The sequence below is a fragment of the Notechis scutatus genome, chromosome 2, assembly GCF_049901735.1.
Source record: "Notechis scutatus isolate UNSWTSFEM ecotype Mainland chromosome 2, rNotScu1.2, whole genome shotgun sequence".
Lineage (NCBI taxonomy): Eukaryota > Metazoa > Chordata > Lepidosauria > Squamata > Elapidae > Notechis > Notechis scutatus.
The window spans coordinates 15,576,416-15,702,361 of record NC_142010.1 but is presented as its reverse complement, the minus strand read 5'-3'; the positions used below and the strand labels follow the sequence as shown (position 1 = coordinate 15,702,361).

At 41.8% G+C, this 125,946-nt stretch overlaps 4 protein-coding genes across 7 annotated transcripts; all 4 read right to left on the bottom strand.

Moving 5' to 3' along the window:
* Positions 1 to 4,537: 4,537 nt before the first annotated feature.
* On the bottom strand, positions 4,538 to 29,500 carry LOC113428380 (uncharacterized). Its single transcript, XM_087954140.1, has 12 exons — positions 29,436 to 29,500; positions 28,523 to 29,119; positions 28,160 to 28,274; positions 27,973 to 28,043; positions 23,746 to 23,875; positions 21,357 to 23,158; positions 16,432 to 17,475; positions 16,066 to 16,180; positions 15,903 to 15,970; positions 14,024 to 14,153; positions 8,017 to 12,654; positions 4,538 to 5,926 (listed from the first exon to the last, which is right to left on the bottom strand). Exons 2-11 carry the CDS (start codon positions 28,934 to 28,936, stop codon positions 10,628 to 10,630), a joined length of 5,916 nt encoding a protein of 1,971 aa, XP_087810266.1. The 5' UTR covers positions 28,937 to 29,119; positions 29,436 to 29,500; the 3' UTR covers positions 4,538 to 5,926; positions 8,017 to 10,627.
* A 1,528-nt stretch (positions 29,501 to 31,028) lies between these two features.
* LOC113430819 (uncharacterized) lies at positions 31,029 to 84,011 on the bottom strand. Of its 4 annotated transcripts, none has more exons than XM_087953397.1 (6): positions 83,887 to 84,011; positions 38,696 to 39,281; positions 38,321 to 38,435; positions 38,137 to 38,204; positions 35,856 to 35,985; positions 31,029 to 33,624 (listed from the first exon to the last, which is right to left on the bottom strand). In XM_087953397.1, exons 2-6 carry the CDS (start codon positions 39,152 to 39,154, stop codon positions 31,283 to 31,285), a joined length of 3,114 nt encoding a protein of 1,037 aa, XP_087809523.1. In that variant the 5' UTR covers positions 39,155 to 39,281; positions 83,887 to 84,011; the 3' UTR covers positions 31,029 to 31,282. The 4 variants fall into 4 exon arrangements, with proteins under 4 accessions (XP_087809523.1, XP_087809525.1, XP_087809524.1 ...); XM_087953399.1 differs by lacking the exon at positions 83,887 to 84,011 and adding an exon at positions 39,666 to 39,728 and having other exon boundaries at positions 38,708 to 39,281; XM_087953398.1 differs by lacking the exon at positions 83,887 to 84,011 and adding an exon at positions 39,666 to 39,725.
* Positions 40,261 to 109,748, bottom strand: LOC113429960 (uncharacterized). Its single transcript, XM_087954139.1, has 19 exons — positions 108,718 to 109,748; positions 108,346 to 108,460; positions 108,164 to 108,231; positions 105,560 to 105,689; positions 99,150 to 99,264; positions 75,277 to 76,921; positions 68,975 to 69,036; positions 68,775 to 68,929; positions 67,993 to 68,597; positions 67,621 to 67,735; positions 67,437 to 67,504; positions 65,233 to 65,362; positions 61,998 to 63,775; positions 58,431 to 58,787; positions 48,329 to 48,865; positions 47,969 to 48,083; positions 47,802 to 47,869; positions 45,698 to 45,827; positions 40,261 to 41,668 (listed from the first exon to the last, which is right to left on the bottom strand). The coding sequence occupies exons 1-19, from the start codon at positions 109,633 to 109,635 to the stop codon at positions 40,500 to 40,502; spliced, it is 8,280 nt and encodes a 2,759-aa protein (XP_087810265.1). The 5' UTR covers positions 109,636 to 109,748; the 3' UTR covers positions 40,261 to 40,499.
* Positions 52,846 to 58,708, bottom strand: LOC148131832 (zinc finger protein with KRAB and SCAN domains 1-like). The gene is made up of 5 exons (XM_087953517.1): positions 57,926 to 58,708; positions 57,551 to 57,665; positions 57,384 to 57,451; positions 55,048 to 55,177; positions 52,846 to 53,896 (listed from the first exon to the last, which is right to left on the bottom strand). Exons 1-5 carry the CDS (start codon positions 58,415 to 58,417, stop codon positions 52,896 to 52,898), a joined length of 1,806 nt encoding a protein of 601 aa, XP_087809643.1. The 5' UTR covers positions 58,418 to 58,708; the 3' UTR covers positions 52,846 to 52,895.
* Positions 109,749 to 125,946: the final 16,198 nt, after the last annotated feature.

Here is a 125,946-nt window from a genome sequence, read left to right as displayed (position 1 = left end):
GAGAGATGAATGCATTTGGGGGGCCCAAGATCGGCTTGAACCTTCAAACTCCTCCACCCTTCAATTAGGTGGTCCCGGCCGAGGGCGGGTGATAATGAGAACCAATGATATCTTCAGGTGAAGAAGATGATAATTTGGATGATTGCTGGGGGTGAATGTCCGGGACAAGAGGCTGATCTCACGAAGCAAGGAGGGAACCAACGAGGATACAGTCGAGAGGCAGACCAGCAATTAGACTAATTAGTTACTCTATAAAAGGAGAGATAGTGACTTTGCACTTTGTCCGGAACAAAGTGTCTATTTACAAGAGAACTGAAGAGCACAGTTTGGAGGATTTTGAAGTCTGAAATATCTTGTTGGGATTTGGGATTTAATTAAGTTGGAACTTCCCCTTATTGGAATTATTTGTGAAGAGGTTTTGATCCCTGAAGAATCTTGTTGACTCTTGGATTTAGTTCGTTGGAACTTTTACTTAGTGGAGCTACTCTGTGAAAATTCCTGTTTGCTGCCTTTCTTTACAAGGACTGTTGCTTTCAGCCTTATCTGTTTACTTTAAAGGTGGGACATAACATTTTCACTGTTCACTCTATCTTTAAGCCAGGACAAACAAACAAAATGAAAAACGCTTACCAGCCTTTTTGAATAGCACCAAAATAAAACACCCAGCAAAGTATATATACAGTATATATAACCTCTATGGATTATATGGCTCTCACCTCTTAATCTTTATGGGAAGAGAGTTTGACGAAACCCAGCCCAGGCCTTAAAAGGCGTTTGGAAAGGCAGCGTGAAGGCTCCAAGCAGCCAAGAGAACCCCAAGTGGTCTCTCTGAAGCCTCTTCAAGCGGAAACTGTCACAGGAGACAGCTGGAAACAATGTGGCCCCTTGATGGGGTGGGCAGTTTAGCTGCCCCATTTCTTTACTTCTCAAATGCATCGGCTTCACAATGACCTCAAAATGGAACATCTGATCGGCGGCTACCGCCTTGTGTTGGAAGAGAGGACAGAGAGCATCTGTTCAGGTGACTGGAGAAAAAGTGGAATTGCAAAACAAAGAAAGGAAACTAGTGAAAAGGAATATGAATCTCAAATATTAAGAGAGAGAGGGGAGAGGAGAGGAGGAGGAGATCATCATGAATAAACAGAGAAAAAGAAAATGAAAAAGCAAAATAAGAAGAGCTGAAGACTCCACTGAAGTTATGTAAAGATTCGTCCACAGTTGGAGTCAATAATGACACACAAAAAGATATTTGCTACACTGGGTGATTTAAATAGAGGGAAAAGTGGTTAAAATCAATTTTAAAAGAATTGAGTTAACCTGTTTTTTTCCCTTTGTTTATCTATTTCTTTATTCTCGTTTGACCCAGAAACTTTAATGAGCAATATTTGAAAAATAGCCTCAACTTAGCAGGGAGCCTCTGAAACCGTGAGCATTTGTCCCTCACCCAATGACCTCCAAATATTTGTATATGTTGATTTCAGAAGCAGCTACTTGCCGGGTTTCTAGACACCTGTGTCAACCATTCTTTTGACCCGCTTGTGCACAAGAGAGATGTTACTAGCAAGCAGCAAAGGCACAATAATAATGTTGGCTAAAGTTCACCGAAAGCTTACAAAACCTTTCTAATATTTAATAATAAGCTTCTAACAGTATGGCCCTGGAAGGATGTCTAGCTTTGAAGTAAAACAGCCAAATTTCTCCTCATCCTAAACCTACATGCACATGGAAAATCAAGGCTGGGACAATAGACTACCAGCACAAGCTGTAGGGACATAGTAACTACACGGTGACAAGTGCAACATGGGGATTCAAGGAACTAGGAAGAGAGATCCTCTCAAGGAACTCTGATTACAAAAACGTTGACCTGACATGATAGCACACTACTTAGTAGACTATCAAATCCGTAGATCCGCTGCTCTTCAATGGAAGAAGAAGGGGGATGGTCAAGTAATCCTTCTTTTGATGTAACCTGAATATATTAATCCTATATTGATTCTGTATAACGCACATGAACCTTGGAGGAGTGGACCAGATGTCCAACTGTCACCTCTGGAAGAGCAGAAACAGGATGAGAAGGGACCATAAAAAATTCTAGCCCTGAAGAAGCTCCTGGAACTCGCAAGATACTTCCTAGAGAAGGAGGAGGGAATTAACTTGTTGGTTCTTTTTTCTCATACATCCACATCTGAATGAGGGGAGGGGTTTTATCTTCCTTTATCTGGCGGGACTGTCTGCCTGGGGGTATCTTTGACTCTGATTTGCCTAGTGTTGAGATAAAACCCCTTTCAATAAAGGATTCCTTTGAAAACCTATTTTCAAGTTCATTCTTTTTTTGGTTGAAGGGAAAATCCAATGCTTACGGTAGACCATCAACAAGATTGGGTAATAAAGACCAGCATTGTTCTTGATGGCTACTCCCATTATTTTGTCCTGCTTTTCCATATGTATTCTACATGCCATGTCATACCATCACATCCATGTTCATGACCTAAGGACCTCTTGTGGATGCTTGGCAAGATAGCCATCTTCCCCTATCAAAAGCTTCCTTCACAAACACCTGCTTTTAAGTGTTCCATGTGTGGATATGGCTGGGGAACAGATCAAAGGTACAGATATTTCCACAATGCTAGGAAGTATCACTCACCACTTTTCAGTAAATGTGTTCAAACTGGACTCTAAAGCCTCAACTATATCCCCTCTCAAAATAAGCACTTTGTAATGTGTCCCAAGATCATCTACATTTTATGACAGAAAAAATCCTTACAAATTGTATTTTATTAATTTAATCTAAGGTTACAGGTAAATGTAATACAATCTGTTTTAGCTATTGCAAGCCCTTGTCACACCTTCCTATAAGAGCAAAGCCTGTGTACATTTTATAAGCTTTCTTACCACTATGGCTCCTTTAGTGAAAAGGAAACTCGCTCTGAAGCTCTTGTCATGCTAAGTGTACATTTACATGGATTTTTGGGGGAAGATTCTGTGACATAAAGACACTTTTGATTGACAAATACTTTTGAGTTCAGTTATTTTTCATATCCAGAACAGTACTTGTTTTGAGATTTGGAACACAGATAATTAATTGATAGCTACCAAGTAATACTCAATTAACTAATTCTACATTATCACCTAGGTTGATAACTACCACCTCAGGGTGTATTTTTAGTATGCTAATGACAAACACAGTGTTTGCCCTGGATCCATCTTGATTCAGATTTAGGGCTGTCACTGGGGGGATGGGCACCTCTGGGAACCTCTGAGTGTAGTGAGGATAGCCACAACATTCTTTCGCCAGAGCTCAAGTAGAATCCCTGGAGCTTGGCGGGAGTTCAGAATTAATATAGCTATAGTATAGCATGGGAAAAATGTGTGAATTAAGATTCAGGTTTTCCCCAGATGTGCCAATATGACCTCTCTAATAATTCTTACTTGGATGGACATTGTCTCCCAGTGCTGAGTTTGGTTGGAACATTGACACAGTTTATCTCCAGGCCTTCTCTGGATACCTCTAACCGCTGCTTAAGCTATCGTATCACTTCCTTGATTTCTGCAAGGGCTACTTTGCTTTTTCATAGATACCTATGCTCAGCCATTGCGGTTGGGTGGATGGCATAGCTTTGAAATAAAAACTAGGAAAATTTCTCCTCACCCTAAACCTGCTTGCAAAGGGAAAAGGCTCTAAGGCTGGGATTTTAGACAACCAGCAGCAAGTTGGAGGGATATGGTAACTACCATGGTGACAAGTGCAACATTGGCATTGCTAAAAGAAGAGCCGAGACACAGATCCTCCTGAAGGAAATTATCTGCTTACAAAACATTGACCCTGACATGACAGCACATACTTAGTAGACCATCAACAAGATTGGGTAATAAGACCAGCATTGTTCTTTGATGGCTACTCCCATTATTTTTGTCCTGCTTTTCCATATGTATTCTACATGCCATGTCATACCATCACATCCATGTTGATGACTCATGACCTCTTGGATGCTTGGCAAGATAGTCATCTTCCCCTACCAACATCTTGCTTTAAGTGCTCTACGTGTGGATAAGGCTCAGAACAGACTCAAAGGTACAGATATTTCCACAATGCTAGGAAGAATCACTATGCCACTTTTCAGTAAATGTGTTCAAACTGGACTCTAAAACCCTCAACTATGGCCCCTCTAAAAATAAGCACATTTGTAATGTGTCCCAAGATCATTCATTATATGACAGAAAAAATCCATACAAATTGTATTTTATTAATTTAATCTAAGGTTACAGGTAAATGTAATACAATCTGTTTTAGCTTTTGCAAACCCCTTGTCACCTTCACAAGAGCAAAGCCTGTACATTTATAAGCCTTCTTACCATTATGGCTCCTTTGGTGAAAAGGAAACTCTCGCTCTGAAGCTCTTGTCATGCTATATACATTTACATGGATTTCTGGAGGAAGATTCTGTGACATAAAGACACTTTTGACTGACAAATACTTTGAGTTCAGTTTTTTTCATGTCCAAGAAGCAGTAACTGTTTTGCGATTTGGAACACAGATGTAGCAGAGGTCTCCCATGCATCCCTGGAGTGCTTATCCTAACTATATTTCTTGCCCCACAGTTTCCCAAAGTCCATTTCCTTTTCTGATACTTCAGCATGTCTTACCGCAGCATACTTTAAGTTCTCTCTTTACTCTTATTTTGGAGCCATCAAGAGAAGGTGAGAACAGAGAACTACAGAGTTAGGACACAGAGCCTCTGAATTGCATCTTCTAATTCAGCATCACTATAACGCCATTTTCCTTACAGTTTTCCTTCTTGCATTATATAATGCGAAGCAGAGTGGAAAGGTGGATTGGGACAAGATTAAACAAAGGAAAGCTCAAACTATAACAGGGGCTTTAGGACCAATTGCATTTTTCTCTGCAACTCTTGTTCTAGTGGATATATTCATCAGAAGGAGTTTCTTGAAATGATTAATCTTTTAATCTCCATTGGTTAACCTCCACTCATTTTTGCCTCAGAACCTCCTACTTAGCTAAAACCATAAGCAAGGATTGAGCCTCCACCTTGTCTTATTTGGATAATATTGAAGTAGGTCTAGCGTTTATGAAGATTACTATCCAAGAAGACTCTTGCATGAGGTTTCAGATTACTATTCCTGTTGAGGCTCCTGCCATCCTGAATTGATGATACTCCTGTGTGGATCCATTTATATAAAGCTTCTTCAGGACTCCATGATTTCATATGGTTTTTCTCCTGTGGATCTTGTTATGATAATTAAGGGAAATATATCGCTGAAGCTCTTTCCACATTAAATGCAGTTGTAAGGTCTCTCCCAAAGGGGGATCCTTTTATGGGAACTAAGGGAAACATTATCATTGAAAACTTTCCACACTCCATGCATTTGTGTGGTTTATCCCGTGTGGACCATCTTATGGAAGTAAGTTGACCTCTTAGGACTAAAAGTCTTTCTACACTCGATGCATTTATGTGGCAGCTACCTGTATGGATTGTTACTATGGGAAGTAAGACCACCAGACCTTCCCACATTGCATGAATTTATATGGCTTCTCCCCTGTGTGGATCCCTTCTTGGGAAGTAAGGAACTTGTTTCCAAGAAAAAGAGCGAAAGTCCGATTGTATTTTTTCCATTGTCTCTGCTTATAGCATCTTCCCCTTTGTTTCGGATTGGAAACTGTTCATTTATAAGCAATTTAGCTTTGATTAACTTTACACTTTTCCAAATACATTTCTTCCTTGTTTCCCTTGCTGGACAAGGAATTGCACTGAAGGATCAATGGATGAACTCTCCCACTTCCAATTATCTGGCTATTTTCTCTCATAATTTTCTTTTTCCATTTTTCCTGTAGGTATCTTTATCTTGTCTTCATGCTGGATCACATGGAATGGCTCTTCAGAATCTTTATTTGCCTGCCCATTATAGCCTCCAAAGAAAAATGAAAATGGTAACAAGGTTAGGGATAAATATCAAAGTGTAGAAAGTCAAGTGAATTTCTTTCTCAATTTTTGTGAAATTGCAATATACAGGGAATCCTCAAGTTACAAATATAATGGAGACTGTCAATCACATTTGTACCACAAGGATTTGTTAAATGGATCCCATTAAATGAATCAGCCCCAATACCAATTCTTCCCCACCCCCATGCATCAGGTAAAGTGCCTTCTGTCAGGGTTCCAAGTAACACCCCCAACAGAATCAACTCTCCAAGGCAGGCATCTTTCATTTATTAGAGATGTCATCTTGGACCATCAGGGGAAAACCCAAATCTGAAAGCCCTGCATTTTCCCCATCCCAAAGTTAAATCAAAGTTCCTTCCCCTCTAAGCACACATGCATCACATGGCCCAATCCAGTCACTGTCCCAACTTCAGTTAACTTCCAGGCATGCTTCCCCAGGTGCTGGCAAGATGTCCTTCACTCCCAAGGAATGTTATGTTTATATACCCCACACTATCTCTACCTCCCCCTTCTCATAGCTTGCCCAGCCACAACTCCAGGTGATGAGTCTGCCCCCCCTCAGATGAGGATACCCTGAAATGAGATAAGTGACAGGGGGTTAGTCATGCTGTTCCTAATCACTTCTTCCCCACCGGGGGTCCCTTTGGCTTGCAACTGGAACTGTTTTAATAACCTATATTCTTTCACATCCCAGCTCTTCATCCAGGTAGACTCTGACAAAGGGTATCTATTCCAGTGGACTAAATATTGCAAGCAACCCTAGTGTAACCTGGAGTCCAATATTTTCTTAACCTCATAGTGGGTCTCACCCTGTACCACATGTGGTTTAGGGGCTGCCCTGTTCCTCAGTCTGTGAGTTAACTACAGGCTTTAAGCTGCTATGGAAAACTGGATGCACTTTCCGTAGCAGGCATGGAAGACTAAGTTGTACTGTCACTGGGTTAATTACTTTCACTATTAAGAATGGCCCTAGAAACTTAGGTCCAAGTTTCTTCCTAGGCAATTTTAGCTTAATGTATTTTGTTGACAGGTATACATGATCTCCCACCTGGAATTGGGGCTGGAGTGATTGGTGCTTATCCGCCTGTTTTTTGTATGCCTTTGCCAGCTCAGCCAGGGCTCATGTCGTATTCTCCCAACCCAGTCTAAACAATTCCATTCACTCTGCCAGGGTCATGGATGATGGTGGCTCTCAAGGCATGGGAACAAAGCCCATGCTGTTAGTGACCTGGAAGGGGGGCAGTCCAGTGCTATTGTGCATTGCATTATTGTAAGCCACCTCTGCAACAGGCAGCAAGTCCGCCCAGTTGTTTTGTTGCTATACCATCTCAGGTACTGCTCTATCATGGCATCTGTACGTTCCACAGCTCCATTAGTACTTGGATGAAAAGCTGAGCTAAGCCCCTGGGTCGATCCTATGGACTTCAGGAACTCCCACCAGAACTTTGCTGTGAACTGAACCCCTCAAGATGACCCTGAGGAGCACTCCTTACAACCGGTATACTTGCTTTATGAACATCCTGGCTTTATGAATTTATGAAATTTATGAATTTCCTGACAGAGGGTAACCACAAGCAGGCAGTGAAATGGGCTTGCTTCGAGAATAAGTCAATCACAGTCCAAATGACTGTATTCCCTCCACTCTCTGGGAGATCAACTGTAAATTTCCTCCCAGGGCCAGCAGGAGTCAGGGACTTGTTGGAGAAGCTCAGGGGGCTTCCCCAGTCTCACCTTTATGGCTGCACATATAGTACAACTCTTAACATAATTTTCTACATCTGCCTTCATCTTGGGCCACCAGAATTGCCTTCTGGTTAAGTGGAGGGTCTTTCAGAATCTGAAGTGAATGGCCAAATGACAGTCATGGTTGTGCTATAGGAACTGGAGTCTCAAGCTGGCAGGGGCCTAGAGTTTGGTCCCTTTCCAGGCCAATTCCTCCCTTAGGTCCCAGTTCTCACTTGGACAGCTACAAGTGCAGACTTCAATGCTGCTGTCATTTGATCCCCTCAGGGGTCATCCCGACATCTAGTTTGACCCTGGGGATGACTTGAACTACCTGCTGGGAAGGGGGAATGATCATGTGCACGACCTCCTCTCACAAACTGCTAAACTGTGACTTTCTTGACAAGGCATCTGCGAGCAGGTTCTCTCCCCCCGTGATACATTTTAGCTCAAAGTTGAACCACTTAAAATACTGCACCCAGTGGAGTTTTCAGGAGGTCTTTAGCACCTCAAGGTTCTTATGGTCCATCCAAACATCAAAAGGCAATTTACTCCCTTCCAGGAAGTGCTGCCAGGAGGAGGGCCCATCTTACTGCATAGGTTTCCTTTTCCCGTACTGCCCGCCTTTTGGTGTCCATGAGCTTCTTGGACACATAGGCGCAGGGCTAGAGTTGGCGCTGGGAGTGCTTTTGCAAGAGTACTGCTGCTCCGGTTATGTCACCAGTATTGGCTTGTACGATGAATGGCCACTCAGGGTTGGGCTGCTGAATGGGTTCTTCTGCAAAGAGCTTTTTTAGTTTTTTGAATGCTCTCTGGCAGTCCAGTGACCAAACCAGTGGTTGACTCGGCCACAGCTTCAGAGTAGCCCCTCCTGTTTTCAGCAGCTCCATCAGGGGCAAGGCTCCGCAAAAGATGGAATGAATTGTCTGCAAAAGTTGGCCAACCCCAGAAAGCTCTGGAGGTGCTTGCGGGTCAGTGGGGGTTGCCAGACCAGCACTGCTTTTACTTTTCCTGGATCCATCTTGATTCCTTGATTTGACACACTGTAGCCCAAATAGTCCAGGACAGTCTTAAGAAACCCGTATTTTGACAGCTTTGCATAGAGTTTTGCGGCCAGATTTTTCAGAACTTCCTGTACTAGCTTAATGTGTTCTTCTAGTATCTCGCTGAATATGAGAATGTCATTCAGGGAAACTGAGACCCCCTTATACAGGTGCTCATGCAGCACCTCATTGATTAGGTGCATGAAGACAGCAGGGGATTCCTGTAGTTCAAACGGCATGACTTTGAACGGGAAGCTGCCTAACAGGCAGTTGAAGGTGGTCTTCCATTCATCCCCTTCCCTGATTCATATCAGGCAATATGCTTCTCTCAGGTCTAGTTTTGTGACCACTTTGCCCTTTGACAGGTGACTTGCTGTGGTGATGCCCAGGACAGAGTCCATTTCCCCGGGACCCAGCCAGCCCAGGGTAATATGCCCATGGTGGGCATATTAATATGCACCACCCCAGTAGGTGGTGTGGATGGCCAGATGGGTTCACCAACTATGACAGAGCAGCCGGCTTTGCTGTAGACCTGGCCAAGACTGCTGACAGCACTAGGGGAAGGCTAGCCAACTGAGCTGCTGCAGTTGGAACCGGACCACGGCAGGGTGGGAACATCAAAGTAGGCCAGTTCAGGATCACTCTGGGCGCTTCAGATCTGCATAGTTGTCTTATGCCCTTAATGCTCATCTGGCTCAACCTCTCAATTTCTTTCCAATATCTCCATTTCCCAGATTCATCTAGCTCAGGTGTCAGCAACCCGCGGCTCCAGAGCTGCAGGTGGCTATTTCATCCCTGTTATGCCTCCCTGTTGGGTGATCCCATCACTGGCTGGCCCCATCCTTTGCCCTCCCCTCCCAGTCACTCCTCAAATGGTCTGAGAACGTAAGGGCGATGGCAGGGGATGGAGACTCACTCCATATTCCAGAATGGGAGCAAAGCATCCCTGTACTGGCCTCATCTCTTGCTGGGTCTCACGGGTGCTTCTTCTGGCCCTTGTTGGTACTGCATGCATCAACAAGGGCCGGAAGAAGCAATTGCAAGACCCCACAAGAGATGAAGCACCAGAGAATCAGAATCAGAGAGAAAGAAGAAAGGAAGAAAAAAAGACAGAGGAAGGAGGGAGGGAGGGAGGAGAGAAAGGGGAAGAGTGAGCAAGAGAAAGCACAGGATCAAATTGTGGGATGCAAAGGAGTCTTTGAGGGTGGAACGCTGATAAGCATGGATTTCTTTGCCTTCTGCATTCCACCCCACGTGAAGCGAACCAAGTGGGCCAGGGTCTCCCTTCCTGCTCAGTGCATCCACTGAGTTCAGCTCCAAAATTCGGCTCACACGTCCGTCCAGACTCCATCTCACCTGCTGCAGCACTCGCCTACACCTGGATGGCTAAGCTGGGTGGCGCACCGCCTGCCTTCCCTCCCAGAGCAGGGAGACGCACCTACCCACTGGCCTCTGCCCACTTAATTTTCCTCACTATAAGGAAATTCCAGGTTGCTTCTCTCCGTTATTAGTTTCCATCCATTGTTTCTTGTCTTGCCCTCTAATGCTTTGGAAAATAAATTGACCCACTCCTCTTTGTCGTAGTCTGTCAAACGCTAGAACATTGCTATCATGTCATTCCTAATCCTTCTTTTCTCTAGACTAGCCAAACCAAAATCCAAGGTCACACTCACAGTTACTGTTTTTGAGCCAGGTTTCCTGTAATCTGGTTTTCTTGCCGAGGTTTAAAATCTTACTTTTCTCCACATTAAATTTCATTTTGTCGGATTCAACCTTGTCTCATTTGGATCAAAAAGGCACAATATGCATACACATGCAAATCTATAGACATGGTGGGGCAGGGGTTAGAATGCAGTACTACAGGCTAATTGATTCTGACAGGCTCATGGTTGATTCATCCTTTCATCCTGAGGTTGGTAAAATAGGATTCAGATTACTGGGAAAAATATGCTGACTTTGCAAACTGCTCAGAGAATGCTGTAAAGCAGTTTGGACTGGCATATAAGCTGAAGTGGAATTGCTATTGCTATATAGTTTCTCCCGAGCATGGATCCTTTTATGACAATTAAGACTATGATTCCGAGCAAAGCTCTTCCCACATTCCATGCATTTATATGGCTTCTCTCCTGTGTGGATTTTGTTATGGGAAGTAAGATCATAGCTCCGAGCAAATGTTTTCCCACAATTCATGCATTTATATGGTTTCTCTCCTGTGTGGATCTTTTTGTGGATATTAAGCCTACTGCTCAGAGCAAAGGTCTTTCCACACTCCATGCATTTATATGGTTTCTCTTCTGTGTGGAGCTTGTTGTGGATAGTAAGAACACTCCTACGAGTAAAGGCCTTTCCACACTGCGTGCATTTATATGGCTTCTCCCCTGTGTGGATCATCTTATGGGAAATAATATGACCTCTTTGAGCAAAAGTCTTTCCACACTCCATACATTTATATGGTTTCTCTTCTGTGTGGATCAATTCATGGGAAGCAAGATAATTCCGTTGAGCAAAGGTCTTTCCACACTCCGTGCATTTATATGGTTTCTCTCCTGTATGGAGCTTTTTGTGGATAGTAAGTCCACTGCTGTGAGTAAAGGCTTTCCCACACTCCATGCATTTATACGGTTTTTCTCCTGTATGGATCTTTTTGTGGATAGTAAGTGTACTGCTCAGGGCAAAGCTCTTTCCACACTCCATACATATATATGGTTTCTCTCCTGTGTGGAGCTTTTTGTGGATTGTAAGTCCATTGCTATGAGTGAAGGTTTTCCCACACTCCATGCATTTATATGGTTTCTCTCCTGTGTGGACCCTTTTATGGGAAATAAGATGACCTCTTTGAGCAAAAGTCTTTCCACACTCCATACATTTAAATGGCTTTTCCCCTGTGTGGACCATTTTGTGGATAGTAAGTCCACTGCTATGAGTAAAGGTTTTTCCACACTCCATGCATGTATACGGTTTCTCTCCTGAGTGGACCCTTTTATGGGAAATAAGATGACATCTTTGAGCAAAAGTCTTTCCACACTCCATGCATTTAAATGGCTTTTCCCCTGTGTGGACCATCTTGTGGACAGTAAGCCTACTGCTCAGAGCAAAGGTCTTTCCGCACTCCATGCATTTATATGGTTTCTCTCCCGAGTGGATCATCTTATGGGAAATGAGATGACCACGTTGAGCAAAAGTCTTTCCACATTCCATGCATTTATATGGTCTTTCTCCTGAATGGATCATGTTATGGGAAATAAGATGACTTCTTCGAGCAAAGGTCTTTCCACATTGCAAGCATTTATATGGTTTCTCTCCTGTGTGGATCATTTTGTGGTTTCCAAGTCCACTGCTCTGAGCAAAGGTCTTTCCACAGTCCATGCATTTATACGGTTTCTCTCCTGAGTGGAGCCTTATATGTGAAATTAGATTACTGTATGTTCTGAACCTGTTACCACACTCTCTGCATTTGTATAGCTTCTCCCCAGTATGAATCCTTTCATGGGAAGTAAGCTGCCCATTTGTTCTAAAACATTTTCCACATTGCAAACATTTATAAGGCTTCTCTTTTGTGTTAATCACTTTGTGAGATGTAAGGAAGTTATTTTCAAGAGAAAGCAAGTATGTTCCATTGTAATTTTGTCCGTTGTATCTTCTTATAGCTTCTCCTTTGTTTTGGGTTAAATAGTGTTCATTTACATGTAATTTAGCTTTGATTAGATCCATACTTTTCCCAATATATTTTTTCCTTATATTCTCTTGTTGGGCAAGAAAGTCTTGCATCGGAGCATCAGTGGAAGATGAGATTTCCTGATTCCAATTATTTGGTTGGTTTCTCTCATGGCTTTCAAATTCCATTCGAAATCCAAACTTTTCTGTTCCATCTTTTGCATTGATCACTTGGAACGGTTTACAGGAATCTTGATTCTCCTGCCCATTATTACCTTCAAAGCAAAAGAGAAGTGAAAATGTTAACAAGGTTTAAGAAAAAGATCAAACTATAGAAAGTCAAGTCAATTTCCTTTTGAATTTTTCTGAAATTCCATTAGGTTGTATGTTTGCATGCTTACAGTGGTGTGATATAGACCTGATGATTTCTATATTCATAAGTTTTGAAAATATCTAGAAAACATCTTTTTCTTTACAATTATCTATCTATCTATCCATCCATCCATCCATCCAAATATCATTCAAAGTCAGTTTTGAGTCAAGGAATAATCAGAGGAAACATCCAAGGAGGAATTAGAAAACTTAAGATTTATTGGGGTGGGCTAATTTCAGCAGAGACCAGTGAGAAATGAAACAATTATGAAACAAGCTAGTTCTTCTCCTCTGTACTTTGGAGCGACTGCTCGGTGGTGTCTGTCTGTCTGGTGGAATCCCCTCAGCCTGTTCCTTGTTCTCAGAGATTTTGGAGCTAAATCCTTGCTTGAAGCTTCCTATTGGCTTGTAAACACTTTTTGTGCTGAGAATGCAAAGAATTGGAGGCTTCAAGAATGGTTTTTTCACTGCACCAAAGTCCCATCGGCTTGTAAGGACTTTACGGCCAGATCTGGTAAAGTTTTCTGTTCGCAGAGATCAGAGGCCTAAATTACTTTAGTGCAAGATCACACAAGAGCAGTGGTGCAAGATCTCAGGCTACTAATCTCACAAGGTCTTACACTGAAGTATTTTAGGCCAGTGTTCTTTTAAGAATTGAGAGTCCAACTGCACAAAATCCAGGGGAAAAGTCTTTGAAAACGAAGAAGCTTTCCCTTTGTTTGAAAAGCATTTTGCCCAGGATCATTTTGCCATTCATAATTTTGGGACTGGGGCTTAAGTACTTTGGGGGAGGACCAGATCATAACTTGGAATGGCTACATAGAGAACTGTCATAACTCAGGGATTAGCTGTACCCTAGGATGCTCTGAGTCACACTGCATGTGGCCTTCATTCAATTAATTGGATTGGGAGAATGCTCTTCCATGGCCTGAGCATGAAAGTTCTGTTCTCACATAATTTGGGGAGATTTCAAAGGACAAATGAAAAGACACTCCTTTCACATGACCTCCAGAGGACATATAAAAGCACACCTCGTTTTTTTCAGCCTCCACAGATATGTTCAAATAGAAATGAAAAAATATAGATAAGAAATGGCACACAAACCATCTAAGCAATGAGACATTGACTCTTTCCTTCCTTGGAGTACGAGAAGGCCAGATCCTATCCTTCTCCCTCCCAGGAGATGATATCTGATTAGTGATTTTTTAAAATTAAAAACTGTCAGGATAATCTGTCGACTTGAACTCTGATTGGGGACTGGAAAACTCTTACCCAGAGAAAGCACGTTCCTATGGTTTTGAAGCATAACTTCTGAATGCAGTGCTTTTTGGTCAGAATCCAGCTGAGACCATTCCTCCTCAGAGAAATACACAGCCACCTCCTCGAAGGACACAAGATTCTCCTGAACATGGGAAAAAGAACAGAACAGGAGGATTTACAAGATCCGTTCATCTTCATCAATGATTTAGACAAGAGGATAGAAGGGAAACTCATCAAATTTGAAGACAAGATCAAATTGGCAGGAATACCAACACTCCAGAAATAAGCTCGAGATATAGAGAGTTCAAAAAATTGGGCCCCATCTAACAAAATGAAAACAAACAGTGAGAAATATAAAGATCTACATTTAGGAAAGAAAAACCAAACACACAGGCACAGAATAGATGCTACCTGCCTCAACACTACTAAGTGCCACAGGGATCTTGGAATCCTAGTGGACAATCATTTAAACATGAGCCAGCAGTATGCTACAGTTGCCAAAAAACAAAAACAAAAAAAACCAACCAACATAATCATAGAAGGGGATAGAATCAAGATCACATGAAGTGTTAGAATCACTTTATAATGCCTTGGTAAGACCATACTAGGAATATTGCATCCAGTTTTGGTTGTCAGATGTAAAAAAGATATTGGGACTAGAAAGAGTGCAGAGAAGAGCAACAAAAATGATGAGTGGACTCGAGGCTGAAACATATAAAGAACAGTTGCTGGAATTGGGTATCTCTAGTTTAAAGGACTGGGGTGACATGATAGTACTATTCTAAGAAGCAATGGATGGAAACTATTCAAGGAGAGAACCAACCTACAACTAAAGAGAAATTTCCTGACAGTGAGAACAATTAATCAGTGGAATGATGCCTCCAGAAATTATGGATGCTCAAACACTGGAGGTATTTATGAAGAAATTGGACAGCCATTTATCTGAAATGTTATAGAGCTTCCTGCCTGAGCAAGGAGCTGCATTAGAAGATGTTCCAAGTTCCCTATCAACTCTGATATTCTGTTCCATTGTTTCCAAATTCCCAAAGCAGAGATATGCACTAAGTTAAATGGCTATGTGTCACACAAGTCCTAATTTTAGATGAGAAAATGGGCAAATTTGAAAATTGCTTTCCCTGAAAAAATATTTGGGGAAGTTTTATCAAGTTCATTGATTCTGCAAAACCTTCAGTGCCTTTCAGTAAAGTAAATCCCACTTCTGGATCAACTGACCTATCACTCTGTCTATCATCTATTGATCTCGTAGTCTCAGTCATTGGCTGAATGGAAGAAAACAAAGAAGAGAAAATTCCATGGGAAAGTCATTTCTCAGGCCTTGCAAAGTGAGGATGTTTTATCTTCTAATCGAGGTGCAAATCAGAGGATTAGAAATTATTTGGTAGCCAAATAAGTATCTTTATTACATGCTCTATATTGCCACTCCATTTGGATTTTAATATGCTTTATTTTTTTAATATGATTTTTTTTAAACAAGAGGTTATCAATAAGGCTTTTTAAAAATGGTAATGTGCCAATGAGTATTTATTTATTTTTCATTAGCCTTGCACAATTCCAAGTCAAAGAATTACAAAAAGAATGGGTCTCTAGCAGTTCCTGACACTGTGATACATTTATTCCTAATTCTTGACTTTTTTAAAAATTGCTTCTTGTAAACTCAAAGTTGGAAGAATACCTAGCAGAACAAGACAACCAGAGGAAGCTGTGCTGACTGACAGCAACTTGAACTTGCTATTCTGCTCTCCATGTCGTGGAAAAACGCAAAAGAAATCCAGGTCACGAAAAGTGGGAAAATTGAAGGAGAGAGCACTCTGTACACCCATTTCACTTCCTGAAAGGAGAATACAAATCTAATAACTTTTCCCTTTCTTACTTGTTTTGGAAGTTCAACCACTGCTTGAGCTCCATCGTAAAAACCAGAAAACTTCATTCTTTGTTTCTCTGTAAGAAATAATTTCAAAATGCATAATTAGCAAAATAGGAGAGAAGACACAGAGAAGGGAAGACAGATGGGTAATCGGAGGATCTTCAATTACCTCCTGAGGTGTTCTCACTTTGATCTTCCCAAGGGATCCTCCTGAAAAATAGCTCGTGAGGGGGATTTGACAGATTCTTCTTTTCCTCAGGATCTCTGATCTCCACAGTGCAGCACTTCAAATAGGAGGAAAGAAAAAAGAAGAATTAATGTACATCCACACAACATAAAGTGGATTCTTATATTTGGAATACAACCTCAAAGCCCCCAATATACATCAGCATAGTTGAGTGAGAAAACAATGGAACAATGTCCTACAAGAATCCGTGGGGTATTGCCACACAATATGAATGTCAGAGAAATTTGGGAAGTAGGGGCGAAGTATTCAAACAAATTATTCCCTTTTGACCCCCTTAAAGCCTCTCACCTGCAACTGGACCTGCTCCTTCTGCTTCTCCACCTGGCTCAGAAGGAAGCCTTCCGCCAAGGCCACCGCCTGGGAGCTTGTCTCTGCTCCACACTCCCGCACCCAGCTTTCCATCTCTGGGGGCAGAAGGAACAGGAGCTGTTCCAGAACAACCAGGTCCACCATCTGTGCCTTTGTATATCTTTCCGGCTTCAACCACTGATGGCAAAGGTGATGTAGTCGGCTGCAAAGTCCTCGGGGACCCTCAGCCTCCCAGTATTGGATGAAATTCCAAGACTGAACTTCTGAAGGGAGGATGGTTTCCTCCTCCAGGATCTCCTCCCTAGGTCTTGTCCAGATTTCCCCACCCTTCCCAGGCTGAACAGCTGAAGGGCCTTTCCCAGTTTCCTCCTTTACAAACTGTTGTGTCTCCATCCTTTCTCTTTCCAGCAGAGCAACTCCAAATGGGTCCAAGCACTCTTGTGGACCTCCAGATGCCTTTTCCTTCACAGGACCATTTCTGGGGCCACAGGACCGATCCCTGCAAGTTATTCTGCCCTTTTTGTTTCCCAAGAGAAAATTTTGGCTTGCAAAGATTTCAAATGGCTTCGAGTTTCTGTACCTGGGATGGAAAGAAAAACCAACGCCAAGAATCAGAAAGTGGAATTCAGTCACTGAGCAACCTTCACCCAACCTGCCCGGAGCCCCAAGCGGCTCATCCCAACGCAGTGTCCAGGTCCCCTCCGAGCAGGGCCGGGAAGGAGGCAGCTGGAGAGGCCGCCCCGCTTCTCTCCCCCTCCAGAGACGGGATCCCGGTGCGAATCCTGCCTCCTCCTCGCCCGGCTTCTCTCCTCTCCTGCTGGGCCTCCGCAAGGCCGATCCTCCCCTCTTCCCCCACCCTGGCGTTTCCCGGATCCCCGCCGTCTTCCTGGCATCCCCGCTTCTTCCGCTTCCCCCTGCATGGGGAGGACGGCTGGGAAGCATGGAACCCGAGAAGACCCACCCCTTTACCTGGAACATGTGTGGATCTCTCACCGCGAGACTCTCCCGCAGCCTCTCCGCCTCCTGCAGAGCCTCAGGGGTTAAGGAGAGTGAGTGCGGCGTCCTAGAGCAGCAAGCATATGCACCAAGACAGATTCCTTGTGTGTGTGACCACACTCGGCCAATGAAGAATTCATTTATTCATTCATTCATTCAAAAAAAAAAAAAGCGTTTGTGATGTCATTCCCTTCGCACCCTCCTCTAAAAGGCAGCCGTGACGTTCGCCCTCCAGTGGGCCAATGGGGAAGCGCCTGGAGTTTCCTTCTCCTGGCAGAGCGCGCCCCCTGCTGGATTTGGTGCAAAGTGCCGGGATTTGGCGGGAAAGAGGAGCGCGAATGAGGGGAAGGGAGAGGGCAGGGATGATGGGCTTGGGAGTAGGAGAAAAGGCCTCTCTCAATGGCTCCCAGCTCTACACGGCGACCCTGAATAAAAAGAAAAAAGAAAACCAGTTCCAAAATGGAGGAAAAGCTGAAACCTCTGGATATTCCAGAAATTTTACCTCATAATGAGGCTCTTTAATTGAGAATCAAAGATTGGAAAATGGCGTTTCAGCTCTGACTGGAGAAAAGGTGGAATTACAAAATGAAGAAAGGAAGGTCGTGAAAAAGGAGTATAAATTCTAAACTATGATGAGGAAAAACCATTCTTGCAGAGGTTGAGTAGGAAATTCACCTCAACAAATGTGACTGGGAAGCTTAAGGCCTTCAGAGAATTTAAGGCAGGGATATATCATTAGACCATAAATGAAAAGAAAATGAAAATATTCAACCACATTTGGAGTCTACAATGACACAAAGCGGTTAGCTACAGTGAGCAAAACAAAGAATTTAAAACGATGGAAAAAGTGGCTAAAAATCCATGTAAAAAGAACGGAGGTAACCTTTGATTTTTCTTTAAGTATTTATTTCTTTTTTTCTCCAGTTTGACACAGAAAGTTTAATAATCCATATTTGAAAAACAGGAGCTGAAATATGTCTCCCCTCCAAGGCCATCCAAACACTTTAGTCTGTTAGTAATTTTTAATGCAAGGAAGAAAATTTTATGCATGTTTAGCAAGTAATACCACCACTAAGTAATTTTAAGTTTCCGTTATAGTGTTTCCTAGATTCTGGCACGCCATAAGGACAATACGGCCCTAATGCTTAAAAAATATCTTTTGCTCATGTGTTTGTTTCAGCTTCTGTTCATTCTGGCCCCTTGTTTGAAAGACAAATTGTTCACCCTGAAACTTTTTGCACATACTCTGACTTGTCACTATAACGCTGTTCTTATGGTTTTGTTTCTCAGTTATAACTTGCATTACATAATGTGAAGCAGGGTGAAAAGGCAGATTTCGACAATAGTAAGCAAAGTAAGGAAAGCTGAAACAATAGTAAGGGATTCAAAACTAATGCATTTCTGCCTGCAACTCTACTCTAGTGGATATATTCATCAGAGGGAGTTTCTTGAAATTAGGGAATCTCCACCACTTAAATATTGGCAGCCACACATCACTTGCAGGCCAAATTATAACCTTAATCTCCACTGATACTCATGTTTCCTTTAAAACCTCATACTTAGTCCAGTGTTTTCTTAAAAATGTCCAGCAATAAAGCACCCAGAATATCTGAAGGCAAGCTGTTCCACTGGGTTAATTGTCCTCATTGTAAGGAAATTCCAGGTTGCTTCTCTCCTTGATTAGTTTCCATCCATTGTTTCTTATCTTGCTCACTGGGGCTTTGGAACAAAAATTGACCCCGTCCTCTTTGTGGCAGCCTCTCAAATACTGGAATATTGCTATCTTGTCACTCCTAATCCTTTTCTCTAGACTAGCCAAACTCAAATCCTGCAATCGTTCTTTTAATTTTCAGGTCTTTAATTCACTTAGCTACACTTCTTTGCACTTTTTCCAAAGTCTCATCTTTTTTGTAATGTAATGACCCAAACTGGATGCAATATTCCAAGTGTGGTCTTACAAAGACTTTATAAAATGGTACAAATACTTCATGTGATTTTGATTCTATGCCTCTGTTTATGTTTAAATGATCACCCATTCGGACTCCAAGGACCGTTTCAGTTACTGTTTTTGAGCCAGTTTTCATGTAATATGTTTTTATCACCCAGGTGTAAAACATTGCTTTTCTCCACATTTTGTTGGATTCAACCTTGTCTTTTTTTTTTTTTTTGTAAATTTTATTTGAGTTTTCACAAAAAAAATACAAACAAAACATCTTTTTTGAAAGTAGCGTAATTCCGGGGTACATTTCTTCGTATAGACACAAATTCAATTTCATGCTCATTTTAACGTTCTATTCCATATCTTATTACTGTTTTACATTTTCTACATAGCTTCTCCCCTCTTTTAATTTTCTCAATTTTATTTTAATTATCTCATCTCAATTCAAATCATTATATTGATATTTTTTTGTCTGTCCTGTTTCAATTATCTATTATCTTTTCTCATTAAACAAAGTTTCTCCTGTAGTTGCTGATTGGAGTATGACACCTTTATATCTTTTAAGTTTATCCATTTCACTCTTATTTAGGCTTCAATATATATCTTAAAGTTATAAGATTCAATATAATACATAACTTCCATTCGGATTCTGCTTGGTACATTCTTAAAATACACACTATATTCTTTAAAAAAGAAAAAATTATAAATATATGTAATTAAAACAACACATTCCATTCCAATTCAATTCTATGACTAATGTTAATATTCATTAAAATCTTAACTTCTTTAACATTACTTTTCAATTAAATATCATACTTCTCTGTGAACAGTTATAAGCTTTCCATAATTAATTCCCCCCCTCTTCACTTATATTTTATAAAACATTAACTAATTAAAATGTTCCTGTCCCTTCCTAATTCAATTTTCTCATTTATTTCACTTATTTTATTAACAAACATTTCACTAAATTACACTATTTTATCCCTTATTTTAATCATACATTGTTTCCAATTTTCTAAAGTTATTTCTGTTACTAATATAACAATACAATCTTATGTACCTTTACAGAATCCCTTTTTCAGTTAAATTTTCACCCATTATCTCTAAATAGGCCGTTTCTCCATATCTTGTTTCGGTCCTTTGTAACTTCTTTTCCTTTCCTTCTTCCCTCTCTTCTTCTCTCTCCCCTTTTTACCTCCTTGTGTCTCTACCTCTATTTCTCTCTTCTGTATTCCCCTCTTCTGTTGCTTTCCAGTATTATACTTATTTTTCGAATTATTTTTCTTTTCTTTGGTTGTTTTTTTAAGTCTTAAATTCTCCATTCTCTTTCCCCCCTTTCCTTTTTCTTCCCCACATAGAATTACTTGTTCATTAAAGATGGCTTCTTCTTTGTCCCAGTCTTCTTGTTTTGCAGATGTTTCTTGTTGTTTCTCATAGTTCCAAATCTCCATTTCTAAGAATTGAAAAACAAAGCCAAAAGAACCCCTCCCTTCTTGTGCATCTTCTTTGTACTTTTTAAGTTCCATTTTCAATTCATCCAGAAGTAGTGCCATTGTATAAATTTTTAAACAACCACCTGATTAATTTTAGTCATTCAAATGCAATAACCAAGAATCCAGAGATCACCAAGTAATCCAAATACACGCAAGCTGTTTCTTTTTGCTCTTTTTTTTTCACTTTCTCTTCCTGGGATTCTACTGTTTAGTTACAAAGTTTCAGTTAAAATGTATCTTTTAGAAGTCTTGTTGAAGTTTTACTATTGATTCCTTTTAATTCCAGGCAGTCTCCTCCCTCTTTCCAGATCCTGCACTTTTATTCTTTTTCTCTCCTTTCTTATGATTTTTTTTTTTAGTGAACCTTGTCTCATTTGGATCAGAAAGGCACAATATGCATACACATACAATTCTATAGACATTTTGGGCAGGGGTTAGAATGCAGTACTACAGGCTAATTGATTCTGACAGGCTCATGGCTGATTCAGACTTTTATCCTTCTGTGGTTGGTAAAATGAGGACCCAGATTGCTGGGGACCATATGCTGACTTTGTAAACTGCTCAGAGAGTGCTGTAAAGCAGTTTGGACTAGTATATAAGTTTAAGTTATATAAGGCATTGCTATTGCTATATAGTTTCTCCCGAGTGTGGATCCTTTTATGAAAAGTAAGACTACGATTCCAAGCAAAGCTCTTTCCACATTCCATGCATTTATATGGCTTCTCTCCTGTGTGGATTTTCTTATGGGAAGTAAGATCATAGCTCCGAGCAAACATCTTTCCGCACTCCATGCATTTATATGGTTTCTCTTCTGTGTGGAGCTTTTTGTGGATAGTAAGAACACTCCTTTGAGTAAATGCCTTTCCACACTGCATGCATTTATATGGCTTCTCCCCTGTGTGGATCATCTTATGGGAAATAAGATGACCTCTTTGAGCAAAGGTCTTTCTACACTCGATGCATTTAAATGGCTTTTCCCCTGTATGGATCATTTTGTGGTTTCTGAGTCCGCTGTTCTGAGCAAAGGTCTTTCCACATTCCATGCATGTATATGGTTTCTCTCCTGTGTGGATCTTTTTGTGAATACTAAGTGTACTGCTGTGAGTAAAGCTTTTTCCACACTCCATGCATTTATATGGCTTTTCTCCTGTGTGTATCTTTTTGTGTGTAGTAAGTGTACTGCTCAGAGCAAAGGTCTTTCCACACTCCATACATTTATATGGTTTCTCTCCTGTGTGGAGCTTTTTGTGGATAGTAAATCCATTGCTATGAGTAAAGGTTTTCCCACACGCCATGCATTTATATGGTTTCTCCCCTGTGTGAATCATCTTATGGGAAATAAGATTACGTTGTTGAACAAAGGTCTTTCCACACTCTGTACATTTATATGGCTTCTCCCCTGTGTGGATCATTTTGTGGTTTCTGAGTCCAGTGCTCTGAGCAAAGGTCTTTCCACACTCCATGCATTTATACAGCTTCTCTCCTCTGTGTATCATCTTGTGGGAAATAAGATTACCTTTTTGAGCAAATGTCTTTCCACACTCAATGCATTTAAATGGTTTTTCCCCTGTGTGGACCATTTTGTGGTTTTTGAGTCCAGTGCTCTGAGCAAAGGTCTTTCCACACTCCATGCATTTAAATGGTTTTTCTCCTGTGTGGATCATTTTGTGGTTTCTGAGTCCACTGCTATGAGCAAAGGTCTTTCCACATTCCATGCATTTATATGGTTTCTCTCCTGAGTGGATCCTTTTATGGGAAATAAGGTTACTACAACTTCTGAACCTGTTACCACACTCTCTGCATGTATATAGCTTCTCCCCAGTGTGAATCTTTTCATGGGAACTAAGTTGCTTACTTGTTCTAAAACATGTTCCACTTTCCAAACATTTATAAGGCTTCTCTTCTGTGTCAATCACTTTTTGAGATGTAAGGAAGTTATTTCCAAGAGAAAGAATGAATGTCCCATTGTAATTTTGTCTGCTGTGTCTTATAGCATCTTCTCCTTTCTTTTGGGTTAAATAGTCTTCACTTACATGTAATTTATCATTGATTAGCTCCACACTTTTCCCAATATATTTTTTCCTTATATTCTCTTGTTGGGCAAGAAAGTCTTGCATCAGAGCATCAGTGGAAGATGAGCTTTCCTGAATCCAAATATTTGACTGGTTTCTCTCATGGCTTTCTAATTCCATTCGAATTCCACATTTCTGCATTTTATATTTCGCATTGATCACTTGGAATGGTTCACAGGAATCTTGATTCCCCTGTCCATTATAACCTTCAAAGCAAAAGAGAAATGAAAATGTTAACAAGGTTAGAGAAAAAGATCAAACTGTAGAAAAGTGAATTTCCTTCTGAATTAGGTTGCACGTTTGCATGCTTACAGTGGTGTGATATAGACATGATTTTTAAATCCATGAGTCATGAAAGCTTTGAAAATATCTAGAAAACATCTCTTTCTTTACAATTATTTCTATATATGCAAATCTCACTCAAAGTCAGTTGTGAGTTAAGGAATAATCAGCGCTACGAGACCAACACAACATATGTCACACAGATCACATATGAGACAACATTTTTTGATGCTTCTGGGGGCACAGGGAAAACATTTTTAACTAATTTAATTGTCGCCGAAATCAGGGCTCAGAGAGAAGTTGCTCTTGCCATCATGTCTTCAGGAAGCGAGACATTAATGAAATGAGGGAGGAGACGTTAATGGAAGGAAGGAGACGTTAATGGAAGGAAGACAGCCCATTCCGCAGTTACATTACAGCAACGCCAGGTTGCATATTGCTAGTTTTTTTTAATAAAAAAAACTAATTATAATCTATTTTCTTGAACTCTGATTGGGACTGGAAAACTTACCCAGGGAGATCACAGTCCTATGATTTTCAAGCATGACTTCCGAATGTAGCGCTTTTTGGTCAGAATCCAGCTGAGACCATTCCTCCTCAGAGAAATACACAGCCACCTCCTCAAAGGACACAAGACTCTCCTGAACACGGAAAAAAGAACAGAACAGGAAGATTCGCAAGATCTGTTCATCTTCATCAATGATTTAGATGAGGAGTAAAAGGGGAACTCATCACATTTGCAGACAAGACCAAATTGACAGGAATAACAACACTCCAGAAGATAAGCTCAAGATATGCACAGACATAGAATAGGTGATACCTGACTTAACAGTAGAAAGTGCAACAGTGATCTTGGAGTCCTAGTGGACAATCACTTAAACGTGAGGCAAAAGTGTGCTCAAACAACTCCAAAAAAACCCAACCAGCGCAATCATAGGCTGCATTAAGAGGGGGATAGAATCAAGATCAGATGATGTGTTAGTACCACTTTATAATGCCTTGGTAAGACCACACTTGGAATATTGCATCCAGTTTTGGTTGCCAGATGTAAAAAAGATTTTAAGGTTCTAGAAAGAGTGCAGAGAAGAGGAACAAAAATGATGAGCAGATTGGAGGCTGAAACATATAAAGAACAGTTGCTGGAATTGGGTATGTCTTGTTCGGCTGTCGGCAACCTGCGGCTCAAGAGCTGCATACAGCTCTTTGGGCTCTCTGCTGCGGCTCCCTGTCCCATCACTGGCTGGCCCCATCCTTCACCTTCCGCTCCCTTGCCTGACTTGAGAAGGTAAGGACAATAACAGAGGATGGAGAAGTGGCCTGGGCTGATTTTCCAGCCCTTGTTGGTGCTGGTGGGCGTGCCTCAGTCGCTTGGGGATATGCGCAATCTGCTCTCTGCCTGAGACACTGGCCCGACCTGACCGACCGCAACTGATGCCGGCCTTGCTAACACAAGGGCTGGCATGGTGGGAATGTGATCCAGGAGGATGTGACATCGGAAAGGGGGACAGGCCCGCAGTGCCCAGCCATGGCTCTAAGAAGCTCAGGGCAGCAGGAAAAGGGGTTTGGCCCTGCAAACTTCACACACCCACCCTGGGGGTAAGGCTTGGAGAAAGCTGGAGCTTGGAGAAAGCTGGAGTGCCCTCGCCAAAGACATTCACACCTTAGCCGGTTCCCCCCTCTCTCTATGTCTCTGTCTGTATGTGTATATCTCTCTTGCACTCTCTCTCTCTCTCTCTCTCTCTCTCTCTCTCTCTCTCTCGCTCTCTCTCTCTCTCTCGGAAAGCTGTGGCTGGGCCAAGCCAGCAAGCTCTCCTTGGGGCTCTTCAGCATTCCTTTTATTTCTTCTTTTTGGAAATCTTGGCTGAGGAACGAGTGCCAGCCGCGGCAGATGCTTCCATTGGACGACCCTCCTTTTCCTCCTCAACTTCCTTCTCTCGTGACCCCCTGGCTGGCTGTGGAAGGGCAGGGAGGGGGTGCATGCACAGGAAGACCCGCCCTGTGCGCACCTTTGCTGCACTTTGGCTGAGCCCGGCTGCTCACTTGAGCAAGGTCTCCCTGCACGTGTGCACTGTCCCGACCCCCACCACAGCCAGCCAGGGGGTCGCGAGACAAGGTGGTGGAGGAGGAGGATCGTCTAAATGGAAACCGCCACCGCGGCTGGCGCTCGTTCCTCAGCCAGCCAGGATTTCCTAAAAGGAATAGCAAAGAGCCCCAAGGAGAGCTTGCTGGCTTGGCCCAGCCGCAACTTTCAGATAGAGAGAGGCAGACAGATAAAAAGAGAGAGAGACATAGAGAGAAACACACATACACAGCGGGGAGATGGGGGGAAAAGAGAGAGATAGACACACAAAGATACAGAGAGAGTGGGAGAGAGAGGAAGATAGGCAGATGGGGGACAGAGGCATACAGATACAGAGAGACGGGAGAGAGAGGAGAGGAATACAAAGAGATAGAAGGAGAGACAGAGGGGGAGAGAGATACACACACAAAGGAGGAGAGATACAGAGTGGGAGAGATAGGGGAAGATAGAGAGGGAAAGATAGAGAAGGTAAGAGAGGGGGGAAGGGGGGAAGAGGGGAGAGAGATACAGAGAAGTGGGTGAGAGGGTGGGAGATAGGCAGTGGGAAGAGAGACAAAAGAGTTTTGTGGCTGGGTAGGTGTGGCTGACTGAGTAGGAATGAGTGACATCGAGTGGGCTAAACCCACCCAGGTTTTGTGGCTCTCAGTGGTTTTTTTTTGTTTTTGTTTTGCTGTGGAAAACGGGTCCAAATGGCTCTTTGAGGGTTTAAGGTTGCAGGCCCCTGGTCTAGTTTAATGAAAAGAAGAACTAGGGGGTGACATGATAGCAGCGTACCAAGAAGCAATGGATGGAAACTATTCAAAGAGAGAATCAATGTACAACTAAAGAGAAATTTCCTGACAGTAAGAACAATTAATCTGTAGAATAACTTGCCTCCAGAAATTGTGGGTACTGTTAGGAATGTAAGTCACCTAACAGGTATTTGGGTTGAAAATATATAAACCAGGACAAACATTTTAATACTGTATCTTTAAGAGAATCCTAAAAGTGTAATTGGATGTGGTTTCTCAAACAGCCATAAGATGGAGCCAGAAACCTGGGTTGTTTAGTCTTAGTCTTAGAAGAAGTCTCAGTAAGTCTTTGTTTTTCCTTCTGTTGGAGAATATTTCCGTTCTTCTTAATTGACTGATATTCTTGGATTTGATGTAAATCTGATACTGAACTGTTTTTGACACTGGACTTTGTTCTTGGATTATCCCTGGACTGAAAACTGACTGATTTAACGTGTGAATGACTTTGGACTGTTTTTAAACTTTGCTTAAACCTTTACTGAAAGTAAAAAACCTACATTTACTGTACAGTGTATCTGTGTGCTGTGTGTGCATTATTCAAACACTACTCTCAATACGTCTCCCTGTATGCGCTCATTCTCCTAACAGGTATTCCAACACTGGAGGTGTTTGAGAGGAAATTGGACAGCCGTTTAGGTGAAATGTTATAGGGCTTCCTGCCCGAGCAGGGTGTTGGACTAGAAGACCTCCAAGATCCCTACCAACTGTGTTATTCTGTTCCATTGTTCTCAAATTCCCAAAGCAGAGATATGCACTGTGTTAAATAGCAGTGTGTTGCATGTCCTAATTTTAGGTGAGAAAATGGGCAAATATGAAAGTTACTTTCACTTAAGAAATATTTGGGGAAGTTTTATCAAGTTGATTGATTCTGCAAAACCTTCAGTACCTTTCAGTAAAGTAATCCAACTTCTAGATCAACTTATCTATCCCTCTGTCTATCATTCATTGATCTAGTAGTCTGAGCCATTGGCTGAATGGAAGAAAACAAAGAAGAAAAAATTCCCTGGGAAAGTCATTTCTCAATCTTTCCAAAGTGGGAATAGTTGATCTCCTAATTGAGGTGCAAATCAGAGGACTGGAAATTATTTTGTAGCCTAAAGTATTTTGATTACATGCTCAACACGGCCACTCCCTTTGGATTTTAATAGTCTGCTTTATTTTTTAATATTTTATTTTTGAACTAGAGGTTATAAATAAGGCTTTTTAAAAATGGTAATGTGGCAATGTGAATATTCATTTATTTTTCATTAGCCTTGCATAATTCCAAGTCAAAGAATTATAAAAAGAATGTGTCTCTAGCAGTTTCTTCCACTTTCTTCTTCTATGGCTTCTGACAAGGAAAGTCATTGGGGGAAGCTGGATTTTCTTAACAACTACACGATTTACTTAAAAACTGCAGTGGTTTTCTTAACAGCAGTGGCAAAAAAGGTCACAAAGTCGGTTGCGATTCACTTAACAACCACCATGCTTAGCAAGAGCCCCAGTTATGGTCAGAAAACAAGAACCTGTAGGGCTGCTTCAGTTAAGGAGTTAGATACGGGGTTACATGTCTATATCCTCACTCTGATAACTGCAAATCCTAAATGACTGCATCTTAAAAGTCTCTCTAGTGGTCATGCCTGGAAGCCCAGAAATGTTGGACTAAAATATGGAGTTGGCTACAAGAGAGGACTTTTTAAAAATTGCTTCTTGTAAATTCAAAGTTGGAGGAGTACCTAGAAGAACAAGATAACCAGAGGAAGCCATGCTGTCTGACAGAAACTTGAACCTGCTATTCTGCTGTCCATACTGTGGAAGAACACAAAAATAACACCCACTTCACTTCATTAAGGGAGAATACCAATTTAATAACTTTTCCCTTTCTTACTTGATTTGGAGGTTCTTCAACCGCTGTTTGATCTCCATCATAAAAACCGGAAAACTCCATTCTTCGTTTCTCTGTAAGGAATAAATAATTTCAATATGTGTAATTATTAAAATAGGAGGAGGAATACTATAGAAGAGAAGGGATAGTGAAGGTAAGACAGATAGGTAATTGGAGGATCTTTGATTACCTCCTGAGGTGTCCCAACTTGGATTTTCCCAAGGGATCTTCCTGAAAAATAGCTCCTGAGGGGGATTTGATGGATTCTTCTTTCCCTCAGGATCTCTGATCTCCACAGTGAAGCACTTCAAACAGGAGGAAGGAAAAAAGCATAATTAATATACACGACATAAAGTGGATTCTTATATCCAGAACACAACCTCAAAGCCCTCAATATCCATCAGTGAGGTCGAGTGAGAAAACAATGGAACGTCCTACAAGAATCGGTGAGACATTGCCCCATATTATGAATGTCAGAGAAGTTTGGGGGAAGGAGGGGTGAAGTATTCAAAAATATTCTCTATTCCCTTCTGAGCTCCCTAAAGTATCTCACCTGCAACTTGACCTGCTCCTTCTGCTCCTCCGCCTGGCTCAGGAGGAAGCCTTCTGCGAGGGCCACCGCCTGGGAGCTGGTCTCTACTCCACACTCCCGCACCCAGCCCTCCATCTCGGGGGGCAGAAGGAACAGGAACTGCTCCAGAACAACTAGGTCCAGCATCTGCGCTTTGGTGTGCTTTTCTGGTCTCAGCCATCGCCTACAAAAGTCGTGGAGTCGGCTGCAAAGTCCTCGGGGACCCTCAGCCTCCTGGTATTGGATGAAGTTCCATGGCTGAACTTCTGTAGGGAGGATGGTTTCCTCCTCAAGGATCTCCTGATCAGGTCTTGTACAGAACTTCCCACCCTTCCCAGGCTGAACAGCTGAAAGGCCTGTTCCGCTTCCCTCCTTTGCAAAAGGTTGTGTCTCCATTCTTCCTGTTATTCAGAGCAACTCCAAATGGGTCCAAGGACTCTTGTGCATCTCCAGATGCCTTTTCCTTCACAGGACCATTTCTGGGGCCACAGGACGGATCCCTGCAAGTTATTCTGCTCTCCCCCCCCCAAGAGAAAATGTTGGCTTGCAAAGATTTCAAATGGCTTTGAGTTTCTGTACCTGGGATGGAAAGAAAAAAAAATAGAAATTAGAATTAGAAAGTGGAATTCAGCCACTGAGCAACCTTAACCCAACCTGCCCGGAGCCCCAAGCGGCTCATCGCAGCGCAGGGCCCAGGTCTCCCAGAGCAGGGCCGGGAAAGAGGCAGCTGGAGAGGCCGGCCCACTTCTCTTCCCCTTGGAGACAGGATCGGGCCCTCGGGGAGCCCAGTGCAAATCCTGCCTCCTGGCTTCTCTCCTGTTAGGCCTCCACAAGGCCTCCCCTCGCCCCACTCGGGCTCTTCCCCAGACAAGAGGTGGGAGGGGAGTCCTGCCACCTTCCTGACATCCCCGCTTCTTCCGCCCGCTGCAGAGAGGACGGCTTTGGAGCATGGAAACTGATACGATCGCCCCCCCTCCCCCCGTCACCCGTCGTACGCCTGGATCTTCCCTCTCCAGACTCTCCCGAAGCTTAAGGAGAGCAAGTAGGGTGTCCTAGAGCGGCAAGCGTTTGTGAGCTCACTCACTTAGGGCCTCCTCAGAGAAGAGAGCTGTGCATGTGGGGAAAAACTTTGGATATAGAATAGACTTGGATAAATGGCAGATACTATCGTCTAGAAACTATAAATTAACTATGTCAACAGCCTATAAAGAGAATTAGTATAAGATGTTTTACAGGTGGCATTTACCCCCAACAAGAATTGCCAAGGTGTTTAAAGAGAAGTCGGTGAAGTGCTGGAAATGTCAGAAGTTACCATGATCATACTACTATATGTGTTGGACATGCACAGAAGCTAAAAAGTATTGGACTAGAATCATATGTGGCTGGAGAAAACGATAAAACAATCTATAGATTTAAAACCAGAGACATTTTTATTGGGAATTTTGCCTGTGGGTTATAACAAAGTTAAACCTACTTGATTATCAATGTATTAACAGCAGCTAGGATTGTATTTGCACAAAATTGGAAGAGAGAAAATTCCGATGGATGAGGAAATAATTAAGAAAATAATGGAATGTGCAGAAATGAGTAGATTGACAATGGCAATTAGAGAACAAGAGGAAAAAATATCATAAAATTTGGAACTTATTTTATGAATGGCTAGATAGAAGAGTAAGAAATTGAAATATGTAAGTACAGTATAATATTTATTACTGATAAACCAATGAGTTAGATAAGAGTAAGAAAATGAATGTGAAATATATTATTGAAAATCAATAAATATATTAAGGCTAATATTAAGGCTACAATAAAGTGATATATGTGATATGAAATACTGATTAGGATTATAAACATATATAAGTAAAATATGTATAATGGTATGTGCACAAAGAAATGTGTACTCAACTGACACACTGATGAACTGAAAGGTTTTATTTGTTTCTGTTGTTATAAAAATAAAAAAAATAAAAAAAGAAGTGACCTGTGATGTTCGCCCTCCAGCAAACCAAGGGGGAAAAGCCTGACGTTCCCTTCTCTTGGCAGAAGGTTCCCCTTGGTGGATTTGGCCCAAACTGCCAAGATCGTACAAACAGCGTGGGGGGGGGGGAGGACCTCCCCTGAGGGGAAGAGAGAGGGCAGGGATGGGCATAAGAGTAGGAAGAAAGTCCCCCTCAATGGCTCCCTGCCCAAGAAAAGCTTTGTGGTCTCTAGAGGTGGCAATTTCTCCATCTTCCTCTCCTTCCTGTGCATGAACCGTCTGTGGAGATGGAGAAAAATCTCTGGAGGATTTGAATTCGCTTCCCTCAAGAACAGCCACCCTGAAAGCTCAGCAGAGATTGTGGGAGGCCTCAAAAGGGTCCAAATCCTCTCAGAAACAGCTGGACAGTCAGAAGGACCAGGAAGCTGTCTGGGAAAACCCAGCTTCTGTCTTGCGGTTGTTGGGAACTTCAATCTTAAGTGGAGTTAAGATGGAAAACAGGCAGAGAAATCGCAATCAGGAAAATGTTTATTGATTTCTTTAATTCAATATATACAGGTGCCCTTCTAAAATTATTCACAGCCTCACATTGAAGGGGGAAAGCAGAAAGGGCAGAGACCCCTCCAGCCTCTTCTGATGAACATCCCGGGGGATCTATTTCTTCTGCCCTTGGAAACATTCTGAAGAAAAAGAAAACCAGTTCCAAAATGGAGGAAATGCTGAAAGCTGAGTTCGATCTGACTGGCTCATCGTGGATTCAGTCATTAATCTTTCTCAGGTCCATAAAATGAGGACCCAGATTGCTGGGGACAATATGCTGACTTTGTAAACTCCTCAAAGACTGCTATAAAGCTTTGCATATTGTTATGTAAGTCTAAAGCAGAATTGCTATTGCTATATACTTTCTTCCGAGCGTGGATCCTTTTATGAGAAGTCAGATTACCATTCTGAGCAAAGCTCTTTCCACACTCCATGCATTTATATGGCTTCTCTCCCGTATGGATCTTTTTGTGGATAGTTAGTCTATTCTTCAGAGCAAAGGTCTTTCCACATTCCATGCATTTATATGGTTTCTCTCCTGTGTGGATCATTTTGTGGCTACTCAGTACACTGCTATGAGTAAAGGTTTTCCCACACTCCATGCATTTATATGGTTTTTCTCCCGTGTGGACCTTTTTGTGGATAGTAAGTTCATTGCTACGAATAAAAGTTTTCCCACACTGTATGCATTTATATGGTTTCTCTCCTGCGTGTCTCTTTTTGTGGATAGTAAGATCATAGTTACGAGTAAAGGTTTTACCACATTGCATGCATTTATATGGTTTCTCCCCTGTGTGGATAATCTCATGGGAAATAAGATGACCACGTTGAACAAAGGTCTTTCCACATTCCATGCACTTAAATGGCTTCTTCCCTGTATGAATCATCTCATGGGAAATAAGATGACCACGTTGAGTAAAGGTTTTCCCACACTCCATGCATTTAAAAGGTTTTTCCCCTGTGTGGCTCCTATTATGATTAATAAGTTGACTTCTATGAGTAAAGATCTTTCCACACTCCCTGCATTTATATGGTTCCTGTCCTGTGTGGATCATTTTGTGATTTCGAAGTCCATTGCTATGAGTAAAGGTTTTCCCACACTCCGTGCATTTAAATGAATTTTCCCCTGTGTGGATCTTTTTATGGATAGTAAGACTATTGTTGTAAACAAAGGTCTTTCCACACTCCATGCATTTATATGGTTTCTCTCCTGTGTGGATCATTTTGTGGTTTCTAAGTCCATTCCTTTGAGTAAATGTTTTCCCACACTCCATGCATTTAAATGGATTTTCCCCTGTGTGGATCTTTTTGTGGATAGTAAGTCTGTTGTTCAGAGCAAAGGTCTTTCCACATTCCATGCATTTATATGGTTTCTCTCCTGTGTGGATCTTTTTGTGGATAGTAAGTTCATAGCTACGAGTAAAAGTTTTCCCACACTCAGTGCATTTATATGGTTTCTCTCCCTTATGTCTCTTTTTGTGGATAGTAAGTTCATAGCTACAAATAAAGGTTTTCCCACATTGCATGCATTTATATGGTTTCTCTCCCGTGTGTCTCTTTTTGTGGATAGTAAGTTCATAGCTACGCGTAAAGGTTTTACCACACTCAATGCATTTAAACGGATTTTCCCCTATGTGGATCACCTGATGGGAAATAAGACTACTTTTTTGAGTAAAAGTTTTTCCACACTCCATGCATTTATATTTCTTTGCTGTGTGGATCACCTGATGGGAATTAAGATTACCTCTGTGAGCAAAGGTTTTTCCACACTCCATGCATTTAAATGGCTTCTCCCCTGTGTGGATCATCTGATGGGAAATAAGATGACCACGCTGAGTAAAGGTTTTTCCACACTCCATGCATTTAAATGGTTTTTCTCCTGTGTGGATCTTTCTGTGCATAGTAAGTCTATTGCTCAGAGCAAAGGTCTTTCCACACTCCATGCATTTATATGGTTTCTCTCCCGTATGGATCGTTTTATGACTTCTAAGTCCATTGCTATGAATAAAGGTTTTCCCACACTCCATGCATTTATATGGTTTTTCTCCTGTTGCTTGTGGGGACTGGGCTACATGGGTTACAGGTGCTTCTGAATACCGTTTCTCCCCAGTGTGAATTCTTTCATAGGAAGTAAGTTGCCTGCTTGTTCTAAAACATGTTCCACTTTCCAAACATTTATAAGGCTTCTCTTCTGTGTCAATCACTTTTTGAGATGTAAGGAAGTTATTTCCAAGAGAAAGAATGAATGTTCCATTGTAATTTTGTCCGTCGTGTCTTATAGCATCATCTCCTTTTTTTTGGGTTAAGTAGTCTTCATTTACATGTAATTTATCTTTGATTAGTTCCACACTTTTCCCAATATATTTTTTCCTCATATTCTCCTGTTGGGCAAAAATGTCTTGCTTCGGAGCATCAGTGGAAGATGAGCTTTCCTGATTCCAAATATTTGACTGGTTTTTCTCATGGCTTTCTAATTCCATTCGAATTCCAAACTTCCCTATTCCATCTTTAGCATTGATCACTTGGAACAGTTGACAGGAATCTTGATTCTCCTGCCCATTATTACCTTTAAAGTGAAAGAGAAATGAAAACGATAACAAAGTTAGAGAAAAAGATCAAACTGTAGAAAGTCAATGAATTTTCTTCTGAATTTTTCCGAAATTCCATTATGTTGTATTTTCCAAGCTTACAGTGCTGTCATATAGACATGATTTTTATATTCATGAGTCATGAAAGCTTTGAAAATACCTAGAAAATATATCTTTCTTTCTTTCTATATATACGGAAATCTCACTCAAAGCCAGTTTTGAGTTAAGGAATAATCAGAAGAAATTAGGAGAAAACGTAGGATTTATTGGAGTGGGTTAATTTCAACAGAGACCTATGAGAACTGAAACAATTTTGAAACAAGCTTCTTCCCCGGTTTACCTTGGAGCAGCTCCTCTGTGGCATGTATCTGGCGGGCCAGACCCCTACTCGGCCTGTTCCTTGATCCCACTGATGAGACTTTCGGACAATATCCTTTGCGTGAAGCCTCCAATTGGTTTGTAAACGCTCTTTGCGCTGAGACTGAAATGGTTGGAAGGCTTCAAGAAAGGCTATTTCACTGCCCCAAAGTCTCATCAGCTTGCAAAGGCCCTTCGGCCAGATCTGGTACAGTCCTCATTTAGGAGAGAACTTACTATAGTGCGATATCACATGAGATCAGTACTGCGAGATTTCATTCTACTGATCTCAAGTCATCTGTCATTACTTTAGCCCTATAGTTTCTACAAATGAACCAAAGCAGGCAAAGGAAACGATGGCTCCCTACAACATCGCAGGATAAATCTCGACAGGGTGGGGCAATAGATAGGGCAAATGTTGCCTCGCCTCTGCTGTCATTCATAAGTGTGGACGGCCGTAGTCCTGCAACATTCATAATTTCAGCATGGGCTCTAAGTATTTGGAGGGGGGGGGAATTTGTCTTTGGATTTGTCTCCTCTGCGTGTTTGTCTACATGTGTGTGAACGTGTGTGTTTTCTCTCTCCCTTCCTCTCCATTTTTTGTTCATGAGAAATCTTGAGGAATCAACCCAATTAAAACCAAAGCCATGAATTAAGCATCCCCCCCCCCTTTTTGTGTGCAATTTTCTACACTTGTTCCTCCCTTGGTCTCCATTAAAATCATCCCAACATTTTTTTTAAAAAAAAGGGGGGGGGGGTTGCCTCTAGCTGCCATCTCTCTCTCTCTCTCTCTCTTGCTTCATTGCCTGTGTTCCAGGACCTAAATTGCTTCGCTGTGAAATGACTAGAGTAAGCCTATTTAACTTAAATCTTTTCTTTTCTTTCTCTGTCACCCCTCCAATTCTAAATGAAACTTGAGGAGGACCTGTCCTTAGTTATTAGGGAGTCACTTTCTGGTCAGTCCTCCTGATTTGGCCTCTTTTAGATTTAATCAGCATTAAGGTACTGCCTGCCCTTAAGAGTTAATGGGGTTACTGGAAACTTCTGTCCCTAGCGTTTCCTTTATATATATAATATATACTTTACAAAGAAGACTGAGGGGTGTGTGTGTATGAGAGAGAGAGAGAGAGAGAGGGATGGAGGGAGGGAGAGAGGGAGAGAGAGAGAGAAAATCGGTGCGGTTTGTGTTTGTCTGCCTACAGACGATCTCAATGGTGTTTATATCATTTGAAATCTGTTTGTTTTAAATTAAAGTAAGAAATCCAGATTAATATTGCTGGGAGTAATAAGAAAAGGTCATTCCATGAGTGAAATGCATCAGAAATCAATTTACATAAAGGTATATAGTACATTCAGAGAAATGCAATGCTAATGGCTTTTAGAGTGGTTCTCTTTCCCAAATCATGGCGATTTTAGTTACAGTCTTAATTGGTGCAGTTCTCAGTCTGGTTTATTGTGTAGTCATCTGGAACATTTGAGCAAGAGTAATTCTGAAGGAAATCCTGTTTGTTTCATTCTTTTGTCAATGGCCTATTTTAAGGAACCTGAAGCTGCTGTTGTAATTAACTCAGGCAAGTGGCAAGAAAATTTGCGCTCTTTTTTTCCCTTTGGGGAGCGGGATATTATTAAATAAATTTGAGCAAGTACAACTTAGGAAGGACAAAGGCAAAATGGACTGCTAAATTGGCCACACCCACCCAATCACATAACCAACTAGCCAGGCCCACCCAGACTCTTTCCTTCCTAGGAGTCTCCCTCCCATGAGACAATATCTGATTAGGGATTTTTAAATAAAAAACTAACTATAATCTGTCTTCTTGAACTCTTTGCTTGGGAATTAGAAAACTCTTACCCAGAGAGACCACATTCCTGTAGTTTTCAAGCATGACTTCCGAATGCAGCGCTTTCTGATCAGAATCCAGCTGAGACCATTCCTCCTCAGAGAAATACACAGCCACCTCCTCGAAGGACACGAGACTCCCCTGAACATGGAAAAAAGAACGGAACAGGAGGATTCACAAGATCTGTTCATCTTCATTAATGATTTAGGCAAAAGGATAGAAGGGGAGCTCATTAAATTTCCACATAAGATCAAATTGTTGTGGCGAAAGTATGACACATGTGCCAGAGGCGGCACACAGAGCTGTCTCTGTGGCACGCACGCCATCACCAGCTTTTCTCTGGTTTCTGCTCCACAGAGCCCTCTCTGTGGACATTCACCAGCCAGCTGGTCTTTGCAGGCGTTGGAGCAACAAAAAAAAATGGCCCCAAAAATAGCCAAAAAAGAGGCTGTTTTTGGCCTGAAAAAATGGCTTGAAAATGCCCCCCAAAAGGCCTGGAAAACACCTCCCCCAAAACAGCAAAAAACAGCCAAAAAACAGGGATGCACGTACCAGCCAGCTGGTCTTTTCAATGCTCAGGCACGTGCACATGCACGGACATGCCCGCCCATTCCAGTTTGGGCACTCGGTGCCGAAAAAGTTCACCATCACTGGAATAGGTCATATCTGGCTCAATAATAGAAAGTGCAACAGGGATCTTGGAGTCCTAGCGGACAATCACTTAAAGATGAGCCAACAGTATAGCTACAGTTGCCAAAAAAATTCCAATGCAATCATAAGCTGCGTTAAGAGAGGGATTTAATCAAGATCAATGAAGTGTTAGTACCACTTTATGATGCCTTGATAAGACCACACTTAGGGACATTGTATCCAGCTTTGGTTGACAGATGTAAAAAAGATCTTGAGACTCTAGAAAGAGTGCAGAGAAGAGCAACCAAAATGATTAGGGTCCTGGAGGGTAAAACATATGTTTGCTGGAATTGGGTATGTCTAGTTTAATGAAAAGAAGGACTGCGAATGACATGATGGCAGTGTTGCAATATCTAAGGGGCTGCCACAATGAAGAGGAGCACAAACTATTCTCCAAAGAACTTGAAGGCAGTACAAGAAGCAATGGATGGAAACTATTCAAGGAGAGAACCAACCTACAACTAAAGAGAAATTTCCTGACAGTGAGAATAATTAATCAGTGGAATGACTTCCCTCCAGGAATTGTGGGTGCTCCAACACTGGAGGTGTTTAAGAAGAAATCGGACAGCCATTTAACTGCAATGTTATAGGGCTTCTTGTCTGAGCAGGGGGTTGGGCTAGAAGACCTCCAAGATCCCTACCAACTCTGTTACAGTATTCTGCTCCATTGTTCCCAAATTTCCAAAGCGAAGTTATGCACTACGTTAAATGGCTGTGCTTCACACAAGTCCTAATTTTAATTTTAGGTGAGAAAATGGACAATTCTGAACATTTGTTTGAAGAAATATTTGGGGCAAGATTTATCAAGTTGATTGATTCTGCAGAATTTACAGTGCCTTTCAGTAAAGTAATCCCACTTCTGAATCAACTGATCTATCACTCTGTCTATCATTAATTGACCTAGAAGTCTGAGCCATTGGCTGAATAAAAGAAAAGAAGGGAAAATTCTCTGCAAAGGTCGTTTCTCAGCCTTTGCAAATTTGGTCTCCTAATCCAGGCACAAATCAGAGGATTGGAAATTATTTTGTAGCCCAAAGTATCCTGATTAGATACTCTACATGGCCATTCTCTTTGGATTTTAAAATTGTTTTATTTTTTATATAATTTGCTTATTTTTTGAACTACTGCTTATGAACAAGGCTTTTTAAAACTGGTAATGTGGCAATGTGAGTATTTAGTTATTTTTCATTAGCCTTGCACAATTCCAAGTCCAAGAATTACAAAAAGAACGGGTCTCAAGCAGTTACTACTACAGTGATATGTTTATTGCTATTTCTTGAAGGACTTGTTAAAAAATTCTAAACTCATAATTGGAGCAGTATCTAGCAGAACCAGTTAACCTGTGGTCTTTAAAAAAGAAGTTCCTAAACAGAATCTGAGAGTAGAAATGACAAACCATTGTGTCCCAGGAATAATCTACAGAGGAAGCTATGCTGGTTAAGAGCAACCTGAACCTGCTATTATGCTGTCCAAGTTGCACAGGAACACAAAAATCATCCAGTCCAAACAAGAGGGAAAATAGAAGGAGAAAGAACTCTGCACACCCATTTCACTGCCTCAAGGAAAGGAGAATACTAATGTAATATTTTTTCTCTTTCTTACTTGATTTGGAGGATCAACCGCTGTTTGAGCTCCATCATAAAAAACGGAAAACTTCATTCTTTGTTTCTCTGTAATTATAAAATAATTTCAAAACGCATATTTAAGAAAATAAGAGAAATACTACAGAAGAGAAGACGATAAGGCAGATGAGATCTTTCTGGGTAATCAGAGGAGCTTGGATTACCTTTTGAGATGTCCTCACTTTGATCTTCCCAAGGGATCCTCCTGAAAAATAGCTCCTGAGGGCGATGTGATGGATTCTTCTTTCCCTCAGGATCTCTGATCTCTACAGTGCAGCACTTCAAATAAGAGGAAGGAAAAAAAGAAGCAGAATTAATGTACATCCACACGACATAAAGTGGATTCTTATATCCGGAACACAACCTCAAACCCCCAATATCCAACCATGTGGTTGAATGAGAAAACAATGGAACAATGTCCTACAAGAATTGGTGGGACATTGCCCCATATTATGAATGTCAGAGAAGTTTGGGGGAAGGAGGGGTGAAGTATTCAAAAATATTCTCTATTCCCTTCTGAGCTCCCTAAAGTATCTCACCTGCAACTTGACGTGCTCCTTCTGCTCCTCCGCCTGGCTCAGGAGGAAGCCTTCTGCGAGGGCCACCGCCTGGGAGCTGGTCTCTACTCCACACTCCCGCACCCAGCCCTCCATCTCGGGGGGCAGAAGAGCCAGGAACTGCTCCAGAACAACCAGGTCCAGCATTTGAGCTTTGGTGTGCTTTTCTGGTCTCAGCCATCGCCTACAAAAGTCGTGGAGTCGGCTGCAAAGTCCTCGGGGACCCTCAGCCTCCTGGTATTGGATGAAGTTCCATGGCTGAACTTCTGTAGGGAGGATGGTTTCCTCCTCAAGGATCTCCTGATCAGGTCTTGTACAGAACTTCCCACCCTTCCCAGGCTGAACAGCTGAAGGGCCTGTTCCGCTTCCCTCCTTTGCAAAAGGTTGTGTCTCCATTCTTCCTGTTATGCAGAGCAACTCCAAATGGGTCCAAGTGTGCATCTCCAGATGCCTTTTCCTTCACAGGACCATTTCTGGGGCCACAGGACGGATCCCTGCAAGTTATTCTGCTCTCCCCAAGAGAAAATGTTGGCTTGCAAAGATTTCAAATCGTTTCGAGTTTCTCTACCTGGGATGGAAAGAAAAACAAACGCCAAGAATTAGAAAGTGGAATTCAGACCCTGAACCACCTTCATCCAACCTGCCCGGAGCCCCAAGCCGCTCATCCTAGTGCAGGACCCAGGTCCCCTCCAAGCAGGGCGGGGAATAAGGCAGCTGGAGAGGCCGTCCCGCTTCTCTCCCCTTCCGGAGACAGGAACGGGCCCGCGGGGAGCCGGGTGCGAATCCTGCCTCCTCCTCGCCCGGCTTCTCTCCTCTCATGCTGGGCCTCCGCAAAGCCGACCCTCCTCTCCCCCCGCCTTCCTCTGCATGGAGAGGGCGGCTGGGGAGCATGGGACCCTGGAAGAGGCCGCCCCCCCCCACTTCACTCGTGGTCGTCTGGGTATCCACCCACCAGAACGCTGCAACCTCTCCTGCAGAGCACAGGGATTAAAGCTAGCGACTGTACTGTCCTAGAGTGGCAAGCGTTTGTGACGTCACTTCCTTCAACGGCCTCCCTTAAAAACCCAGTTGTGACATTCGCCCTCCAGTGGACCAGTGGAGGAAATGCCTGATGTTCCCTTCTCTTGGCGGAGGGCGCCCCCTTGTGGATTTGGCGCAAACTGCCAGGATTATAGTAGGAGCGGGTCTGAGGGGGGGAGAGGGCAGGGATGACGGGCATGGGAGTAGGAGGAAAGACCACTCTCAATGCCTCCATGGTTTCGGGGTCTCCAGAGACGGCAATTTCTCCATCTTCTCCTCCTTCCTGTGCAGGGACCATCTGTGGAGATGGAGAAAAATATCTCTGGAGGATTTGAACTCACTTCCTCAAGAGCAACTGCCCTTGAAGGCTCCCTAAATATCAGAGGAGGCTCCAAAATCCTGTCAGAAACAATTGGGCAGTCAGAAGGACCAGAAGGCTGTCTGGGAAATCCAACTTCTGTCTTGCTGTTGTTCGGAACTTCGATGTTACTGTGAAGGAAGACAGAAAACAGACACAAAAACCACAATCAGGAAAATGTTTATTGATTTCTTTAATTCAATACATATGGTGCCCTTCTAAAATTATTCACAGCCTCACATTGAAGGGGGAAAGCAGAAAGGGGAGAGACCCCTCCAGCCTCTTCTGATGAACACCCCGGGGGACCCATTTCTTCCGCCCGACTCTAAAGAAAAAGAAAACCAGTTCCAAAATGGAGGAATGCTGAAAGCTGAGTTCGATTTGACTGCCTCATGGTGAATTCAGTCATTAATCTTTCTCAGGTCCATAAAATGAGGACCTAGATTGCTGGGGACAATATGCTGACTTTGTAAACTGCTCAAAGGCTGCTATAAAGCTTTGTGGAGTGGTATATAAGTCTGAAGTGGAATTGCTATTGCTATATACTTTCTTCCTAGCGTGGATCCTTTTATGAGAAGTCAGATTACCATTCTGAGCAAAGCTCTTTCCACACTCCATGCATTTATATGGCTTCTCCCTTGTGTGGATTCTGTTATGAGAAGTAAGATATTTCCTCTTAGTAAACATCTTTCCACACTCCATACATTCAAATGGTTTCTCTTCTGAGTGAATCTTTTTATGGGAAGCAAGATAACTGTCTTGAGCAAAAGTCTTTCCACACTCCATGCATTTTAATGGCTTCTCCCTTGTGTGGATCATTTTATGGGAAATAAGATTATCTCTTCGTGCAAATGTCTTTCCACACTGCATGCATTTATACGGTTTCTCCCCTGTGTGGATTTTTTTGTGCATAGTGAGTCTATTGTTCAGAGCAAAGGTCTTTCCACACTCCATGCATTTATATGGTTTTTCTCCTGTGTGGATTGTTTTGTGGTTTCTAAGTCCATTGCTATGAATAAAGGTTTTCCCACACTCCATGCATTTATATGGTTTCTGTCCTGCTGCTTGAAGAGACTGGGCTACGTCGGCTACAGGTGCTTCTGAACACCGTTTCTCCCCAGTGTGAATCCTTTCATGGGAAGTGAGTTGCCTGCTTGTTCTAAAATGTTTTCCAGATTCCAAACATTTATAAAGATCCTTTTTTGTGTGAACCACTTTTTGAGATGTAAGGGAGTTATTTCCAAGAGAATGAATGAATGTCCCATTGTAATTTTGTCCGTCGTGTCTTATAGCATCATCTCCTTTCTTTTGGGTTAAGTAGTCTTCATTTACATGTAATTTATCTTTGATTAGTTCCACACTTTTCCCAATATATTTTTTCCTCATATTCTCTAGTTGGGCAAGAAAGTCTTGCTTCGGAGCATCAGTGGAAAATGAGCTTTCCTGATTCAAAATATTTGACTGGTTTCTCTTATGGCTTTCTAATTCCATTCGAATTCCAAACTTCCCTATTCCATCTTTAGCATTGATCACTTGGAACAGTTCACAGGAATCTTGATTCTCCTGCCCATTATTACCTTCAAAAGAAAAAAGAAATGAAAATGATAAACAAGGTTAGGGAGTCAGATCAAACTGTATAAATTCAATGAATTTTCTTCTGAATTTTTCCATTGTGTTGTATTTTCCATGTCTACAGTGCTGTGATATAGGCATGATGATTTCTATATTCAGGATTCATGAAAGCTTTGAAAATATCTAGAAAATATCTCTTTCTTTACAATTATCTATATATATGCAAATCTTACTCAGTCAGTTTTGAGTTAAGAAGTAATCAGAAGAAACATCCAAGGAGGATTTAGGAGAAAACTTAAGATTTATTGAAGTGGGTTAATTTCAGCAGAGAACTATGAGAACTGAAAGAATTTAAAAAAAGCTAAATCCCCAACGCTGGCAGTGGATCTCTCCCGCTCTGGTTTCCCTGCTCAATTACTGGCCTCCTCTAGTTCCAAACCTTGCCTCCTTTAGTTCAGAAGCAGCCACGTGGGAGAGCAGGATGCTGGGGTGGAGTTTCTCCCTGGATTTTTAAAGTTGCAATGTTTTTCTTCCCCTTTTTCCTCACTTCACAATGCAGCACTCCAGCTTCGGGGGCGTCCTGGGGAGGGATTCAAATTTCTTAACAACTGGTTCTGTGGGTATGGCCTAATTTGTGGGTGTGACTTGATGGTCATGTGACTGGCTACATGTGGCTTGTTGGCCATGTGACAGGCAAACCAAACATAAGTGGTCCTCACTTAGTGGCCAGCTGCTTAGCAAGTGTTCTAATTTATGACTGACCTCCCCAGAACTACTTGAACTGTTTTTGGTGTTTTGAGAGCCATGCACGCGCGCACACACACACACACACACTTATCAGTTACAACATTCCCCACAGCCTTGTGACTGAGGTTTTCTTTGTTTTTTGCCAGTTTCCAACAATTCCTTCTGGTTTCCAGTTAAAAATGCCCATTGGGGAAAATGGACTTGTTTAACCACCAGTGTTTGCTTAATGACCACAAGGTTCACTTAAGGATCACAAGGTTCACTTAATGACAAGGTTCACTTAATGGTGTTTAACCCGGGATTTGCAACCTTAAACACTCAAAGAGCCATTTTTCTATTTTCTTTTAAAAAGGTATCTCTCTGTGTCTCTCTCTCTTTGTTTATCCCGCTTTCTCATCTTTTTCTTTCTTTCTCTTATCTCTGTCTCTTGTCTCTCTCTCTTTCTCTCCTTCCCTGTCTCTCTCTGTCTTGTCTTTCTCTTTCCCTCCCTCCCTATCTGTATGTGTCTCTTGCCTCTCTCTTTCCCTCCCTCTGTGTCTTTTGTCTCTCTTTCCCTCCCTCTGTCTCCCTATTTCTCTGTCCGTCCCTGGGGGGGAGCAGGGGTGAGGAATATAAGTCAATTTTTTCAGTGCTGTTGTAACTTTAAATGGAGGCTAAACATATAGTTGTAAGTCAAAGACTATCTGTATCTATTGCTTTAACCTTCCAATTAGCAGCTAACTAGATTTCAGCTGCATCTCTGGGCCAGGCACACAGGATAATTTCCTTATTCCCCAAATGCAGGAAAATAACCCAGGCTCACAAAAAGTTGTACTTCTGAGTGTTTTTCAAGCTTGGCAACTTTAAGACATGTCGACTTCAATTCCCAGAATTCCCCAGGCAGCATGAGACCTGATCATTTGATTACTCCCAAGTCAGTAACATGAAAGAATTACCAACTGTAAAGATACTGAGCATTGTATCTCTGTATGAATTGATTTAATAAGATCTCATACTTACCACGCTCCTGTCTCTGCTTGGACAGGACCATCAAGGCACTTCTACTAGATTTCCCTTTGTACCAAGGCTCTGATTTAATATTGCTTCCTCCTCCTCCTCCTCACTAAATGCATAGATTGACCTCAAATGGATGTTACCTATTTTCTACTGGTGGGTTAATCTATAAAATGTAATATAAACTGCCCCTTCATCACAAGGACACAGCTTTAAAGAGTAAAGCCCTCACACACACACACACACACACCCAGGGATACTTGCTCCAGGCTACTTTAAAATGCTATAGCAACGCTTCCTGGAACTTCTCCTTGTAGCCCTTAGCTCCTTGGCTTTTATTTTGAAATCCAGCCAGAGAAGCAGCGCTGGATTTTAAAAGGCAAGCAGCTCCTCAGTACTACAAGCCAATGAATTAGTCAATTAAATAATACTTTTAAACTACTTTCTCTCCCAGCAATCTGGGCTGGAGCAGAATTAAACTATATCTGCTCCTTTTGTTTCCTCAATGGATTTTATAGGAAGGAGGCTTAAATTCACACGTGCACACACACACCAGCCACTTCCCACTCGATCTACCTCATTTAGGAAGCATGGAGGACATCGTGAATAACAGCAAAACTCAGTATCTTCCAAATGGGATGGGGGGGGGGGGAGAAAAAGGGATTCTTGCTCCAGGCTTGAAGCTCAACAGGTCCAGCAACATATCTTCAGCCTCATCAGAGGCAAGTGGCCAGGAGGGGAAGGGGCGGGGCCAGGCAGGGACATGATTTGCCGGTTCTCCGAACTGGACAGAATCATCACGTCCAGTTCTATAGAACCGATGGGAACAGGTAGAATCCCACCCCTGGGAGCGTCGTTTCTGGACTGGGGTCTTTCTCCTTTGGAGGAAAATGAGTTGGGGGATGCAGGAGGCTTGTAAGGGTCCCTTCTCCAACTTTGGATTTGTCTCCTCTGCGTGTTTGTCTACATGTGTGTGAACGTGTGTGTTTTCTCTCTCCCTTCCTCTCCCTCTTTTTTGTTCATGAGAAATCTGGAGGAATCAATCCAATTAAAACCAAAGCCATGAATTAAGGTTCCCCCACTTTTTTGTGCAACCTTCTACATTCATTCCTGCCTCGATCTCCATTGAAATCATCAGAGACATTTAAAAAAAAAGGGGGGGGGATTGTATCTGGCTGCCATCTCTCTCTCTCTCTCTCCTTTTGCTTCATTGCCTGTTTTTCCAGGACCTAAATTGCTTCGCTGTGGAATTACTAGAGTAAGCCTATTTAACTTAAATCTTTTCTTCTCTTTCTCTGTCACCCCTCCAATTCTAAATGAAACTTGAGGAAGACCTGTCCTTAGTTATTAGGGAGTCACTTTCTGGTCAATCCTCCTGATTTGGCCTCTTTTAGATTTAATCAGCATTAAGGTACTGCCTGCCCTTAAGAGTTAATGGGGTTACTGGAAACTTCTGTCCCTAGCGTTTCCTTTATATATCTAATATATACTTTGCAAAGAACACTGAGGGGTGTGTGTGTATAAGAGAGAGAGAGAGAGAGAGGGAGAGGGAGAGAGAGAGAGAGAGAGAGAGAGAGAGAGAGAGAATCGGTGGGGTTTGTGTTTGTCTGCCTACAGACGATCTCAATGGTGTTTATATCATTTGAAATCTGTTTGTTTTAAATAAAAGTAAGAAATGCAGATTAATATTGCTGGAAGTAGTAACAAAAGGTCATTCCATGAGTGAAATGCATCAGAAATCAGTTAACATAGAGGTATATGGTACATTCAGAGAAATGCAATGCTAATGGCTTTTGGAGTTTCCAAATCTTTCCCAAATCTTGCGGTTTTAGTTACAGTCTGCTGTTTTAGTATAGTTCTCAGTCTGGTTTATTGTGTAGTCATCTGAAACATATGAGCAGGAGTAATTCTTGAAGGAAATCCTGTTTGTTTCATTCTTTTGTCAATGGCCTATTTTAAGGAAGCTGAGGCTGCTGTTGTACTGAAGTGGCAACTGGCAAGAAAATTTGTGCTCTTTTTTCCCTTCGGGGAGGGGGATTTTATTAAATAAATTTGAGCAAGTACAGCTCAGGAAGGACAGAGGCAAAATGGACTGCTAAATTGGCCACACCCACCCAGTCACATAACCAACTAGCCAGGCCCACCCAGACTCTTTCCTTCCTAGGAGTACGAGAAGGCCAGATCCTTTCCTTCTCTCTCCCAGGAGGCGATATCTGATTAGTGATTTTTAAATAAAAAAATTAATTATAATCTGTCTTCTTGAACTCTCTGCTTGGGGACTAGAAAACTCTTACCCAGAGAAAGCACGTTTCTATGGTTTTCAAGCATGACTTCTGAATGCAGCGCTTTTTCCTCAGAATCCAGATGAGACCATTCCTCCTCAGAGAAATACACAGCCACATCCTCAAAGGACACAAGGCTCCCCTGGACAAAGAAAAAGGAACAGAACAGGAGGATTAGCAAGATCTGTTCATCTTCATCAATGATTTAGGCAAGAGGATAGAAGGGGAGCTCATTAAAGTTCCACACAAGAGCAAATTGACAGGAATACCCACACTCCAGAAGATAAACTGGAGATATCAAAGGATCAACACATTGGGCTCAATCTAACAAAATGAAAATCAACGGTGAGAAATGTAAGGTGCTACATTTAGGAAAGAAAAACCAAATGCACAGGCATCAAATAGGTAATACCTGTCTCAACAGTAGACAGTGTAACGGATCTTGGAGTCCTAGTGGAAAATCACTTAAACATGAATTAGTAGTATGCTTCCATTGCCAAAAACAACCCCAACACAATCATAGGCTGCATTAAGAGAGGGATAGAATCAAGATCACATGAAGTATTAGTACTACTTTATAATGCCTTGGTCAGACCACACTTGGAATATTGCATTTAGTTTTGCTTGCCAGAGGTAAAAAAGACATTGAGACTCTATAAAAAGTAGAGGGGGGTTATGTGTGCATGCGCAGCAGCGTGCAGGGCGCGTGGGGAGGGTAGCATGCGCATTGCATTAGGGTGCAGGTGCGCACACAAACACACACACATACACACACACACACTTTTGCCCACAATGACGAAAAGTTTAGCCATTACTTGTCTAGTTTAATGAAAAGAAGGACTAGGAATAACATGATAGCAGTGTTGCAATATCTAGGGAGCTGCCAGAAAGAAAAGAAGGCCAACCTATTCTCCAAAGACCCTGAAGGTGGGACAAGAAGCACTGGATGGAAACTAATAAAGGAGAGAATCAAAGTACAACTAGAAAGGAATTTCCTGACAGCGAGAACAATTAATCAGTGCAATGACTTTCCTCCAGAAGTTGTGGATGCTCCAACACTGGAGGTGTTTGAGAAGAAATTGGACAGCCATTTAGCTGAAATGTTATAGGGCTTCCTGTCTGAGCAGGGGGTTGGGCTAGAAGACCTCCAAGATCCCTACCAACTCTGTTACAGTATTCTGCTCCATGGTTCTCAAATTTCCAAAGCAAAGTTATACACCAAGTTGAATGGCTGCGCTTCACACAAGTCCTAATTTTAGGTAATAATACGGACAATTCTGAATATTTGTTTGAAGAAATATTTGGGGCAAGTTTTATCAAGTTGATTGATTCTGAAGAACTTATAGTGCTTTTCAGAAAAATAATCCCACTTCTGAATCAACTGGTCTATTGCTCTATCATTTATTGATCTAGAAATCTGAGCCATTGGCTGAATGGAAGAAAACAAAGAAGAGAAAATTCTCTGCAAAGGTCATTCTTTGCAAAGCGGGAATGTTTCATCTCCTAATCCAGGCACAAATCAGAGGATTAGAAATTATTTTGTTGCCCAAAGTACCGCGATTCCATGCTTTATGGGACCATTCTTTTTCCATTTTAAAATTCTATGTTATTTTTCAATAATATTTGCTTATTTTTTGAACTATTGGTTACGAACAAGGCTTTTTAAAAAATGGTAAAGTGGCAATGTATTTAGTTATTTTTTACTAGCCTTGCAGAATTCCAAGTAACGGAATTACAAAAAGAAGGGGTCTCTAGCAGTTACTGCCACAGTGACATGTTGATTCCTATTTCTTGAATGACTTGTTAGAAAATTATTTAGTCTAAACTCATAGTTGGTGGATTACCTAGCAGAACCAGTTAACCTATGGTCATTTCCTAAACAGAATTTGAGGGTAGAAATGACAAACCATTTTGTCCTAGTAATATTCCACAGAGAAAGCTATGCTGGTTGAGAGTAACTTGAACCTGCTATTCTGTTTCCTATGTTGCTCGGGAACACAAAACTAATCCAATCCACAGAAGGGGAAAAATAAAAGGACAGAGAGCACTCTACATACGTGCTTTACTGCCTGAAGGAAAGGGAGAATACAGATCTAATAAGTTTTCCCTTTCTTACTTGATTTGGAGGTTCAACCGCTGTTTGAGCTCCATCATAAAAAACAGGAAACTTCATTCTTTGTTTCTCTGTAACGATAAAATAATTACAAAATAAGAGGAAGTAACAGAAGCGAAGAAGGTAAGACAAATGGGATCTCTCTGGGTAATGGGAGGATCTTGGATTACCTTCAGTGGTGTCTCGACATGGATCTTCGCAAGGGATCCTCCTGAAAAATAGCTCCTGAGGGGGATTTGATGGATTCTTCTTTCCCTCAGGATCTCTGATCTCCACAGTGCAGCACTTCAAATAGGAGGAAGGAAAAAAGAAACAGAATTAATGTATATCACAAAATAAAGTGGAACACAATATCTGGAACACAACCTCAAAGCCCCCAATATCCATCAACATGGTTGAGTGAGAAAACAATGGTCCTACAAGAATTGGTGGGAAATATTATGAATGTCGGAGAAGTTTGGAAAGGAGGGGTGAAATATTCAAACATATTTTCTATTCCCTTCTGAGCTCCCTAGATTAAAATCTCTCACCTGCAACTTGACCTGCTCCTTCTGGTCGTCCGCCTGGCTCAGGAGGAAGCCTTCCGCCAGGACCACAGCCTGGGAACTGGTCTCTGCTCCACACTCCCTCACCCAACCCTCCATCTCTGGGGGCAGAAGGAACAGGAGCTGCTCCAGAACAACCAGATCCAGCATCTGAGCTTTGGTGTACTTTTCTGGTCTCAGCCATCGCCTACAAAAGTAATGGAGTCGGCTGCAAAGTCCTCGGGGGCCCTCAGCCTCCTGGTATTGGATCAAGTTCCAGGGCTGGACTTCTGAAGGGAGGATGGTTTCCTCTTCCAGGATCTTCTGCCCAGGTCTTGTCAAGATCTCACCACCCTTCCCAGGCTGAACAGTTGAAGGGCCTTTTCCATTCCCCTCCTTTGCAAAAGGTTGTGTCTCCATCCTTTCTCTCTTCTGCAGAGCAAATCCAAATGGGTCCAAGGACTCTTGTGGATCTCCAGATGCTTTTTTCTTCAAAGGACCATTTCTGGGGCCGCAGGATTCATCCCTGCAAATTATTCCGCTCTTTTTTTTCTTTTACCCCTCCGGAGACAGGATCGGGCCCTCGGGGAGCCGGGTGCCAATCCTCCCTCTCCTCGCCCGGCTTCGCTTCTCTCCTCTCCTGCTGGGCTTCCGCAAGGCCGATCCTCCTCTTCCCGCACTCGGGCTCTTCCTATGGAGAGGTCGGCTGGGGAGCATGGGACCCGGGATTGAACCCGCAGGAGGGCCGGGCGCGGCTGTCTCCCTCCTCCGTCTCCCTTTGTAAGGGAAGAGACTCCCCTCACCCGGGGTAAGTGCGTACCTCCCCCAGCAAGACTCTCCCGCAGCAACTCCCCGAGTTCTGTGGAGCCCCGGGGGTTAAGGCGAGTGAGTGCGGCATCCTAGAACGGCGAGCATTTGTTCCTTCCCAGCCTCTCCTACAAAAACAGCTGTGACTTTCGCCCTTCATAGAGCCAATGGGGAAGCGCCGGGAGTTCCCTTCCCGTGGCGGAGGGCTCCCCCTGGTGGATTTGGGATAAAGTGTCACGATTCTAAAAAGGCGGGAAAGAGGAGTGCGTCTGAGAGGAAAAGGGTGGGCAGGGATGATGGGCATGGGAGTAGGTGAAAGGCCCCTCTGAATGTGTCCAACATGGCGACCCTGAACAAAAAGAAAAAAGAAAACCAGTCCCAAAATGGAGGAAAACTTGAAACCTCTGGTTATTGTAGAAATTTTACCTGGTAATGAAGAAATGCTGATTTAATCTTAATTGAGAAATGAAGAGGGGAAAATGTTGCTTCATCTCTGACTGGAGAAAAAGTGGAATTACAAAATTAAGAAAAGAAGATCGTGAAGAAGGAGTATAAAGTAAATGGATCTTGAGCCCATCATCTAGGGCAGGGGTGTGAAACTCCCGGCCTGCAGGCTGGATGTGTTGCGTGCTGGCTACACCAACCCCCGTTTTAGCAAAGGGGGAAAATGTTGCTATACGCCACACGATGACGGGACATGTTTGATACCCGATATAGGGTGTTGGCTATTCCTGCTAGCTTAGTATCAACTGTCATTATTAAGACACTGAAGAGTACTGGGACTAAGACGGAACTTTGTGGTACCGTACTGCTTACTTCCCTTCATGTAGAAGTAAATGTCAGGTTTCCAAGTGATGAAATCCATTTAAAAAGAAAAGAGCAAAATCCATCTTCCAAAACAATTTCTTTTATTTAGGAAAGCATCAAATTGGCAAAGTCTGTGGTAATTCCAGATCTGACACAAGCCGGAATTACCCCACAATATTAGAAGTTAGAAACACCCCCCAAAAGTCACATTTTCCAATAGAAGTAATTCAACATTGCTTGATGTCCTAAATCTTTACCTCAAGGGGCCTCAGCATGGTCAGCTCGTGTTCCTAGTCTAAACAACTCTATCTCCATTCCTCCCTCCTTAGGAATGTGGCAAGCCCGAAACCCTTCCTCCAAAGCCACCAAAGAGAAAGTAAAAATAAAAGAATATATACTAACTAAAATGGCTCCACATCAGAGGTGGTATTCAGCAGGTTCTGACTAGTTCTGTAGAACGGTAGTGAAAATTTTGAGCAGTTCAGGGAACCAGTAAATACCACCTCTGACTGGAGATTTTACAGTATCCTTCCTCTGCCACACCCAAGCCACGCCCACAGAACCGGTAGTAAAAAAATTTGAATCCCACCACTACTACACAAATGTCAGTTTTGGGCTTGACAGTAATACCATTAAGGATTACTCATTGAGCATGGTTTACAAATTAATCTGATGGTGATACTATTTATCCCAATTTTTCTAGCTTACCAAGATGCTCTGGAACAGTTGTTGCCAACCGGTGGGCTGCAGCCCACTGGTGGGCCGTGAGAAAAATTTGGTGGGCCGCAGAGAAATCTCATCCCCAGAGCACCCCCACAAAGCAATTAATCCAGGCTGCGCAAAAATACAAGGTTGCACCGCCCGCATGGCCCGCGGGAACCCTCCCTGCCCTCTCACTCCTTACTCAGTAAACTTGTCTGCTAAATTGCTATTTTTCCTTTTTCCGACCATCATCTGTTCGGATTTCTTGCTTTCTAGCTAGTCTTTAGATCTTCGGCTCAGCACAGCCAAACCTCTCTTAGGACTGAAGGTTTGCTTGCAAGCAAATTCAGTGCAGACTCACAGCAAGCAAATTTGAGACTGAGCTAGCCGATGGCAGATAGGTAGATCACTGAATGATTCTGTGAGCAACTCAATCTGCCTGCTTTGCCTGATTTTGGGTAAAAGTTGCTCTTTTTTTATAAAAAATTCAATATTTACATGCATGGTGTGTTGTGAGTTTGCTTGCTAGCAAATTTTATGAGTTTGCTTGCAAGCAAATTTTATGTGACAGACTGAGCTAGCCAGTGGCAGATAGATAGATCTCTGAATGAATCTGTGATTCTGTGAGCAACTCAATCTGCCTGCCTGCTTTGCCTGATTGTAGGTAAAAGTTGCTCTTTTTAATAAAAAAATTCAATATTTATATAAATATTCATAATATTTACAGACAAGCCATGCCCAGCCAATCACATGACCACCAAGCCACACCCACAAATTAGGCCACGTCCACAGAACCAGTTAGTGGTCCCTGGGATCTAAAATTATGAGTTTGGTGGTCCCCGAGGTCCAAAAGGTTGGCGACCCCTACTCTGGAATATCCCTAATTTGGGACAAGGGAGGGAGAGAGGGAAGGAACGAAGATAGCAAAGGAGGGGTCACAGCCATCATTAATTTAGTGCCATTGTAACTTAGAATGGTTACTTGATAAATTATTGTAAATCAAGGACTTACCTTGGTTGGCCAGTAGGCTGGCTAGCTAGGGGAACTTAATATCCCTACCACACTGCTTTCTCTTAATAAGGCTACTTGCTTTAATGCTCTATGTGTAGACAACGCTTGGAACAGACACAAGGTATGCATATTTCCAGAATGCTAGAACTATTCTGATTTCAAGCACCACTTTTTCCATATAACTGTGTGAACAAAGTTACCATGGCACTGAAAAAATGATAACTGCAAAATGAGTAAACAGTGTGGCCCGGCAGCTGTGAAGGCAAACAAAATTCTGGGATGCCTCACCAGATGTATCACCATCAACAAAAGAGAAGGTCCTAGCCCATTACATAAGGCTTTGGTCAGATCCCATTTGGAATACTGTGTCCAGTTCTGGAGACCTCACTTTAAAAAAGATAGTCACAAGATTGTGTGGGTCCAGACATGGGCAACACGAGGGAGAGTCACTGTGGAGTCTCTTCTTAAAAACGTCCAGTGACATCTGAAGGCAAGTTGTTCCACTGGTTAATGGTCCTCACTGTAAGAAAGACACTTGTTAATTCCAGGTTGCTTCTCTTCTTGATTAGTTTCACATCCGTTATTTCTTGTCCTGCCATCTGGTGCTTTGGAAAATAAATTGACCTCCTCCTCTTTATGGCAGCCTCTCAAGTACTGGAATACTGCTATCATGTCACTCCCAATCCTTCTTTTCTCTAGATCAGTCAAACCCAAATCCTGCAACAGTACTTTTTATGTCTTAGTCTTCAGGCCTTTAATCTTCTTAGCTATCCTTCTTTGCACTTTTTCCAAAGACTAAACATCTTTTTTGTAATGTAATGTAGAAAACTGTATGCAGTATTCCAAGTGTGGTCTTACTTTATAAAATGGTACTAATAGTTCATGTGATTTTGATTCTATGCCTCTGTTTATACAAACAAGGATTGTCTTAGCTTTTTTGGCTGCTGTGCACACACAGGTGACTCATTTCTAAGTGATCATCCATTTGGACTGCCAAAGTCCCTCTCACGGTAACTGTTTTTGAGCCATGTTTCACTAATATGTTTTTCCTGCCCAGATGTAAAACCGTACTTTTCTACACATTAAATTTCATTTTGTTGGATTCCACCTTGTCTCATGTGGATCAAAAAGGCACAATGTGCATACACATAAAAAGTTATAGACATGATTAGGTAAGAACGTAGTACAAGCTGATTGTCCAGGAGCCAGGACTTCGGTCCTGATCGGCTCATGGTTGATTCAGCCTTTAATCTTTGCCAGGTCGGTAAAACGAGGACCCAGATTTCTGGGGACAATATGCTGACTTTGTAAATTGCTCAAAGGCTGCTATAAAGCTTTGTGGAGTGGTAGACAAGTCTGAAGTGGAATTGCTATTGCTATATACTTTTTCCCAAGTGTGGATCCTTTTATGATAAGTAAGCTGAGCATTCTGAGCAAAGGTCTTTCCATACTCCGTGCATTTATATGGCTTCTCTCCTGTATGGCTTCTGTTATGAGAAGTAAGAGCATTCCTCGCAATAAACGTCCTTCCACACTCCATGCATTTAAATGGTTTCTCTTCTGAGTGCATCATTTTATGGGCAATAAGACTACATTTTCGGGTAAAGGTCTTTCCACATTCCATGCATTTAAATGGTTTCTCTCCCGTGTGGATCGTTTTATGACTTCTAAGTCCATTGCTATGAATAAAGGTTTTCCCACACTCCATGCATTTATATGGTTTTTCTCCTGTTGCTTGGAGGGACTGGGCTACCTGGGCTACAGGTGCTTCTGAATACTGTTTCTCCCCTGTGTGAATTCTTTCATAGGAAGTAAGTTGCCTGCTTGTTCTAAAACATGTTCCACTTTCCAAACATTTATAAGGCTTCTCTTCTGTGTCAATTACTTTTTGAGATGTAAGGAAGTTATTTCCAAGAGAATGAATGAATGTCCCATTGTAATTTTGTCCGTCGTGTCTTATAGCATCATCTCCTTTCTTTTGGGTTAAGTAGTCTTCATTTACATGTAATTTATCTTTGATTAGTTCCACACTTTTCCCAATATATTTTTTCCTCATATTCTCTAGTTGGGCAAGAAAGTCTTGCTTCGGAGCATCAGTGGAAGATGAGCTTTCCTGATTCAAAATATTTGACTGGTTTCTCTTATGGCTTTCTAATTCCGTTCGAATTCCAAACTTCCCTATTCCATCTTTAGCATTGACCACTTGGAACACTTTACAGGAATCTTGATTCTCCTGCCCATTATTACCTTCAAAAGAAAAGAGAAATGAAAATGGTAACAAGGTTAGGGAGTCAGATCAAACTGTATAAATTCAATGAATTTCTCTCTCTCTCTCTCCCTCTCCCTCTCTCTTCTTTTGCTTCATTGCCTGTGCTCCAGGACCTAAATTGCTTCGCTGTGAAATTACTAGAGTAAGCCTATTTAACTTAAATTTTTTCTTCTCTTTCTCTGTCACCCCTCCAATTCTAAATGAAACTTGAGGAGGACCTGTCCTTAGTTATTAGGGAGTCAATTTCTGGTCAGTCCTCCTGATTTGGCCTCTTTTAGATTTAATCAGCATTAAGGTACTGCCTGCCCTTAAGAGTTAATGGGGTTACTGGAAACTTCTGTCCCTAACATTTCCTTTATATATAATATGTACAATTGAGATGATTGAGGTATGTGTGTGTGTGTGTGAGAGAGAGAGAGAGAGAGAGCAAATCGGTGGGGTTTGTGTTTGTCTGCCTACAGACGATCTCAATGGTGTTTATATCATTTGAAATCTGTTTGTTTTAAATAAAAGTAAGAAATGCAGATTAATATTGCTGGAAGTAGTAACAAAAGGTCATTCCATGAGTGAAATGCATCAGAAATCAGTTAACATAGAGGTATATGGTACATTCAGAGAAATGCAATGCTAATGGCTTTTGGAGTTTCCAAATCTTTTCCAAATCTTGCGGTTTTAGTTAAAGTCTTAATTAGTGCAGTTCTCAGTCTGGTTTATTGTATAGTCATCTGAAACATATGAGCAGGAGTAATTCTTGAAGGAAATCCTGTTTGTTTCATTCTTTTGTCAATGGCCTATTTTAAGGAACCTGAAGCTGCTGTTGTACTGAAGTGGCAACTGGCAAGAAAATTTGTGCTCTTTTTTCCCTTCGGGGAGGGGGATCTTATTAAATAAACAGATGCCTTTGAGGAAGGACAGAGGCAAAATGGACTGCTAAATTGGCCACACCCACCCAGTCACATAACCAACTAGCCAGGCCCACCCAGACTCTTTCCTTCCTAGGAGTACGAGAAGGCCAGATCCTTTCCTTCTCTCTCCCAGGAGGCGATATCTGATTAGTGATTTTTAAATAAAAAAACTAATTATAATCTGTCTTCTTGAACTCTCTGCTTGGGGACTAGAAAACTCTTACCCAGAGAAAGCACGTTTCTATGGTTTTCGAGCATGACTTCCGAATGCAGCGCTTTTTCCTCAGAATCCAGATGAGACCATTCCTCCTCAGAGAAATACACAGCCACATCCTCAAAGGACACAAGGCTCCCCTGGACAAAGAAAAAGGAACAGAACAGGAGGATTAGCAAGATCTGTTCATCTTCATCAATGATTTAGGCAAGAGGATAGAAGGGGAGCTCATTAAATTTCCACACAAGAGCAAATTGACAGGAATACCCACACTCCAGAAGATAAGCTGGAGATATAAAAGGATCAACACATTGAGCTCAATCTAACAAAATGAAAATCAACGGTGAGAAATGTAAGGTGCTACATTTAGGAAAGAAAAACCAAATGCACAGGCATCAAATAGGTAATACCTGTCTCAACAGTAGACAGTGTAACGGATCTTGGAGTCCTAGTGGACAATCACTTAAACATGAGTTAGTAGTATGCTTCCATTGCCAAAAAGAACCCCAACACAATCATAGGCTGCATTAAGAGAGGGATAGAATCAAGATCACATGAAGTATTAGTACTACTTTATAATGCCTTGGTCAGACCACACTTGGAATATTGCATTTAGTTTTGCTTGCCAGAGGTAAAAAAGACATTGAGACTCTATAAAGAGTAGAGGGGGGGTTATGTGTGCATGTGCAGCAGCGTGCAGGGCGTGCGGGGAGTGTAGCATGCGCATTGCATTAGGGTGCAGGTGCGCATACACACACACACACACACACACTTTTGGCCACAATGATGAAAATTTTAGCCATTACTTGTCTAGTTTAATGAAAAGAAGGACTAGGAATAACATGATAGCAGTGTTGCAATATCTAGGGAGCTGCCAGAAAGAAAAGAAGGCCAACCTATTCTCCAAAGAACCTGAAGGTGGGACAAGAAGCACTGGATGGAAACTAATAAAGGAGAGAATCAAAGAACAACTAGAAAGGAATTTCCTGACAGCGAGAACAATTAATCAGTGGAATGACTTTCCTCCAGAAGTTGTGGATGCTCCAACACTGGAGGTGTTTGAGAAGAAATTGGACAGCCATTTAGCTGAAATGTTATAGGGCTTCCTGTCTGAGCAGGGGGTTGGGCTAGAAGACCTCCAAGATCCCTACCAACTCTGTTACAGTATTCTGCTCCATGGTTCTCAAATTTCCAAAGCAAAGTTATACACCAAGTTGAATGGCTGCGCTTCACACAAGTCCTAATTTTAGGTAATAATACGGACAATTCTGAATATTTGTTTGAAGAAATATTTGGGGCAAGTTTTATCAAGTTGATTGATTCTGACGAACTTATAGTGCCTTTCAGAAAAATAATCCCACTGATCTATTGCTCTTTCATTTATTGATCTAGTAATCTGAGCCATTGGCTGAATGGAAGAAAACAAAGAAGAGAAAATTCTCTGCAAAGGTCATTCTTTGCAAAGCGGGAATGTTTCATCTCCTAATCCAGGCACAAATCGGAGGATTAGAAATTATTTTGTTGCCCAAAGTACCACGATTCCATGCTCTATGGCAGTGATCCCCAACCTTTTTTACGCCGCGACTCGGTATCCCCAACCTTTTTTATGGCGCGGCCCGGTACCGACATCAGCTGGGCGCCGCCATCTTGTTTTGATGAAAAAGTGCTCCCGGTGAGCTTTCTACCGGAAAAGCTCACGGAAGCACTTTTCATCAAAACAAGATAGCGCGCTCTCAGGGCCCGGTAGGGACTTGTTCCACGGACCGGGACCGGTCCGTGGACCGGTGGTTGGGGACCCCTGCTCTATGGGACTATTCTTTTTCAATTTTAAAATTCGTTATTTTTCAATAATATTTGCTTCTTTTTTGAACTATTGGTTACGAACAAGGCTTTTTTAAAAATGGTAACGTGGCAATGTATTTAGTTATTTTTTACTAGCCTTGCAGAATTCTTAGTCAAAGAATTACAAAAAGAACTGGTCTCTAGCAGTTACTACCACAGTGACATGTTTATTCCTATTTCTTGAATGACTTGTTATAAAATTATTTCGTCTAAACTCATAGTTGGTGGATTACCTAGCAGAACCAGTTAACCTGTGGTCATTTCCTAAACAGAATTTGAGGGTAGAAATGACAAACCATTTTGTCCTAGTAATATTCCACAGAGAAAGCTATGCTGGTTGAGAGTAACTTGAACCTGCTATTCTGTTTCCTATGTTGCACAGGAGCACAAAACTAATCCAATCCATAGAAGGGGGAAATAAAAGGAGAGAGAGCACTCTACACACCTGCTTTACTGCCTGAAAGAAAGGGAGAATACAAATCTAATAAGTTTTCCCTTTCTTACTTGATTTGGAGGTTCAACCGCTGTTTGAGCTCCATCATAAAAAACAGGAAACTTCATTCTTTGTTTCTCTGTAACGATAAAATAATTACAAAATAAGAGGAAGTAACAGAAGTGAAGAAGGTAAGACAAATGGGATCTCTCTGGGTAATGGGAGGATCTTGGATTACCTCCAGTGGTGCCTCGACATGGATCTTCGCAAGGGATCCTCTTGAAAAATAGCTCCTGAGGGGGATTTGATGGATTCTTCTTTCCCTCAGGATCTCTCATCTCCACAGTGCAGCACTTCAAATAGGAGGAAGGAAAAAAGAAACCGAATTAATGTATATCACAAAATAAAGTGGAACACAATATCCGGAACACAACCTCAAAGCCCCCAATATCCATCAACATGGTTGAGTGAGAAAACAATGGAACAATGTCCTACAAGAATTGGTGGGACATTGCCACATATTATGAATGTCAGAGAAGTTTGGAAAGGAGGGGTGAAGTATTCAAACAAATTTTCTATTCCCTTCTGAGCTCCCTGGATTAAAATCTCTCACCTGCAACTTGACCTGCTCCTTCTGGTCGTCTGCCTGGCTCAGGAGGAAGCCTTCCGCCAGGGCCACCGCCTGGGAGCTGCTCTCTGCTCCACACTCCCTCACCCAACCCTCCATCTCTGGGGGCAGAAGAGCCAGGAACTGCTCCAGAACAACCAGATCCAGCATCTGAGCTTTGGTGTACTTTTCTGGTCTCAGCCATCGCCTACAAAAGTAATGGAGTCGGCTGCAAAGTCCTCGGGGGCCCTCAGCCTCCTGGTATTGGAACAAGTTCCAGGACTGGACTTCTGAAGGGAGGATGGTTTCCTCTTCCAGGATCTTCTGCCCAGGTCTTGTCAAGATCTCCCCACCCTTCCCAGGCTGAACAGTTGAAGGGCCTTTTCCATTCCCCTCCTTTGCAAAATGTTGTGTCTCCATCCTTTCTCTCTTCTGCAGAGCAAATCCAAATGGGTCCAAGGACTCTTCAAAGAACCATTTCTGGGCCGCAGGATTCATCCCTGCAAGTTACTCCGCTCTTTTCTCTTTTTTTGCCCCTCCGGAGACAGGATCGGCCCTCGGGGAGCCGGGTGCGAATCCTCCCTCTCCTCGCCCGCCTTCTCTCCTCTGCTGCTGGGCTTCCGCAAGGCCGACCCTCCTCTTCCCCCACTCGGGCTCTTCCTATGGAGAGGTCGGCTGGGGAGCATGGCACCCGGGGTTGAACCCGCAGGAGGGCCGGGCGCGGCTGTCTCCCTCCTCCGTCTCCCTTTGTAAGGGAAGAGACTCCCCTCACCCGGAGCAAGTGCGTATCTCCCCCAGCAAGACTCTCCCGCAGCAACTCCCCGAGTTCTGTGGAGCCCCGGGGGTTAAGGCGAGCGAGTGCGGCATCCTAGAACGGCGAGCATTTGTTCCTTCCCAGCCTCTCCTACAAAAACAGCTGTGACTTTCGCCCTTCATAGAGCCAATGGGGAAGCGCCGGGAGTTCCCTTCCCGTGGCGGAGGGCTCCCCCTGGTGGATTTGGGATAAAGTGTCACGATTCTAGAAAAGGCGGGAAAGAGGAGTGCGTCTGAGAGGAAAAGGGTGGGCAGGGATGATGGGCATGGGAGTAGGTGAAAGGCCCCTCTGAATGTCTCCATGTCCGACATGGCGACCCTGAACGAAAAGAAAAAAGAAAACCAGTCCCAAAATGGAGGAAAACTTGAAACCTCTGGATATTCTAGAAATTTTACCTGGTAATGAAGCTACTTAATTGAGAAATGAAGAGGGGAAAATGTTGCTTCATCTCTGACTGGAGAAAAAGTGGAATTACAAAATTAAGAAAAGAACATCGTGAAGAAGGAGTATAAAAGTAAATGGATCTTGAGCCCATCATCTAGGGCAGGGGTGTGAAACTCCCGGCCTGCAGGCTGGGGCGTGCTGGCTACACGAACCCCCGTTTTAGCAAAGGGGAAAAACGTTGCTATACGCCACATGACGACGGGACATGTTTGATACCCGATATAGGGTGTTGGCTATTCCTGGTAGCTTAGTATCAACTGTCATTATAAAGACACTGAAGAGTACTGGGACTAAGACGGAACTTTGTGGTACCGTACTGCTTACTTCCCTTCATGTAGAAGTAAATGTCAGGTTTCCAAGTGATGAAATCCATTTAAAAAGAAAAGAGCAAAATCCATCTTCCAAAACAGTTTCTTTTATTTAAGAAAGCATCAAATTGGCAAAGTCTGTGGTAATTCCAGATCTGACACAACCCGGAATTACCCCACAATATTAGAAGTTAGAAACACCCCCAAAAAGTCACATTTTCCAATAGAAGTAATTCAACATTGCTTGATGTCATAAATCTTTACCTCAAGGGGCCTCAGCATGGTCAGCTCGTGTTCCTAGTCTAAACAACTCTATCTCCATTCCTCCCTACTTAGGAATGTGGCAAGCCCGAAACCCTTCCTCTAAAGCCACCAAAGAAAAAGTAAAAATAAAAGAATATATACTAACTAAAATGGCTCCACATCAGAGGTGGTATTCAGCAGGTTCTGACCAGTTCTGTAGAACGGTAGTGAAAATTTTGAGCAGTTCAGGGAACCAGTAAATACCACCTCTGACTGGAGATTTTACAGTATCCTTCCCCTGCCACACCCAAGCCACGCCCACAGAACCAGTTAGTGGTTCCTGGGATCTAAAATTATGAGTTTGGTGGTCCCTGAGGTCCAAAAGGTTGGCGACCCCTGCTCTGGAATATCCCTAATTTGGGACAAGGGAGGGAGAGAGGGAAGGAACGAAGAGAGCAAAGGAGGGGTCACAGCCATCATTAATTTAGTAACATTGTAACTTAGAATGGTTACTTGATAAATTATTGTAAATCAAGGACTACCTTGGTTGGCCAGTAGGCTGGCTAGCTAGGGGGACTTAATATCCCTACCACACTGCTTTCTCTTAATAAGGCTACTTGCTTTAATGCTCTATGTGTAGACATCGCTTGGAACAGACACAAGGTATGCATATTTCCAGAATGCTAGAACTATTCTGATTTCAAGCACCACTTTTTTCACAGAACTGTGTGAACAAAGTTACCATGGCACTGAAAAAATGATAACCGCAAAATGAGTAAACAGTGTGGCCCGGCAGCTGTGAAGGCAAACAAAATTCTGGGATGCCTCACCAGATGTATCACCATCAACAAAAGAGAAGGTCCTAGCCCATTACATAAGGCTTTGGTCAGATCCCATTTGAAATACTGTGTCCAGTTCTGGAGACCTCACTTAAAAAAAGATAGTCACAAGATTGTGTGGGTCCAGACATGGGCAATACGAGGGAAAGCAAGGAAAGCCCATAATTTGTATTTTCTAATTCAGCATCAGTATAACCCTGTTCTCCTGGTTTTGTTTCTCAGTTATCACTTGCATTATATAATGTGAATCAGGGTGGAAAGGCAGATTTCGACAATATTAAGCAAAGTATCAAACACTGAAATAATAGTAAGGGATTCAGGACTAATGCATTTCTGACTGCAACTCTGCTGTAATGGATATACTCATCAGAGGGAGTTTCTTAAAATGATTAGGGAATCTGCACCACTTAAATATTGGCATCCACATACCACTTTCAGGCCAAATGATAACCTTAATCTCCACTCATGCTCATGTTTCCTTTAAAACCTCCTACTTAGCAAAAATACACAACAAAGGATTGAGGATTCAGAATCGGAATCCAGCCGCAAGGGAACTTGGAGCTCTTCTAGCCCTGCCCCTACTCAAGTACGAGATCCTATACCATTTCAGACAAGTCACTATGGAGTCTCTTCTTAAAAACGTCCAGTGACATTGGAAGGCAAGTTGTTCCACTGGTTAATGGTCCTCACTGTAAGAAAGACACTTGTTAATTCCAGGTTGCTTCTCTTCTTGATTAGTTTCACATCCATTATTTCTTGTCCTGCCATCTGGTGCTTTGGAAAATAAATTGACCTCCTCCTCTTTATGGCAGCCTCTCAAGTACTGGAATACTGCTATCATGTCACTCCCAATCCTTCTTTTCTCTAGATCAGTCAAACCCAAATCCTGCAACAGTACTACATATGTCAGTCTTCAGGCCTTTAATCTTCTTAGCTATCCTTTGCACTTTTTCCAAAGACTAAACATCTTTTTTGTAATGTAATGTTGAAAACTGTATGCAGTATTCCAAGTGTGGTCTTACTAAGGCTTTATAAAATGGTACTAATAATAGTTCATGTGATTTTGATTCTATGCCTCTGTTTATACAACCAAGGATTGTCTTAGCTTTTTTGGCTGCTGTGCACACACAGGTGACTCATTTCTAAGTGATCATCCATTTGGACTGCCAAAGTCCCTCTCACGGTTACTGTTTTTGAGCCATGTTTCACGTAATATGTTTTTTCTGCCCAGATGTAAAACCGTACTTTTCTACACATTAAATTTCATTTTGTTGGATTCCACCTTGTCTCATGTGGATCAGAAAGGCACAATTTGCATACACATAAAAAGCTATAGACATGATTAGGTAAGAGGTTAGAATGTAGTACAAGCTGATTGTCCAGGAGCCAGGAGTTCGGTCCTGACCGGCTCATGGTTGATTCAGCCTTTAATCTTTGCCAGGTCGGTAAAACGAGGACCTAGATTTCTGGGGACAATATGCTGACTTTGTAAATTGCTCAAAGACTGCTATAAAGCTTTGTGGAGTGGTAGATAAGTCTGAAGTGGAATTGCTATTGCTATATACTTTTTCCCGAGTGTGGATCCTTTTATGAGAAGTAAGATTACCATTCTGAGCAAAGGTCTTCCCACACTCCATGCATTTATATGGCTTCTCTCCTGTATGGATTCTGTTATGAGAAGTAAGAGCATTCCTCTTAGTAAACGTCTTTCCACACTCCATGCATTTAAATGGTTTCTCTTCCGAGTGGATCTTTCTATGGGAAGCCAGATAACGGCTTTGAGCAAAGGTCTTTCCACAATCTATGCATTTAAATGGCTTCTCCCTTGTGTGAATGTTCTTATGGGAAATAAGATTACCACTTTGAGCAAAGGTCTTTCCACACTCCATGCATTTATATGGCTTCTCCCCTGTGTGAATGTTCTTATGGGACATAAGTTTACCTCTATGAGCAAAGGTTTTTCCACACTCCATGCATTTAAAAGCCTTCTCCCCCGTGTGGGTTATATTGTGGGAAATAAGATGACTACGTTGAGCAAAGGTTTTTCCACACTCCATACATGTAAACGGCTTTTCCCCGGTGTGGATCTTTTTGTGGATAGTAAGTCTACTGTCCAGAGCAAAGGTCTTTCCACACTCCATGCATTTATATGGTTTCTCTCCACTGTGGATCTTTTTGTGGTTTCGAAGCACACTGCTCAGAGCAAAGGTCTTTCCACACTCCATGCATTTATATGGTTTCTCTCCTGTGTGGATCTTTTTGTGGATAGTAAGTTCATTGCTACGAGTAAAGGTTTTCCCACACTGCATACATTTATATGGTTTCTCTCCCATGTGTCTCTTTTTGTGGATAGTAAGTTCATAGATACGAGTAAAAGTTTTACCACACTGCATGCATTTAAATGGTTTCTCCCCTGTGTGGATCATCTTATGGGAAATAAGATGACCACGTTGAGCAAAGGTCTTTCCACATTCCATGCATTTAAATGGCTTTTTCCCTGTGTGGATCATTTTGTGGTATCTAAGTCCATTGCTATGAGTAAAGGTTTTCCCACACTCCATGCATTTATATGGTTTCTCTCCTGTGTGGATCATTTTATGGTTTCTAAGTCCATTACTACGAGTAAAGGTTTTTCCACACTGCATGCATTTATATGGTTTATCTCCTGCTTGGATCCTTTTATGAGAAATAAGATTACTACCACTTTTGAACATGTTACCATACTCTCTGCACTTGTATAGCTTCTCCCCCGTGTGAATCCTTTCATGGGAAGTAAGTTGCCTGTTTGTTCTAAAATGTTTTCCACATTCCAAACATTGATAAGGGTCCTTTTTTCTGTGAATCACTTTTTGAGATGTAAGGGAGTTATTTCCAAGAGAATGAATGAATGTCCCATTGTAATTTTGTCTATTGTGTCTTATAGCATCTTCTCCTTTGTTTTGGGTTAAATAGTGTTCGTTTACATGTAATTTAGATTTCATTAGCTTCATACTTTTCCCAATATATTTCTTCCTTATTTTCTCTTCTTGGGCAAGAAAGTCTTGCATCGGAGTATCAGTGGAAGATGAGCTTTCCTGGTTCCAATTATTTGACTGGTTTATCTCATGGCTTTCGAATTCCATTCGAATTCCAAATTTATCAGTTCCACCTTTAGCATTGATCACTTGGAACAGTTCACTTGAATCTTGATTCTCCTGTCCATTATCACCTTTAAAGCAAAAGAGAAATGAAAATGATAACAAGGTTAGAGAAAAAGATCAAACTGTAGAAAGTCAACAAATTTTCTTCTCAATTTTTCCGAAATTCCTTTAGGAAAAAGTTAAAGATTTATTGGGGTGTGTTAATTTCAGTATAGACCTGTGAGAACTGAAAGAATTTTGAAACAAGTTCCTTCTTCCCTGGTATACCTTGGAGAAGCTGCTCCATGGTTTGTGTCTGGCTGGCGGGACTCCCACTCAACTTGTTCCTTGAACCTCGTGATGAGATTTTGGGGTGAAATCCTTTGCTTGAAGCCTCCCATTGGCTTGTAAACTCTCTTTGTGCCAACACTGGAAAGGTTGGGAGGCTCAAGAAAGGTTGGGAGGCTACAAAGTCTGATTGGCTTGCAAAGGCCAATATACAGGTCTCAGTTAGCACAGAACAGAAAGCTAAACTGCTTTAGTGCGAGATCACGCAAGATCAGTAGTGCAAGATCTCACGCAACTGATCTCACACTACAGTACTTTAGGCCTTCCGGGCTGCCACAGCAAGGCTCACTAGAGCTGTGGGAACGGGAGTGGGTAATAGAGATAGCCAAAATAAAATTTTATTTTGTAGCCAAAATAAAATTCTTTCCCCTGTGAACCAAGGATGTCCTCACCAGGAGCTAGGGAGGCGTGGACGGAAAACAACTGGACTGGAGACTGTGACATGATTGCCCCATGTGATGGACATTTGGATTGGGGGAAAGGACATTGGGTTTTGAATTGGGTGGGAAAAACCTTGGGACCGTTGAGTTTTCTCCAGCTGTGTCAATATGGCATGCCTAATAAATTCTTACTATGAAGAACTCCGTGGCCTCAGGGTTTTGATTCTGTTGACTTTTACTTGGAACTCTGACACTGTGTTCTTTGCGAACTGAGGATTGCATAAGACAGAATAGAGTAGAGTAGAATAGGGTAGAATAAAATAACTGGAGGCAAGTTGTTCCACTGATTAATTGTTCTGTCAGGAAATTTCTCTTTAGTTCTAAGTTATTTCTCTCCTTAATTATTTTCCACCCTTTGCTTATTGTCCTACCTTCAGGTGCTTCGGAGAATAGATTAACTCCCTCTTCTTTGTGGCAGCCCCTAGGATATTGGAACACTGCTATGATGTCACCCCTAATCTTTCTTTTCATCAAAATACCCAGTTCTTTAGCCTCCAGTTCCATAAAACGGAATGGATTGAGTAACAGAGTTGGAAGGGACCAGTTGAAATAGAAATGGAAAAATACAGTAAGAAATGGCACAGAAAGCATCTAAGCAAAGAGCAGTAAATTCTTTCCTTCCTTGGAGTACAAGAAGGCTAGATCCTTTCCTTCCCCCTCCCAAGAGACAATATCTGATTAGTGATTTTTTAAAATAAAAAAAACTAACTATAATTTGTCTTCTTAAACTCTCTGATTGGGGACTAGAAAACTCTTACCCAGTGAGACCACGTTCCTATGGTTTTCAAGCATGACTTCCAAATGCAGAGCTTTCTGGTCAGGATCCAGCTGAGACCATTCATCCTCAGAGAAATACACAGCCACCTCCTCAAAGGACACAAGACTCTCCTGAACACGGAAAAAAGAACAGAATTGAAAGATTCGCAAGATCTGTTCATCTTCATCAATGATTTAGACAAGAGGATAAAAGGGGAACTCATCAAATTTGCAGACAAGACCAAATTGACAGGAATAACAACACTCCAGAAGATAAACTCAAGTTATAGAAGGATTGACAGATTGGGCGCCATCTAACAAAATGAAAAACAACATTGAGAAATGTTAGGCTCTACATTTAAGAAAGAAAAACTAAATGCACAGACATAGAATAGGTGATACCTGGCTCAACAGAAGTGAAACAGGGATCTTGGAATCCTAGTGGACAATCACTTAAACAAGAGTCAGGAGTGTGCTACAGTTACCAAAAAAAAAAAACCCAACACAATCATAGGCTGCATTAAGAGAGAGATAGAATCAAGATCACATGAAGTGTTAGTTCCACTTTATAATGCTTTGGTCAGACCACACTTGGAATATTGCATTTAGTTTTGATTGCCAGATGTAAAAAAGATCTTGAGACTCTAAGAAAGAGTACAGAGAAGAGCAACCAAAATGATTAGGATCATGGAGGATAAAACATAAAGACCAGTTGCTGGAATTGAGTATGTCTAGTTTAATGAACAGGAGGACTAGGAATGACATGATAGCAATGTTGCAATATCTAAGGATCTGCCACAGAGAAGAGAAGGCCAACCTATTCTCCAAAGCAGTGATCCCCAACCTTTTTTACGCCGCGGCCTGGTATCCACCAACCTTTTTTATGGCGCGGCCCGGTACCGACATCAGCTGGGCGCCGCCATCTTGTTTTGATGAAAAGTGCTTCCGGTGAGCTTTCTACCCGGAAAAGCTCACCGGAAGCACTTTTTCATCAAAACAAGTAGCGCGCCAGCAAGCCAGCGCCCGGTAGGACTTGTTCCACGGACCGCTACCGGTCCGTGGACCGGTGGTTGGGGACCCCTGCTCCAAAGCACCTGAAGGCGGGACAAGAAGCACTGGATGGAAACTAATCAAGGAGAGAACTAACCTACAACCAAAGAGAAATTTCCTGACAGAACAATTAATCAGTGGAATGACTTTCCTCCAGAAATTGTGGATGCTGTAACACTGGAGGTGTTTGAGAAGAAATTGGACAGCCATTTAGCTGAAATGCTATAGGGCTTCCTTTCTGAGCAGGGGGTTGGGCTAGAAGACCTCCAAGATCCCTACCAACTCAGTTATTTTGCTCCATTGTTCCCAAATCCCCAAATCAAAGATATGCACTAAGTTAAATGGCTGTGCTTCACACAAGTCCTAATTTTAGGTGAGAAAATGGACAATTCTGAATAAAGTAATCCCCGCTTCTGAATCAGCTAAACTATTTGTCTATTATTGATTGATCTAATAGTCTGAGCATTGGCTGAATGGAAGAAAACAAAGAGGAGAAAATACTCTGCAGTGGTCATTTCTCAGCTTTTCAAAGCAGGAATGTTTGATCTCCTAATCCAGGCGTAAATCATAGTATTGGAAATTATTTTGCAGCCCAAAGTACCACGATTACATGCTCTACGTGACCATTCTCTTTGGATTTTAACATTCTGCTTTATTTTTTTTAATATGATTTGCTTATTCTTTGAACTACTGGTAATGAATAAAGCTTTTTAAAAATGGTAATTCGGCAATGTGAGTCTTTAGTTATTTTTCATTAGCCTTGCACAACTCCAAATCAAAAAATTATAAAAAGAACGGGTCTCTAGCAGTTACTATCACTATTCCTCTCTCTTGAACCACTTTTCAAAAAAAATTTCTTCTAAACTCATAGTTGGAGTACCTAGCAGAACCAGTTAGCCTGTGGTCCTTAAAAAACTTTTGCTAAACAGAATCTGAAGGTAGAAATGACAAACCATTGTATCCCAGTAATATTCTACAGAGAAAGCTATGCTGGTTGAGAGCAACTTGAACCTACTATTGTGCTTTCTATGTCACTCAGGAACACAAAAATAATCCAGTCCAAACAAAGAGGGAAAATAGAAGGAGGCAGCACTCTGCACATTTCCTTCAATTCCTGAAGGGAGAATACAAATCTAATAAGTTTTCCCTTTCTTACTTGATTTGGAGGTTCAACAGCTCTTTGAAGTCCACCAGAAAAACCAGAAAACTTCATTCTTTGCATTTCTGTAAGGAATAAGTAATTTCAAAATGCATAATTAACAAAACAGGAAGAGGTATTCTATGGAAGAGCAGAGATAGCAAAGATAAGACAGATGGGTAATCGGAGGATCATCAATTACCTCCTGAGGTGTCCTGACTTGGATCTGCCCAAGGGATCTTCCTGAAAAATAACTCCTGAGGGGGATTTGATGGATTCTTCTTTCCCTCACGATCTCTGATCTCCACAGTGCAACACTTCCAATACAAGGAAGGAAAAAAGAAGCAGAATTAATGTACATAACACAAAATAAAGTGGATTCCTATATTTGGAACACAACCTCAAAGCCCCCAATATCCATCTGTGTCGTTGAGTGAGAAAACAATGGAACAACGTCCTACAAGAATTGGTGGGACATCACCACATATTATGAAAGTCAGAGAAATTTGGGAAGGAGGGGCGAAGTATTCAAACACATTCTCTATTCCCTTCTGAGCTCCCTGAAGTGTCTCACCTGCAACTCGACCTGCACCTTCTGCTCCTCCACTTGATTCAGGAGGAAGCCTTCCGCCAGGGCCACCGCCTGGGAGCTGGTCTCTGCTCCACACTCCCTCACCCAGCCCTCCATCTCTGGGGGTAGAAGGAACAGGAGCTGCTCCAGAACCACCAGGTCCAGCATCTGAGCTTTGGTGTGTTTTTCAGGTCTCAGCCATCGCCTGCACAACTCATGGAGTCGGCTGCAAAGCCCTCGGGGACCCTCAGCCTCCTGGTATTGGAGGCTCCTTAAATTGCAGGGCTGAATTTCTGAAGGGAGCATGCTTTTCACTTCCAGGATCTCCTCTCCAGGTCTTGTCCAGATCTCCCCACAGCTCCTAGGCTGAACAGCTGACGGGCCTTTTCCATTTCCCTCCTTTGCAAAAGGTTGTGTCTCCATCCTTTCTCTCTTCTGCAGGGCAACTCCAAATGGGTCCAAGGACTCTTGTGGATCTCCAGGTGCCTTTTCCTTCACAGGACCATTTTTGAGGCCGCAGGACGGATCCCTGCAAGTTATTCTCCTCTTCTTCTTCTTCTTCCTTCTTCTGGCTTGCAAAGGTTTCAAACAGCTTCGAGTTTCTGTATCTGAGATAGAAAGAAAAACAAACGCCAAGAATTAGAAAATGGAATTCAGACCCTGAACCACCTTCACCCAACCTGCCCTGAGCCCCAAGCGACTCATCCCAGCGCAGGTCCCCCACGAGCAGGGCCGGGAAGGCGGCGGCTGGGGAGGCCGCCCCACTTCTCTCCCCCTCCAGAGACAGGACCGGACCCTCGGGGAGCCGGGTGCGAATCCTGTCTCTTCCTCGCCCGGCTTCTCTCCTCTCCTGCTGGGCCTCCACTTGGGCTCTTCCTCGGACACGGGGCAAAAGGGAGCCCCGCCGCCTTCCTTATATCCCCGCTCCTTCCGCTTCCCCCTGCAGAAAGAGGGCGGCTGGGGAGCATGGGACCGGCCCCCTCACCTTACTCGGGGCACGTCTGGATCACCCCCGGCCAGAGTATCCCGAAACCTCTCCGCCGGTGCCTGAGGAGTCCCGCGGGTTAAGGAGAGCGAGTGTGGCGCCCTAGAGTGGCAAGCGTTTGTGGCGTCACTTCCTTCGCCCGCCTCCAGTGGTAAGGCAGCCGTCACGTTCGCCGCCCAGTGGACCAAAGGGGAAGCGCCTGGAATTCTCCTGTCCTTGGAGAAGAAGCCCTCGGGTGGATTTTGGCCAAAGTTTTTATTTTATTTATTTTTGTCAATTCCTCATAAGATAATAGGTATAAGTAAAAACATAGTTATGAAAACATGGATACATATAAGAAAAATATATAAAAGAAACAATAGGACAGGGAGGATAGGCACTTTGGTGCGCTTATGCACGCCCCCTACAGTCCTCTTAGGAAAGGGGTGAGGTCAATAGTAGACAGTCTAAGGTTAAAGTTTTTGGGGTTTGGGGAAAAAGCCACAGAGTCAGGTAGAGTACTCCAGACATTGACCACGCTGTTGCTGACGTCGTATTTCCTGCAATCAAGTTTGGTGCAATTAACCTTGAGTTTGTATCTATTGTGTGCTCTTGTGTTGTTATGTTGAAGCTGAAGTATTCATTGACAGGTAGGACATTGCAATGTATGATTTTATATACAATACTTAGATCGGACCGAAGGCAGCGTAGTTCTAGGTTTTCTAGATCTAGTGCCACAGGATTGGAGAAAGGACGGAGTGGAAGGGAGAGAGCAGGATGGTGGTCATTTATTTATTTATTTATTTGATTTGCCAATTGTTTACAAGATAATAAGTATAAGTGAATACATAGTTGTGAATACATAAAATGGGTACATATAAGAAAAATAAAGAAGAATAAGAGAAACAATAGGACAGGGACGGTAGGCACGTTGGTGCGCTTATGCACGCCCCTACAGACCTCTTAGGAAAGGGGTGAGGTCAATAGTAGACAGTCTAAGGTTAAAGTTTTTGGGGTTTGGGAAGAAACTACAGAGTCGGGTAGAGTATTCCAGACATTGACCACTCTATTGCTGAAGTCATATTTCCTGCAATCAAGTTTGGTGCGGTTAACATTGAGTTTGTATCTATTGTGTGCTCTTGTGTTGTTATGGTTGAAGCTGAAGTATTCATTGACAGGTAGGACATTGCAATGTATGATTTTATATACCATGCTTAAATCAGACCGAAGGCGGCGTAATTCAAGGTTTTCTAGTTCTAGAATTTCAAGTCTGGTGGCATAAGGCAGGGTCCCCAACCGCCGGTCCAGTCGGACCGTGCACGGGCCAGCGGAACAAGCCTTACCGGGCCGCTGGTTGCTGGGCGCCGCCATCTTTTTGGTAAAAAAGCAATTTTTCGTCAAAAAGATGGCGGCGCCAGCGCTTCGGTGAGCTTTCGGGTGAAAGCCATTTCTACCGAAAAAGCTCACCAGAAGCGCTAGCGCCGCCATTTTTTGGCGAAAAATCACTTCGATGACGTCACCGGAAGTGATTTTCGTCAAAAAAGATGGCGGCGCCCAGCTGACGCCGGAACCGGGCCGCGGCGCCAGCTGGCGCGGAACCGGGCCGCGGCGTCAAAAGGTGGGGATCCCTGGCATAAGGTATTCTACAGCAGTAGAGGAGTGGAGAACTCTTCTTGTGAAATATTTCTGGACTTTCTCAATTGTGCTAATATCAGATATGTAATGTGGGTTCCAGACTGATGAACTGTATTCGAGTATTGGTCTAGCAAATGTTTTGTATGCTCTGGTTAGTAGTGTGATATTACCAGAGAAAAAGCTACGTAGGATTAGGTTAACAACTCTTAATGCCTTTTGGCTATGTAGTTGCAGTGGGCTCTAGCACTTAGATCATTAGAGGTGAGTATTCCAAGGTCCTTTACAGAGCTTGGGTCATCAACAAGATCTTGACTATTCAGCTTGTATTTTATTTTCTGATTTTTTTGCCAATATGTAAGACAGAGCATTTATTTGTTGAGATTTGAAGTTGCCATTTGTTTGACCATCCTGATACATAGTCGAGATCTTTTTGTAGGGTAGCAGTATTGTCTGTGGTATTGAACAGCTTTACATCATCAGCGAAAAGAACGCAGTTGCTCTCAATATGATCGCAGAGGTCATTTATGTAGAGTATGAAGAGAGTTGGTCCTAGAACACTGCCTTGGGGGACACCACTATTGACAGGTACAGAGTTTGATAGGACACTCCCAATTTTGACCATTTGTTGTCTGTTTGCCAGGAATGCTTCTATCCAGTTATTCAGTTGTCCAGAGATACCATAGGACTTTATTTTTAGGAGTAGTTTGTCGTGTACCACTGAATCAAAGGCTTTACAGAAGTCTATGTAGATTGCGTCTATTGCTTTGCCCTGGTCGAGTTGTGTCGTCCATATGTTTTTGCAGTGTAAGAGTTGCAGATTACAGGATAGTTTTTCTGAAACCAAATTGTTTATTGGAGAGTAGGTTGTTTGTCTCTAAGTGGAGGATGATGGATTGGTTAATAATTGATTCCATGACTTTACAGGTGACGCAGCATAAGGAGATTGGTCTGTAATTTTCAACTAGGCTTGGGTCTCCCTTTTTGAAGATGGGGATGACTGTGGCTTGTGACCATAGGTTAGGCAAGGAGCTGGTCCTGAAAGATTTTTCAAAGATTATGCTTAGAGGTTTGGCTATGGCAGTGGATAGCTTTTTTAAGAAGTAGGCACATATTCCATCCGGTCCAATAGATAGAGATGGTTTTAGATTGCGTAGTGCTTTTTCAACATTGTCTTCTGTAAAATCGATATGTATTAGATCATTGTTGTTATCTGTGGTGCGGCTAGGAAATACTGGGCATGATCCATTGCTGTTTACAAATACTGAGCCGAAGAATGTGTTAAAGAGGTTGGCTTTAATGGTGTCGTCATTGCAGTCTTTACCATCAGGTCCTATCAAGGGTGGGATGGACCTTGAGTCTTTTAGTTTGTTGTTTACAAAATTGTAAAAGCACGGGTGGAATTGGTGCTTAGAAGGTTTTCCTCTTGTTTAATGTGATAATTGGTGCATTCGGTCTTTATCTGGTGGCATAAATTTTTGTATCGGCTTTTGAAATTGGCAACGTGACCAGATTTATTTTTCCGCCAGAGTGATCTCTTTTTGGATTGAAGTTTCCTTATTGTTATGGGTAATCTGCTTTTTGTTTTGTTTTGGGAGTTGTTGTTGGTACATATAATTTGATGACTCTTTTGACTTCAAGCAAAAATATGTTGTAATGGTCTTCAACAGTATTGCATCCAGTGAATAGAGATTGCCAATCAAGGGATGAGAGATCGTTGTCTATAAGATCATAGTTGCCTTTTTGAAGTTACAATTGGGGATTACATCATTGTGGTGATTTTTGTGTGGGTGTATGTTGAGACAAAAGTCAATCATATTGTGGCCACTGCTGGAAAAGGGTTCTTTAGTTTGTATTCCGTAAATTAAATTCAAACTATTGCAGAAGATGAGATCGAGGCAGTTGTTTAGTCTAGTGTTGTTGGTTACTAGTTGTTCAAGTCCCAGATTTGTAATAGCATTGTAGAAGGTTGTGTGTATGATTTCAGTTGTACATTCATTTAGGGTCCAGTCAATATGAGGTAGATTGAAATCACCAAGAAAGATAAAAGGGTATGGGCAGGATGCAGCCCATGTTAGTAATGTATTTAGCTTGTTTACATGTTCGATGTCATAATCAGGTGCTCTGTAACATAGTAAGAATCGAATTGTGATATTTAAGGATAGTTCACAGATGATGGTCTCAGGAAGAGCAAGCTCCTGGGTAACTTGGATATTTTTAGATGTAAGGATTTTTATAGAAGATAGCAACACCACCTCCTCTCACAATTTCACGATCTGATCGGTAAACATGATAGTCCCTTACTGTGGTAATGAAGTCAGGGAGAGATGCATTGAGCCATGTTTCACAGACAAATATAATGTCGAATTTAGCCATATTTAGTAGAAAAAAGTCATGGGAGTAGGGGTAAAGGCCCCTCTCAAGGGTTCCTTGCCTGACAAAGGCTTCATCGTCTCAAGAGGTGGCACTTTCTCCATCTTCCTCTCCTTCCTGCAGGAACCCTCTGTGGATATGGAGAAAAATCTCTGGAGAATTTGAACTCACTTCCCTCAAGGACAGCCACCCTGAAGAGATTGTGGGAGGCCTCAAAAGGCTCAGATCCTGTCAGAAACAACCAACAACACAACACAAACCTCTTCCTTCCATCATCACCCAACAAGATTCAAACAAGCCTGGGACAGATAGTCTACAAAGTTAGCTGGACCCCCACATAGACCCCTGGGAGTTTGACAACCAATACATTTCTTTCAAGGCCACAGAGAGGGTATAAATATATCTCACTCTCCACTCCATGTGTTCAGGTGCAACAGGACCATGAGCTTAATGATTCCACTCCATTAAACTACCCTTCCAATCAGTCTCCATGTTTCCAGTGTCTTTCTCCCCACTTGGAATCGCACTCAGATGGACATTCATTCACATGCATTATTTCTTCTCCTGCCCTCTAGTACTTTGGAAAATAAATTGACCTCCTCATCTTTGTGGCAGCCTCTCAAGTACTGGAATACTGCTATCACGTCACACCTAATCCTTTTTTTCTCTAGACTAGCCAAACCCAAATTGTGCAATAGTTCTTCATGTTTTAGTCTTCAGGCCTTTAATCAATGTAGCTACTCTTCTTTGCACTTTTCCCAAAGTTTAAACATATTCTTTATAGTGTAATGACCAAAACAAGATGCAGTATTCCAAGTGTGGTCTTACTAAGTCATTATAAAATGGTACTACGTAATACTTCATGTGATTTTGATTCTATGCCTCTGTTTATAGAACAAAGGATTGTCTTAGCTGTTTTGGCTGCTGCCGCAGACAGGTAATGCGTTTTTTTTGTTTTGGTTTTTTTTAAAGATTTTTTATTTTTATTTTTTATACATCTCTTCAAGTGAGCAATGTGGTTCCAGTTTACAGCATACATACATAGTCACAGTTACATTTCCAGCTTTCTTATCTAGTTTCGTATCAAATCATTATTCCATTTTTTAAAAATAAATTTGCACTTCATATTTTTCATTCATTAATCCATTAACAAAAACATTTTCAACCTAAAACATATTTTCCACTATTTATTCCGTTATTGTCATTTCCATCTTACCACCTATTTTATTTTACATATTTTCTTCTTTTACTTTCTCAAAGCCGATGTGCAACAAACAAAAATAAAATAAAACTAATATCAATATAATCATTCTTAATTATTAGCTTCCAATTAACAATAATTCCCTATTTACTATTTTAGATGCGTTTCTCTTTTTCCCCCCATTCAGGGTCCACATGGTATTTCCTCCCAATCTACAATGAATCTTACATTTATTCCAAGGATATTAATATAATCATTTCGTATTTCCTCTTTGTTTCCATTTAACCAAATTTTACCTATGGAATTATCTTTAATTTTCATTCAACACCTTTTTAATCATAACAATCTCATTGCAAATACTTTTCAATATAATAATTTATAATTTACCACATTCCTTGTTTTTCTGATACTATTTGTATAATCAATTATATTTTCTATTTCTTATTTATGTAAAAAAAAAGATTTAATAACAATCATCTTAATTTTTTACTTTCATTTTTCTCATCATATAATTATATAATATTCTGACGGTGAGTTCTTATTCCCCTTTAATTCCAATTAAGCTTGTTTCTTTTTTTAAAAAAGTACATCCCAATAAACTTTAAACGTCAAAACTCCCCAATCTATATTTTTAAAAAACTAAAATGCATTTCCATGTGGAACCGCCCCCCCTTTATTTTATCTTTAACCATCATTTCTTAATCTCTTGGCCCTGTAATTTCTTCTTTTAGCCTGTTTGCCCTTTTCTATGCTTTTCCGGTCCTCTTTTTTCTCCTATTAATAAATAAGTGAATGGGAGATGAAAACAAAAATAATAATAGGTGACTCATTTTTAAATGATCGTCCATTCGGACTGCCAAGATCCCTCAGTTAGTTTTTGAGCCATGTTTCATGTAATCTGTTTTTCCCGCCCAGGTGTAAAAGCTTAACTTTTCTCCACATTAAATTTCACTTTGTTGGATTCAACCTTGTCTCATTTGGAGCAGAAAGGCACAATATGCATACACATAATAATCTATAGACATGGTGGGTCAGAAGTTAGAATGCAGTACAGCAAGCTGATTGCCCAGGAGCCAGAAGTTCAGTCCCAACTGGCTCATGGTTGATTCAGCCTTTAATCTTTCTCAGGTTGGTAAAATGAGGACCCAGATTGCTGCGGACAATATGCTGACTTTGTAAACTGCTCAAAGACTGCTATAAAGCTTTGTGGAGTGGAATATAAGTCTAAAGTGGAATTGTTATTACTATATATTTTATCCTGAGCATGGAACCTTTTATGACAAGATAGATGACCATTCTGAGCAAAGGTCTTTCCACATTCCATGCATTTATATGGCTTTTCTCCTGTGTGGATTCTGATGTGAGAAGTAAGAGAATTGCTGTTAGTAAACGTCTTTCCACACTCCATACATTTAAATGGTTTCTCTTCTGAGTGGATCATCTTATGCGTAATAAGACTACTTTTTTGAGTAAAGGTATTTCCACACTCCATGCATTTAAATGGTTTATCTTCTGAGTGGATCATCTTATGGGTAATAAGGCTACTTTTTTGAGTAAAGGTCTTTCCACACTCCATGCATTTATATGGCTTTTCACCTGTGTGGATCATCTTATGGGTAACAAGTCTACATCTTCGAGCAAAGGTCTTTCCACACTCCATGCATTTAAATGGCTTTTCTCCTGTGTGGATCTTTTTGTGGAGAGTAAGTCTATTTCTCAGAGCAAAGGTCTTTCCACACTCCATGCATTTATATGGTTTCTCTCCTGTGTGTATTGTTTTGTGTCTTCTGAGTCCACTGCTATGAGTAAAGTTTTTCCCACACTCCATGCATTTATATGGCTTCTCTCCTGTGTGGACTATTTTGTGGTTTCTAAGTCCATTGCTATGAGTAAAGGTTTTCCCACACTGCATGCATTTATATGGTTTCTCCCCTGTGTGAATCATCTTATGGGATATAAGATGACATCTCTGAGCAAAGCTCTTTCCGCACTCCATGCATTTATATGGCTTTTCGCCTGTGTGGATCATCTTATGGGTAATAAGTTTACACCTTCGAGCAAAGGTCTTACCACACTCCATGCATTTAAATGGCTTTTCCCCTGTGTGGATCTTTTTGTGGAGAGTAAGTCTATGGCTCAGAGCAAATGTCTTTCCACACTCCATGCATTTATATGGTTTCTCTCCTGTGTGGATCGTTTTGTGATTTCTAAGTCCATTGCGATGAGTAAAGGCTTTCCCACACTCCATGCATTTATATGGTTTCTCTCCTGTGTGGATTGTTTTGTGATTTTTAAGTCCATTGAGATGAGTAAAGGTTTTCCCACACTCCATGCATTTATATGGTTTCTCTCCTGTGTGGACTGTTTTGTGGTATCTAAGTCCATTGCTATGAGTAAAGGTTTTCCCACACTCCATGCATTTATATGGTCTCTCTCCTGTGTGGATTGTTTTGTGATATTTAAGTCCATTGCTATGAGTAAAGGTTTTCCCACACTCCATGCATTTATATGGTTTCTCTCCTGAGTGAATCCTTTTATGGGAAATAGGATTACTACCACTTCTGAACCTGTTATCATACTCTCTGCATTTGTTCTGGGTCAAACAGTGCTTGTCTACATGTAATTTATCTTTGATTAGCTTTATACTTTTCCTAATATATTGTTTCGTTATTTTCTCTTGTTGGGCAATAAGGTTTTGCTTCGGAGCATCAGTGGAAGATGAGATTTCCTGATTCCAATTATTTGACTGTTTTTTCTCATGACTTTCAAATTCCATTCGAAATCCAAACTTTTCTGTTCCATCTTTAGCATTACCTTCAAAGGAAAAGAGAAATGAAAATGATAATACGGTTAGAGAAAAAGATCAAACTGTAGAAAGTCAACTGAATTTCCTTCTGAATTTCTCTGAAACTCCATATTAGTTTGTAAACGCTCTTTGCATGGAGACTGGAAAGGTTGGGAGGTTTCAAGAATGGCTATATTGCTGTCCCAAAGTCTAATCGGCTTGCAAGGGCTCTTTGCCCGGATCTGGTACAAGCTCTACTTCATAGAAAACGGAGGCCTAACCCTACTTTTTGCCAACCAACTAACAAACATATGTAGGAAATACACTACAATAGTAATGGGGGACTTCAATTACCCTGATATCGATTGGAAAACTAAGAATACACCAAGTGAGAAGTCAAATGGGTTTCTAACCAACCTACCGGATAACTTTGTGGTCCAAAAGCTAGAGGATGGAAGTAGAGGGACAGCCATACTGGACTTAATTCTTATATACAAGGAAGAAGTGATAGAGGGAGTTGAAACTGCAGGAACCTTGGGTGACCATGTCATACTAGAATTCAACATAACACAAACTCAAGCAATAGAACATGACACCAGACTCTTAGATTTTAAAAGAGCTGATTTTAATAAACTCAGACAGAAGGGAAAGATGGATTTTCTTGGATGAAAATCCTAAAGGGGAAAGATTCCTTGGATGAAAATCCTAAAGGGGAAAACAACTCAGGAATCTTGGGAAACTCTGAAAAGTACGACCATAAAAGCCCATACCAGCACAAAACCACTAAGAAAGAAAAACAAGAAATCCAAGAAGAAACCAGCATGGCTGCACAAATATCTCTCTGACAAATTGAAAGGGAAAAAAGGACAAGTATAAAAAATAGAAAGAGAGACATACAACTAAGGAAGATTATCAGCAGACAGCCAGAATCTACAAAGACGAAGTCAGGAAAGCAAAGGTTCAGAACGAACAAAGTCTTGCAACAAAAGTCAAAGATAATAAAAAAAGTTTCTTCCAAAATTTAAATAACAAGAAAGAAATCAAGGAAACAGTGAGTCCACCAAAGACAGCAAGGAAGTAACAGGCCACAGAGAGAAAGCAGAGCTGCTTAACTCATTCTTTGCATCAGTCTTCACGCAAAAAGAAATTATAGCGCAACCTACCAAAAACATAACTGTAAAAGACAGACTAGAAATAAAAATTAAAATAAGCAAAAAATAATAAGAGAATATTGGTCTGATCTTGATGAACACAAATCATTGGGACCTGATGGATTACATCCCAAAGTTTTAAAGGAGCTGGCAGAGGTCATCTCAAAACCACTACACCACATCTTTCAAAAATCCTGGAGCACTAAGGAACAACCAGAGGACTGGAAAAAAGTCAATGTGGTTCCCATCTTCAAAAAAGGGGGAAAAAACAGATCCAGGAAACTACAGACCAATCTGACTAATAGCCTAATACCTAGGAAGATACAGGAAAAGATAATTAAAAAAAAAACAGATCTGCAAAAATCTAGAAACAAGTAATAACTAGCAGTCAGCACGGGTTTGTTAAAAACAGATCATGCCAAACCAATCTTATTTCACTCTTCAACATAGTGACTAAATTAATAGACCAGCAAAATATTGCGGACATAATATACTTAAACTTCAGCAAGGCATTTGACAAAGTAGACCACAACCAACTTATTGGGAAGCTAGAAAAAAGCGGGATAGATAGAATCACATCCAGATGGATGTGCAACTGGCTGACAAACCATACTCAACAAGTAGTCCTTAATGGATCTAAGTCTACATGGAGGGAAGTAAGCAGTGGAGTGCCACAAGGTTCCATCTTAGGCCCAGTACTCTTCAATATTTTCATAAACGACTTACATGAGGGAATAGAAGGGGAACTTACCAAATCTGCAGATAATACTAAGCTGTCAGCAATAGAAGACATCCAAGAAGATAGGCTCAAGATCCAGATGGATCTTGACAGACTAGAACATTGGACCCTAGCTAATGCAATCCTAAAAAACTAATGCAATCCTAAGTTGCATTAACAGAGGGATACAATCAAGATCAAGTGAACTCATACCACTCTATAAATCCTTAGTAAGATCACACCTAGAATCCTACATCCAGTTTTGGTTACCACAGTATAAAAAAGATGTTGAGGCTTTAGAAAAAGTGCAGAGAAGAGCAACCAGGATGATTAGAGGATTGGAGACTAAAACATAAAATATAAAGAACAGTTACAGGAACTGGTCAAGGCTAGTCTAGTGAAGAGAAGGACCAGGGGAGACATGATAGCAGTGTTCCAATATTTGAGGGGCTGCCACAGAGAGGAGGGGGTCAAGCTATTTTCTAAAGCACCTGTAGGCCAGACAAGGAATAATGGATGGAAACTGATGGAAAGATTCAACCTAAAAATAAGGAAAAATTTTCTGACAGAACAATCAACCAATGGAACAGCTTGCCCTCGGAAGTTGTGGGAGGGTCATCACTTGAGACGTTCAAGAAGAGATTGGACTGCCATTTGTCAGAAATGGTGGAGTCTCCCGCTTGGGCAAGGGGTTGGACTAGATGACCTCCAAGGTCCCTTCCAATTCTATCTGCAACATATCCCACTTTAGCACGAGATCACACAAGACAAGCAGTGCAAGATCTCAGGCTAGTGATCACGCATGATCTCGTACTGCAGCATTTTAGACCTGTGTAACTAACTATAATCAGTCTTCTTGAACTCTCTGATTGGGGACTAGAAAACTCTTACCCAGTGAGACCACGTTCCTATGGTTTTCAAGCATGACTTCCAAATGTAGCGCTTTTTGGTCAGGATCCAGCTGAGACCATTCCTCCTTAGAGAAATACACAGCCACCTCCTCGAAGGACACAAGACACTCCTGAACATGGAAAAAAGAACAGAACAGGAGGATTTGCAACATCTATTCATCTTCATCAAGGATTTAGACAAGAGGATAAAAGGGGAACTCATCACATTTGCAGACAGGACCAAACTGACAGGAATAACAACACTCCAGAAAATAAACTCAAGATATAGAAGGATCGACAGATTGGGCGCTATCTCACAAAATGAAAAACATTGAAAAATGTTAGGTTCTACATTTAGGAAAGAAAAACCAAATGGACAGGCATAGAATAGGTGATATCTGGCTCAACAGTAGGAAGTGCAACAGGGATCTTGGAATCCTAGTGGACTTAAACAAGAGTCAGCAGTATGTTACAGTTGGCAAAAAACCCTCAAACTATCATAGACTACATTAAGAGAGGGATAGAATCAAGATCACATGAAGTGTTAGTACCACTTTATAATGCCTTGGTAAGGCCACACTTGGAATACGGCATCCAGTTTTGGTTGCCAGACATAAAAAATACCTTTGGACTCTAGAAAGAGTGCAGAGAAGAGCAACAAAAATGACTAGGATCCTGGAGGGTAAAACATATAAAGAACAGTTGCTGGAATTGGGTATGTCTTGTTTAATGAACAGAAGGACTAGGAATGACATGATAGCAGTGTTGCAATATCTAAGGATCTGCCACAAAGAAGAGAAGGCCAACCTATTCTCCAAAGCACCTGAAGGCGGGACAAGAAGCACTGGATGGAAACTAATCAAAGAGAGAACATACAACTAAAGAGAAATTTCCTGACAGTGAGAACAATTAATCAGCGGAATGACTTGTTTCCAGAAATTGTCGATGCTCCAATACTGGAGGTGTTTGAGAAGAAATTGCACAGCCATTTATCTGAAATGTTATAGGGCTTCCTGTCTGAGTAGGGGGTTGGACTAGAAGACCTCCAAGATCCCTATCATTTCAGTTATTCTGCTCCATTGTTCCCAAATTATCAAAGAAAAGACATACAGTAAGTTAAATGGCTGTGTGTCACACAAGTCCTAATTTTAGGTGAGAAAATGGACAATTCTGAAAATTTCTTTGAGTGAAGAAAATTTCGGACAAGTTTTATCAGGTTGATTGATTCTGCAAAACCTTCATTGACTTTCAATAAGTAATCCCACTTCTGGATCAACTGATTTATTGCTCTATCATTGATTGATCTAGTAGCCTGAGCCATTAACTGAATGGGACAAAACAAAGAAGAGAAAATTCTCTGCAAAGGTCGTTTCTCAACGTTTGCAAAGTGGGAATGTTTGATCTCCTTAATCCAGGCAAAAATCAGAGGATTGGAAATTATTTTGTAGCCCAAAGTACGATGATTACATGCTCTATGTGGCCATTGTCTTTGGATTTTAAAATTCTGCTTTATTTTTTAATATGGTTTGCTTATTTTTTGAACTACTGGTTATGAACAAGGCTTTTTAAAAATAGTAATGTGGCAAAGTGAGTCTTTATTTTCTTTTTTTTAATTCACAAGTTTATTAAATTTTCACCTTTAAAAAATATTCTGTATACATTTTTGCAGTTGTGACATCAGTTATACCGTTCTCCTATACATACATACGTACACTTATTTACAATTATACTTTAAAGCTTCTACTTTTGCATTATATTTTCTGTTTTCTAACCAAACATACCACTTTTCCCAGGCCATATAGAATTATCTTCCCTCTCCTGCAATTCCATTGTGAATTTATTCATTTCTGCGCAATCCATTATTTTTTTTATAATCATGTCACCTGTGAGAGTACTATCTAATTTCCAAGTTTGAGCATATAATATCCTAGCCGATTTTAAGATATGTATCATTAGACATTCATTCTCTTTCGTATATTCTTTGTTTATCCCTAATAAAAACATTTTAGGTTTGGGTACTATCTTTAGACTTATTTCCTGTAGCCAGATCTGTATCTTATTCCAGATTATTTCACTTTTGGGCAAGTCCACCACATGTGAAAGAATGTACCAGGTTTCGTTTTGCATTTCCAACACTCTTATTTTAGATTTGGATAAATTTTAGCCAATCTTGCCGGTGCAAGATGTCAACGATAGAACATTTTATAGTCTTTGCTTATTTTCATGAGCCTTGCACAACTCCAAATAAAAAAATTACAAAAAGAATGGGTCTCCAGCAGTTACTACCACTGTGATACATTTATTCCTATCACCTGAAGCACTTCTAAAAAATTACTTCTTCTAAACTCATAGTTGCAGGGGTACCTAGCAAAAGCAGTTAAGCTGTGGTCATTAAAAAAAAGAATTCCTAAACAGAATCTGAGGGTAGAAATGACAAACTATTGTGTCCCAGTGATAGTCTACAGAGGAAGTTAAGCTGGCTGACAGCAACTTGAACCTGCTGTTACACTGTCCATGTCACATAGGAACACAAAAATAACACAGTACAAACAAGGGGGAAAATAGAAGGAGAGAGAACTCTGCACACCCATTTCATTTCCTGAAGGGAGAATACAAATCTAACATTTTTTCCCTTTCTTACTTGATTTGGAGGTTCAACCACTGCTTGAGCTCCATCGTAAAAACCAGAAAACTTCATTCTTTGTTTCTCTGTAAGGAATAATTTCAAAATGTATATTTAACAAAATAAGGGGAGGTATATTACTGAAGAAAAGAAGGTAAGACAGATGGGTAATTGGAGGTAATAGGATCTTGGATTACCTCCTGAGGTGTCCTGACTTGGATTTTCCCAAGGGATCCTCCTGAAAAATAGCTCCTGAGGGGAATTTGATGGATTCTTCTTTCCCTCGCGATCACTGATCTCCACAGTGGAGCACTTCAAATAGGAGGAAGGAAAAAAGATGCAGAATTAATCAACATCACATGACACAAAGTGGATTCCGAAATTCGGAACACAACCTCAAAGCCCCCAATATCCATCTGTGTCTTTGAGTGAGAAAACAATGGAACAATGTCCTACAAGAATTGGTGGGACATCACCATATATTATGAAGGTAAGAGAAGTTTGGGAAGAAGAGGCAAAGTATTCCAATACATTCTGTATTCTCTTTTGAGCTCCCTAAAGTCTCTCACCTGCAACTTGACCTGCTCCTTCTGGTCGTCCCCCTGACTCAGGAGGAAGCCTTCAGCCAGGGCCACCGCCTGGGAACTGGTCTCTGCTCCACACTCCCTCACCCAGGCCTCCATCTCTGGGGGCAAAAGGAACAGGAGCTGTTCCAGAACAACCAGGTCCAGCATTTGAGCTTTGGTGTGTTTTTCTGGTCTCAGCCATCGCCTACAAAAGTCATAGAGTCGGCTGCAAAGTCCTCGGGGACCCTCGGTCTCCCAGTATTGAATGAACTTCCAAGGCTGGACTTCTGAAGGGAGGATGGTTTCTTCCTGCCCAGTTCTGGTCCAGATCTCCCCACCCTTCCCAGGCTGAACAGCTGAAGGGCCTTTTCTGCTTCCCTCTTTTGCAAAAGGTTGTGTCTCCATCCTTTCTCTCTTCTGCAGAGCAACTCCAAATGGGTCCAAGGACTCTTGTGGATCTCCAAGTGCCTTTTCCTTCACAGGACCATTTCTGGGGCTGCAAGACGGATCCCTGCTAGTTATTCCACTCTTCTTCTTTTTTTGCCCAAGAGAAAATTTTGGCTTGCAAAGATTTCAAATGGTATCTGAGATAGAAAGAAAAACAAACGCCAAGAATTAGAAAGAGGAATTCAGACCCTGGACCACCTTCACCCAACCTGCCCGGAGCCCCAAGCCGCTCATCCCAGCGCAGGGCCAAGGTCCCTCCGAGCAGGCCCCGGAAGGAGGCAGCTGCAGAGGCCGCCCCGCTTCTTTTCCCCTCCGGAGACAGGATTGGGCCCTCGGAGAGCCCGGTGCGAATCCTGCCTCTTCCTCGCCCGGCTTCTCTCCTCTCCTGCTGGGCCTCCGCACTCCCCCCTCTTGGGCTCTTCCTCGGAGACGGGGCCTTCCGGGCATCATCGCTTCCCCTTGCATGGAGAGCGCGGCTGGGGAGCATGGGACCCTGGAAGAGGCCGCCCCTCCCCTTTCACTCGTGGTCGTCTGGATATCCACTCACCAGAACGCCTCAACCTCTCCGGCCCCTGCAGAGCACAGGGATTAAAGCTAGCGACTGTACTGTCCTAGAGTGGCAGGCGTTTGTGACGTCACTTCCTTCCCGGCCTCACTTAAAAACCCAGTTGTGACATTCGCCCTCCAGTGGACCAGTATGGAAATGCCTGATGTTCCCTTCTCTTGGCGGAGGGCGCCCCCTTGTGGATTTGGCGCAAACTGCCAGGATTATAGAAGGAGCGGGTCTGAGGGGGGGAGAGGGCAGGGACGCTCTCAATGCCTCCCTGCCCGACAATGTCTTTGGGATCTCCAGAGGCAGCAATTTCTCCATCTTCTCCTTCCTGTGCAGATGTCTGTGGAGATGGAGAAAAACCTCTCTGGAGGATTTGAACTCACTTCCCTCAAGAACAGTCACCCTGAAGAGATTGTGGGAGGCCTCAATAGGCTCAGATCCTGTCAGAAACATCCAAAAACAAAATGAGGACCCAGTTTGTTGCGGATAATATGCTGACTTTGTAAACTGCTCAAAGACTGCTATAAAACTTTGTGGAGTGGAATACAAGTCTAAAGTGGAATTGCTATTGCTATATACTTTATCCTGAGCGTGGAACCTTTTATGAAAAGATAGATGACCATACTGAGCAAAGGACTTTCCACGTTACATGCATTTATATGGCTTCTCCCCAGTGTGAATCCTTTCATGGGAAGTAAGTTGCCTTTTTATTCTAAAATGTTTTCCAGATTCCAAACATTGATAAGGGTCCTTTTTTCTGTGAATCACTTTTTTGAGATCTAAGGGAGTTATTTCCAAGAGAATGAATGAAGGTCCCATTATAATTTTTTCCTTTCGGTTTTAATAGCATCCTTCCCTTTGTTTTATGTTAAATAGTGTTCGTTTACATGTAATTTAGATTTGATTAGCTTCATACTTTTCCATACTTTTGCACCAGCAGAAGGTGAGCTTTCCTGGTTCCAATTATTTGATTTGTTTCTCTCATGGCTTTCGAATTCCATTCAAATTCAAAATTTCTCAGTTCCATTTTTAGCATTGATCCCTTGGAACAGTTCATTGGAATCTTGATTCTCATTATTACCTTTAAAGCAAAAGAGAAATGAAAATGATAACAAGGTTAGAGAAAAAGATCAAACTGTAGAAAGTCAACAAATTTTCTTCTCAATTTTTCCGAAATTTCATTATGTTGTATTTTACATGCCTACAGTGCTGTGATATAGACATGAAGATTTCTATATTCATGACTCATGAAAGCTTTGAAAATATCTAGAAAATATCTCTGTCTTTACAGTTATCTATACATATGCGAATTTCACTCAAAGTCAGTTTTGAGTTAAGGAATAATCAGAGGAAACATCCAAGAAGGAATTAGGAAAAAGTTAAGATTTATTGGGGTGTGTTAAATTTCAGTATGGACCTGTGAGAACTGAAAGAATTTTGAAACAAGTTCCTTCTTCCCTGGTATACCTTGGAGCAGCTGCTATATGGCATGTGTCTGGCGGGCAGGACCCCTGCTCGACCTGTTCCTTGGATCCCTGTGATGAGACTTTGGGGCGAAATCCCTTGCTTGAAGCCTCCCCATTAGCTTGTAAACTTTCTGCGCACCAAGACTGGAAAGGTTGGGAGGCTCAAGAAAGGGTATTTCAAGTCTCATCAGCTTGCAAAGGCTGTTCAGCCAGATCAGGTACAGGTCTCAGCAGAGAACAGACAGTTAAACTGCTTTAGTGTGAGATCATGCAAGATCAGTCATGCAAGATCTCATGCTACTGATCTCACACTACAGTACTTTAGGCCTTCTGGGCTGCCACAGCAAGGCTCACTAGAGCTGTGGGAACGGGAGTGGGAAATAGAGATAGTTGGGTATTTGTAGCCAAAATAAAATTCCTTTGCCTGTGAACCAACGACGTTCTCACCAGGTGCTGGGGAGGCATGGACAGAAACCAACTGGACTGGAGACTGTGACCTGATTGGATCATGTGATGGACAAGTGGATTGGGGAAAAGAACTTTGGCTTTTGAATTGGGTGGGGAAAACCTAGGGACCTTCAAATCAGGTTTTCTCCAGCTGTGCCAATATGGCATGCCTAATAAATTCTTACTTTGAGGAACACTGTGACCTCAGGATTTTGATTTCATTGAGACTGTTCCTTGGAAACCTGACACTGTGTTCTTTGCAAACTGAGGAGTGCGTAAGATAGAATAACTGAAGGCAAATTGTTCCACTTTTCTCCTTCTTTCTGAGTTGTTTCTCTCCTTGATTAATTTCCACCCATCACTTATTGTCTTATCCTCAGATGCTTTGGAGAATAGCTTGACGCCCTGTACACTGTGACAATCCCTGAGATATTGGATCATTGCTATCATGTCACTCCCTAGTCTTTCTTTTCATCTAAGTACCCAGTTCCAGCAAGTGTTCTTTAGCCTCCAGTTTCATAGAATGGAATGGAACGGCATAGAATGACACAGTTGGAAGGGACCTGGGCTGTCTTGTTGTCCAACCCCTTGCTTAGGCAGACAAATCTTTCACTACTTTCACCCTATGTTTTCTGCAAATGCACCAAAGCAGGGAAAGGTACTGATGGCTCACTACATTGTCACAATGTAAGTCTCAGCAGGGTGGGGTGAGGGAATAGGTAGGGCCAAGTGTCATGCCCCTGATGAAGACTGACTCTGAGGGAGAAGAGGAACAACTAACGGAGTGGAAGTGTGGCTCCAGAGGTGGTGGAGGCGGGCTGGGGAAGGGCAGAGGCCAGCTGAGCAGTCAGAAGAGGACCCAGGCCCACCCCCTATCCATCCTAGGGTACACAGGGAGGAGAGGATCAGGGGAAAACGTGATCTACTCAGGAGGAGAGGGCCATGATCCTCTTCATGGGTTGCAGGTGTGAGATTTGCATAAGAGTTTGGACCTGTGTGCTAACAAACGCTGGAGACAAATTAGTGTTTTATTCCTAGATGAGGTTTATCTTGGTTGGCGTTCTTCCAACAGACTGTACCTGGTTATCTTCCTGAAGTTTGTAATTATTTATCCTGGTCTGTCATGGAACTTTATTCAGTGCAGTTTGTTTTTGGTTTTTGCTTCATTATCTGCTCTTTGAATTTGAATGTTATTTTGAAAATAGTTTAATTTTCAACTGTGAACAATTAAACAGTGAAGCCAAGTTGAAGGCATTAAAGGACCTTTATTTATGTTTTGGTTTTTGTTATATTTTTGATACACTCCGGGTTATCACACCAATGTTGCAGCACCTCTGCTGTCATTCATAAGTGTGGACGGCCATAGTGCAGCAACATTCGTAGTCACATTGCATGAGGCTTTTGTTCTTGAATTACATTGGCAGAATGCTCTTCCATGGCCTGAATGTGAAAGTTCTGTTCTCACACAATTTTGGGATGTTTTAGAGGACAAATGACAACACATTCATCTCACATGACCTCCAGATAACACATAAAAGCACACCTTGTTCTTTTCATAAATTGAAATAGAAATGGAAAAATACACATAAGAAATGGCACAGAAAGCATTTAAGCAAAGAGACATTGACTCTTTCCTTCCTTGGAGTATGGGGAGGGCAGTTCCTTTCTTCCTCCATCCCAGGAGATGATATCTGATTAGTGATTTTTGATAAAAAATAATAATTATAATCTGTCTACTTGAACTCTGCTTGAGGACTAGAAAACTCTTACCCAGAGAGACCACGTTCCTATGGTTTTCAAGCATGACCTCCGAATGCAGTGCTTTATGGTCACGATCCAGCTGAGACCATTCTTCCTCAGAGAAATACACAGCCACCTCCTCGAAGGACACAAGACTCTCCTGAGCACGGAAAAAAATAACAGAACAGGGATATTCACAAGATCTGTTCATCTTCATGAATATTTTAGAAGAGGATTAAAAGGGGAACCCATCACATTTGCAAACAAGACCAAATTGACAGGCATACCATGTTTGTTTATACAACCAAGGATTGTCTTAGCCTTTTTGGCTGCTGCCACAAACAGGTGACTCGTTTTTTAGGAGGGAGGGTGTTAGAATTTTATTTTTATTTTTTATACAACTCTTCAAGTGAGCAATATGGTTCCAGGTTACAATATATGTTCTGTTTATTAATGTCTGGATGTGCCGTTTTTGTTGCAGAGTCTCTTTGCTGTTCAGCCAACTCCAATTGTGTCTGAACTTTGGCCAGTTCTGCCTGTTGGTTGGCTTGGGCTTTGGCCATTTCTACTTGTTGTTCGGCCTGGGCCTTGGCCATTTCTGCTGCTTTAGCTGCTATTTCTGCCTGTTGAGCCACTACTGTCTCTGTGGCGCATAGATCTGCGTCTGCTACAGCAGCTTCTACTTCAGCTTCTGTAGCCCGGTCAGCATAACTTGCAGCTTTGGAGGCCTTAGATGCGCTGCTACTATGGGAGGATGCTCTAGAAGGATGATGAGAGCTGGCAGTAGAGAATTGGCATGAGACAGTGGAAACTGCTTGCGATCTAGCTGGTTTGGGGTGGAGGGAGGAGGCTTTCTTTGAATGGTGGGAAGAAGCTGCTTGTGATTGAAGACCTATGTCGGATGTGGCCAACTCTCTTGATACTTCTTCCCTCTGTAGCGCATTGAAGATCTCAACCTGGAGGAAGTTTCTGCCTTCCCGAATGCTGTCTTCGCATTCATTGTTTGCCTCCTTGAAGCAATGAATGTGGTCTTGGAGCTCTGGGTCTTCCAGGCTCGACTGCATGTATTTAAGCTTATTTTCACTGTCCCTCCACTGTGCAAGATGCTCCTCTAACTCCTTCTGCATTAGGAAGAGGTTCTTGAGGGGCAACTTGCTTTTGGGGGTGTTGAAGATCTTGACCAGCTCCGTACATGCGTCTGCAAGATGGTGATACTGCCTGTTGCAATCCTCTCTGAAGCGTGTCACCGCGGGTTGGGTGAGCTTCCTATGCCGTCTGAGATCGTAGGCTTTGTGAGGTATTGCTGCTTCTCCAGAGGTTTGGACATCTGTTAGATCGGGTACAAAAGAGACGCGAGACCAGTGTACTTCAAGCTCTTTATTTCATGTATAGATCTGTACAAAATCTTGGAGCCGCGGCAACCCTTCATATAGGGATTGCTTGCGGCTCGCCGGCCAATGACAGGTCTTTGAATCTCCCACGATTGGCTCGGCCAATTCTCAGTGATTCTCAGTGGACCAATCACTGCTGTTCAGTGGACCAATCAAAATGCTGTCTGTGTGGACCAATCAGAAATCAGTATTTGGAGTATGTTAATACAGAACACCCCTCCCCTCTTGGTTCAGTCCTACAGGACGTAGTCATGTAGTCCCGTAAGTAGGCGGGGCTCCGTACTTGCCTACTTGACCTGCGCAGCTCAGTTGTTGTTTGGTCTTTGACCGGTTCAGATGGATTCCTTGTCACTGTCGTCCTCCTCGATGGAACCGCCTGGAAGGGTGAGTCAGGCCTATCGCTGAAACTCCCACCCGGTCTACCTGGGTCGGTCGAGTTGTCAGCTCCGCTGTTCCCACCCGGTCTTTCCGGGCTGGTTGAGCTGGCTTGGCTGCTCCTTCCAGGTGAGGCTTCGTCCGCAGAGGGTTCCCGTCTACCGATGTTGTCTGCCGGTAAGTATTGCTGGTTTATTTTTGGTTGGGGGTGTTCGGTTTGTGTTTTGGGATTTTCTTCTTCTCTTGGATTACTGTTTGGTTTTTTTACCTCTGGTTTTTTTTATTAATGTTTGTTTGTGGTGTTTGTGTGCTGGCCATGTTGTCGGCGGTTGTTCTGGACCTTAGTTGGTCGATGTGTCGTTTCCAGCTTCTTCCATCGTCTGTTTGTAGCCGGTATGATTGGGGGCCCGTTACTTGGGTTATTTTTGCTGGTACCCAGAGCAGGTCCCCTGTGAAGGTTTTTGCATAGACTGCGTCTCCTGGGGTAAAGATTCAGTATTTGCTAGACGAGTCTGGTGGTTTCTTGGGGTGGTATGTGGGGTGCAGTCTGCCTAGTTGGGATCGTAATTTTCTGCCCATCAATAGTTCTGGTAGGCTCTTATTCGTCGTTGTGCTGGGAGTTATGTGTTGCATTAGTAGTAATTTATTTATTTTGTCGTGTATGTCCCCGGTTTCAATTTTTTCTATTGCGTTTTTTGTATAACGAACCACGCGTTCTGCCCGCCCGTTTGCTGCCGGATGAGCGGGTGCTGTCAACGCATGCCGTATGCCCCTTTCAGCCAGGAATTTCTCGAATGCCAGTGAGGTAAATTGTGGCCCGTTGTCTGACACTAGTACGTCCGGTAGTCCATGGGTGGTAAACAGTTTGGTTAGTTCCTTGATAATGGCCTCCGTGGTGGTGGATTTCATGACGCTAACCTCCAGCCAGTTTGAGTAAGCGTCAACCGTTATTAGGAATGTGTATCCCTTTGTAGGTCCAGCAAAGTCTATATGGACCCTAGACCACGGGCCTCTGGGGGTCTCCCACTCTAGAGTCGGTGCGGGGGGAGGGTTTGGTCTGGATTCCTGGCATTTTCTGCATGATGCCACCCAAGTTTCAATATGTTTGTCCATCCCTGGCCACCAGGCATAACTCCTGGCCAGGGCTTTCATTTTGACTATGCCAGGATGTCCCTCATGCAACATAGTCAACGCTCTTTTTTGTAATGTTTCAGGAACCACAACCCTGTCCCCCCATAGTATGCAGTCCCTCTGTGTGAATAGTTCGATCTGCCGGTTTTGGAAGGTTTTAAATTGCTCGCCGCCGTCGGTTTCCAGCCACCCTTTCTCCACCCAATTCAAAACCTGCGCCAGATGCTTCTCTTTATTAGTCTCTTTGGCAATGTCTGATGCGGTCAGGGGTGGATTGGGTAATGTTTCTATATGCAGCGTAGATGTTGTGGGTGCCGGGTCTTCTTCCAGGTCGGGCAGGGGGGAGCGGCTCAGTGCGTCTGCATGTGCGATGCTTTTTCCCGGTCGGTGTAGCAGCTGGTAGCTTTAGGTGGCAAGGAACTCGGACCACCTTGTCATCCTTGGTGATAATATGTTCGGGGTGGCCTTGTTCGCTGCCAGTTCTCCTAGAAGCGATTTATGGTCAGTGATAATGGAAAATGTCCTACCATATAGGTATTCGTGGAACCGCTTCACGCCGGTGATCACTGCTAGTGCCTCTTTGTCCAGTTGGCTATAATTCCTCTCGGGTTTGGACAATGTCCTTGAGAAGAAGGCGATTGGCGCTTCTCTCCCGTCTGGCAGAGTGTGGCTTAGGATGGCTTCGACACCAAAGGGTGAAGCGTCACAGGTTACGGCCAAAGGTAGGGTTTCGCTGTATTGCATGAGGATTGCGTCTGATGTTAGAAGGTCTTTTATTTTCTGGAAGGCATTTTCTTCCCACTTTCCCCAGGACCAGGTGGCTGTTTTGTCCAGCAGCCTATGTAGGGGTTCCACTGTCGTTGCCTTCTGGGGCAGGAAAACATTGTAAAAATTAATGAGTCCAAGAAAAGCCTGCAGCTCCGTTTTATTCTGAGGTCTAGGGGCTTCTTTGATAGCTTTGACCTTTTTTTCTGTGGGGTGGATTCTGTTTTTGTCCAGTAGGTACCCCAGGAATTCTACTTTCTCTGTGCACAGTTGTCACTTCTCTTTTTTAAGCCTGGATTCCCCAACGGGTGTTAAGGAAAACAAACTAAACAGAATGTACAGCGAAGTCAGATAGGCAGACAGGTAAATGTGTGAGATAAGTTTTCTAGTTAACACGCAGTAAAAATACAGATACGCTTGTGCTATCAAAAATATAGTTTATTCCATTTAAGAATTATAGCATAGTCAAAATAAACGGTTCATTAGTCTTATATCAATTTCAGTCAAGTCTTGCCGGGGATACTCTATTTGCCAAAGTCCGTGTTGAATAGCCAATGTCAGTTCACTTACAATAAATCAGTCCAATCTTTTTACTATCTCTCCGTTGAGAAAAATCAACACTCCTTCTTCTCTCCCCTTTTCAGCAAGAACGCAGTCATCAATCCATTCAGTAATTAGAGATCAGTAGGCCAGAGAGAGAGAGCTGCAATGGCCTCGCTTCTTATATAGTGCTTTTACAACCACACCCTTAATTACATTCTTGCTGTTAAAGTTACACACACTTTAACTAACAAACCATGATACCATATTTATTATTTTTACCCAAACCAGTTAGGGTAAACAATGTTATCCCTAACACCTTTAGCCTGGTGTCTTTAAATTTCTGTAGGACCCCCCTTAGGCGGCTCTCCAATTGGTTTTTGTTTTTATCGGACACTAACACATCATCGAAGTAGGGCACCACCCCTTTTATTCCTTGTAATACTCTCTCTATTAGACTCTGGAATACCCCTGGTGCCACGCTGACTCCGAATTGGAGTCTTTTGCATAGGAATGCCCCCCGGTGGGCCCGATGGTTTGTGCCTCAGCAGTCTCGGCGTCGACTGGCAGCTGCTGGTATGCCTGTGCCAGATTGAGTTTTGCGAAGACTTTTCCTCCCCCCAGTGAGTGTAGTAGGTGCTGTACCACCAGAACGGGGTAACCGCTCTGCTGCAGCGCATGGTTGAGGGTGGCCTTGTAGTCACCACAGATCCTCACGGACCCGTCCGGCTTAATTGGGGTGACTATTGGGGTTTCCCACCGGACGTGGTCTATCGGCTCTAAGACCCCTTGTGCGATGAGCTTGTCCAATTGCTCATCGATTTTGGGTTGGAACGCGAAGGGCACTCGCCGTGGCTTAAGGTGGATTGGGGCAATGTTCGGGTTCAGTTTGAAAGAGATAGGGGACCCACGGTACTTGCCTAAGTCACCATTGAAAACCTCCTGGAAGTCCCTCATGAGCATCTCCTCCCAGTCTGCTTCAGCGATGTGGTTGATACCAGTCACCTCGATCCCCAATGGCATGAACCACTTCAGTCCCAGCAGGCTTGGGCGGTCTTTATCCACAATGGTGAGCGGAAGTACCTCTGTGTGCCCTTTGAAGGCCACTTTAAAATGTCCAATCCCGACCACGGGAATCCGTTTTCCCTGGTAATCCTTCAGGGTCAGTTTCTGGCTTTCTAATTCGTGTTTGTGGATGGTGGGCACCAAACGGTTGATTGTACGCCATGAGACCATGGAGAGGTAGGATCCGGAATCTACCTCCATCCCGCACGGTTGACCCTCGATGCTTACCTCCACATGCATCTTCCGGGCATCGATTGTGTCTGAATGCCCGATGATTACCGTCTGATGGGTCTCTTCTTTACGCCGGGTTTCGCTGAACCGCTTGTTCCTTCCTTCTCGGCTCCACCGGCTTTCTGCGTGTCGGTCTCTGGTCCTGGGGGGGTGCTGTCTTGTCTCCAGGGGCTGTGATTTCTCTTGTTTCGGCATACTTTGGCGATATGTCCCCGTTTGTCATACAGTGAAGGCAAATGGCGTCGAGGAACTGGCACTCTGAGCGGGATGGTCGCCTCCGCACCCGGCACACTGGAACCCCGACTTACGACCTCTCCATTCTCGCGTTCCCGCTCCGCTTGTAGTCTATGGATCTCCTCATCCTCGGTCTCGGAGGAGTCGATGTCCCCGTGGTGTGTAGTGGTGGCCTTGTGGCTGGCCTCTGGTCGTTTTTCTGGGGTTGGCGTCATTTCTGCGGTCGTTGGCTGGTCTATTGCGTTCATCTGCCACATCTTGGCCGCTGACTGTTTTGCTGCCTCGGCTGCAGTTGCTTTGTCGATGGCCTCGGTGACTGAGATGTCCGCTTGTGCCATCAGCCGAGTCTGGAGTATGGGGTCCCTGAGTCCAAGGATCACGCGGTCTCGCAGGGCCTCGTCCATGTCGGTGAACCCGCACATGCCCCCGAGGTTTCTTAGGGTGGCCACGAAATCACCAATGCTCTCGCCTTCCTTCTGATCCCTCCGGTAGAACTCGTGCCGCCTGATGAGGTTGGGTACGGCGGGAGCGTAGTGATTCCGCAGCAATAGGTCTAGATCGGTCCAGTCTGTCTCCTTCACATCTCGGGGCTTGGCTAGAGCTTTGGCCATTTTGAACACTGCGGGCCCGCAGTGTGTCAGGAACACGGCCCTCTTTTTCTGATCATTGGCATCTTTCAAGTTACTGCTCTCGAGGAACATGAGGAATCGATGGATGTATGATTCCCAGTCCTCGGCTGCTTGATCGAAGGGTGCGGGTGGCAAGTTGCTGCCGGCTATCTCGTCGGGGTTTCAGCGTTGATTCGCCACATGCTCAGCTGGTCTCTTTGTCTCACTATCCCATCCTCGTCGCCATTGTTAGATCGGGTACAAAAGAGACGTGAGACCAGTGTACTTCAAGCTCTTTATTTCATGTATAGATCTGTACAAAAACTTGGAGCCATGGCAGCCCTTCATATAGGGATTGCTCGCGGCTCGCCGGCCAATGACAGGTCTTTGAATCTCCTGCGATCAGCTTGGCCAATCACAGTTGATTCTCAGTGGACCAATCACTGCCGTTCAGTGGACCAATCAAAATGCTGTCTGTGTGGACCAATCAGAAATCAGTATTTGGAGTATGTTAATACAGAACACATCTAAAACTGGTTTTTGGAAACTGGCTCCACGTTTACATCTGGGGTGGGTGGAGGGTTCGAGTCTTCTGGTACTTCAGGGACATCTGTAATGGCTGAAGAAGTTGCCATGGTTCAGAAAGTAAGAGTTTCTGCTAAATTTAGTACTTGAGCACATAGGTGGCACTGCACAATATGGCTGCTTTTAGGGTGTGTTGCGTGCTTGCTACACAAGTGGGCACTGTTGTTGAGTAGTAGGCTGTTGTTGCTGAGTCTGAAGACGTGAGAGCAAAATGCAAGGTTACCTGTTAGTGTTGCTTACTAGGTCTGGAAGACACTGTTGCTAAGCACAGGTTAGGCTGCAGGTAGTACTGGAACCTTGCATTAAGTTGCTTAATGTTGCCACAATAATTAAAAAAAGGGAATTTTCATTGGTTAAACACTGATTAAATTTGCGAAACTCCCTATAGTTTTTATAAAAATTTGTAAAAAAGTTTTGATAAAATTGGCAGACAAGTCTTTGAATTCTCTAGGAAATTTCTCCTAAACCACCAGATGGTGCTGTGGGATGCTTTGCTTAAGTCTGTAGCGGGGAGGGTGAGCCCCAGAGGAATGTATTGCTTCCTTGCTGGAAGAGAAATTCATCAAACGAATACAACACTCCAAAGGTTGCATGCAGAGTTATACTTTTAAATTTAAATTTAAATCCTGTGTTCGTATAGCTGTTTGAATTAGCTTTGCGTCTTGGGAAGGGGGAATGGGCTCCTTCGCTTTGAAGATGGTCCTTCAATTAATGAATTATGAGCCCCAATAAAATGACCAGAGTGGTTGTAAAAATAGCTGGAGAGGCTTCTCTTATTGCCTCTGAGCTGGAGCATAGAGCTTAAGAAATGCTAAGCTTTTCAAGTTAGAATGAGCAGAGCAGATTTAGCTTTTCTTTTAGAACACAATAAGAAATTACTTTTTGACTCTTCATCTGCATTTGAGAGGAGTTTGTAGGTAGTAACTGAGGGAAGACATGGGTACATGGGTCATAACTAGCTCCTCCCTTTGTTTGGTTCTTTCTGAGTTAGGAGCTGTAACTTGAGATACAGCACTTGTCTCGCTGAAGAGAAAAGGGGGGATTTGCCCCTTCCTGGCCAAGATGAGAGGTTTGAGGGAGAGAGAACTAAAGTACAAAGGAATAGCATGCACATTTACTCCTGGATTCACTATTGCAGATCTCAGGGCTTCAGGATTCCAGATTTTTTAATCCATCTTTTAACTTTTTAAGGAATCAAGATTAATCATCCTTCTACTGTTCTGCTTATTAATGTCTGGATGGCATAAAGCAGACAGAGTAACTCCACAAAGCATCCATACAAAGTCTTTTTATTGGTTCATCAGACATCCTATCAACTCACATTTATGATGAGGTTCTTCTTAATGTCCAATCCTTTGCATATCTGAATTGTGGTGCATAAAGATGGTTATCTCTTTCATCCCATATCGTAGAGGCAGGAAGTAGAGCTGCTACCAGGAGGCTGTGTTCAGGCAAGAGGAGGGAGCCTCCCCAACCCAACAAGGGTCAATTTAGTGACCAATCAGGATTACAGATGTGGCTACATGACATGAACATTTCCCAGGATACCTTAACTACATTTACCATGATGCATTCCCTTAAGGGCAGTGATCCCCAACCTTTTTTTGCGCCGCGCCCGGTGCCGGCATCAGCTGGGCGCCGCGGCCCGGTACCGGCATCAGCTGGGCGCCGCCATCTTTTTTGATGAAAAGTGCTTCCGGTGACTCACCGGAAGCACGTTTTCATCAAAAAGATAGCGCATGCTCGGTGAGCTTTTCCGGTAGAAATGGCTTTCTACCCGGAAAAGCTCACCAAGCGCTAGCGCCGCTTATCTTTTTGATGAAAACGTGCTTCCAGTGAGCTTTCTACCGGAAAAGCTCACCGGAAGCACTTTTCATCAAAAAAAGATGGCGGCGCCCAGCAAGCCAGCGGCCCGGTAGTTGTTCCGTGGACCGGTACCGGTCCGCGGACCGGTGGTTGGGGACCCCTGCTTAAGGGGACAGCTCTCAAATCCTAACTATCCCAAATCCCATTAACTCTAAACTGTCTGGACAGCACAACATACATACATAGTGAGAGTTACATTTCTAGCTTTATTATCTAGTTTTGTATCAAATCATTATGTATTCCATTTTTCTTTTAATAAATTTTCGCTTCCTATTTTTCATTCATTAATCCAGTAACAAAAACATTTTCATCCTAAAACTATTTATCCCGTTATTGTCTTTCCATCTTACCACCTATTTTATTTTACATATTTTCTTCTTTTACTTTCTCAAAGCCGATGTATAACAAACAAAAATAAAATAAAATTAATATCAATATAATCATTATTACCTTCCAATTAATAATTCCCTATTTACTATTTTAGATGCATGTTTCTCTTTTACCCCCCATTCAGAGTCCACATGGTATTTCCTCCCAATCTACAATGAATCTTATATTTATTCCAAGGATATTAATATAACCATTTCATATTTCCTCTTTGTTTCCATTTAGCCAAATGTTACCTATGGAATTATATTTAATTTTCATTCAATACCTTTTTAATCATAATAGAGCAATCTCACTGCAAATACTTACATTTACAATATAATAATTTATAATTTATCATATTGTTTTTTGATATCATTTGTATAATTACATCTATTTCATATTTAATATATGGAAAAATAAAAAGATTTAATACAATCATCTTAATTTCTTATTCTTTCATCATTTTTCTCATCATACAATTATATATTCTTAAGTGAGTTCTTATTCCCCTTTAATTCCAATTAAGCTTATTTATTTTTAAAAGTAAATCCCAATAAACTTTAAACTTCAAAACTCCCCAATCTATATTTCTAAAAAAACAACATACATTTCCATATGGAACCCCCCGCCCCTTTATTTTATCTTTAACTATTTTGTCTCTTAATCTCTTGGCCTCTATTTTCTTCTACTTTTAGCCTGTTTTCCCTTTTCTATGCTTTTTGGATCCTTTCTCTTATCTTTTCTTCCCCTATTAAGTGAATGCGAGATGAAAACAAAAATACTTGTTTTTAAATGATCATCCATTCAGACTGCCAAGGTCTCCCTCAGTTAGTTTTTGAGCCATGTTTCATATAATCTATTTTTCCCGCCCAGGTGTAAAACCTTTAATTTTTCTCCACATTAAATTTCACTTTGTTGGATTCAACCTTGTCTCATTTAGAGCAGAAAGGCACAATATGCATACACATAATAATCTATAGACACAGGTTACAATGCAGTACTGCAAGCTGATTGCCCAGGAGCCAGGAGTTCGGTTCCGACTGGCTCATGGTTGATTCAGCCTTTAATCTTTGTCAGGTCGGTAAAATTTGGACCTAGATTTCTTCGGACAATATCCTGACTTTGTAAACTGCTCAAAGACTGCTATAAAGCTTTGTGGAGTGGAAAATAAGTCTAAAGTGGAATTGCTTTTGCTATGTATTTTATCCTGCGCGTGGATTCTGATATGAGAAGTAAGAGAATTGCTGTTAGTAAACATCTTTCCACACTCCATGCATTTATATGGCTTCTCTCCTGAGTGGATCATCTTATGGGCAATAAGACTACATTTTTGGGTAAAGGTCTTTCCACATTCCATGCATTTAAATGGTTTCTCTTCTGAGTGGATCATTTTATGGGTAAAAAGAGTACTTTTTTGAAGAAAGGTCTTTCCACACTCCATGCATTTAAATGGCTTTTCCCCTGTGTGGATCTTTTTGTGCATAGTAAGTCTATTGCTCAGAGCAAAGGTCTTTCCACACTCCATGCATTTATATGGTTTCTCCCCTGTGTGTATTGTTTTGTGTCTTCTGAGTCCACTGCTATGAGTAAAGGTTTTCCCACACTCCATGCATTTATATGGTTTCTCTCCAGTGTGGATCTTTTTGTGGAGAGTAAGACTATTGCTCAGAGCAAAGATCTTTCCACACTCCATGCATTTATATGGTTTTTCCCCTGTGTGTATTGTTTTGTGTCTTCTAAGTCCACTGCTATGAATAAACGTTTTCCCACACTCCATGCATTTATATGGTTTCTCTCCTGTGTGGATCGTTTTGTGGAGAGTAAGACTATTGCTCAGAGCAAAGGTCTTTCCACACTCCATGCATTTATATGGTTTCTCCCATGTGTGTATTGTTTTGTGTCTTCTGAGTCCACTGCTATTAGTAAAGGTTTTCCCACACTCCATGCATTTATATGGTTTCTCTCCTGAGTGGATCATCTTATGGGTAATAAAACTAGATTTTTGGATAAAGGTCTTTCCACATTCCATGCATTGAAATGGTTTTTCTTTTGAGTGGATCATCTTATGGGTAAAAAGATTACTTTTTTGAGTAAAGGTCTTTCCACACTCCATGCATTTATATGGTTTCTCCCCTGTGTGTATTGTTTTGTGTCTTCTGAGTCCACTGTTATGAGTAAAGGTTTTCCCACACTCTACGCATTTAAATGGTTTCTCTCCTGAGTGGATCCTTTTATGGGAAATTGGATTGCTACCACTTCTGAACCTGTTATCATACTCTCTGTATTTGGTTTGGGTTGAATAGTGCTTGTCTACATGTAATTTATCTTTGATTAGCTTCACACTTTTCCCAATATATTTTTTCCTTATTTTTTCTTGTTGGGCAATGAAATCTTGCTTTGAAGCATCAGTGGAAGATGAGCTTTCCTGATTCCAAATCTTTGACTGGTTTTTCTCATGGCTTTCAAATTCCATTCGAAATCCAAACTTTTCCGTTCCATCTGTAGCGTTTATCACTTGGAACAGTTCATAGGAATCTTGATTCTCCTGCCCATTATTACCTTCAAAGGAAAAGAGAAATGAAAATGATAATACAAATCAAACCCAATTACAACTTTATATAATTCTAAATCTTATAAATCTATATAAACTTTTATCTTATCCTATAACTTAATATTAAATATTCTAAATGTTCTAAGTCACCAGTATTTTACAATCCTTATTGTTACTAATTATTCCACGGAAACAAATCGATTAGCACTTAGGTCTGTAAAAATCAGTATACCTTTTCTAAGTAAATAAATTTATAGTTGTAATACAGAAGAAGAAAAAGAAAAGAGAGGAGAAAAGGGGAATTTGCCTTACCATCAAAAAATCAATAAGTAGAAGACCAGATAAACAGTTTGAAAGAGTAATGCCAAAGGAGGATTCAAGAGAATAAAATAGAGTGGTAGAGAAATAAAGTTTTAAGGCCAGAATTAAGACTACTGTTTTTGAGCTTTTGTATTTCTCTTCCGGCACTCCGGAAGGAAGGTGGTGAGAAGTGCTGACTAATCCCTATCAGCAATCAGTCTTTCCCAAACATCAGTTGCTCTCTCTCTTTCTTCCCCCCACACTTTTGAGTCCAATGTCTTAATCTCCTTCGGTTACTGCTTTCACCTCAATCCAATAGTGTTCCCCACCAATTCTTAGATGTCTGTCAGACAAGCAGTATTAAATAAATAGAGTCTATAGTCTTGTTGCGCTGAGTTCAGAGATTCAAAGTATCGTTTTCAGAGCCGCGTTTCTCTCCCTTCCGTCGCTTCTCTCCTCTTCGGGTTTTAATCCTAGTCTCTTAGTTTAATCCACAAGTCTCTTAGTTTTCCAATATTTCTTCTTCTCCTCTCAGACTTTTCCTTTCAACCGCTGTAGTCAACACTTTCACTTTGTCAGTCAAGCCTTTCCACTCACGCTTATCGCACTTTAGCTTTTCTGGCCACTTTTCTCTCGGGCTCCCGACATATACAACTCACAATATAGGAAAGGAAATCTATCGCCAGTCTCGCTCTTCACTACTGTAGTCTTTCTGCACCTCTTTCCACACTGATCTTACAGGCTGTCACTTTCTCGCTTCATCACGTCGGAGGAAGACCGGACTTTGGAGCCGCCATAAACTGGCAGCCGGCTCTTTCGCGCTGGGCTCAGGGGCTCTTCCCTTCATTGCCAGGGGGTTGCCTTCCCCCACACAGCAACCCGTGGGTCCCCTACACCGACACGAATCTCTTCGGGGTTCGTGTATCCTCTGGGGATCGCTCCAAGCGCAAGAAAAGGTATCCGGAAACCGTGCGTATACAATATAACTTAAGGATTCTTACAGACTGTCAAAAATGAAGAAGTTTTTAATTGTTCACCTTCTTTCCTTCTTTCTTTTTCCTTCCTTTTCGTGTTTCTTTCTTTCTTTTTTTGCTGCCCTTTCTTGGCTGTGTTATTTGTGTATATGTTGTAGATGTGTTTTTTTAATTGTAAAATTAATAAAATTTGTTTAAAAAAAAAGAAAAAAGAAAATGATAATACAGTTAGAGAAAAAGATCAAACTGTAGAAAATCAAGTGAATTTCCTTCTGGATTTATCCAAAATTCCATTAGGTTGTATGTTTGCATGCTTACAGTAGTGTGATATAGATATGATGATTTCTATATTCATGAGCTTTGGAAATATTAGAAAATACCTCTTTCTTTACAATTATCTATATCTCATCTCATCTCATCTCATCTCATCTATCTCTCTATCTATCTATGCAAATCTCACTCTAAGTCAGTTTTGAGTTAAGGGGAAACATCCAAGGAGGAATTAGGAGGAAACTTAAGATTTATTGGGATGGATTAATTTAAGCAGAGACCTGTGAGAACTGAAACAATTTTGAATCAAGCTCCTTCCCTGGTGTACCTTGGAGCAGCTGCTCCACGGCATCTGTCTTGTGGGCGGAACCCCCACTCGGCCCATTCCTTGAACTCAGTGATGAAACTTTGGAATAAAATCCCTTGCTTGAAGCCTCCCATTGGTTTGTAAACGCTCTGCACGGAGACTGGAAAGGTTGGGAAGTTTCAAGAATTTTGCTGTCCCACGGTCTAATTGGCTTGCAAGGGCTCTTTGGCCGGATCTGATACATAGAAAACGGAGGCCTAAACTACTTGTTGCCAACCAACTAACAAACATATGTATTATGAAACACATTACAACAGTAATGGGGGACTTCAATTACCCTGATATCAATTGGAAAACTAATAATACACCAAGTGAGAAGTCAAATAGGTTCCTAACCAACCTAACTGATAACTTTGTTGTCCAAAAGGTAGAGGATGGAAACAGAGGGGCAGCCATACTGGACTTAATTCTTATAAACAGGGAAGAAATGATAGAGGGAGTTGAAACTGCAGGAATCTTGGGTGATAGTGACCATGCCATACTAGAATTCAATATAACACAAACTTAAGCAATAGAACATAATGATACCAGACTCTTAGATTTTAAAAGAGCTGATATTAATAAACTCAGAACGAAGGGAAAGATTCCTTGGATGAAAATCCTAAAGGGGAAAACAACTCAGGAATCTTGGGAAACTCTGAAAAGTACGATCGTAAAAGCCCATACCAGCACAAAAGCACTAAGAAAGAAAAACAAGAAATCCAAGGAGAAACCAGCATGGCTGCACAAAGATCTCTCTGACAAATTGAAAGTAAAAAAGGACAAGTACAAAAAATAGAAAGAGAGACATACAACTAAGGAAGATTATCAGCAGACAGCCAGAATCTACAAAGACGAAGTCAGGAAAGCAAAGGCTCAGAACGAACAAAGTCTCGCAACAAAAGTCAAAGATACTTTAAAAAGTTTCTTCCAACATATAAATAACAAGAAAGAAATCAAGGAAACAGTTGGTCCACTAAAGAGAGAATATGGCAAAGAAGTAACAGGCAACAGAAAGCAGAACTGCTTAACTCATTCTTTGCATCAGTCTTCACTCAAAAAGAAATTATAGCGCAACCTACCAAAAACATAACTGTAATAGACAGACTAGAAATAAAGTTAAAATAAGCAAAAAAAATAACAAGAGAAAATCGGTCTGATCTTGATGAACACAAATCACTGGGACCTGATGGATAATTTCCCAGAGTTTTAAAGGAGCTGGCAGAGGTCATCTCAAAACCACTACACCACATCTTTCAAAAATCCTAGAGCACCAAGGACCTACCAGAGGACTGGAAAAGTGTCAATGTGGTTCCCATCTTCAAAAAAGGGGGAAAAAACAGACCCAGGAAACTACAGCCCAATCAGATTAACAGGCTAATACCCAGGAAGATACTGCAAAAGATAATAAAAAAACAGATCTCCCAAAATCTAGAAACAAGAACAGCAATAACTAGCAGTCAGCACGGGTTTGTTAAAAACAGATCATGCCAAACCAATCTTATTTTACTCTTCAATATAGTGACTAAATTAATAGACTAGGGAAATATTGTGCACATACTTAAAGTTCAGCAAGGCATTTGACAAAGTAGACCACAACCAACTCTTCTACTCGTTGTAGAATACCTTATGCCACCAGACTTGAAATTCTAAAACTAGAAAACCTTGAATTACGCCGTCTTCGGTCTGACTTAAGCATGGTATATAAAATCATACATTGCAATGTCCTACCTGTCAATGAATACTTCAGCTTCAACCATAACAACACAAGAGCACACAATAGATACAAACTCAAAGTAAACCGCACCAAACTTGATTGCAGGAAATACGACTTCAGCAATAGAGTGGTCAATGTCTGGAATACTCTACCCGACTCTATAGTCTCTTCCCCAAACCCCAAAAACTTTAACCTTAGACTGTCTACTATTGACCTCACCCCTTTCCTAAGAGGTCTGTAGGGGGCGTGCATAAGCGCACCATCGTGCCTACCGTCCCTGTCCTATTGTTTCTCTTATTCTTTTATTTTTCTTATATGTACCCATTTCATGTATTCACAACTATGTATACACTTATACTTATTATCTTGTAAACAATTGGCAAATCAAATAAATAAATAAAATAAACCAACTTATTGGGAAGCTAGAAAAAAGCGGGATAGATAGAATCACATCCAGATGGATGTGCAACTGGCTGACAAACCATACTCAACAAGTAGTCCTTAATGGATCTAAGTCTACATGGAGGGAAGTAAGCAGTGGAGTGCCACAAGGTTCCGTCTTAGGCCCAGTACTCTTCAATATTTTCATAAACGACTTAGATGAGGGAATAGAAGGGGAACTTACCAAATCTGCAGATAATACTAAGCTGTCAGCAATAGAAGACATCCAAGAAGATAGGCTCAAGATCCAGATGGATCTTGACAGAGTAGAACATTGGACCCTATCTAACATTAGCCAAAAAAGCTAATGCAATCCTAAATTGCATTAACAGAGGGATACAATCAAGATCAAGTGAACTCATACTACTCTATAAATCCTTAGTAAGATCACACCTAGAATCCTACATCCAGTTTTGGTTACCACAGTATAAAAAAGATGTTGAGGCTTTAGAAAAAGTGCAGAGAGGAGCAACCAGGATGATTAGAGGATTGGAGACTAAAACATAAAATATAAAGAACGGTTACAGGAACTGGGCAAGGCTAGTCTAGTGAAGAGAAGGACCAGGGGAGACATGATAGCAGTGTTCCAATATTTGAGGGGCTGCCACAGAGAGGAGGGGGTCAAGCTATTTTCTAAAGCACCTGTAGGCCAGACAAGGAATAATGGATGGAAACTGATGGAAAGATTCAACCTAAAAATAAGGAAAATTTTTCTGACAGTGAGAACAATCAACCAATGGAACAGCTTGCCCTCAGAAGTTGTGGGAGGGTCATCACTTGAGATGTTCAAGAAGAGATTGGACTGCCATTTGTCAGAAATGGTGGAGTCTCCCGCTTGGGCAGGGGGTAGGACTAGATGACCTCCAAGGTCCCTTCCAACTCTATCTGCAACATGTCCCACTTTAGTACGAGATCACACAAGACAAGCAGTGCAAGATCTCAGGCTAGTGATCACATGTGATCTCGTACTGCAGCATTTTAGACCTGCGTTCTTTTAGGAACTGAGGACTGCACAAGATCCAGTACAAGTCTTTGAAAACAAAGAGGCCTTCCCTATGTTTGCAAAGCATTTTGCCCTGGATCTCGTGCAGGCCTTGGTTTGCAGAGAACAGAGGCCTAAAATACTGTAGTACAAGATCACGAGAGCATGAGATTTTGTGCTACTAATCTCACGTATCTCTCATTACTTTAGACCTCTGTTTTCTGCAAATGCACTGAAGCTGGCAAAGGAACCGACATCTCACTACATCATCACAATGTAAGTCTCAGCAGAGTGGGAGTATAGATAGTGCGAACGTTGCACCGCCTCTGCTGTCGTTCGTAACTATGAATGACAGCCATTGTGCTGCAACATTCATAATTTCAGAACCAGGTCTTAAGTATTTGAGGCAGGGCTAGGTCGTAACTTGGAACAGTCACTTAGTGATCTGTCAAAACTCAGGGATTACCTGTAGCCTAGGATGCTCTGAGACACACTACATGAGGCCTTTGTTCATGAATTGGATTGGGAGAATGCTCTTTACAGAAAGCATGTAAGCATATTTGAGGGGCTGCTAGAAAGTGGAAGGGGTCAAGCTATTTTCTAAAGCACCTGTAGGACAGACAAGGAATAATGGATGGAAACCGATCCAGGAGAGATTTAACCTGCAAATAAGGAGAAACTTTCTGACAGTGAGAACAATCAACCAATGGAACAGCTTGCCCTCGGAAGTTGTGGGAGTGCCATCACTAATCTCATGTTTCTCTCACTACTTTAGACCTCTGTTTTCTGAAAATGCACCAAAGCTGGCAAAGGAACCGACGTCTCACTACATCGTCACAATGTCTCAGCGGGTATTGATAGTTCAAACATTACAGCTCCTCTGCTGTCATTCATAAGTGTGAATGACAGCCGTTGTGCTGCAAGATTCATAATTTCAGGACCAGGTCTTAAGTACTTGAGGCAGGGCTAGGTCGTAACTTGGAACAGTCATTTAGTGAACTTAAGTGTCATAACTCATGGATTACCTGTAGCCTAGGATGCTCTGAATCACACTGCATGAGGCCTTTGTTTATGAATTGGATTGGGAGAATGCTTTTAACAGAAAGCATGTAAGCAAAGAGACATTGACTCTTTCCTTCCTTGGAGTACAAGAAGGCCAGATCCTTTCCTTCTCCCTCCAAGGAGACGATATCTGATTAGTGACTTTTTAATAAAAAAAACTAACTATAATCAGTCTTCTTGAACTCTTGTTTGGGGACTAGAAAACTCTTACCCAGAGAGATCACGTTCCTATGGTTTTCAAGCATGACTTCCGAATGCAGTGCTTTTTGGTCAGGATCCAGTTGAGACCATTCCTCCTCAGAGAAATACACAGCCACCTCTTCGAAGGACACAGGACACTCCTGAGCATGGAAAAAAGAACAGGAGGATTCGCAAGATCGTTCATCTTCATCAATGATTTAGACAAAAGGATAGAAGGGGATCTCATCAAATTTTCACACCAGACCAAATTGACAGGAATAGCAACACTTCAGAAGATAAGCTTGAGATATAGAAGGATCGACACATTGGGCACCATCTAACAAAATGAGAATGAATGGTGAGAAATGTAAGGTGCTACATAGAATAGGCTCAACAGTAGAAAGTGCAACAGGGATCTTGGAGTCCTAGTGGACAATCACTTAAACAAGAGTCAGGAGTGTGCTACAGTTGCCAATAAAACCCAACTCAATCATAGGCAGCATTAAGAGAGGGATAGAATCAAGTTCACATGGAATGTTAGTACCACTTTATAATGCTTTGATAAGACCACACTTGGAATATTGCATTTAGTTTTGCTTGCCAGAGGTAAAAAAGATCTTGAGACTCTAGAAAGAGTGCAGAAAAGAGCAACCAAAATGATTAGGGTCACGGAGGGTAAAAATATAAAGAATGTTTGCTGGAATTGGGTATGTCTAGTTTAATGAAAAGAAGGACTACAAATGACATGATAGCAGTGTTGCAATATCTAAGGTGTTGCTAAAAAGAACATGAGGCCAACCTATTCTCCAAAGCACCTGAAGGTGGGACGTGAAGCACTGGATGGAAACAAACCAAGGACAGTACTAACATACAACTGAAGAGAAATGTCCTGACAGTGAGAACAATTAATTAGTTGAATGGCTTCCTTCCAGAAATTGTCGATGCTCCAATACTGGAGGTGTTTAAGAAGAAATTGCATAGCCATTTATCTGAAATGTTATAGGGCTTCCTGTCTGAGTAGGGGGTTGGACTAGAAGACCTCCAAGATCCCTATCATTTCAGTTATTCTGTTCCATTGTTCCCAAGTTCCCAAATCAAAGATATGCACTAAATTAAATGGCTTTGATTCACACAAGTCCTATTTTTAGGTGAGAAAATGGACAATTCTGAAAATTTGACTGAAAAATATTTGGGTCAAGTTTTATCAAGTTGATTGATTTCTGCCAAATTTACAGTGCCTTTCAGTAAAGTAATCCAACTTCTGGGTCAATTGATTTATCATTCTATCATTAATTGATCGAGTAGTCTGAGCCACTGGCTGAATGAGAGAAAAGAAAGAAGAGATAATTCTCTGCAAAGGTCATTTCTCAGCAATTGCAAAGGAGGAATGTTTTCCTAATGCAGGCACAAATCAAGAGGATTGGAAATTATTACTACATGCTCTACGTGTCCATTCTCTTTGGATTTTAAAATTCTGCTTTATTTTTTAATGTGACTTGTTTTTTGAACTAGTGGCTATGAACAAGGCTTTTTAAAAATGGTGGCAATGTGGCAAAGTGAATCTTGTTATTTTCTTATTTTTTTAATGTATAATAAAGTTTATTAAATTTTCACCTTTAAAAAAACAAATTCTATATACATTTTTGCAGTTTTTGTGACATCAGTTATACCATTCTCTATATACATACATACATACACTTATTTACAATTATACTTTAAAGCTTCTACTTTTGCATTATATTTTCTAACCAGACATACCACTTTTCCCAGGCCATATAGAATTCTTTATTTTCTCTCTCCTGCAATTCCATTGTGAATTTATTCATTTCTGGCGCAATCCATTATTTTTTTTATAATCATGTCACCTGTGAGTGTACTATCTAATTTCCAAGTTTGAGCATATAGTATCCTAGCCGATTTTAAGATATGTATCATTAGACATTCATTCTCTTTCGTATATCCTTTGTTTATCCCTAATAAAAACATTTCAGGTTTGGGTACTATCTTTAGACTTGTTATTTTCTGTAGCCAGATCTGTATCTTATTCCAGATTTTTTTGCTTTTGGGCAAGTCCACCACATGTGAAAGAACGTACCGGGTTTCTTTTTGCATTTCCAACACTCTTATTTTAGATTTGGATAAATTTTAGCCAATCTTGCCAGTGCTAGATGTCAACAATAGAACATTTTATATAAAATTTTGAGACTGGTTATTTTCATGAGCCTTGCACAACTCCAAATCAAAAAATTACAAAGAGAATGGGTCTCTAGCAGTTACTACCACTGTTATACATTTATTCCTATCACCTGAAGCACTTCTAAAAAATTACTTCTTCTAAACTCATAGTTGCAGGGGTACCTAGCAAAAGCAGTTAAGCTGTGGTCATTAAAAAAAAGAATTCCTAAACAGAATCTGAGGGTAGAAATGACAAACTATTGTGTCCCAGTGATAGTCTACAGAGGAAGTTAAGCTGGCTGACAGCAACTTGAACCTGCTGTTACACTGTCCATGTCACATAGGAACACAAAAATAACACAGTACAAACAAGGGGGAAAATAGAAGGAGAGAGAACTCTGCACACCCATTTCATTTCCTGAAGGGAGAATACAAATCTAACATTTTTTCCCTTTCTTACTTGATTTGGAGGTTCAACCACTGCTTGAGCTCCATCGTAAAAACCAGAAAGCTTCATTCTTTGTTTCTCTGTAAGGAATAATTTCAAAATGTATATTTGACAAAATAAGGGGAGGTATATTACTGAAGAAAAGAAGGTAAGACAGATGGGTAATTGGAGGTAATCGGAGGATCTTGGATTACCTCCTGAGGTGTCCTGACCTGGATCTTCCCAAGGGATCCTCCTGAAAAATAGCTCCTGAGGGGGATTTGATGGATTCTTCTTTCCCTCACAATCTCTGATCTCCACAGTGGAGCACTTTAAATAGGGGGAAGCAAAAAAGATGCAGAATTAATCAACATCACATGACATAAAGTGGATTCCTATATTTGGAACACAACCTCAAAGCCCACAATATCCATCTGTGTCATTGAGTGAGAAAACAATGGAACAACGTCTTACAAGAATTGGTGGGACATCACTATATATTATGAAGGTCAGAGAAGTTTGGGAAGAAGAGGCAAAGTATTCAAATACATTCTGTATTCTCTTTTGAGCTCCCTAAAGTCTCTCACCTGCAACTTGACCTGCTCCTTCTGGTCGTCCCCCTGACTCAGGAGGAAGCCTTCAGCCAGGGCCACCGCCTGGGAACTGGTCTCTGCTCCACACTCCCTCACCCAGGCCTCCATCTCTGGGGGCAGAAGGAACAGGAGCTGTTCCAGAACAACCAGGTCCAGCATTTGAGCTTTGGTGTGTTTTTCTGGTCTCAGCCATCGCCTACAAAAGTCGTAGAGTCGGCTGCAAAGTCCTCGGGGACCCTCGGTCTCCCAGTATTGAATGAACTTCCAGGGCTGGACTTCTGAAGGGAGGATGGTTTCTTCCTGCCCAGTTCTGGTCCAGATCTCCCCACCCTTCCCAGGCTGAACAGCTGAAGGGCCTTTTCTGCTTCCCTCTTTTGCAAAAGGTTGTGTCTCCATCCTTTCTCTCTTCTGCAGAGCAGCTCCAAATGGGTCCAAGGACTCTTGTGGATCTCCAGGTGCCTTTTCCTTCACAGGACCATTTCTGGGGCCGCAAGACGGATCCCTGCAAGTTATTCCACTCTTCTTCTTCTTCTTTTTGGCTTGCAAAGATTTCAAATGGTATCTGAGATAGAAAGAAAAACAAACGCCAAGAATTAGAAAGAGGAATTCAGACCCTGGACCACCTTCATCCAACCTGCCCGGAGCCCCAAGCCGCTCATCCCAGCGCAGGGCCAAGGTCCCTCCGAGCAGGCCCCGGAAGGAGGCAGCTACAGAGGCCGCCCTGCTTCTTTTCCCCTCCGGAGACAGGATTGGGCCCTCGGAGAGCCCGGTGCGAATCCTGCCTCTTCCTCGCCCGGCTTCTCTCCTCTCCTGCTGGGCCTCCGCACTCCCCCCTCTTGGGCTCTTCCTCGGAGACGGGGCCTTCCGGGCATCATCGCTTCCCCTTGCATGGAGAGCGCGGCTGGGGAGCATGGGACCCTGGAAGAGGCCGTCCCCCCCTTTCACTCGTGGTCGTCTGGATATCCACTCACCAGAACGCCTCAACCTCTCCGGTCCCTGCAGAGCACAGGGATTAAAGCTAGCGACTGTACTGTCCTAGAGTGGCAAGCGTGTGTGACGTCACTTCCTTCCCGGCCTCACTTAAAAACCCAGTTGTGACATTCGCCCTCCAGTGGACCAGTATGGAAATGCCTGATGTTCCCTTCTCTTGGCGGAGGGCGCCCCCTTGTGGATTTGGCGCAAACTGCCAGGATTATAGAAGGAGCGGATCTGAGAGGGGGAGAGGGCAGGGATCACGGGCATGGGAGTAGGAGGAAAGACTTTCTCTCAATGCCTCCCTGCCCGACAATGTCTTTGGGATCTCCAGAGGTGGCAATTTCTCCATCTTCTCCTTCCTGTGCAGGGACGTCTGTGGAGATGGAGAAAAACCTCTCTGGAGGATTTGAACTCACTTCCCTCAAGAACAGTCACCCTGAAGAGATTGTGGGAGGCCTCAATAGGCTCAGATCCTGTCAGAAACACCCGGGTTGTTAAGTATGGAGAATAACGGAGACCAGGCATCTGACCAGTGACTTCAACTCTTTAATAAAGTGATAGAACATAACAGAGCAATGCTATGGGCAGCAGTAACCCTTTTATAGGGTTAGCTGCTGCCTTATTAACCAATGAAAATGTGCAACAAGTTCAAACTACTGACCAATAAGGACAGTCCCAAAAGTGGCCAATCAGGGACTGGTTCTGGCCCAATCCCAAGTTGTTGTATAAGGACCAATCAAGTGTGCAGGTTTTCAACCCCTAATTTGCATTTAGGTTATTCACTTTTATTGATTCACAACACGGGTGGTCAGAAGAGGCTCTCTGGGAAATTCAGCTGGTGTCTTGTGATTTTTGAGAACTCCGGCCTGATGCGGGGGAAGATGGACACACACAGGGAAGCCACAATCAGGAAAATGATTTTTTACCTTTATTTTTTATTTCTTTAATTCAATTCAATACATATAGCTGCTCTTTCCAAATTATTCCCTCCACCTCTCACCAAAGAGGGGGGTTAGAAAGGGCAGAGACCCCTCCAGCTTCTTCTTTTTTTTTTTAAACAAATTTTATTAGTTTTTAAAGACAAACAAAACATAAACCTTGTACACCTTAAACCTCTTTCCCTTGTAAATTTTTACAAGGCAGATAATACAATATTTTATACAGTATAATTTTAATATATCCCATTTCTACTTAAATATCTTTTAACACTCTCATTTCTTCTCTTTAAATTTAATCATCATATTCATATTTCCCTCTGTCTTGTTTGCAATTATTCTCCTCCCGCTTTCCTCCAAGGTTTTATTAAATCTCACATAGACATAGACACACAAAACACATAAAGTAAAACTTCTTTTTAAAAAAAGTAGCTTGGCCCCGGATTGCCACTCTTTGTATGGACTTCAATTAAATTCATATTCATCTTATATGCCATTACCTATCTTAATTACCATTCTGTAACTTCTTTATAACTTCTCCCGCTTTCCACTCTTCTTAATTCTATTTTGTTTATTAACTTAATTTAAATCATTATATTTCTATCCTTTGTCCATTGTTTTCCAATTGTCTATTTATTTCATTCCCCATAATAAAATAAAAGAAATTCTCCTGAAATCACAAATCAAAGTATGATGCCTTTCCATCGCACCTCTAAATTAACATTTAAGGTAACTCCAAATTCCCTATCTGATTCTGCTTAGTACATACTTACAAAAAGAAAATAGTGAATCCATAACATAATTAAATATATCATTAAATATTAAATCTCATAACATTCCAGTTATCTATTTCAAAGACAAGTATTACAATAATATATTCATACTAACATCCACACAATAGTCAATTAAAATCTATATTTAAACTAGGTATTTTAAACCTTCCTTTTAATATTTTATTAAATCTTAAATTCTACCATTATTAAACCTTTAATATTTTAGTCTTTACTCAAATCTTATAAAATTATAATTTTCTATTTCTAATACAAATACTACAATACTATCATATATACCTTGCAGAATCCTTTTAAAACAAAATTATATTACCCTTTATCCCTAAAAAACCATTTCTTTTTCACATCTTGTTTCATACCCTCGTGGCCTTTTTCCCCCTTCTTCCTCCCTGTCCTATCCCATCTAGCCTTTTTACCCCCCTTGACTTCACCTCTCTGTTGTATTTCTCTTTCCTTTTGCTTTCTAGCCTTATATTGATTTTGCATCTTATTTTTCTCTTTCTTAGATATTTTTTTAAGTCTTATATCCTTTTTTTCCCCTTTCTTTCTCCTTCCTTTCTTAGGCACCTCTATGGGTTCATTAAAGATGGCTTTCTCTTCTTCTTCTTCCATCAATTGTTGTATTTGCTGATAAGTAGCAAGCGCCATTTCTAAAAAGCAAAAAATTTCTCCCACATCGTCTTTCTTTATTTTGCCATATTCCTCTCTCAGTTCATCAGCAGATAAAGTCATTGTAAATCCTCTTCTTCTTCTTCTTAAAACAGCCAAAGATATTTCCAAGTTTAAAGCAAATCCCAAAGTCCCAAAGTCACCAAACAATCCAAACAAAGCACAAAGTTCTTCCCTTCTTCCTGGGTTAAAATCAGTTGCAAAGGGAGAAAAAAAGAACCAGTCTGTATTTTAAATTCTTATTACAGTAACTTCCAATCTCTAAAATCTTCCAGGCATCTCCTTCAACAGTCTTAGTATAAATTTTCCTTTTGTCCTCTCCCTTCCCATTTATAACAAGAAGCTTTAGATTTTTACCTTTTATAGAATAGTAGTATTTTCAGCCTTCATTTGTTAATTCCACGTGGAAGGAGAGTAAACTTTCACTTAAAACACTTTCACTCGCCGCTTGCAAATCTCTTCTGGAAACAAAATATCTTTCAAACAAAAAACCAACTCTTAGATTTCAGGGTATTAAATGTATCTTCTAGTCCCAGTTCAGCCAAAAAACTTTCGCTTCAAAAATTTCTCCTTCCTCCAGCACGATCTTGTCCGGTTGCTGGCTTCTTTGTGGTGGCCATTACTGACCGCCGCTGGACCGACTTGAGAAAGGAGGTTATGCCGGGTGGGGAAGGGGTCTGAAAACACCCCAACCCCTTGTCCGGATCCTCCTGTCTTCGGTTGCCTCTCACGGGGCAACCTTATCCTCCACCCGTCTGGGTCGGGAGGAACCAAGAGCGAGCTAGCGCGGCGGGGATCGCAGAGATCGCGAAACCCCGCCGCCTCCGAAGCCTGGCGAAACCAGAAGCCCCCTCCAGCCTCTTCTGATGAACACCCCAGGCGTTATGCCCGTAGAAAGGCTCTTGTAGAAAGTTATCATCCGCCCCTCTCCTAGAAGAATGAAATATTCTAGGAAATATTAAACTATCCTTCCAAGCAGTCTCCATTTTTCCGGTGTCTTTCTCCCCACTTGGAAGTGAACCCAGATGGATATTTCTTACAACATTTTTTTTTTTTTGAAAACCATTTTATTGGTTTTTAAAGACAAACAAAACAAACAAAACATAAAAACATCCAGCTTTCTTTCAGCCATACAAGCAGTGTGTTGGTTGGTTTACCAGTTTTTTGTGCATCCATTTCGTAGTCTCAATTACAGTTATATTACATAATAACTCATATTATCAATCAGAAATTAAATACCCTGGTATCACTATTAAACAATCATTTGACTATAATTTTGATCATTCATACTTTGCGAGATAACTATAATTTACTTAATTTATTTTATAACAAATCATATAATCATACCAAATCTATCCTAAAAACATTATTATAGATATGATATAAAAAAAAAGAAATATATCTTTATATATTTATTATTTCTTAGAATTCTAAATATTCTATTATTGTATTTTATTATCTAACCATTGGTAGAAAAGGTCCCAAATTTTATAAAATTGTTTATCCTCTTGTTCTCTAATTTCAAATGTCAATCTACTCATTTCAGCACATTCCAATATTTTTTTTTAAACAAGTTTTATTAATTTTCAAAACACACAAGTCATCATTATCCATTACATATTTAAACCTTTTTCCATTATAAATTTAACAAGTCAGATGAGCTATAATTCTGTTTTAAACCATTTCCATATAAACATACAAAAACCTCTTATCCATTTTCTCTTTATTTCTCTTTACTCTTATTCCATTTTATTATTATTATTTCATCTATTTCTTTCTGACTTAGTTACCATTATTCTCATTCTATATTTCTGCAAGGTTTCATTAATTCTCCCCCCACAAAAAAAACATATATACACAACACACAAAACATAAAAAAAATCTTTTGGAAAGTAACTTGGACCCAGGTATCTCTTTCTTCATGGACTTCAACTGTATTCATGCTCATATTACATATCATTACTTATTTTATTTACCATTCTAAGTCTTCTATATTAACTTCTCCCCATATTTCACTCTTTTTAATTCTATCTTAATTAATCATCTTAATTTGAGTCATTATATTTGTATCTTTTGTCCATTCTTTATTGTACCTTTGTCTCATTCCTTATTAAAAAAAAGAAATTTCTCCTGAAATCACTAATCAGAGTATGATGCCTTTCTATCTCCCCACTAAATTAATCAAGTTAATCTTTAAAATAACACCCAATACCCAATCCGATTTTGCTTGGTACATTCTGACTGAATAATACATCCAGAATAATTAAATACATAGTTAAACAATAAATCTAAATATTAAAAACAAATACTATAATAAAATTTTTATAATAACATCAATACCATAATCTTATTAAACTCTTTAATTAAAGCTCAATATTCTAAATCTCCACTCATATTATTAAATTTTAAAACCAATCATTATTAACATTTCAACATTTTAATCTCTTATCAACTCTTAAGCCATTTAAGTTTTCTATTTCTAATACAATACTACAATATCATCTTATGTACCTTGCAAAATCTCTTTGCAGAAATTATACTTATCCTTTATCCCTAAAAAGATTCCTTTTTCCCATTTAATTTCAAAACTTTGTAGCTTTTCTCCACCTTTTCCCTTTCTTTCTTCTCCCAACAAACCGCTTGCAAATCTCTGTCCTATTCCTCTTCTCTGTCCCTTCTCTGTCCTATTCCTCTTCCCTTTTGTTTACCATCATTATATTGATTTTGCACCTTATTTTTCCCTTTCTTAAATGTTTTTAAAATCTTAAGTCCTTTATTTCTCTTCCTTTCCCTCTTCCTTCCCTCTTGGTGAGTTCTGAGATTTATTAAAGATGGCTTCCTCTCCTTCTTCTTCTGCTGCTGTCTTCATCTGTTGCAATGTTTGTTGATAGTTAATGGCGCCATTTCCAAAAAAAGGCAGGCTTCTTTCAAACCAGCTTTACCATTTTTTTGCTTGCTCATAGTCCCTTCTCAGTTCCTCAATAGAAGGAGCCATTATAAATCTTTTCTTTTCTTTTCTCTTACAACAATCAAAATATTCCAAAGGAAAAATAAAACAATCCCAAAGTTATCAATCAGTCCAAACCAAGACAGAGTTCCCTCTCTCCTCCTAGGGTAGTATCAATCAGAAAAAAAGAAAGTCCAAATCTATTTCTTAAAATCTTATTGCAATATATTTTAGTCTTTCAATCCTTAAGGCATCTCCTCCAACAAAGTCTTAGCATACAAAATTTTTTTTTAGTCCTCTCTTTTCCCACTCATCGCTTAGAGCCAGTTTTCACCTAAAAAAATAGGTTTCTTAATATTCACTTTTTATTCCGTAGAAAAGAGGGTAAGCTATCCTTTCAGCACCATCAAACTGCCGCTTTTTCCTCTTCTCGAAGGTATCATTCAGAAAGTCATACTTTTCAGGAATTTTGTTAAATATGTCTTAGAGTCCTAGGAACCAAGAAAAACTTTCTCCTTTCAAGCACTTTCTCCACTTCCTCCTGCACATTCTTACCCGGCTGCCAGCTTCTTTGTGGCGGCCATTACGGACCGCCGCTGCACCGTCCTGGGAAAAGGGGTTCTGCCGGCCGGGGAGGGGTCTGCAACACCCCAAACCCCTCTCCGGATCCCCCCTACCTTCAGCTGCCCCTGCAGGGCAGCCTAGCTCCGTACCCGTCCGGATCGGACCCCAAAACGGCTAGGCGCGGCAGGGATCGCGCAGCCGCTGAAATCCCTGCCACATTCCAATATTTTCTTCTTAATAATTTCTTCCTGCGATGGTATTTTCTCATTTTTCAAGTTTTTAGCAAATACAATCCTAGCCGCTGTTAATACATTTACAATCAGGTATTTCAAATCTTTACTATATGTATCAGGTAAGATTCCCAATAAAAAGACCTCTGGTTTCAAGTCTATGTGTTTCTTTGTCATTTTTTCCAACTACATGCGAATTTTAATCCAATATTTTCTAGCGTCCTCACAAGTCCACCACATATGGTAATATGAGCCAGGTATCTGATGACATTTCCAGCATTTTTCGGATTTGTTCTTGAACATTCTTGCTATTCTTGTCGGGGGAAAGTGCCACCTGTAAAACATCTTATACAAATTTTCTTTATATGCTGTTGACATTGTCATTTTATAATTTTGAGACCACAATTTTTGCCATTTCTCTAAGAATAATTCTGCTTTCTCAATTGAATCAATTCTATGTCTCTGTTCTTGCCATGTAAACATTAGTCCTTCTGGAATCAGCCATCTATAATTCACCTCTTTTTTAAATAACATTTTAGTCAGGAATCGATATTCTCTTCTCATCTCTCTCACTCTTCTAGGTATTTGTTTTAAGACCACAATCTCCTTGCCTTTGTATTTCAACGTTTTCTCTCTTGCCACTTGTAATATTTGTGTTTTAATGGCTTTTTTTGTAAATCTAATATGAACTTCTCTTGGTAGGTTATTTCTCATCGCATATCTTGTGAAAACTCGGTATACCTCATCTACTCCATCCATCATCTTCTCCTCTGTTATTTCCAAGGCTTCAGCCAATATTTCTATCATTATCGCAGCTAGATTTTGTCCTTTTTCTTCCTCTATATTTTGAAATCTAAGATAGAATTCTGATCTGTCCATCTCCCACTTCAGCATCCCACTTTTATCTTGTTCAACCACTGTTAATCTGCTGTCAATGTTTCCAATCTTCTCATCTCTTTATCTTCTTCTTCAATTTTTTGGAATCTCTCATCATATTTCGCCATCATTTGTTGAATATTTTCAATTTTTTCATCAGTCTTCCCTGTTCTTTGTTCGATGTTCTCTGTTCTTTGTTCAATGTTCTCTGTTCTTTGTTCAATATTCTCTATTCTCTTTTCAATGGTGTCTGATTTTGTTTTAAGATCTTGGATTCCTTGCATAATCATCTGTAGAGTCACTTTTTCTTGTTCTTTATCTTGCTTTAACATTGTCTGGATTAAACGTTGTCCTCCAGACGGTGGGGAGGCGGAAGTAGAAGTTGAGGCACCAGTGGGTATGAGTTTCCTACTCATTTTGAATGTCGAAATCTTCAAATTCAAGTAGCCAATTATAATCCAAAACAGGAAATAAAGGTAGTAGAGGGTAAAAAGCCCAGTAGTAGTGTAAAAAGAAAAAAGAAAGAAAAATTCTTCAGGTTCTCCTGAACCTTAATCCAATTATGAAATGGTCAATTGTAATCCAAGATAAAAAATAAAAATAAGAAAAAAAAGCCCAATAATAATATAAAAAAAAGATGAGAGAGAAAATTTCTTCAGGTTCTTCACACCTTAATCCAATTGAGAGATCTCAAAAATAAAAATAAAAATAAACCATAACGATGAACCAAAAATATGGATGGAAGAAGCAAAAATCTCAATGAAAAAAGAAAAAAGAAAAATTCTGAGGCTTTCCCTTTAAAATAAAAGGTAAAAGTAAAAATATTACAAAAATAAAGGTTTTTTTTTTCTTTTAAAAAAGAAAAAAAAAAGGAAAGAAGTACAGTAAAGCTGGTAAGGAGGGGTAACACAACTAAAAAAAATAAAAAGAACACACTGCACTTTATTTAATTATCCAAGGCTCTTATTAAAAGTCTCTTCTCCACAAGCTTCAAAGCCAAACTTCAATTGTTGATAGAAGTCCAGAAGAACACCTGTAATAACAGTCTCGTGTTCTTCCCTCTATCTTATCAAGTTGCAATGTCCTTGAAAGGGTCTTTCACAGTTCTCTCAACTTCAAGTAAAATATTTTCAAGCCTCTAGTTGGCAGTGTTACAAAGTTTCTTTGTTCTCACTTTCCCCCTCCTTTCCCAGATAAAACGTAATAGAAATTAAAAAAAGGAAAGAAAATATATATATATAAAAAGAAAAATAACTAAAGGGAGCCTCTAATCTAAAAGATTAAAAAATCAAAAAAGAGAAGAAAAAATAAATATATATAAAAGAGAAACCAGTCCAGTTAACAAAGCTAAATCACGATAGAAGTCCAGCAATAAAAAAAGTAAAAAAGTAAAAAGCCAAGCCTCACTTTGACGTTTCCATTTAAAAACCACCGTTTACTCAGTTCTGTCAAAACTTTTACAGATTTTTCCTTTTTCTTAGGGTGTCCTTTTAAGTCTCAGAATAATAGTAAAAAAAAAGTTCTCACCAAACCATCAACAAGAGAAGGTCCTAGCTGTTACATAATTCTCCACATTAAATTTCACTTTGTTGGATTCAACCTTGTCTCATTTGGAGTAGAATGGCACAATATGCGTTCACATAATAATGTATAGACATGGTGGGTCAGAAGTTAGAATGCAGTACAGCAAGCTGATTGCCCAGGAGCCAGGAGTTCAGTCCCAACTGGCTCATGGTTGATTCAGCCTTTAATCTTTCTCAGGTTGGTAAAATGAGGACCCAGATTGCTGCGGACAATATGCTGACTTTGTAAACTGCTCAGACTGCTATAAAACTTTGTGGAGTGGAATATAAGTCTAAAGTGGAATTGCTATTGCTATATACTTTATCCCGAGCGTGGAACCCTTTATGAAAAGATAGATGACCATACTGAGCAAAGGACTTTCCACGTTACATGCATTTATATGGCTTCTCCCCAGTGTGAATCCTTTCATGGGAAGTAAGTTGCCTGTTTATTCTAAAATGTTTTCCAGATTCCAAACGTTGATAAGGGTCCTTTTTTCTATGAATCACTTTTTGAGATCTAAGGGAGTTATTTCCAAGAGAATGAATGAAGGTCCCATTATAATTTTTTCCTTTGGGTCTTAATAGCATCTTCTCCTTTGTTTTATGTTAAATAGTGTTCATTTACATGTAATTTAGATTTGATTAGCTTCATACTTTTCCATACTTTTGCACCAGCAGAAGGTGAGCTTTCCTGGTTCCAATTATTTGATTTGTTTCTCTCATGGCTTTCGAATTCCATTCAAATTCAAAATTTCTGTTCCATTTTTAGCATTGATCCCTTGGAACAGTTCATTGGAATCTTGATTCTCATTATTACCTTTAAAGCAAAAGAGAAATGAAAATGATAACAAGGTTAGAGAAAAAGATCAAACTGTAGAAAGTCAACAAATTTTCTTCTCAATTTTTCCAAAATTTCATTATGTTGTATTTTACATGCCTACAGTGCTGTGATATAGACATGAAGGTTTCTATATTCATGACTCATGAAAGCTTTGAAAATATCTAGAAAATATCTCTGTCTTTACAGTTATCTATACATATGCGAATTTCACTCAAAGTCAGTTTTGAGTTAAGGAATAATCAGAGGAAACATCCAAGAAGGAATTAGGAAAAAGTTAAGATTTATTGGGGTGTGTTAATTTCAGTATAGACCTGTGAGAACTGAAAGAATTTTGAAACAAGTTCCTTCTTCCCTGGTATACCTTGGAGCAGCTGCTCCATGGCATGTGTCTGGCAGGCAGGACCCCTGCTCGACCTGTTCCTTGGATCCCTGTGATGAGACTTTGGGGCGAAATCCCTTGCTTGAAGCCTCCCCATTAGCTTGTAAACTTTCTGCGCACTAAGACTGAAAAGGTTGGGAGGCTCAAGAAAGGGTATTTCAAGTCTCATCGACTTGCAAAGGCTGTTTGGCCAGATCAGGTACAGGTCTCAGCAGAGAACAGACAGTTAAACTGCTTTAGTGTGAGATCATGCAAGATCAGTCATGCAAGATCTCATGCTACTGATCTCACGCTACAGTACTTTAGGCCTTTCGGGCTGCCACAGCAAGGCTCACTAGAGCTGTGGGAACGGGAGTGGGAAATAGAGATAGTTGGGTATTTGTAGCCAAAATAAAATTCCTTTGCCTGTGAACCAACGACGTTCTCACCAGGTGCTGGGGAGGCATGGACAGAAACCAACTGGACTGGAGACTGTGACCTGATTAGATCATGTGATGGACAAGTAGATTCGGGAAAAGAACTTTGGCTTTTGAATTGGGTGGGGAAAACCTAGGGACCTTCAAATCAGGTTTTCTCCAGCTGTGCCAATATGGCATGCCTAATAGATTCCTACTTTGAGGAACTCTGTGACCTCAGGATTTTGATTTCGTTGAGACTGTTCCTTGGAAACCTGACACTGTGTTCTTTGAAACTGAGGAGTGCGTAAGATAGAATAACTGAAGGCAAGTTGTTCCACTTTTCTTCTTCTTTCTGAGTTGTTTCTCTCCTTGATTAATTTCCACCCATCACTTATTGTCCTCCTCAGATGCTTTGGAGAATAGCTTGATGCCCTGTACACTGTGACAATCCCTGAGATATTGGATCACTGCTATCATGTCACTCCCTAGTCTTTCTTTTCATCTAAGTACCTAGTTCCAGCAAGTGTTCTTTACCCTCCAGTTTCATAGAATGGAATGGAACGGAATAGAATGACAGTTGGAAGGGACCTGGGCTGTCTTCTTGTCCAACCCCTTGCTTAGGCAGACAAATCTTTCACTAACCAATCGTATTGCGGGTAAGTGAGAACCAATCAGAACATAGTATTTGGAGTATGGTAATACAGAACACCCCTCCCCTCTTGGTTCAGTCCTACAGTATGTAGTCCCGTAAATAGGCGGGGCTCTGTACTTGCCTATTTGACCTGCGCAGCTCAGTTGTTGTTTGGTCTTTGTCTGGTTCAGACGGGATCCTTGTTGCTCTCGTCCTCTTCGATGGAACCGCCTGGAAGGGTGAGTCAGGCCTACCACTGCAACTCCCACCTGGTCTACGCAGTTCGGTCGAGTTGTTGGCTCCACTGTTCCCACCTGGTCTTTCCGGGCTGGTTGAGCTGGCTTGGCTGCTCCTTCCAGGCAAGGTTTCGTGTTGTTCGTCCGACGATGGTTCCCTTCTATCAATGTCATCTGTTGGTGAGTATTGTTGGTTTATTCTTGGTTGGGGGTGTTCGGCTTGTGTTTTGGGATTTTTCTCTTCTCTTTGGTTGATGTTTGGGGTTTCTCCCCCCCCCCGGGTTTTTTATTAATGTCTATTTGTGGTGTATGTGTGCTGTCCGTGTTGTCGGTGGTTGTTCTTGACCTTAGTTGGTCAATGTGCCGTTTCCAGTTTCTTCCATCGTTTGTTTCTAGCCGGTACGATCGAGGGCCTGTTACCTGGGTTATTCTTGCTGGTATCCAGAGCGGGTCCCCTGTGAAATATTTTGCATATACTGCGTCTCCTGGGGTAAATATCCGGTATTTACTAGACAAATCTGGTGGTTTCTCAGGGTGGTATGTGGGGTGCAGTCTGCCTAGTTGGGATCATAATTTTCTGCCCATCAGTAGCTCTGCTGGGCTTTTATTCGTTGTTGTGCTGGATGTTATGTGTTGTATCATTAGCATTTTATTTATTTTGTCATGTATGTCCCCGGTTTCAATTTTTTCTATTGTATTTTTTGTATACCGAACCATGCGTTCCGCCCGCCCGTTTGCTGCCGGATGAGCGGGCGCTGTCAAAGCATGTCGTATGCCCTGTTCAGCCAGGAATTTCTCGAATGCTAGTGCAGTAAATTTTGGCCCATTGTCTGACACTAGTAAGTCTGGTAGTCCATGGGTGGCAAATAGTTTTGTTAGTTCCTTGATAACGGCCTCCGTGGTGGTGGATTTCATGACGCTAACTTCCAGCCAGTTTGAGTAAGCATCGACCGTTATTAGGAATGTATGTCCCTTTGTGGGACCGGCGAAATCTATGTGGACCCTTGACCATGGGCCTCTGGGGGTTTCCCATTCTAGAGTCGGCGCGGATGGAGGGTTTGGTCTGGATTCCTGGGATTTTCCGCATGTTGCCACCCAAGTTTCAATTTGCTTGTCCATCCCTGGCCACCAAGCATAACTCCTGGCCAGTGCTTTCATTTTGACTATGCCAGGATGTCCCTCATGCAGCATGGTCAACACTTTTGTTTGTAATATTTCAGGAACCACAACCCTGTCCCCCCATAATATGCAGCCCCTTTGTGTGAATAGTTCAGTCTGCCGGTTCCGGAAGGGTTTAAAATGTTTGCTGCTGTCAGTTTCCGGCCACCCTTTTTCCACCCAATTCAAAACTCGTGCCAGCCGCTTGTCTTTATTAGTCTCTTTGGCAATGTCTGACATGGTCAGGGGTGGGTTGGGTAGTGTCTCTATGTGTAATGTAGATATTGTGGGTGCTGGGTCGTCTTCCAGGTCGAGTAGGGGAGAGCGGCTCAGTGCGTCTGCATGTGCAATGCTTTTTCCCAGTCAGTGTATCAGTTGATAGTTATAGGCGGCAAGGAACTCAGACCACCTTGTCATCCTTGGTGACAATATGTTCGGGGTGGCCTTGTTCCCTGCCAGTATGCCTAGTAGCAGTTTGTGGTCAGTGATAAGGGAAAAGGTCCTACCTTATAGGTATTCGTGGAACCGCTTCACACCGGTGATCGCTGCTAGTGCCTTCTTGTCCAGTTGGCTGTAATTCCTCTCTGCCTTGGACAATGTTTTTGAGAAGAATGCAATCGGCGCTTCTCTTCCATCTGGCAGAGTGTGGCTTAGGATGGCTCCGACACCAAAGGGTGAGGCGTCGCAGGTCACGGTCAATGGTAAGGTTTCGCTGTACTGCATGAGGACTGCGTCTGATGTTAGCAGGTCTTTTATTTTTTGAAAGGCATTTTCTTCCCGCTTTCCCCAGGACCAGGTGGCTGTTTTGTCCAGCAGCCTATGCAGAGGTTCCGCTGTTGTTGCCTTCTGTGGCAGGAAAACATTGTAAAAGTTAATAAGTCCAAGGAAAGCCTGCAGCTCCATTTTATTTTGAGGTCTAGGGGCTTCCTGATGGCTTTAACCTTTTTTTCTGTGGGGTGGATTCCGTTTCTGTCCACTAAGTACCCCAGGAATTCTACTTTTTCTGTGCATAGTTGGCACTTTTCTTTTTTAACTTTTAGTCCTGTGTCTTTAAATTTTTGTAGGACCTCTCTTAGGCGGCTTTCCAATTGGGTTTTGTTTTTTGCTGACACCAATACATCATCAAAATAGGGCACCACCCCTTTTATTCCTTGTAATAGTCCCTCCATTAGACTCTGGAACACCCCTGGTGCCACGCTGACTCTGAATTGGAGCCTGTTGCCCCCCGGTGGGTCACGATGGTTTGTGCCTCAGCAGTCTCGGCGTCGACTGGCAGCTGCTGGTATGCCTGCGCCAAATCGAGCATTGCGAAGACTTTTCCTCCCCCCAATGAGTGTAGGAGGTGTTGTACCACTGGGACAGGGTAAGCACTTTGCTGCAGTGCATGGTTGAGGGTGGCCTTGTAGTCACCACAGATCCTCACGGGCCCGTCCGGTATAATCAGGGTGACTATGGGGGTCTCCCATCGGGCGTGGTCTATTGGCTCTAGGACCCCTTGTGCGATGAGCTTGTCCAATTGCTCATCGATTTTGGGTTTGAGCGCGAAAGGTACCCACCGTGGTTTAATGCGGATTGGGGCAATGTTCGGGTTCAGGTTGAAAGAAATGGGGGACCCACGGTACTTGTCTAATTTGCCATTGAAAACTTCCTGGAAGTCCCTCAAGAGTGTCTCCTCCCAGTCAGCTTCGGTGATGTGGTGGATGCCAGTCACCTTGATTCCCAATGGCGCGAACCACTCCAGTCCCAGCAAGCTTGGGCGGTCTTTGTCCACAATAGTGAGTGGGAGCACCTCTGTATGCCCCTTGAATATTATTTTAAAATGTCCAATCCCGACCACGGGAATCCGGTTGCCCTGGTAATCTTTCAGGGTCAGTCTCTGGTTTCCTAATTCGCGTCTGTGTATGGTTGGCACCAGACGCTTAATGGTATTTCACGAGACCATGGCGAGGTAGGATCCGGAATCCACCTCCATCTTGCACAGCTGGCCCTCGATGCTTAACTCCATGTGCATTTTTCAAGCATCGATTGTGTTTGAGTGCCCGATGATGACCGTCTGGTGGGTCTCTTCCTTACGCCGGGCTTCGCGGAACCGCTTGTTCCTTCCTTCTTGGCTCCACCAGCTCTCTGCTTGTCGGTCTCTGGTCCTGGGAGGGGGGGTGCCATCTCTTCTCCTGGGGCTGTGATTCCGCTTGTTCCAACAGACCTTTGCGATGTGGCCCCGTTTGTCACAGTGCTGACAAATGGCATCTAGAAACCGGCACTCTGAATGGGGGTGGTTACCTCCGCACCCGGCACACTGGAACTCCGATTTACGACCTTTCCACTCTCGTCGGTCCCGTTCCGATTGCATCCTGTGGATCTCCTCCTCCTCTGTCTCTGAGAAGGAGTCGAGGTCTCCGTGGTGCGTGGTTGTAGCTTTGTGGCTTGCTTCCAGTCAGTTTTCCGGGGTTGGTGTCATTTCTGTGGGTGTCGGGCGGTCTACCACATTCATCTGTCGCATTTTGGCTGCTGACTGTTTCGCTGCCTCGGCTGCGGTTGCTTCGGCGATGGCCTTGGTGACTTAAATGTCCGCTCGGGCCATCAGCCGGCTCTGGAGTATGGGGTCCCTCAGCCCGAGGACTACGCGGTCTTGCAGTGCCTCATCCATGTCGGAGAACCCGCACATCTAAAACTGATTTTTGGGAATCTGGCTCCAAGATTACATCTGGGGTGGGTGGAGGGTTCGAGTCTTCTAGTACTTCAGGGACATCTGTAATGGCTGAAGAAGTTGCCATGGTTCAGAAAGTAAGTTTCTGCTAAATTTAGTACTTGAGCACATAGGTGGCACTGCACAATATGGCTGCTTTTAGGGTGTGTTGTGTGCTTGCTACACAAGTGGGCACTGTTGTTGCTGAGTCTGAAGACGTGAGAGCAAAATGCAGGGTTGCCTGTTAGTGTTGCTTACTAGGTCTGGAAGACACTGTTGCTAAGCACAGGTTAGGCTGTAGGTATTACTGGAACCTTGCATTAAATTAAGTTGCTTAATGTTGCCACAATAATTAAAAAAAGCGAATTTTCATTGGTTAAACACTGATTAAATTTGGGAAACTCCCTATAGTTTTTATAAAAATTTGTAAAAAAGTTTTGATAAAAATTGGCAGACAAGTCTTTGAATTCTCTAGGAAATTTCTCCTAAACCACCAGATGGTGCTGTGGGATGCTTTGCTTAAGTCTGTAGCGGGGGAGGGGTGAGCCCCAGAGGAATGTATTGCTTCCTTGCTGGAAGAGAAATTCATCAAACGAATACAACACTCCAAAGGTTGCATGCAGAGTTATACTTTTAAATTTAAATTTAAATCCTGTGTTCGTATAGCTGTTTGAATTAGCTTTGCGTCTTGGGAAGGGGGAATGGGCTCCTTCGCTTTGAAGACGGTCCTTCAATTAATGAATTATGAGCCCCAATAAAATGGCCAGAGTGGTTGTAAAAATAGCTGGAGAGGCTTCTCTTATTGCCTCTGAGCTGGAGCATAGAGCTTAAGAAATGCTAAGCTTTTCAAGTTAGAATGAGCAGAGCAGATTTAGCTTTTCTTTTAGAACACAATAAGAAATTACTTTTTGACTCTTCATCTGCATTTGAGAGGAGTTTGTAGGTAGTAACTGAGGGAAGACATGGGTACATGGGTCATAACTAGCTCCTCCCTTTGGTTCTTCCTGAGTTAGGAGCTGTAACTTGAGACACAGCACTTGTCTCGCTGAAGAGAAAAGGGGGGGGGGGATTTGCCCCTTCCTGGCCAAGATGAGAGGTTTGAGGGAGAGAGAACTAAAGTACAAAGGAATAGCATGCACATTTACTCCTGGATTCACTATTGCAGATCTCAGGGCTTCAGGATTCCAGATTTTTTAATCCATCTTTTAACTTTTAAGGAATCAAGATTAATCATCCTTCTACTGTTCTGCTTATTAATGTCTGGATGGCATAAAGCAGACAGAGTAACTCCACAAAGCATCCATACAAGTCTTTTTATTGGTTCATCAGACATCCTATCAAC

Excerpts from the sequence above, each read along its gene's own strand:
- LOC113430819 (XM_087953397.1), bottom strand. The coding sequence starts at position 39,154 with ATGCACACTTGGACCCATTTGGAGTTGCTCTGCATAACAGGAAGAATG. Across the intron at positions 38,205-38,320 it reads AAGTGAGGACATCTCAAAAG|AGAAACAAAGAATGAAGTTT; the intron begins GTAATCCAAGCT and ends TTATAATTACAG. Across the intron at positions 35,986-38,136 it reads CGGTTGATCCTCCAAATCAA|GGGAGTCTCGTGTCCTTCGA; the intron begins GTAAGAAAGAGA and ends TTCCATGTTCAG.
- LOC148131832 (XM_087953517.1), bottom strand. The coding sequence starts at position 58,417 with ATGAATCCTGCGGCCCAGAAATGGTTCTTTGAAGAGTCCTTGGACCCA. Across the intron at positions 57,452-57,550 it reads ATGTCGAGGCACCACTGGAG|AGAAACAAAGAATGAAGTTT; the intron begins GTAATCCAAGAT and ends TTATCGTTACAG. Across the intron at positions 55,178-57,383 it reads CGGTTGAACCTCCAAATCAA|GGGAGCCTTGTGTCCTTTGA; the intron begins GTAAGAAAGGGA and ends TTCTTTGTCCAG.
- LOC113429960 (XM_087954139.1), bottom strand. The coding sequence starts at position 109,635 with ATGCTCCCCAGCCGCGCTCTCCATGCAAGGGGAAGCGATGATGCCCGG. Across the intron at positions 68,930-68,974 it reads CCAGACGTGCCCCGAGTAAG|GGGGAAGCGGAAGGAGCGGG; the intron begins GTGAGGGGGCCG and ends CTCTTTCTGCAG. Across the intron at positions 48,866-58,430 it reads AAAAAAGAGAAAAGAGCGGA|AGCGGAATAATTTGCAGGGA; the intron begins GTAACTTGCAGG and ends AAGAAAAAAAAG.
- LOC113428380 (XM_087954140.1), bottom strand. The coding sequence starts at position 28,936 with ATGGAGACACAACCTTTTGCAAAGGAGGGAAGCGGAACAGGCCTTTCA. Across the intron at positions 23,159-23,745 it reads TAGGACTGTGATCTCCCTGG|GTTATAATGGACAGGGGAAT; the intron begins GTAAGTTTTCCA and ends TTTGCTTTGAAG. Across the intron at positions 15,971-16,065 it reads AAGTGAGAACACCTCAGGAG|AGAAACAAAGAATGAAGTTT; the intron begins GTAATTGAAGAT and ends TATTTCTTACAG.